Genomic DNA, 144179 nt, shown 5'->3' with positions numbered 1-144179 from the left:
GGTCTTGATCCCTGCCTCCTGTACAATGTCATGAACCTCCATCCATAGTTCTTCAGGCACTCAGTGTATAAGATCTATTCCCTTAAATCTGTTTCTCACTTCCACTGTATAATCATAAGGGATTTGATTTAGGTCATACCTGAATGGTCTAGTGGTTTTCCCTACTTTCTTCAGTTTAAGTCTGAATTTGGCAATAAGGAGTTCATGATCTGAGGCACAGTCAGCACAGTCTTGTTTTTGCTGTCTGTATAGAGCAAAAGGAACTTTTCCTGCCTAAAATTCTCTTCTAGCTCCTCTTACCAGCTTAGTAAGTTTTTAAGTTCTTCAATCCTCAACTTAACCACTGTGAACCTTCCCATTCCTCTTATCCCTTACTTCCCACTTCTCTCTCTTCTACTGGCAATTTCCGTCTCACTATATACATAGGTCTGTTTTTTGGCACTATCTTGTATTGTAATTGATTATGAATTAGTTTTTCCTACTTGATTATGAATTCCTTGAGAGTAAAAAAAAAAGTCAGTGAATTTCATCTCCCTGGTGGCTAACCCAAACACGGCAGTCAAGAATTACCTGTGGAATAAATATTAAATGGTCTCCTTCTCTATCTTGATGTAGGGATGGGTCGATTTCTTTTCCTCTTGAGTGGTATAGGAGAAACAAAACATAAAAGAAAAATCTAAGAAGGGTAAATATTTACATACATTTAACATGTATTTATATTATATTTTATGTATTATATGTAAAATATGTATGTATGTATATTACTTTTTACATCTGTGTGTGTGATTCTTTTTTTTTTAATTTATTTATTTTAGTTGGAGGCTAATTACTTTATAATATTGTAGTGGTTTTTGCCATACATTGACATGAATCAGCCATGGGTGAACATATGTTCCCCATCCTGAACCCGCCTCCCACCTCCCTCCCCATCCCATCCCTCTGGGCCATCCCAGTGCACCAGCCCTGAGCACCCTGTCTCAGGCATCGAACCTGGACTGGCGATCTGTTTCACATATGATAATATACATGTTTCAGTGCTATTCTCTCAGATCATCCCACCCTCGCCCTCTCCCACAGAGTCCAAAAAAACTCTGTATGTGCATATCTCACAGATCTCTTTTTCTCAGATTGCTAAAATCTGGTCAGAGATTGATTGTACAATATACATCTCCTTGGTGGCAACAAATTTAGTTTCCCTTCAGTTCTGTCTGACATTGATGTTTGACCAATATGCTCAGATTTCTAAGCTGGGGAAGGTTCCTAGGAAGCCCACATGATGTGGGGGAAGGGATTCACTTTAGAGGCATAGAAAATCTCAGTTCATGTTTTGGCTCTGCCACTTGGGAGCAGGATGACTTTGATCAAGGTATGTAAGCTGTTGTGTTTATCCATTATTTTATCAGTAAATTAAAATTATAAAGCTTAACTTATGGCTTGCTTTTTTTTTTTTTTTAAACATAGAATTCAAAATCCTAGACACTGCCTGGCATAGGTGGGTTTCTTTATACACAGTGTCACTACTGACACGCATGAAACACAACCACTGTCTCCTTCTAAAATGGGGTTTGCACTTTAAAATTATTTGTTAATGTTGGCTGATTGCCTTATTTCTTTCATATAGTAAATTCCTTGATGACAGACTCCGTGTCTTTCTCCTCTTTATTATCACTTCAGGGCTAAGCCTGGGACAGAAAGCTTGCTGAATCAATATTTGTTCCTTGAATTGAACTGGTGGTACGATTTCCCTCCAGTTTGGGTTATTTTCAGTGTGTGCTAATGTAATGGATGATCCAGATACACGGTTCGTGTGCCCTTGCTCAGTCTGCCAGGCTGTGATCACCAGCCAATTTTCAGCTGCAAGCCCACAATTTTTTTTTTTTATTCTGGGAAGTTATAAAAATAACAATTCTGCCATCACTTTCTAATTCACAAAGTGACTTTAGTCTCCTGCTCTCTAATTCCTTTCATTTCTCCTTTAAAGGCCTGCCAAAAACCTTGGCCTTTGCTGGCCTCACATATTTAATCAGACTTACCAATGCTGATGATTTTTACAGGGAATTAAGTTTGATTTGTTTTGAAACATTTATTTATTCCATATGGCATGTAAAGTGACTGAATTATTTTTGGTTTTGAAATGAGGTTGCATGAACTAGATTTGAATTTTCTAAAAAAAAAAAAAAAAAAGAAAAGAAAAAAAGTCAAAAACGCAACCAAAAGCCCAAGAGTAATTTTGTTCTAAAAAAAAAAAAATCCTCTGTAAAAGGAATAAAAGGGATTAATATACAATTGAGGAGTCAGACCAGAAGACTTGGCACAAATTACCAAGATAATTGGCTAAAGTTAAGTCTTCAACATCAATCTCAGGCCAAAACTTGGTTCCACGAAATACTGATCATCAAATATTGCCTAAGTCCACTAACATGGATGTGAACCAAAATATTCAAAATATTGCCTTTATAGTTTCAGCCAATATGAGTTGCTTGCATTCAACAACAACAGAAAATACTGATACATAAGCAGAGATGCAGAAAAGCAAATGTATAATTAGTAAATCCCTTGCTGGGGTCCTTCTGCTGGGGTAAGTAGAACATGTACATTATTTCACACATTCCCTCATAGAAGTAAGATTGTCTTTCAGACGTTAACTATGCTTAGGAGGAAAGATTGTGCTGGGAAGACCACGGTTTCTAATGTACGTTACAAAGTTAGTGCTAATGTGCATTTTAAACCAACTGAGTGCATCACTGCTGTTTCTCTTCTATGGTGGTTAAGAGGTGTGAGTCACGCTTCCTGTTAAGCCCAGAGATGGTGCCTCTGTTTGAGGTTTTATTATTTGGTAACAAAATGGAAAGCACAGGGTGCTGTGTCAGTGAGCTGGAAGCAATCAACATTTATACTAGGCTTACACACACAAGAAATGCAAATATGTTTCATTTGCAGGGATATGGGTTGGTGGCTTGACTCAAACAGTTCATACCCCCAGGAAAAAGGAAGTTAAACCACAGGCTTAATCCTTGACTAAATCTTGAGGCATTTGGAACCACAAATTAGAAAATTAAAACCAAAATGCATTCTGCCATTCCAAAACCAAAGAGCTAAGCTCTTACTTTAAAGGCTGGTAAATCCACCACCTTGGCCCATTTCACTTGATTCTTACCCACTGGCTTATTCTGATGGCCTCCTGCCAGCTCTCTAAGGCAAAGCTCTGAAATTATGACTCTCAGCTATGGAACCAGAAACTGGGCTGTAATTAGCCTTAAGAAGATACCAGAAACTTCCAGGGATATTTAGTTGCTGAATTTCTGGGGATAACCACAGCATATCTTTGGGCTGTCTGAGAAAATATATTAATCTGAAAACTCACAACCTTCATAGTTGGTATAAAAAGCATTAATTATAAAGTGAAAGGTAGTTTTATTTCAGTAGAGATGGTAATGCCAAAAAAGGTATAGAAGAAGTGCTATCTGTATCACTCAATATACAAGGTTCTCAGCAAACAGTTGATAGTGATGATACATTTACTTTAAGAGAGCAAAAAGTAAGAGTTATTTGAATTTATCTTATAAATACCTAAATTCACTTCACCTCCACACAGATTTTACCAGGACAGACAGGAATTAAAAAAAAAAAAATGCAACAATTTCTGAGCATTGTTAAGCTGAAATTTTTTATTTGAAAAAAAAAAAAAAAAAACCCAGAGAACAAAGGTTGTTTATGACTCATTTAAAAAATGAACCATTTGTGAGAGCACAGAAATAAACATAAGCATGTAGAGTCAACTTATGTTTGATAAAGGAGCCAAGAAAACTCACTGGAGAAAAGACAGTCTCTTCAATAAATGATGCTGGGAAAATTGGATATTCATTTTTAAAAGAATGAAACTAGACCTCTACTTTATACCACTCTGCAAAGCTAACTTGAAATGAATTAAAGACCCAGATGTAAGATCTGAAGCCATAAAACTTCTAGAAGAAAAGACAGGAAAGAAACACTTTGACATAGATGTTGGCAGATTTTTTTGGATACGACATCTAAAATACAAGCAACAGAATAAAAAATGCACGAGTGCAACTACATCAAACGAACAAGAAAGCTCCTTCACCACAAAAGAAGTGATCACACAATGAAAAGACAATCTATGGAATGGAAAAAATATTTGTAAGGGGTAATATACAAAAGAATATAAGGGGTTATATACAAAGTTGTGTCCGACTCTTTGCGATCCCATGGACTGCAGCCTACCAGGATCTTCCGTCCATGGGATTTTCCAGGCAAGAATTCTGCAGTGGGTTGCCATTTCCTTCTCCAGGAGATCTTCCTGACCTAGGGACTGAACCCAGGTCTCCCGCATTGTAAGCAGACACTTTACCATCTGAGCCACCAGGGAAGTCATATACAAAGAACTTATATAACTTTTTTGTTTTAGCAAAGAAGCAGACAATCCAATTTAAAAAATCGGTAAAGGACATGAATAAACATTTTTCCAAAGAAAAATTTATACAGATGGTCAAGAGGTACATGAAAAGGTATTTTATTTCACTAAATGTAGAGAACTCTAAATCAAAATCACTATGTGATATCACTTTATACCTATTCAGTTCAGTTCAGTCACTCAGTCGTGTCCGACTCTTTGCGACCCCATGAATCACAGCACGCCAGGCCTCCCTGTCCATCACCAACTCCATACCTATTAGTCATTATACCTATTATTAGTCATTATACCTATTAGTCAGTGATGCCGTTATACCTATTAGGATGGCTATTATCAAACAAACAACAAATGCTGGTGAGGATGTGGAGAAAAGGGAATGTCTGTGCACTGTTGGTGGGATTACAAATTGTTACAGCCACTATGGTAAACAGTTTGGTGGCTACCCAAAAAATTAAAAGTAGAACTCAGATATGATCCCAGCAATCCCATTCTTGGATATACATATATTCAAAGAATTATAATCCATATATGGAAGAGCAACAGGCACCCCAATGTTCATAGCACTGTTATTTATAACAGCCAAGATATGGAACCAACCTCTGTGTTCACTGAAGTACAAATGGATATAGATGTGATACACACACACACAGGAATATTACTCAGACATAGAAAGAAGACAATTCTGCCTTTTGCAGTAACATCCAAGGATCTTGAGACCACTATGCTAAATAAAATGTCAGATGAAGGAAGATAAATATTTTATGATCTCACCCATATGTGGTATTTAAAAAACCAAAACAAAACAATGTCAGGCAGTCAGTCAGTCAGTTCAGTCCCTCGGTCGTGTCTGACTCTTTGCAACCCCATGGACTGCAGCATGCTAGGCCTCCCTGTCCATCACCAACTCCCGTAGTTTACTCAAACTCAGGTGCATTGAGTCAGTGATGCCATCTAACCATCTCATCCTCTGTTGTCCCCTTCTCCTCCCACCTTCAATCTTTCCCAGCATCAGGGTCTTTTCAAATGAATCAGCTCTTTGTATCAAGTGGCCAAAGTACTGGAGCTTCAGCTTCAACATCAGTCCTTCCAATGAACATTCAGGACTGATTTCCTTTAAGATGGACTGGTTGGATCTCCTTGCAGTCAAAGGGACTCTCAAGAGGCTTCTCCAACACCAAATTGAAGTTCAAAAACATCAGTTATTAGGCATTCAGCTTTCTTTATAGTCCAATTCTCACATCCATACATAACTACTGGAAAAACCATAGCCTTGACTAGACGGACCTTTTTGGCAAAGTAATGTCTCTGCTTTTTAATATGCTGTCGAGGTTGGTCATAACTTTTCTTCCAAGGAGTAAGCGTCTTTTAATTTCATGGCTGCAGTCACCATCTGCAGTGATTTTAAAGCCTTATCATAAAAGAAATCAGTTTGTGGTTACCAGAACTAGGTTGAAGTAGGGGAAGGAAGAAAAGTTGCATGAAGGTGGTTAAAAGGTACAAGTTTCTAGTTAGAAGATAAATAAGTACTAAGCTTATAATGCACAACTAGATGATTGTAGTTAACACTAATGTGTAATAAGCTTGAAAATTGTTAAGAAAGTAAATTTTAGAGTTCTTATTACAAGAAAAAAACCCATTATATATATACATATATATATATATGAGATGAAAAATGTTAACTTATTGGGGAAATCATTTCACAATATATGTAAGTTAAATAATTATGCTGTATACTTTAAATTTACATAAGGAAGTCATGGCAATCCATTCCAGTATTCTTGCCTTGAGAATCCCCATGGGCAGAAGAACCTCATGGACTAGATAGAGTTCATAGGGTCTCAGAGAGTCAGATATGACTGAAGTGAGCATGCACGTATGTCAGTTATATTTCAATAAAATTGGTAAAAAATGAATGATTTAGAAAAATGAGGTAGAGAAATACACAACTAATTTTGAGAATCTGCAATATATAAATATTTAATTTTCACACTTTAAAAAAAAAATCAGTTTCTTCTAATCAGAATTCCAGAGATGACGCCATGTTATTCTGTGCTTCTACAATGATCCCAAGATATTCTAATAAGTGCTGAGAAGAGTTAAAAGCAATATGTTATATCTTTTAATTAATTCAGTAACTATTTATGAATACTAATATAATTGCAAAATATACAGAGCTATGGGGCTACAAATGTGGATAAAAGTGAAATTTCTGTCTTCAAAAGGTCATCACCTAGCAGAAGAAGAAAGGCATGGGCTGTGTGCCTCTAGTTAGTATTTGGGATGCAACTGTATCCCAGATATCAAGTTTGTAATTTAATGCTATTTCATTTAAAACTAGTACATTAGCCTATTTCTGCTTCACAGACACCAGCAGAAGACAAGAGACTCCTGGTTCAGAGACTAAGGACTTTGTTAATCATGCATGACATAGTAAGCACCATGAGCATCAGCATGGTTATGTCAATTCCTTCTGCCCCACACCCAAGTCCAGGGGGTGATGGAGAGGGCTGCAGATACATATCTGTATCCTCAGTAGACTGTTTTATAGCAAAGGAACACTGAACTAGGAAATCTGTTACTTTCTTAGTAAGCAGTAAGCAAACCTGCTGCTCAACATGGAAGGAGACTCTACCTAATCTGTTGAAGCTGCTCTCTGTGAACACAATCCTGAGAGAGAGCAATCAGGGTCTTGCATTCTTGGTCTACCAGCAAGACATGTAGGACTGCACAGCCTTTCCCACAACACCAGAGAGGATTCAGAGTTCAATACTGTTAATGCTGTGTGTTGGTTGAAAAGTCTAATCTCTCTCCCTTCAACACAAGCTACTTTCTGCATTCCAAATGTGAAGGATTTCAGCATAGGAAATCACTGGGAAGACGGGGAGTTAAGATGAGGGAAATTACTATTCTCAATCTCAACCTAAATTTCCAAAGTGGATGGCTCTCCGTAACTCTGCAGGAAGGTGATGCAGTTCTCAAGAATCTCCTGAATGTTTCCAGTCAATATCTCAATGGCTATGGACTAAATTGTGTGCCCCCCAAATTCATATTTTAATACTTAACCAATCCAATGGGATGGTATTTGGAGGTGGGGCATTTGGGAGGCAATGAGGACTAGATGAAGACACAAGGCTGAGTCCCTCATGATGGAATTAGTGCCCCTATAAGAGGAAGAGAGATTAGCACTTACTAATCTCAACCATACTCTCCCTCTCATGCCCACTCCCCAGTACCCACTCCTATCCCACAACTACAGCCATGTGAGGACGTGGTAAAAAGGCTGCTATCTGCAAGATAGAAGAAATCTTTCACCAAAACCTCATCATGCTGGCAACTCTGATCTTGGACTTCCCAGTTCTGAAAACTGTGAGAAATAAATTTCTACTGTTTAAGTCATGCCACCTATGCTATTTTTTTTTTTTTTTGGCAGTCTAATACATCAATTTAGAGCTGCAAGATGAAAGGGGAGTCTTGTCTGTCAATAATAGGTCTGGCTGTTTCTGCCTAGGAAGAATAGCTAACCCCATTCACATGTCAAATCTCATGCAAGAGTTTCATATTGAGAAACTCTAACCCAGAGACATGCAATGAAGTAAATTATGGGAACTATTGCACTCATCTCACATGCTAGTAAAGTAATGCTCAAAATTCTCCAAGTCAGGCTTCAGCAATACATGAACCGTGAACTTCCAGATGTTCAAGTTGGTTTTAGAAAAGGCAGAGGAACCAGAGATCAAATTGCCATCTGCTGGATCATCAAAAAAGTGAGAGAATTCCAGAAAAACATCTATTTTTGCTTTATTGACTATGCCAAAGCTTTTGACTATGTGGATCACAATAAACTGTGGAAAATTCTTCAAGAGATGGGAATACCAGACCACCTGACCTGCCTCTTGAGAAACCTGTATGCAGGTCAGGAAGCAACAGTTAGAACTGGACATGGAACAACAGACTGTTTCCAAATAGGAAAAGGAGTATGTCAAGGCTGCATATTGTCACCCTGCTTATTTAACTTATATGCAGAGTACATCATGAGAAATTCTGGGCTGTATGAATTGCAAGCTGGAATCAAGATTTCCAGGAGAAATATCAATAACCTCAAATATGCAGATGACACCACCCTTATGGCAGAAAGTGAAGAGGAACTAAAGAGCCTCTTGATGAAAGTGAAAGAGGAAAGTGAAAAAGTTGGCTTAAAGCTCAACATTCAGAAAACTAAGATCATGGCATCTGGTCCCATCACTTCATGGCAAATAGATGGAGAAACAGTGTCAGACTTTATTTTTCTGGACTCCAAAATCACTGCAGATGGTGATTGCAGGCATGAAATTAAAAGATGCTTACTCCTTGAAAGAAAAGTTATGACCAACCTAGACAGCACATTAAAAAGCAGAGACATTACTTTGTCAACAAAGGCCTGTGTAGTCAAGGTTATGGTTTTTCCAGGAGTCATGTATGGATGTGAGAGTTAGACTACAAATAAAACTGAGTGCAGAAGAATTGATGCCTTTGAACTGTGGTGTTGGAGAAGACTCTTGAGAGTGCCTTGGACTGCAAGGAGATCCAACCAGTCCATCCTAAAGGAGATCAGTCCTGGGTGTTCATTGGAAGGACTGATGTTGAAGCTGAAACTCCAATACTTTGGCCACCTGATGTGAAGAGCTGACTCATTTGAAAAGACCCTGATCCTTGGAAAGATTGAGGGCAGGAGGAGAAGGGGACGACAGAGGATGAGATGGCTGGATGGTATCACCGACTCAACAGACATGAGTTTGAATAAATTCCGGGAGTTGGTGATGGACAGGGAGGCTTGGCCTGCCGTGGTTCATGGGGTCACAAACAGTCAGACATGACTGAGCGACTGAACTGAACTGAACCCAGAGACATGCAATGAAGTAAATTATGGTAAATATAGTTCCAACCTCTTTTCTGTGGTAAAGGGAGTAGTTATGATGCTAAGTGTATATGAAATATTCTATCCAAATTAGATTATTAAACTAACAAGATAATTATGTAAGTTCTATATGGATATTAAGAAGTAAGTAATATGAGTTTGATGGGCATCCCTGGTGGCTCAACGAAATCCACCTGCAGTGCAGGAGATGCAGGAGACTCAGGTTCTATGTCTGGGTCAGGAAAATCCCCTGGAGAAGGAAATGGCAACACACTCCAGTAGTCTTGCCTGGAAAATTCCACGGACAGAGGAGCCTGGTGGGTTACATGCAGTCCATGGGGATTGCAAAAAGTTGGACATGACTAAGTAGAGAGAAGAACAGTGATATAGAACATAAACATACTCCTGATTCAGTTCAGAGCTGGGGTAAGCTGTGATGCCCTAGAGTAGCAGACACAGTTCAAACTATGATTGACCCCGCTCACTGGGTACTTTTCAGAAGATGGACAGCTTATTGAGAAAAAAATAGAGACCGTTGGAAGTACAAAGGTGGGACAACCTTCATTATCAGGTGGTAACAAGCATCAAAATAGTCATTCAAAAATAAAACAATCAAGTTATATTTAAGGATACACTTAATGAACTGTATTTTCCAAAGAATAAAATGAAATGGAGTATAGATTTTCCTGTGGATGATGGGGAATGACATTGGAACAATGGTTTGGATGTATTTAGAGAGACCATTGGAGGCTAAGCAAGATGAACTTTGGTCTGTAGGCATGAAGGGAACAAGTGAAGACTTCTGAACAGAGGAATGACATGAACAAGGCAGTTTGCAAGATGAGTTGAAGGGGGAGCAAACCTGAGGCAGAAATAAGGTAAAAACTAGGCCATTGTATTATTTAAAGTGATGATAATCGACATTCCAAGTGCCCTGAAAGGGGCAAAAGAGGATTTATGGTCAACATTGTGAAGAAACAGAGTAACTTAGTGACTTGGAAAGAATCTTTTTCAAAAAACTTGAGAATGCCTTTCATCTAATGTTAGAGATTTATATTCACTGAAGGCAGTCCAGTGCCTTTTATAGCCACCTTCTTGATCTTCGATTTTAAATCCTCTTATTTGAAAAGTAGAAATAGACACACAAATGTACAGAACAAAGGTATGGATACTGAGGGGGTTTAGGGGTGTGGGATGAATTGGGAGTTGGGATGGACATATACACACCACTGCATATAAAAGAGATAACTAATGAGAACCTGCTATATAGCACAAGGAACTCGCCTCAGTGCTCTGTGGTGACCTAAATGGAAAGGAAATCCAAAAGAGGGGAGATACGCACACACACACACCTTCACTTTATTCACATTCTCATTCTATAGAGTAGACACTAACACAGCATTGTAAAGCAACTATATTCCAGTAAAAATCCAAAAAAAATCAATCCTTTTAACTATGATCTTGACTTCATCTTTAAGAGGATTCATCTTTAAATGCAAGTTAGAAAAAGAGTAGGCATTTAGCTTTCTTGCCTTCTCGCTCATGTTATCTCTGCCTAAGTCCTGAGGCTATTCTTGATCCTCTCTAGACCTGAATATGATTGATAAATTCTTTTGCATCTTCCCTAATATTTTTTCTCAAATTACATTTTTTCATCTACTCATTCCTTAGAGAGTGGCTACTATTTGCCAGACTCTGTACTAGATGTTTGGTATATAAATATTAATAAAGGGTGGCCATGATTGCAAGGGGTCCCCGTTCTATAGCCGTGCACACAAGTTTGCCAGATAATATAATAAATAATATTTTTAAAGTGTATCATTAGCACAAAGGAGAGATTAGCGACATGCGCTCATGGCAAGGCAGTTTGCAAAGGCTTAAAAAAGGAAATTTTACTTTAACTTTACCTTAAAGAAGAGCAGGATTGGCCAGGTAGACAAGATCAGGGGAAGGAAATCCAAGCAGCTACAAGGTAAAGAGTAAAAAGGGGCCACGACTTTGGATGTAAACTATCTGCACATCTGATATTTCACATGCTTCTTACATACATCACTCAAATTTCTGTAAGCAGATTGACCATTTTCAAGTTACCTAGGTACACTTAAAAATACTGCCTGTTTTTCAGTGGATTTATATTTTTATGAATTGTTGAAACTATCTACATATTAGGATGTGTCTGTTATTTTCAACCCCAAGGAAACACAGTAATTTGTTTGAGTCTCTTGCAAAAGAGAGGCGCCCTGATGCTGTATTCCAATACTGGGAAAAGTGAGAGTTCAACTGAGATTAAAAAAAAAAGGCAACAATAATAGACTATTTCAATAGAGAGCAATTTTAGCTATTTTTTTATCATGCAGTTTATAGTTGGAGATCTAAACTATGGCTCTAATATGTTTTATTCTTTGTATGCCATTTACAGAATGCTACATTTGGATGTCATTTTAACTTTGAGAAGTTAACATTAAATTCAATCTGCATTTAGCTTTGGTCTTTAGTTACATGTAACTACCTCCTCCCAGGTCACCATCATCAAGGCACCAAGTTTAAGCCACCTAGTAATCACCAGTTATCTGTATTGATGACTCTGGTTTTACATCTCTGCTTTCATTCTTTATGGATGCCCTGTTAAAATTAGATATTATCAGAGATTGCACTTTACACCTTTTATTTTAGTCTCTTCCTCCTTACAAAGTTGTTGTATTTGGACTCTGTTATCTCTCTTTTTTTTTTTTTAATCATATTTTGGATTCTGTATTCATGGCATCCTAACATCTTTTTCCTGAGAGTTTCTCTATCTGTATCACACTATTAGTCTGTTAGGGCTGTCATAACAAAGTACCACAAACTGGGCGGTTTAAAACAACGTAAATCTATTGTCTCATACTTCTGAAGGCCAGAAGTCCAAGATCCAGGTGTTGGCAGGATGGCGTTTCACATATTTCCTGAAACCTATAGTAGAGTACTTCCTTACATTTTCTAGCTTCTCTTGGTTTGCTAGTAATGTTTGGATTTATAGAATGCAAGCCAGGGGATGCCAGTATCTGCCCTCTTTGTCACATAGGGTTCTATGGAGTATCTTTCTCTTTCCACAGCCAACTTCTTACAAGGACACCAGGCACCTTGGATCAGGGGTCCACCTAAGTCCATATGAACTCAACTTAATAAATTACATCTGCTACAACCCTAAATCCAAATAAAGTCACACTCTGTAGTTAAGAGTTTAACACATCTGTTTTCCTGAGACACATTCAAACACATAACAATTACTAATATTGAGACACAGGGTGATGCCCAAGATTATGGGCTTTGGAATGAAAGAGCTCTGGGTTCAAAACCTCATCCTACTATTAACTGGGTTTTCCCTGGTGGCTCAGTTGGTAAAGAATGTGTCTGCAATGCAGGAGACCCAGGTTTGATCACTGGGTTGGGAAGATCCCCTGTGGAAGGAAATGGAAACCCATTCCAGTACTCTTGCCATGGACAGAGGAGCCTGGTGGGCTATAGTCCATGGGGTCATAAGAGTCAGACATGACTTAGTAACTAAATCACCACCACTAACTGTGACCTGAGTCAATGTATTTTATCTTCCTAAGAAGACTTGGTTTTCATGGATAAAGTAGAAATAATGACAATATCTTGGAAGTTTTTGAGGATTAAATAAAAAATCATGAGGTGATTATATCAGTACCTGAATGATAGTAAATATCAGCAATTGATATTAAAGTGTATCAACTATTCCTCAATATATTCAACTATCTCTACTTTGAATACTATAGAGGGTAAAATAGTAAGGAAGGACAAAGTAATCACCAACTTTAGCCTAAACTGTGTCATCTGTTGAAGTTCAGATATTCTGGTAATGTCTATAAATGGATGAAGAGGAACTAGGAAGAGGACTATTTGCATGGGGAACAGGGAAGCCTTCAGGGCATGAACTCATTCCAAGGGAAGAGTTTTCAAGGACCAGTTGGATTCCCTACAAGATGTTTCTTTTCAGAACAGAAAAGTGATTCTCATGCCAGGCTGTTATTGGCCTATCAGCATGGATTTCTCTCTGGGTGTTAAAAGAAAGACAGGACTCCGAGATCAAAACTAAAGGACAATTTTATTGGAAACTTTATAACTTTGGAGCACAGCATGTATTTTTTGGCATGCCTCTAAAAAATTCTAAAGCAAAATGGTGGCATTCTATTCTAAACTGCTACAAATAGCTGTGAAACTTTGAAGACCTTTGTAACAACTAGTAGTCACAAATGTATGTAGGAAAGGGTCAGCATGAGTGACAGAAACTGAAATTGTACCTGAAGGACATTAATAGGGAAGGAATACAAGAGCATAGATGGAGCCAAAGTCAGAAGCAGTGGTGCTTGCAATGCTGAATATACTTAAATTGGTCCTAGCAATCACCCTAGTAGAGAAGGGTTTTTATTATACCCATTTTACACAGAAGGAAAACTGAGAGTTGAGCAGTGGCAATGTCCAATCCAAGACTACAGAATTAGTAGGCAGAAGAAAATGAATTTCAACCCAAGTAATCAAATTTCCAGGACTGAGAATTCTCTAAAATGCATGTTGAATATGGAGATTTCTCAAAAAACTAAAAATAGAGTTGCAATATGATCCAGTAATGCCACTCCTGGGCATATAATCTGGAAAAACTCTAGTTCAAAAAGATACCTTATGTTCCCCACCCTTATGTTCCCCAGAGCAGCACAATTCACAATAGCCAAGACATGTAACAACTTAAATGTCCATCGACAGATGAACTGGTAAAGAAGATGTGCTACATATATACAATATACTATTACTCAGTCATAAAAAGAATGAAATAAGGCCATTTTCAGCAACATAAATGGAACTAGAGATTATCACACTAAGTGAAGTCAGTCAGAAAAAGACAAATGCCATACAATATCACTTAAATGTGGAATCTGAAGTATGACACAAATGAAGTTTAATGAAACAGACTCATAGACAAAGAACAGACAAGGCTAGAGGGAAGTGAGAGAGCTAGATTGGGTTTAGGATTTGCAAACTGTTATATACAGAATGTATAAACAATAAGTCCTACTGTATAGCACAGGGAAACATTCAATATTCTGTGATAAACCATAATGGAAAAGAATATGAAGAAAAGAACACACACACATATATATGAATCACTTGGTTGTTACAGCAAAATTAACACAATATTGTTCAGTTCAGTTCAGTTCAGTCACTCAGTCGTGTCTGACTCTTTGTGACCCCATGAATCGCAGCACGCCAGGCCTCCCTATCCATCACCATCTCCTGGAGTTCACTCAGACTCACGTCCATCGAGTCAGTGATGCCATCCAGCCATCTCATCCTCTGTCGTCCCCTTCTCCTCCTGCCCCCAATCCCTCCCAGCATCAGTCTTTTCCAATGAGTTATCTCTTCGCATGAGGTGGCCAAAGTACTGGACTTTCAGCTTTAGCATCATTCCTTCCAAAGAAATCCCAGGGCTGATCTTCTTCAGAATGGACTGGTTGGATCTCCTTGCAGTCCAAGGGACTCTCAAGAGTCTTCTCCAACACCACAGTTCAAAAGCATCAATACTTCGGCGCTCAGCCTTCTTCACAGTCCAACTCTCACATCCATACACGACCACTGGAAAAACCATAGCCTTGACTAGACAGACCTTTGTTGGCAAAGTAATGTCTCATTGTAAATCAACTATATTTCAAATAAAAAATATGTAGGCCAAAATGCATGTTAAAAACCCTTTTAGTGCAGAGGTCAGAGATTTTTTTTTGTAAAAGGTTAGATAGTAAATATGTTCAGCTTTGGGAGCTTAATGGTCTCTGTTGAAACTACTTAGTTTTCCCACTGTAGTGATAAAGCAGCCAAAGACAATACATATACAATGACCATGGCTATATCTGAATAAATGCTTATATCCAAAAAACAGAAATCAGCCAGATTTGGCCTACGGGACATAGTTTGCTGACCCCTGCCACCTTTTAACTGCTGTGGCAAGTGATTTGTTCAGTCATGAAAACACACATATAACAACAGCATTTGTATTAAAATAGCATTTAAGACAATGTCACCTCTTTCTCTTCCTCTACCCCAAAACCCCTTAAAACTACTAGATGGGAGAAATCAGCACTGATTAGTTTCACTTGGTGAGAATAGTCCCCTTTGGTAACAGAGCTAGAAACAGCCTCTTGATGTGAATTTTCCATAATAAATCATTAATCTTTGCACCTCTTTTGCTGCACCTGTTCATTGCCTAGACGCTGCATGTTTGCATTCACACTCCTCTTGTTCTACACCTGTACCAGCCCATCTCCTCTTTCCCTTTTATTTCTAAGCTACCTTTTACTGATGTTTCTGTAATTTCACTTGGTTCCTAAACTTCTCATTTTTTTCTTCCTTTAAATCACTGACATTTTTCCATTTGCTGTATTTATTTCCCTTAAACAGCTGTGATTGCAACACATTTACTTATAGAATTTGTGTCTCTGGACACTTTCAAATTTTGCTATTTTCTACCTTTGTCTACTACCAAAACTACATAACAGCTCTCTGTTTCCCTCTACCATTATTCTGGTCCATACATATCCCTGTGTCAGTTTGCCAGGGTGCCTATAACAAAGTGCCATAAGATTGGGGGGCCTAAGTCATGGACAGGTATTGGCCCACAGTTCTGGAGGCTGAGTCCAAAATCAAGCTCAGCAAATTTCTAGGAGTCTATCTGAAAGAGCTGGTTCATTTTTGAGGGCTGGAAGGGAGAATCTTTGAGACTCTCGTAGGTTCTGATTGTTTGCTGACAATCTTCAGCCTTCCTTGGCAACGTAAATCCAGTCTCCACATGGCATTCTCCCTGTGTTTCTGTGTCCAAATGTTCCCTTTTTAAAAGGCCATGTTTCAGATTAGGACCCACCCTAATGACTTCATCTTAACTTGGCTACATCTGCAAAAACCTTGTTTCCAAATAACATCAGGTTGTGAAGTACTGGGAGCTAGGACTTCAAGATATGAAGGGAGCAGGGTGGGAAATCACACTCCTAACAATCCCATTTGCGTTTCCAAGTGTATATGCTTAGTTGCTCAGTTGTGTCAGACTCTGTGATGTAGCTCAGGTTCCTCTGTCCATGGGATTTCCCAGGCAAGAACACTGGAGTGGGTTGCATTCCCTTCTTCAGGGGCTCTTCTCGATCCAGTGATCGAACCTGAGTTTCTTGTGTCTCCTGCATTGCAGGCAGATTCTTTACCTGCTGAGCCATCAGGGAAGCTCCATTTGTGTTTCCAGGCTGTACAAAAGCAGTTATCTTTTATTAAACATTCCCTTGACTCCAGGCTCAGGAAGTATTATATTCTTCTGAGCCCTCTTCCCACTTCATGACAAGTTTCTGGAAATCAGGGATTATAGTTTTCTTAGTTTGCTATTTTATCTCCTAAGTCCACCATGCTCTGTAACATGTAGTAGACCTCCCCCAAATATTTGCTGAATTGAATAGTCTGTTTCTCTCCCTTAAGGGAGGCAGGGGTTTTTCTGTGGTTGGAAACCAGGCAAGAGCTCTCCATCTCCCAGTCACATTTCCACCATTATGCTGAGAGACAGCATAATACTCTGGTTAAGAGGTTGGACTAGGCTCAATACCACTTCTGTCACTTAAGTATGTATTATAGATAACCTTATGATATTTCTTAATCTTTCACAAATTTATCTCAAATGTCCTCTTTTATGAAGCATAACCTGTAATCCATCCCTTAAAGAATTTGACTGAAAACTGATTCAGATACTACAGGCAGCTTTCTAAACAATGGTAGCTAATAATACTATTATATAGGAAGGCTACAAGCTTAAAGTGTTAAAATGATTTTGCAAGACTTGCAAGAAGTTTTTAAAGAATTTGGCATAACTACAAGGAGCTCAACACAGTGCTCTGTGACAGTATAGAGGGGTGGGGTTGTGGGGGATAGATGGGGGATAGGAGGGAGGTTCAAGAGGGAGGAGGCATATCTATATGTGTGGCTGGGTCATGTTACTGTATGCAGAAACCAACATAACATTATTGGAGCAATTATCCTCCAATTAAAAAAAAAAAAACTTAGCCTGACTATAGATCACAGAGGGGCCTCCATTCACACATAGAAAAACCTTGTGAGCCAGATTCAGGAAGAGGTTAAAAAATAAAAAAGAATACTTTGTAGGACTTTGAGGAAACAGTGGTCACTACTGGTCAAGGAGAACAGACAGCAATTGTACAGAAGTAAGCTCCAGAGCCTACCTTTGACTTTTCAGTGCCCCCGCACAATTAGTCAGAAGAGCTGTTTTCAAATATCAAGGGCAAAATACAAATAGAGCTATTATCATCACTCACTCTTCAAAGCAGTGACCTTTACTTTGGACTAGTTGATTTGGCAAGGAAATTTGGCGTGAAGCTGCTAAAGTAGCGTTAAACAGCAAAAATCAGATCCTACAACTCCCCTCTCTCAATGGTAGTTTAACAAAACACCTAACTTAGCGCTTTGGGGTAAAACTGCTTAAGATACCCTCCCTGAGACTCCCAGGCTGCATATTTATCAAAACAAGTTAAAGTCACCTTCTGAGTAATTGCCATGTAGGTGTTTGAGCTCAGCAGACAGGCACATTTTTCGTGGGTTGACCGATTGATCACTAAGTTCTAGTAACAGGTGCATTTTGCTTCTGGGGCCTTGAAACATGACAGCCTGTAGCAAGACTATTAAAATCGCTTTGCTAGCAAAGAAAAATCAATTGTTCTCCACAAGGAGGTGCCGTCAGGCACAATCAATATACGAAAGCACAAGGTTGGGCTGTAAAGCCTGGGAATGGATTGAAGCTTTTGATTAGGTAAAGGTATAAACAATAGCCATTTCTCCTCTCCCTGATGGACTGAGAGAGATAAAGATGTGTTTTGCTGCAAGTTGCGTTTGGTTCGCCTTCAGCAGATCAACTTGTTAAAGGACAGTCTTGTTGTTGTTTTTTTTTCTGTCGAGTATAACCCTTTCTCAAGTATCATTTTACCTGTTTCCAGTTCAAAGTCTGGGGGGAGAGAGGCAGAGTTGATAAGGGACCTACTTATGAGATTAGTTGGAAGAATCAGAATGGAGAGACACATGGAAGCCATGACACCATCAACCGTTAAGAGCTCTGTTTGAAAAGTATATCATATTTGTGATTTTTCTGTTAAATATAAGAGACATATGAATGGAGATTTGGGTGAGGTCTTGGTAGTTTTTGTGCGTTTTTCTACCAATAAATCAATAAAGATCTGTCCTTTACAGGCATATATTTCAAAACTAGAAAAAATGGTATTTTCATGGCATTTACAACCTCCATGTATTTTCATAAAGCTTTACTTGTATGCCAATAATCTTTAAACCAGGCACAAAATTCAAAATAAAACTCAATTCATGCTGTTCTGATGAGTAAAAGATGCACTCTCCATAACAAAGAACTTTATGTTGAGAACATGAAGTGCTGTTTTACTCAAAGGAATGTTATATTTGAAGAGCTCATACAAAACCCATTGAACAATCATCAGTAACTTTTCATGCCTAGCTAGAACATGTATACATTAACAGATTTGAAACTCAATGTCAAAAATATTAAACAGTCTTGATTTTATACATTAGCAACATACATAGTTCAGTATTTTCATGGAAAATTAATTATATTAATGAGCATAAAAATATTTTGTAATTTACAAGGTATTGGGAAGTACACATCATTTAGGTGGTAACTTTTGTTCAACATTGGATCAACTAGTAAGTATCATTAAGTAAAACTTCCAGTCTCATGAGTTTGAGTTTAACCAGATTAATATCTGATTTATCTTGTCCTTGTAGGGATGTTTTGCCCATAAAGAAGTCAGGTAGATTGCCCAACAGAAAGCAACATAGTTCTCAGTCTATGTACCCAAAATAAGGAAATATCCTGAAGTTTGACAGTGTCAGGAACTGAGGCCAAAATTCTAAGACAAAAGAGTCAAAAACCAGGAGAGGTCTATGAGATTGTTTGCTCTAACAGCCTCCTTCATACTACTGCCAACTTTTCAACTGAAATTTAACAGTTGTAAGTTATCCTGATCTGCATCTCCAGGGAAAGGCTATTTCACCTCTGATCAGACGCTCTCATTATCCATAGGTTTTGCTCAATAAATTCTAAAGGGAGATTTTCAGCAGATGAAATTGATAAAAGAGGGAAGCATAAAAATGACAAAAAGGTATTTGAAAGAGCAACGCATTTGGAAAGCCATAGACAAACCTATTGGCTTCTCCTATTCAACAATGTAAATCAGCCATAAGTACACATACATCCCCTCTCTCTTAAGCCTCCGCCCTACCCCACCATTTTGTTAAGGTCATCATATTGACTGGAATAGTAAAGGTATTAAGTTATATTTGACTTTTTTAAGTCAAAAAGTGTGTTATGATCTCTAGGGCAGATGTTGATATGTCAAGGAATGTTATAACAGCAAAAATAGTACAAGAATGTGTAACTAACAAACTAATCTGTAAGGAATTGAATAATTATATACAAAGGAAGACTTAGAAAGAGAAAACTATATACATAGGACAATAGAAGAAATAGAAAACAATTTAACAAGATAGCAGATTTAAACACCAATATATAAGTAAAATCATTAAATGTAAATAAAATTACAAATAAGGGATGAAAATTTCAATACTTTAAAACAACTAAATTCAAAAAAGAGATATAGTTTCAATATTAATTTCAGAGAAGTTAAAAATAAAGAATTAATGAGCAGTATAAAAGGAAGTTTTTGAAACTATACTTATATTACATAAAGCAGACTCTAAGCAAAGATACACTATTAAAGATCAAAGATACATTTCACAATGATAAAGGAATGAAACCACTGTAAAACTAGAATAATTATAAATATGTATATACATAATAACATAACGTCAAAATAAATAGTGAAATATTTCACAGTTCTACAAGAAGAAAAACAGTCAATTTCACAATTATATTTAAAAAAAGTTTTAAAAACTCTCTCAGTGACTGATGGGAAAAGCAGATAAATCAGAAAGGATCAAACTTGAATAACATAACTAATCAATTTGACATAATTGACAAATATCCAAACCAGTGGCCACATAATATAAACTAATTTAAGCTAAAGGCATCTTCCCTGGGAGTTCAGCTGGTAAAGAATCTGCCTGCAATACAGGAGACCTGGGTCCAATCCCTGGGTCAGGAAGATCCCCTGGAGGAGGGCATGGCAACCTATTCCTGTATTTTTGCCTGGAGAATCCCCATGGACAGAGGAGCCTGGTGGGCAACAGTCTATGTTGTCACAAAAAGTTGGACATGATTGAGCTACACAGCACAACACAAGCTAAAGATAAAGGGAATCTATAATTTATTATAACTAGGAAGTCTATCGGAGAAGGCAATGGCACCCCACTCCAGTACTCTTGCCTGGAAAATCCCATGGATGGAGGAGCCTGATAGGCTGCAGTCCATGGGGTCACTGAGGGCCGGACATGACTGAGCGACTTCACTTTCACTTTTCACTTTCATGCATTGGAGAAGGAAATGGCAACCCACTCCAGTGTTCTTGCCTGGAGAATCCAGGGACTGGGCATTCTGGTGGGCTGCCGTCCATGGGGTTGCTCAGAGTCGGACACGACTGAAGTGACTCAGCAGCAGGAAGTCTATGCTTGGATCATCAGGAATCAGACATCATTGACCAAGGGCTGAAAATACACTATGGATGTTTTGCATTTTTTTCCTAGCTCAGTTCTGCCTAATTTTACATGTTTGATCCCATTATTTCCTGATGTAAATAATCTTTTTGAGACCCAGTAACAGCAACCCAAGCAATTCTAAATTTATATTATTCAGGAAATCTGTCCTGGGTGTTCATTGGAAGGACTGATGCCAAAGCTGAAACTCCAATACTTGGGCCACCTCATGTGAAGAGTTGACTCATTGGAAAAGACTCTGATGCTGGGAGGGATTGGGGGCAGGAGGAGAAGGGGACAACAGAGGATGAGATGTCCATCACTGACTCAATGGACATGAGTTTGAGTAAACTCCAGGAGTTGGTGATGGACGGGGAGGCCTGGCATGCTGCGATTCATGAAGTTGCAAAGAGTCAGACACGACTGAGTGACTGAACTGAACTGAAAATTTCAAAGGCAAGATATAGTCATTGCTAGTTCAGTTCAGTTCAGTCACTCAGTTGTGTCTGACTCTTTGTGATCCCATGGACTGCAGCACGCCAGGCCTCCCCGTCCATCACCAACTCCCGGAGTTCACTCAAACTCATGTCCATTGAGTTAGTCATGCCATCCAACCATCTCATCCTCTATTATAACCTTCTCCTCTTTCCTGCAATCTTTCCAAGCATCAGGGTCTTTTCAAATGAGTCAGCTCTTCACATCAGGTGGCCAAAGTATTGGAGTTTCAGCTTCAACATCAGTCCTTCCAAAGAACACCCAGGACTGATCTCCTTTAGGATGGACTGGTTGGATCTCCTTGCAGTCCAAGGGAATCTCAAGAGTCTTCTCCAACACCAGTGTTCAAAACCATCAACTCTTCGGCAATCAGCTTTCTTTATAGTCCAGCTCTCACACCCATACATGACTACTGGAAAAACCATAGCCTTGACTAGACTTTGTTGGCAAAGTAATGTCTCTGCTTTTTAATATGCTATCTAGGTTGGTCATAACTTTTCTTCCAAGGAGTAAGCATCTTTTAATTTCATCACTGCAGTCACCTAATGAAGTGATTTTGGAGCCCCAAAAAATAAAGTCTGACACTATTTTCACTGTTTCCACATCTATTTGCCATGAAGTGATGGAACCAGATGCCACAATCTTAGTTTTCTTAATGTTGAGCTTTAAGCCAACTTTTCACTCTCCTCTTTCACTTTCATCAAGAGGCTCTTTAGTTCTTCTATGCTTTCTGTCTTAGGGATGGTGTCATCTGCATATCTAGGTTATTGATATTTTTCCCAGAAATCTTGAATCCAGCTTGCAATTCATCCAACCCAGCGTTTCTCATGATGTACTCTGCATATAAGTTAAATAAGCAGGGTGACAACAAATAACCTTGATGTACTGCTTTTCCTATTTGGAACCAGTCCATTGTTCCATGTCAAGATCTAACTGTTGCTTCCTGACCTGCATAAAGGTTTCTCAAGAGGCAGGTCAGGTGGTCTGGTATGCAAATCTCTTGAAGATTTTCCACAGTTTATTGTGATCCACACAATCAAAGGCTTTGGCAAGGTCAAGAAAGCAGAAATAGATGTTTTCCTGGAACTCTCTTGCTTTTTCAATGATCCAGTGGATGTTGACAATTTGATCTCTGTTTCCCTTGCCTTTTCTAAAACCAGCTTGAACATCTGGAAGTTCATGGTTCACATATTGTTGAAGCGTGCCTTGGAGAATTTTGAGCATTACTAGCATGTGAGATGAGTGAAACTGTGCATTAGTTTGAGCATTCTTTGGCATTGCCTTTCTTTGCAATTCTTTTCTTATACTTCCCTGGTGGCTCAGACGGTAAAGCGTATGCCTACAATGTGGGAGACCCAGGTTCAATCCCTCGGTTGGGAACAGCTCCTGGAGAAGGAAATGGCAACCCACTCTAGTATTCTTGCCTGGAAAATCCCATGGACAGAGAAGCCTGGTAGACAACAGTCCATGGGGTTGCAAAGAGTCAGACACAACTGAGCAACTTCATTTTCTTTTCTTTGCGATTGGAATGAAAACTGACCTTTTCCAGTCCTGTGGCCACAGCTGTTTTCCAAATGTGCTGACATATTGAATGCAGCACTTTCATAGCATCATCTTTTAGGATTTGAAAGAGCTCAACTGATATTCCATCACCTCCACTAGTTTTGTTCATAGTGATGCTTCCTAAGGCCCACTTGACTTCACATTTCGGATGTCTGGCTTTAGGCTGGTGATCACACCATCGTGGTTATCTGGGTCATGAAGCTCTTTTTTAATAGTTCTTCTGTGTATTCTTGCCACCTCTTCTTAATATCTTCTCTTTCTGTTAGGTCCATACCATTTCTGTTCTTTATTGAGCCCATCTTTGCATGAAATATTCCCTTCGTATTTCTAATTTTCTTGAAGAGATCACTAGTCTTTCCCATTCTATTGTTTTCCTCTATTTCTTTGCATTGATCACTGAGGAAGATTTTCTTTTTTTTTTTTATTATTTTTTTTGGAAGATTTTCTTATCTCTCCTTGCTATTCTTTGGAACTCTGCATTCAGATGTTTATATCTTTCCTTTTCTCCTTTGCTTTTTGCTTCTCTTCTATTCACAGCTATTTGTAAGGCCTCCTCAGACAGCCATTTTGCTTTTTTGCATTTTTTTTTCTTGGGAATGGTCTTGATCCCTGTCTCCTGTACAATGTCACGAACCTCCATCCATAGTTCATCAGGCACTCTGTCTATCAGATCTAGTCCCTTAAATCTATTTCTCACTTCCACTGTATAATCATAAGGGATTTGATATTGGTCATACATGAATGGTCTAGTGGTTTTCCCTACTTTCTTCAATTTAAGTCTGAATTTGGCAATAAGGAGTTCATATCTGAGCCACAGTCAGCTCCGGGTCCTGTTTTTGCTGACTGTATAGAGCTTCTCCATCTTTGGCTGCAAAGAATATAATCAATCTGATTTTGGTGTTGACCATCTGGTGATGTCCCTGTGTAGAGTTTTCTCTTGTATTGTTGGAAGAGGGTGTTTGCTGTGACCAAGGCATTCTCTTGGCAAAACTCTATTAAGCTTCATTCTGTACTTTGCCTGGCTTCATTTGCCTGGCTTCATTCTGTACTCCAGCCTGGCTTCATTCTGTACTCCAGCCAAAATTTGCCTGTTGCTCCAGGTGCAGTGGTACTTCATAAAAAATATGGGGAGTATTCTGACTAACCTGGATTCAGTCTCATGTTAATCTCTCAGTTAAACACTGAGGGCTGGAAATGGATGAAATATTTAACTCGATAACAGCCCCACTAAAATCACATGGGCAGAGGAAGTTGCCAATTAAATGTGCCATATGACTACATAAGAAATTCTAAACTTCCATCTTCCAGTTACATGACCCTCAAAGACAGATTTTGATGTTGGATCAGAATAGTAGAGCTATTAAAAAGTTATGATTGGTCCATTTGGGGTTATAAATTCATCCTTGAACAACTAACACAGACACACACACAGAAGTCGCTCAGTTGTGTCCGACTCTTTGCGACCCCATGGATTGTAGCCATCCTTTATAACTTTAGGGAATAGAGAGTATTCTTATTTTCTCTTTCAACTTTTTATTTAGAAATAACTTCAAATTTTCATAAAAATTATTGGAATTCCATTATTTCCTTCACTCGAATTTACTAATTGTCAACATTTGGTCACATTTAAAAATTTATCATACTGTTCATTATGTGTATATGCACTTATGTTTCTAACCCATCACAAAGTATGTTGCAAACATCATTGCCTTTCCCTACTCAGCACTCATTTTCTAAGTACAAGGACATTCTTTCACACATTATAACCTAATAATCAAGATCAAGAAATCTAATGTCAATAAAATGCTATTATATAATATATAGTCCATATTCAAATTTGATCAATTATCTCAATATTTTTAACCAATTTAACAAATATGTTGGATATTTACAATCTTCTTTACTATCCACACTCATTTTAATCCTATACTTTCTAAACTTCTGTGTACCATGGGAGATTATCTATCTTCTGTATCTCCTTTGTCTTGTTGCCTTCTACTATTTTCTCCTATTATTCCTTCCCTGTGTTGCATCTTTTAAATCTAAATATACAGTTGGTGTTTCCTCCTTTCTCCTGCTATAAATAGCTACAGTACTGTGTTTATCCCCTTTTGATGTCAGCAGTTATGCCTTAGGTTTGCATGTATATACTTTAGGATTCTATGATACAATAGCCATAAGATTTATTCACTATAATAAAAAATTTTTTTTCTTCAGAAAGAAAAAGGAGATAATGTTCCTAGGTCTTTTCCAATGTTCTTCCTAACCTGAAGTATATTTACATCTCCCTGTAGCTAGTCAACTACTCTAAAATTCAATTAACTACACTGAACTTCTAGTCACTTACCTTAACTGAAAAAATTTCATTGATTTCTTTTTGCATGGTTACCTTTTATTCAGGAATATGGCTTTGTTATTTTCTCAAAAGTGACCTTGACATGGATTTCCTACTGGTTGATTAAACTTCAGCAAAAGTTAAAATAATGCTACAACAACACACTCTGTAACCCGGGGCTTCACCCCTAAGAATTAAACAACAAAATTATAAGATAAACATACAAAGATAAATCTATCTAAAATTTTTAAAATACAGGGGGAGAAAACTCCCTAGAAATAACTAAGTATCCATATTTAAAAACTGGATAAATACATCATAGAATACCTATACAAGTAAGCATTCAGTTCAGTTCAGTTCAGTCACTCAGTCGTGCCCAACACTTTGCAACCCCATGAATCGCAGCATGCCAGGCCTCCCTGTCCATCACCAACTCCTGGAGTTCACTCAGATTCACGTCCATTGAGTCGGTGATGCAATCCAGCCACCTCATCCTCCGTCGTCCCCTTCTCCTCCTGCCCCCAGTCCCTCCCAGCATCAGAGTCTTTTCCAATGAGTCAACTCTTCTCATGAGGTGGCCAAAATATTGCAGTTTCAGCTTTAGCATCAGTCCTTCCAATGAACACCCAGGACTGATCTCCTTTAGAATGGACTGGTTGGATCTCCTTGCAGTCCAAAGGACTCTCAAGAGTCTTCTCCAACACCACAGTTCAAAAGCATCAATTCTTTGGCACTCAGCTTTCTTCACAGTCCAACTCTCACATCCATACATGACTACTGGAAAAACCATCGCCTTGACTAGACGGACCTTTGTTGGCAAAGTAATATCTCTGCTTTTCAATATGCTATCTAGGTTGGTCATAACCCTCCTTCCAAGGAGTAAGCGTCTTTTAATTTCATGGCTGCAGTCACCATCTGCAGTGATTTTGGAGCCCCCCAAAATAAAGTCTGACACTGTTTCCACTGTTTCCCCATCTATTTCCCATGAAGTGATGGGACCAGATGCCATGATCTTGGTTTTCTGAATGTTGAGCTTTAAGCCAACTTTTTCACTCTCCTCTTTCACTTTCATCAAGAGGCTTTTTTGTTCCTCTTCACTTTCTGTCATAAGGGTGGTGTCATCTACATATCTGAGGTTATTGATATTTCTCCTGGCACTCTTGATTCTAGCTTGTGCTTCCTCCATCCAGAGTTTCTTATGATGTACTCTGCATATAAGTTAAATAAACAGGGTGACAGTATACAGCCTTGATGTACTCCTTTTCCTATTTGGAACCAGTCTGTTGTTCCATGTCCAGTTCTAACTGTTGCTTCCTGACCTGCAGATAGGTTTCTTAAGAGGCAGGTCAGGTGGTCTGGTATTCCCATCTCTTTCAGAACTTTCCATAGTTTATTGTGATCCACATAGTCAAAGGCTTAGGCATAGTCAATAAAGCAGAAATAGATGTTTCTCTGGAACTCTCTTGCTTTTTCGATGATCCAGCAGATGCTGGGAATAATCTCTCATTCCCTGCCTTTTCTAAAACCAAATTGAACATCTGGAAGTTCATAGTTCACATATTGTTGAAGCCTGGCTTGTAGAATTTTGAGCATTACTTTACTAGCATGTGAGATGAGTGCAAGTGTGCAGTAGTTTGAGCATTCTTTGGTATTGCCTTTCTTTGGGATTGGAATGAAAACTGACCTTTTCCAGTCCTGTGGCCACTGCTGAGTTTTCCACATTTGCTGGCATATTGAGTGCAGCACTTTCACAGCATCATCTTTCAGGATTTCAAATAGCTGAACTGGAATTCCATCACCTCCACTAGCTTTGTTTGTAGTGATGCTTCCTAAGGCCCACTTGACTTCACCTTCCAGGATGTCTGGCTCTAGGTGAGTGATCACACCATCGTGATTATCTGGGTCATGAAGCTCTTTTTTGTACAGTTCTTCTGTGTATTCTTGCCACCTCTTCTTAATATCTTTTGCTTCTGTTAGGTCCATACAATTTCTGTCCTTTATCAAGTTCATCTTTACATAAAATGTTCCTTTGGTATCTCTAATTTTCTTGAAGAGATCTCTAGTCTTTCCCATTCTATTGTTTTCCTCTATTTCTTTGCACTGATCATTGAGGAAAGCTTTCTTATCTCTCCTGCTATTCTTTAGTACTCTGTATTCAAATGGGAATATCTTTCTTTTTCTCCTTTGCTTTTTGCTTCTCTTCTATTCACAGCTATTTGTAAGGCCTCCTCAGACAGCCATTTTGCTTTTTTGCATTTCTTTTCCATGGGGATGGTCTTGATCCCTGTCTCCTATACAATGTCACGAACCTCCATCCATAGTTCATCAGGCACTCTGTCTACCAGATCTAGTCCCTTAAATCTATTTCTCACTTCCACTGTATAATCATAAGGGTTTTGATTTAGGTCATACCTGAATGGTCTAGTGGCTTTCCCTACTTTCTTCAATTTAACTCTGAATTTGGCAATAACGAATTCATGATCTGAGCCACAGTCAGCTCCCGGTCTTGTTTTTGCTGACTGTATAGAGCTTCTCCATCTTTGGCTGCAAAGAATATAATCAATCTGATTTTGGTGTTGACCATCTGGTGATGTCCATGTGTAGAGTCTTCTCTTGTGTTGTTGGAAGAGGGTGTTTGCTATGACCAGTGTGTTCTCTTGGCAAAACTCTATTAGCCTTTCCCTGCTTCATTCCATACTCCAAGGCCAAATTTAATTGTTACTCCAGGTGTTTCTTGACTTCCTACTTTTGCATTCCAGTCCCCTATAATGAAAAGGATATCTTTTTTGGGTGTTAGTTCTAAAAGGTCTTGTAGGTCTTCATAGAACCGTTCAACTTCAGCTTCTTCAGTGTTATTGGTTGAGGCATAGGTTTGGATTACCGTGATATTGAATGGTTTGCCTTGGAAATGAACAGAGATCATTCTCTCATTTTTGAGACTGCATCCAAGTACTGCATTTCAGACTCTTTTGTTGACCATGATGGCTACTTTAATTCTTTTAAGGGATTCTTGCCTGCAGTAGTAGATATAATGGTCATCTGAGTTAAATTCACTCATTCCAGTCCATTTGAGTTTGCTGATCCCTAGAATGTCGACATTCACTCTTACTATCTCCTCTTTGACCACTTCCAATTTGCCTTGATTCAGGGACCTAACGTTCCAGGTTCCTATGCAATATGGCTCTTTACAGCATCAGATCTTGCTTCTATCACCAGTCACATCCACAAGTGGATATTGTTTTTGCTTTGGCTCCATCCCTTCATTCTTTCTGGAGTTATTTCTCCACTGATCTCCAGTAGCATATTGGGCACATACTGACCTGGGGAGTTCCTGTTTCAGTATCCTATCATTTTGCCTTTTCATACTGTTCATGGGGTTCTCAAGGCAAGAATACTGACGTGGTTTGCCATTCCCTTCTCTAGTGGACCACATTCTGTTAGACCTGTCCACCATGACCCGTCCGTCTTGGTGGCCCCACAGGCATGGCTTGGTTTCATTGAGTTAGACAAGGCTGTGGTCTGTGTGATCAGATTGGCTAGTTTTCTGTGATTATGGTTTTAATGTGTCTGCCCTCTGATGTCTTCTTGCAACACCTACCATCTTACTTGGGTTTCTCTTACCTTGGAGGTTGGGTATCTCTTCATGGCTCCTCCAGCAAAGTGCAGCTGTTGCTCCTTACCTTGGATAAGGGGTATCTCCTCACGGCCACCCCTCCTGACCTTGAACATGGAGTAGCTCCTCTCGACCCTCCTGTGTCCACGCAGCCACTGCTCCTTGGACATGGGGTTGCTCCTACAATTAAGCATTACATAACTTTAAAAAGCTATAATAGACAGCTATACCCAAGAAACAGAAAGTCAACCAGTTCAATATATCAGGTTATAAACTTATTATTCTAGGATTATTCCCAGATTTGATAGGAAAACTTGAGTTTATATGGATTTCTTACTCTGGGTCTGATACACCCAGTCAACACAGTCCAGTATGATTCTGCACATGACCTTTATGGCTTCTATCTTCTGTTTCTAGAGCACAGAGACAGAGGACACTGCCCTGCTGGGTCACATGGGGTCCAGTTTGGCTCTAGACTGCCCAGTTCATGAATGTCCATGGTTATCTTCATGTCTGTGGATATAAGATATTTGGAATTCCATTGCCCCATCGTCCTTGCAGTATTTATCAAACCAGCAATTAGGCCCATTGATTCAGTGTTTGTTTAATTATTGGGCTCCAAAATCACTAAAGATGGTGACTACAGCCATGAAATCAAAAGAAGCTTGCTCCCTGGAAGAAAAGTTATGACCAACCTAGACAGCATTTGCTAACAAAGGTCCGTCTAGAAAAGCTATGGTTTTTCCAGTAGTCATGTACGAATGTAAGAGTTGGACTATAAAGAAGGCTGAGCACCAAAGAATTGATGATTTTGAACTGTGTTGTTAGAGAAGACTCTTGAGAGTCCCTTGGACAGCAAGGAGATCCAACCAGTCCATCCTAAAGGAAATCAGTCCTGAATATTCATTGGAAGGACTGATGCTGAAACTGAAACTCCAATACTTTGGCCATCTGATGCAAAGAACTGAGTCATATGAAAAGATTCTGATGCTTGGAAAGATTGAAGGCGGGAGGATAAGGGGATGACAGAGGATGAGATGGTTTTGCATGGCGTCACAGACTTGATGGACATGAGTTTGAGTAAGCTCTGGGAGTTGGTGACGGACAGGGAAGCCTGGCGTGCTGCAGTCCATGGGGTCGCAAAGAGTCAGACATGACTGAGTGACTGAACTGAAATGAACAAGTCACACAAGGTCAAATTTAAACAACATACTACTTCAATTAGCCATGAGACATTAATACAAAACATACACAGAATAAGCAAGGAAATACAGGTGGAGGGTGAGTTTTAGATTTTCCAGAGTAAATGTTTATAGGGTGAGCTGAGGGGCCACAGCAGGAGAACAAAGGGCCTGTGACAGGACAGTTGCTGGGCTGGTTTGGGACACATTCCATTCAAGAGTGTAGTGGAATATCCAGGTTGAGATGACCAGTAGTAAATTTGAAATTAAGATCTGGAGCTGGAGTTGCATATTAGATTTCTAGAATACATCAGAATAAGAGGTGATAGGAACGATAGGCTTCAAAGAGAGAATCCAGGGAGAATCCACAAAATGACACTAGAAAATGGTAAAGCATGCTAGCAGAGCAAGAAGAACACACTAGGGACTGACAGACATGACCACAGAGGCAAGACAGAACGATACCTGGAAATGCCTTAAAGACAGAGATAGTGGCCAAGTGTTACTACCAATAAAAGGCTTTATTTGTCTCTAAACCCCCTACAAGACAACCTAGAACTCAAATTTCTATAAATACTAGCATTATTTTCACTATAACATGCACGGGAGAAACTACCCCTTCTGATCAGAAGAATCTACTGCATGTGAGAAGGTTCCTTCCAGTTTTCCTTGGTGTAGGCTACCTATTGATATGTGTGCTGACTCTGACTGTATTCAACCTTTTAGGTCCTGTTAAGATCCTTCCTGTAGAATTGGTTTCTGGTCACCTTAAAGACAGGGCTTCCCAGGAGGTACTAGTGGTAAAGAACCCGCTTGCCTACGTGGGAGCCATAAGAGACACCAGTTTGATTTCTGGGTTGGAAAGACTCCCTGAAGGAGGGCATGGCAACACATTTCAATAATCTTTCTGGAGAATCCCATGGACAGAGGAGCCTGGCAGGCTACTGTATGTAGGGTCTCAAAGAGGTGGATACAGCTGAGCGACTTAGCATGTACCATGAAGATGGGCCTTGACCAGCTACTTCTTTCACTTTCTCTCAGCCCTTGACCAGTCCCCATCCACTCCTGTTCACACTGTGATGCTACCAGACCAGAATCTACCTATTCTGTGGTTTCTACTGGCATCAAAAGTTTTCAACTACCCTCTGTTTCTCAGTGCCAGTTATTCTAACAGGCCCTAAGTGATGGAGGCCTGAGCTAGACAGAGCTATTTTTGCTCTTTTAACTGTTTTCAATCTTTTGCTCTTTAGTACCTGTGAGTGGGAGCATTGGTAATAGAAGCCAGGTTGATTCACTAGCCTAAATACATATATATATTCAAGTACATTCAAAGACACTCTATTCAGTAATGCATAAAAGTCCACTTTCTCAAGCTGGAAGCCCCAAAACCCCACCCTGGAATTTTGAAGGGTTAAAGACACCCATTCAATTTCCAATCCTGAAGCTCACACAGTATTCTGCAGCAAGTGGCAACACTGAAAAATTGTTCAGATAGACCTGTTCCTTTAGTCTCTTCTGACATTTATAAATGAGGCAGGATGCTGCTACTGAGCTGCAATTTGGGGCAGAATGTAAAAGACCTTCCAACCAACTTGTGCAGATGTGAGCGTGATGCTGACCTCCCCAGCATTACCTGTAAAGTACTGAATATTTAAAAGCAATCTCTCCACAGCAGGATATCACTGTTATCCATGCCCTTTCTTCACCTCTATTCCACTGCACCCTTTCTTTCTAGGTTTATTTCTTTATATCATTTGGGAATGCCAGATTTTAAGCTTCTTGTGAACAGATGTGAAGATGATAACTTTGTATTCTTCACAATTTTCTTGTGTTTTTAACATGGAGAGCAGACACAACTGTTGGGTAGGGGAAAGGGAGAAGATAAACCCAGCACCCTTCTCTTTTGTTTTTCCCAGAGGAGCTCACAGTCCCTAGAAAATGAGCTTCTAGGGTCTAATTATGATCCTCACCTATCTCTTGACTCAGCTAGCTGCATTCTAATTGATGAGCTTGTCTCCATGCTGCATCCTCGAATATATCTGCACATATCTATAAAAGAACATTTTTTTAAACAATGGCAACCCACTCCAGTACTCTTGCCTGGAAAATCCCATGGACAGAGGAGCCTGGTAGGCTGCAGTCCATGGGGTCGCCAAGAGTTGGGCACGACTGAGCGATTTTGCTTTCACTTTTCACTTTTATGCATTGGAGAAGGAAATGGCAACCCACTCCAGTGTTCTTGCCTGGAGAATCCCAGGGATGGGGGAGCCTGGTGGGCTGCCGTCTATGGGGTCGCACAGAGTCGGACACGACTGAAGTGACTTAGCAGCAGCAGCAGCAGCAACCTCTTTCTACTTATGTTTAGGGACTCTTATGGCTCACTTTGGCCAAAAGCTGAGTTTCTAAAATTTGCTTTATATTAACAATCATATGAGGCCTTCTTTGGTGGTCCAGTGGCTAAGACCCTGAACTCCCAATACAGTGGGCCTGGGTTTGATCCCTCGTAGGGGAACTGGATCCTACATGCCACAACTAAAAAAAGGTCCTGCGTGCCACAACAAAGACTTAGCACAGCCAAATAAATAAATGTTTTTTTTAAAAACCCATTAAAAAAATAATCACTTGAGCCTCTTAATTTGACTGATATTTTATGAATTAAATTAACAAACAGTAAAATTAAAGATTTTCCTACTGGTTTGTAATTATATGAATTTTATGTAGCTCAATGCCTACATGTTGTGGTAGGCAGAATAGTGGACCCCCATACTTACAGACTTTATGAACCCTTATCTTTCCACAGGAGAATTTCAAGCTCTAGTTTCAGCCTCTCCCAATAACCTCAACTCTAGGTACACTTCCTCGTATTTTCCATCCCATATAAGTGAGGTTGATGGATCTTGTACAGTAGAATCACATGGGATTAAGATTCATTGGAAAAGACTCTGATGCTGGGAAAGATAGAAGGCAAAAGAAGAGTGTGGCAAAGAATGAGATGGTTCAATAGCATCATTGCCTCAATGGACATGAATTTGAGCAAACTCCAGGAGATAGTGAAGGACAGGGAAGTCTGGTGTGCTACAGTCCATGGGATCTCAAAGAGTCAGACACAACTTAGTAACTGAACAACAACAAGAATCCCAGTCTTACTGAATCTGAAACTTGGGAATCTTTATTTTACATCAAAGTCCCAAGTGACTCCAGTGTTAAAGAACTCAGTTGTGTAGGTGGTTGTCCTACTAGAGAGTAGAGCAAAGTATTGAGTGGTCATGGTGTTTGTATGGGTTGTGTATTCATTAGAATTATCTTTGAAACTTTATCAGCATAAGCAAGTATCCTGCTTTTTGTCTGTTGTGTCAGTGGGAGTTGGGGGATGGGGATGCATGGCTTAAGAAAGTTTCCAAGAAGATTCTGACATTCCCAGATTTTCTCTTTCTTCTCACTTGCCAGACCCTGTTATCTACTTGAAATTTTCCACCAAATTTATAAGCTTGGGCTATATATCATTTCATCTATAAAGATGTCTCCATATCCACATTCAAGCAAGATTAACTGCTCTCATAACTGTACTCAGATACTTATTAGATATTCATATACAAAATTTCCCATACTGAATTATAGTCAGTGATCTGTGTCTTTCTTGCTTGCAAGACTGAATTCCTCAAGAGAGGAAGCTTCTTTCTTTTTGTAATTTTCAGAGCTTATTCAATAAATATATGTTGAAGTAATTAAGAATTCTTGTTTTACAGACACAACAAACCAAATATCTCAGGTAACAGTAGTAAGAAAGTCAGTGAGACCAGTTCTAGTGTGGCAATTTTGACCCTCTCATCTCTAGAAAACTCTGTGTGGCCAGAGGCAAAGCAGTTCTATTCCATGACTCCCTAAAATTTTTACTATGAATATCAGTGTAGCAACCATCACATTGTTTAAAGATGTCATTTTCCCATTGGGAAATTTTATGATGAATTCCAATGGTATTTTCCTTGAAATTCAAAACGAATATTAAGAGCCAAAGAAAGTTTATTTACTCGTATTAAATGCCCTCCCTCCCCCAGCAGAAATGCTGTACATTCTTACTCTTTGGAACTCAAACTTAGGGAAGTGACATTCTTTGGCTGAGTATGAACAGAAACTTCATAGCAGAAGCTCCAAGAGCTATGTTCTTCTTCCCTATAAGAACCATCACTGCTCTGCCGTAAGACTGCACCATCAAAAAAAGTCTGGGATGAGACTGCAGCTGAACAGAAAAATAGACTTTGTTTTTGTAAGTCACTCAACACAAGCAAGATTCCTGTGACACTACACTCTTGAATTCTCCAAGCAAGTATGACAAAACCCTTAAATATGGAAAACTTAGTTACTGAGATTTCTATGGTGAGTGTTTAAAAATTATTTTTTTAACTTTCTGGGGAAGAGAGTGATGTTAAGGGCAGTTAGAAATTGTGTGTATGTGTATGTAAGGGTTTGACTGTTATCATTACTAGAGGACATACTGGCATGTAATGTCTGGGACCTGCAGATGCCATACATCTTACAAAGCATGAGAATCTTGCTCAAGAATTGTCTGGCCCAAATGCCAACTGTTCTGCTAGTAAAGCACTGGACCAGACAAACCACTGAGAAACACACAGGTTAACCATACAAAAAAAAAAAAAAAGGAATGAAGGAAGGAAGGGGCATGCAGATCCAACAGTTATGGTCATAATGGATTTATAAAAAATATGTACTGGGATTTGAATTTTTATTCAAATAAATTATTGAATATATCAGTTTGTCAAGAAGATTCTTAAGTTCTTGGCAAAGCTTTGTTCAGAAAGCCATTGCATTTCTCTACAGTAATCAAAACAGCATGGTATTGGCACAAAAACAGACATGGATCAATGGAACAGAATACACAACTCAGAAACAAAGCACACACCTACCATCAATTAATCTTAGACAAAGAAGACAAGAATACACAATAGAGAAAAGACAGTCTCTTTAGTAGGTGGTGTTGGGAAAAGTTGGACAGCCACATATGAATCAGTGAACTTAGAACACACCACACACAAAAATTAACCCAAAATGACTTAAAGACTTAAATATAACACCATAAAACTCTTCCAAGACAATAGAGGTGAAACATACCCTGACATATATCATACCACTGTTTTCTTAGATCAGTCTCCCAAGGGGGCTAGGGGATGGATGGAGAAGGAAGGTGGGGTTAGCAGATGTAAACTATTATACATGGAATGACTGAACAACAAGGTCCTACCATATAGCACAGAGAACTATGTTCAGTATCCTATGATAAACCACGATGAAAAAGAATAAGAAAAAAACAATGTATATACATTTATTATATAGGTATTGCTGAATCAGTTTGCTATACAGCAGAAATTAACAACACTGTAAATCAACTATACTTCAAAAGAAAGGTACATTTTGGTACATTCTCAAGTCAATTATTTAATCAAAGGGTAAAATCTAAAGACTTTCTCAGACATATAGTATCTCCCTTTCTCAGGATTTTATTTTTTATTAATGTGGCTATAAACTTACTAATTCTAAGTTTTTTAAGTTGAGTATTCTTCCTTCTCTTTAGAAAATACTTTCTTTTGCTACTCAGCCTAACAGATGTTATACATATATATATATATATATATATATATATATATATAATTCCTTTCCCTTTCAATAATGCTATATATATTTTTTTCTTTCATTGTGAGGCTATCCTCTACTTCATAATCATTTTTTTGTTGCTGTATTCTGACTTCTCTCTGTACCTTTTTCTTACTCTGGAAAGGATGTTTCCAAAGGGAATAAACTCAGTCTTCCAGAAGGCACTTGAGCATTGTGTTAGAAACTGATGGATCTTTTATAAACTCATCTAGTAGATCAAACATCCTGTTACGTCTCTTGGGTGGTATCGGATATTGTAAACTCACACGCAAGTTGCTGTTTCCTGTCGCCTCCTGGCATGCTCCGGCTCACTGCTGAAAGTCTTTCTCCTTTCCAAGTGACTCTTGCACTTTGCATTTGACATATACATTTCTCAGTTGTGCCAGGGCACCAGTTATAATTTTACTGGTCTTACTGCTTTTTAGCAGCACCTCCCGACTTAGTATCAACTGCGGATTTTATTGGAATGCTTCTGTGTGTGCTAAGTTAGTCGTGTCCGACTCTTTGCAACGCTGTGGATTGCAGCCTGTCAGGCTCCTTTGTCCATGGGATTTTTCAGGAAAAAATATTGGAGTGAGTCGCATTTCCTTCTCCAGGGGATCTTCCTGACCCAGGGATCCAACATGCATCTCTTCTGTCTCCTGCATTGGCAGGTTGGTTCTTTACTGCTAGAGTCACCTGGAAGGCCCCATGTTAATCACTTGGATGTGTTGGACTCTTTGCAACCCCATGGGCAGTAGCCTCCAGGGTCATCTGTCCCTGGAATTCTCCAGGCAAGAATACTGGAGTGGGTTGCCATGCCCTCTGCCAGGGGATCTTCCCAACCCAGGGACCAAACCTAGGTCTCTTGCATTGCAGGCAGATTCTTCACTGTCTGAGGCACCAGGGAAGCCCCAAAGAAAAGGGCTCATCCGGGACCTGAATCTGGGACCTCTCATTGCCTCAGGCAGGAATCGTACCCTGTAGACCAACCAGCCAGCTTCCCACAGGAAGAGGGAATGCTTCTACTACTTTCTATTTATTTAATAGGTATCCTTTGAACTTGCACCTTAAGGGCAGTATCTACCATGAAGTCCAGATAGAGTGGTGGGATTCGAGTCACTTGAACACTAAAAAGTTGGGGAACCGAGAGCTTGTGTTGTCTTCAGTGATCTTTAGTATAAGGCCAGGCAGACTTACAGTAAATTATAGTATGATTTACCCGATATAAGAAGATGGATGACATAAAAAATGGGCTAGTCTTGAGACACAGAAAAAAGATCAAAGAATAGCATCGTGACAAAACTCAGAGCACTAAGTGAATTCAATGATCCAGTGACACATATTTTTAAAGCCATCAAAAATACGTGAGTTCAAGTCTATTTTCTCCTTCCCCTAAATCTGCATTGACTTTATATACAGCCTGAAACCAAAAGGTGCATTCTGAATTCTTCATTCCATTTCTTTTTATCAAGCCCAAGAAAGCTGTGTGAATGTTAATATGGACTGAATAAATCCTGTGATCACTGTAGCACCTTATAACGATGTGTTCCCAGGCTGCCACATCACGGTTGAGTATTATTTCTTTTTCTTTGCAATCCTTCATTAATTTCCATTCCTTATCATGGTGTTAATATTCCTGACTCTTTAAATTCATTTTAGATTTCATGAGATACTCTATCAAATGTTTTGCTAAAACCCAAATGTATTACATCTCCCACATTGCATTCATCCACTAATCTTGTAATTCAATAAAAAAAGCAATCAGGTTTGTTTGGCATGATTTGTTCTTTGTAAACCCAGGCTGCTTATTGCTCAATGGTGCTTAAATGATAAGTAGTGCTCAATGCAAATTTCCTCATCTAACTTCTCATTTTAGCTCAGAAAAGCCTATAGTGTTTTTGTTCATGGATTTTTCTCCTAGCACATAGGAAGTTTATAGGTCCTAAAAAACAGAGACCAGAAGCAGTGTACTGATATTATTAGGGTTGCCACTTTTCCTTTTTGTTTTCTTTTTGTTTTTATATGATTTCTTTTTCCCATTTATTATCCCTACAATCCCTTATTAGATTTTCATTATATTATGTGAGTAATCCCTTCATTTCTATTTTCCTCTAACATCTTTTTAGGAAAAGTGTTCATTGGTAAAAGGAAGAGGACTGAGAATAAAACTTATTTTAAACATTCTCATTAAGAATAAAGGGCAATGCCTCAGTTATATTTATGCAATATATTTGTCTACATTAGTCATGTAATATAAGACACATACAGTTGTAATTTGTCTTAAGCTTAAATCTTACACGTAATGGATAATAATCATTTCATTTTAATGGATTCTTTCGTTCAAGCCTAACTTAAGTACCTGCTATGGGTTTAACTGTGTCCTCCCTGAAAAAGACATCTGAAGTCCTAACTGCAACATCTCAGAAAGTGACCTTATTTGGAGATGACGTTGCTACTGAGCCAGGTTTGCCTTTCCTGTCAAGTCAAAGCAGGGGAGACGCCCAGGTTTGCAGGCAAGAGAGGGCTTATGTGCAAGGCAGCCCAGCGAGGAGACAGGAGAAAAGTATCAAAGCCACCTTCCCCAACGCAAGGGGTCCTGGGTACTGATAGGATACCAAATAAGAAAGCAGGATGGTTTGAGGCCCCATAGGAAAGCAAAGAGAGGTGATTGGAGGAAAGGTGTGTGGTTCTGCGCAGGTGTAACTAAGCTAAGGCATCTGCAGCTAGCGCGTGCCTAGTTGTACGGTCAGCGATCCTAATCAGGCTTTAACAGAAGCAGTTTGATCGAGGGAGAGCTGACTCCAAGTTCCTAGATAACAACACGGGAACACATCTTATTGTTTAGGCCATGTGCGGCTTGGAGAACATGCAAATTTTAATGAACCTTGATTGGTGAAGGAAGGTGAAATGGATTTAACCACGGTTTCAGGGTCTTGGGTAAGTAATAAGGTCGTTGGGGTTAGCCCTAACTCAGTGTGATCAGTATCCTTCTGAAAAAGGAGAAAGTGAACACAGAGGCAGATTCAAAGGAAAGATTAAGAAAAGTGGGAAAAAGAAGAGCAGCTACAAGCCAAGGAAAGGGACCTGGAACAGATCGAGCCCTAGGTACCAATCCTGCAAACACCCTTGATTTGGGACGTCTAGCCTCAGAACTTGAGAAAATAGGTTTCTGCATTTTAAACCACCCTGTTGGTACTAAATACATTGTTCGGGTGGCCCCAGTAAACTAGTACCCATCCTAAACTCATATTGTTTTGCTCTCATCGTTATTCCTCTTATACTCTTAGAGAACTTGGTAAAGACATCCAGTAATTGTTACTCACTGCTTTTATGCACATTACCATGTCAGCAGGCTTTAAAAACCCATAGGAATCAAAATACTCTTGAAGGAAATGGAAGAACAAAAAGGACAAGCTATATTCAGCAGTTTTCCTATTCTGAAGATGGATGATGATAATAATGTTATTTGGGGGGACTTTGAGAAAGACGACACCAGCAGGCAATTTCACTTCTTAAGTTGCCAGTTACTTGAGGGACTTACTTCTCATCCAGCATTCAGGGGCTTGATGGGACAGTATGATCTATGCCCATTTACAGGCAAGGAGTGAGGACATAATCCAAGGGCAAACCCTTGTGCTCTCCTGGACTCTGAGTCTTGGGTAAAGTAATGCAAGAATGGAAAGACAGTTGGTAATCATGGATTTTGGCAAAGGTGACCTGAATAGATTGATGATTATTTCTTGCTACTAGGAATGTACACATAAAACAGCAAGTGGGCATTTGATAAATGCTGTTAATCAAGATGTTCAGGGTCAAGGAAGCCCAGAAGTTAATGAAATAAGTTGTCTGGTCTGCCTTGATTTTTAGTTAAATGTTCAGTATTCTTCTCCATGATGGGCCACACAGACTGCATGCAAGTCTATGATTAATTGAATGCTTCATTTTATAGTAACAGGCACTATTGACCTGAAACACTCATTATATTTTGGGCTTCCCCAGTGGCTCAGTGGTAAAGAATCTGCTTGCAGTGCAGGAGCTGCAGGAGACACGGGTTTGATTCCTGGGTCGGAAGAGCCTCCGGAGGAGGGCATAGCAACTCACTCCAGTGTTCTCGCCTGGAGATTCCTGTGGAATTCCTGTAACCTTGGTTGGGGTTACAGTCCAGAGAGTCGCAAAGAGTCGGACACAACTGAAGTGACTTAGCATGCACGCACGTGCACATTATATTTGAATAAAAGTATACCTGCTTCTACTGTCACAAGCATTCTTAAGTCCACTTTTTAAAATCATACTCCTTTTCCATAGAGTGTAGGCATTAAATAAGGGGTTATTGATACACCATATGCAGTTCTCTAAGGATGGGTTGGATTCACATGGGTTAGTCTTATTTAGTTTGAAGTAAAGGATCACTTTTATAAACCTACTATATCTTCTATAGAGTCTTCCTGTGGGGAGGTATACCTAAATTGCATGTGGTAGAAAATGAGATGGTTGAATGGCATCACTGACACAATGGACATGAGTTTGAGCAAACTCCAGGAAACAGGGAAGGACAGGGAAGCCTCGTGTGCTATAGTCCATGCAGTCACAAAGAGTTGGACAAGACTTAACCACTGAATAACAATAACAACAAAGTAGAAAACCAACTGATTTTATGTGTGCATGTGTGTTCAGTTGTCTGACTCTTTGTGACCACATGGACTGTAGCTCACCAGGCTCCTCCGTCCACAGGATTATCCCAGCAAGAATGGAGTGGGTTGCCATTTCCTCATCCAAGGATTGAACCTGTGTCTCCTGTGCTGGCAGGTGGATTCTTTGCCACTGAGCCACTGGGGAAGCCCAACTGATTTGATAGCAGTGTTTAATATCAGTTTGTAGAAGATTCATAATTGGTAATTTTGAGGGATTAAATCAATAGATTTCCCAACAAAGAACAAATTGAAATGAATAACTCAAAATCTCTTCTAATGAGTGAATTAATATTGACTCAATGAATAAATCAGTTTGTGATGTATTTCTCCTTTGAGATAGAAATTATTCAAATATTTATTTTCATATTTCTCCTTGTTTTGGTTTTAGAAACACTGCCTCAGAGTTTCTACTCAATCACAAATTGTTATGAAAATAACTAAACAGTAAATTCTAGGGAAGAATTCCTTTTTTCAGTTGATTCTATTTCACAGTTTTCTTGATACTGAATTTCAGAGGTTAGCTCATGAAATAATTTAAATGGAAATATTATGGGTTATTTGTTATACCTGCAAGGCAAGCTCCTCATGAAACAAAAATCAACAAACAAATTTGGAATGTTATCACAGTTGGGCCTGATATTATATATCTGAGAAAAAATGAATAATAGAATCTTCTGTTTTCAGATGCTGTCTTTTCAATAATAAAGCAAAATTTAATCCATAAGTGAATGATTCTAAACAAGTCATCTTGTGATTAAGTACCATATTTCAGAAGACAGGTTTTGAAAGGAATCTATGAGATTTTAAAAGTCACAGAAAAATATTCAATTTGTTTTAATTTAGCAAGTTCTTAGTGTTTAAACTAAAAATATTGTGAAGGATGGTGGCATGGTGCCCAATGTAGTGTGTTAGTCTGATTATACATTAATAAAATACATTTTTATTAAATCTATCATGTTTCTGTTTGGGATTTTTTTCCTTAAAAATTGTTATCTGAAACTATCACTGTATTAAAGAGTTTAAGTGTAGCTTTTGTATCTTTGTGTCTTTATGATCTGTTAATCAGATCTGTCCATTCAAACTAAAGAAGCTTGAGTGCAACCTGTCAGTTCTGTTTGATGTGGTTTGTTTTAAAGTGCTGGGCTGTTTTACTTGTTAATATAGAGATAAATTACTGAGTTATTTTCAAACATTTAATAAACTCAGTATCTAAGTGAACTTTTTTTCCCTGCAATCATAGAGAATTTGCAGACATAGTATTTTTTATTGGAATATATTTGTTTACAATGTTGTGTTAGTCTCTGCTCTACAGCAAAGTGAATCAGCTAGATGTATACATTTATCCCCCCTTCATTCCATCTTCTTTATCAATTCTTCTGTTGATGGACATTTAGGTTACTTCCACGTCCTGGCTACTAGAAATAGTCTTTATACGGATTTTTTTTTTCTTTCATAATGTTATTAAACCACAGTATGAAATCAAGGCCAACATATTAATAAAGGAACTATACTATGTGAATTATTAGAAAGCATAAGATTGCATTTTTACATTTTTAATATATAACAAAATATTTCATAGATTTTTAAACAATGTTTTAGGAATAAAATAATCTAAATGGATTGGAAATACTAGCGGTGATGATTGTACAACACTGTGAATGCAATTAATATCACTCAAGTGGACACTCAAAATGGTCAATTTTATCTTACATATATTTTACTATAACTTTTTTAAATGGGAAAAGTTTAAAGAATTTTTAAATTTTAAAATATTTTCAAGTGTAAAGTAAAATATTTCTTGAGAATTAGATAACATTTTGCAATTTAAACTGTAATACCACATGTACTACCTTATTTTCTCCACTTTTTTGATGCCATATTTTTCTTCTTTCAATTAAATTCACATAAAGTTTTCTACAGGACAAATAGTTTTATGGGCTGTTCACAAAATTTAAACACACATAAGATATCATAGTCCCCTCTGAAACAATATGATAGTTTTTAAAAATTCAGATTGCTTTGAAAAGATAGCTGCTGTGATTTCAGTTCTACTTTCTATTTTATTTTTTAATTGTATTGATTTACTTTATTTTGTCTTTACTGGAGTTTAAGGCTTCTCTGGTGGCTCAGATGGTAAAGAATCAGCCTGCAATGCAGGAGACTCGAGTTTGATCCCTGGGTTGGAAAGATCCCCTGGAGAAGGGAATGGCTACTCACTCCAGTATTCATGCCTGAAGAATTCCATGGACAGAGGAACTTGGCAGGCTACAGTCCATGGGGTCACAAAGAGTCAGACATGACTGAGCGATTAACACTTTCATTTCTCATAGTTGCTTTACAGTGTTGTGCTAGTTTCTGTTGTACAGCAAAGTGAGTCAGCCATACCTGTACAGACATCCCCTCCTTCTTGGCTTTCCTTTCCATTTAGTCCACCAAAGAGCAATGAGTAGGGTTCCCTGTGCTATACAGTAGGTTCTCATTAGTTATGTATTTTATGCATAGTATTGTGTGTATTACAATCTCAGTCTCCCAATTCATTCCACTCATTTGTTGCATCTTCTGAATCACATGACTCCAAATCACATGACTTTTACCACGCTTTAAAAGTTTTCTGGGAAATCTATTACTTTCAGAAATTATGTCTAACAGCATTAGTTATGGGGGCCGTGTTTACAACATCCTGAAGTTGACCTGTCTCTTTTGGAATCATTAAGCTGTATCCTTCTCCAGTGGAAAAACCAAAGTGATACTTCAATCATTTTGATTTCTAAATGCTTAAAGGCTCAAAAAAAAAAAAATCATGTTTTGATATTGCTATTGTTTAAGTAGTACTTGACTTCTTTTTCAGATTTTCTATAAAGACTAATGAAAAATGTTTAATGAAATACATTTTAATTAAACCTGTTTCAGCAAAATGTGAATCATTGTTACATACATTTTTGTTAAAGTTTAAATCAAGAAAGTAGCTAGGTTAAGATTACAGAAAAAAGAAGGGTTTATAAACTTGTCTGTGATCACTTGCCTGTGATATCTTAACACAAAGACTCTGGTTTTGTTGTTAGCCTCAGCTTCTCAGACAAAGCCAATGTGATGAAAGCTGTAACATGTGTCATGCATGCATGCTGGTTGGCACATCAGAGTCACTGAAATAATTTAGACAGCTCCTTTCCCAGAATTTCTTCCTAATATAGTTGAACAGATTAAGAGAAAAAATGCATTTAAAGAGATAGAACACAGTTCAAGAAAAAGATATATCAGGTGTCCTAGGACCTAAGGGCCTCCCTGGTCTTCTCCACCTGCAATGCAAGAGATGCAGGAGAATCTGTTTCAATCCCTGAGTCGGGAAGATCCCCTGGAGGAGAAAATAACAACTCACTCCAGCATTCTTGCCTGGGAAACTCCATTGACCGAGGAGCCTGACGGCTATAGTCCCTGGGGTTGCAAAGAGTTGGACAGGACTGAAGCTACAGAATTCAAGGGTCGTGGCCATAAATTAAATGATTAAAATGATTCAAAAGCAAGTCAAACATTTAGATAATATTTATCAGTTTTATATACGCCACCTTCCAGAGTGATCACGATAGTGCAATATTTTCAGTTTCTGGGCTTTTATTTTAGACTTAAAATTTGAGCATATTTATTTGCTATAATCACATAAATTTCATAGAATGTTTTCTCAAACTGTATGTGTAATTTTAATACATCCAAGTGAATTAAAATTTTCTTCTCCATAGAAACATTTTAGAATAGAACTAAATAAGAATATTGGAGTCTATATGCAAAAACAGAAAATAATCCTATTTTACATGGGTTTATAAACCATAGCTATTTTATATATACTTTTAATAGAACATTCTAAAAATCATCAGTATTTTTTTTCTATAAAGGCATCCACTACCCTGATCAAATTCTCCTTTTCTTAAGCTATATTTTTCTATAAACTGGGTTTTTAAAATAAATACATTTTTCTAAAGTAATCTCACATTAAAGGAAAAAAAAAATAACAGCTAAGTCCTACAAGTACTAGTTAAGTTCTGAATAAATTGAACCAATTATCATGTCCAACACTGGTGTCTTAGGAAAACTTAGTTTTTATGCAATTCTTATCACAATTGCTTAATATGTTCATTTGCCTTTTTTAACTTCCTTTTATTATTTTTTACCTTTTCTTTTTTCTTGCAATTCTGTTTTTCCCCTTCCTCATATCAAACTGCAACTGGAAAATATCACTTATTTCTTATTTTCAAATTCAAGTTTTTCTAAGATACCAAGAAACATTCAAGTGGTCTTCCTTTCTGTAATGTTTTGTCATTATAAGGCCTGAAAATGCTGCCTGATAAGGATATGCCTTTTGGAAACATCTATTATCTGGCCAAAGGCTATACACCAGGTAATATATTTTCTTCCTTGTCAAATAAACATGAGTTGACTCATATTTTAGAATTGTCCTTTTGAGTAATAGATATATTCTATATATTATTCTTTCTTAAACAGTAATAGCTTGTATATGTTAAGATTGTACAGTAATAACTCATAATCTCACCAAAAGAAGTTTCTGTTACAAAATATGATCTGGCTTGGGCAATCTAATTCATTCTGCTACGACTCTGTAATTATCACTTTTTAATTTTTCTCTCTCATTACATAATGTTTACACAAGAGGGGATTAAATAATCTAAGCTCTATGTGATTACCAGACACTTTATTAGAGTAGGTGAACTTTAACCTAAGATGTTCTTATTATCTTTTATAAAGAGTATAGTGAGACTATCTTAATGGTAAAAAAACCAACGATCTTTAGTAATTTCTAATCCTAGATCAATAAAACATTTTTGTCCATACGTTAAGTCAATCAGTATTTTTAATACGCCATGTCTTCTTCTGTGTAGTAAAGTGAATAACAGCCATCCTTTCCCCCTCATATCCTTTATCCACCCCCTGATCCCTGTGAATAACTTACCTGGCAAAAGGGACTTGAAAAATGTGATTAAGTTAAAGATTTTGAGATAGGGAGATAACCCTGGGTTATCTGGGTGGGCCCTAAATGTAATCACAGGTGTCCTTACAAGAGATAGGCTGAGGGAGATTTGACTACAGCAGAGGAGAAAGACAGACATGTCACCACAAAAGCAGAAACTGGAGTGGCAAAGCCAGGAGACAGAAATGACAACAGGGTGGGGCTGTCCCCTGAATCCTTCTATAGCCCCTTTAGACTCACTGTGGACTTCTGATCTCTAGAATGATAAGAGGGTAAATCTGCTTGCTTTGAGTAACTAAATTTGTGGCAATTTGTTATGACATCAACATGAAACTGATAAAATCTGTAAAAAGGAGCTTCAAGTATATGACCTCCAAGATCTTTCTATAATTTGAGGAAACTGCTCTGCACTGTCAGCTGTGTGAATTTTTATTTTTATGCATTTTTATAGGCATAACTTAAGGAAAGTCATTTTTCATTACTTATTTGAGAGGTGCCACTCTTTATTGTAATTAACCCCTTGGGTATTGGCATCGAGAGGCAGCAAACATGAGGGGAGATACTTCTTTAGTTTCTTTTACCAAGTTGAAGGAAAATGTTACATTATTGATTTCTATGTTTGAATAGCCAATTCAATTAGAAATTCAAAACACAAGAATCTTGCAGAAATCAGCTGCCAGATTTATTAATCTATCTGAAAATAAAAATACAACCAAACAAAAAGTAGAATAAGAACAGAACTTAAAAAAAAAAAACCCTTTAGATACATTTCCCAAAAGAGTTTATAATGTAATGTTTTGAACCCTTCTGTGTTGGAAATATACTTAATGTTGGCCAATTACTTATTTTATTCAGTGAGTTACTACCATAAACAGCAAAATATATAATTTGTCCTTAAATACTATATAATCAATACCAATTCTTCCTTGATTCTTTAAAATAGCTCATAGTCCGATTCTTTTTCACTATCAAACTAGAATTTTTAAAAGAATAAAAGAAAATGAGAGAAAAAAGAAAAAGTATTCTCAATATAATTTTCACTTGGATCATATTTTAAAGACCTACTTTCAATTTCTCCAAATGTGTCAATTCTCTTTCCAATAAAATTTTAGCTGAATATTTTAAAATCCATTTTTGTTCTAAGAACTGTAAATGGCCACATGAGCATAGTGGGTAGGGGGGGATTCTGATTTTTAAGGCATATTTGTTAACCCATAATGGGCCTAATGATATATAATGTAAATGTAGAACAACCATTGAAATCACAGGTTACATAAATATGTTGAAATTAGAATTATTTTGGTAGGAATAAATGTGAGTAAGTATAGGTTATGTTATGTGGGTTTCCCAATAACTGTTGAGTTTAGAGACATGAACTGTGATCAATGTCATGTTGGAAAATGGGTAGCCAGGAGATCATCTTTCAACAATTTTTCCTGTGTTCATCATGAAAATCTTTTGTAAGTTGATTTTGGCTTTGTGTTAAGGATTTTTAAAAAAAATCCATTTTGCTATTGACTCTCTAAAATTTTTTTCCTCTGAGATAGTGAACAAAATTTATGTTTTTTGCTTGAATCATTTTAGCAAGCTAATCAGAGATACTATAACACCATTTACTTATGGTTTGTCAAGGTAAACAGAACAACATACCCTGCTTTCACTATTTCCTCCAAATGCAAAACAAAACCAAAACAAAAACCTTTGAAACTTCAAATCTTTAAATCTTTCAAACAATCCAATCACATTTACACAAGTGTCCAGAACAAGATGATGGATAATATCAGTGCCAGCACTATGTCATACAGCAACTTGCTCATATTCTTGAACAGTTTGTAAATAATTTTCCATTTCACCAAAAGTTTCCACAATTTCCCTTAGCAAGCTGAAGCTTACTCTTCATTTTGTCAATGTGCATAAAAGCTGCTTATAGCATAGCATGGCAGAAGCTATTTTTTAAGCAATAAATGGTTTGAGTCATCTATTTTGTCCTGAAATGCTATCTGTAGTTAACTGCATTGCTTATAAATGGTCATAGTAAATTCAGCATGAAAGAGAATATTACAGAAAAGACAGCAGCAGAAGCATTAGCATTATCTAATATTTATATATGTTATCAACATAACACAGCAGTAAAAGGTTTAAATGCATATCAATGGGTACCATGTCTAAAAATTACTATAGTACCTATTTAGTGTATTGGATATTTTTCTTAAGAAGTGCTTGCTGTATCTAGAACAGCATAATATGTGATTTAGTACAGTTAATTCTTATTGATTAAATAATGTTTTTATGTACTGAAGGAAGTGAATGGAGACAGATATTTTTTGCTTCATTGCGATCCCAGATTTAACATTTAAATGAAGATCTCAAAGGACCATGAAAAATATCATTATGTAACTGAAATGGGTTTCAAAATATTTAAAGGACAGTATTATCTGTATCTAAATAGCAAGGTGGCACCAGATACGTGTACTGCTACTGGCCTTGTGACTCAGTTTGGAGCCAGAGTCCAAAATTGTGCCCCTCATTTACAGTCATGGTGATTACTCAGCTTCAGAGAGAATACCCATTGTATGGTTTTCCTCTGGGAGTCATACATAAAGCAAAACAAAACAAAAAAACAGTAAATGCAATCTCTAAATAACTTTTTACAAGAGGTGCAAAAACAGTCATTTCTAACAATTAAACTGCCTTTTACAGTAGTTTTTTTTTTTTTTTTTTTTTTGTACACCTTGCGGAGACACAGAAATGCTAGGGGGAAAATGCCCAAGGCAGATAGTCTCCAAGTGGATATTTACACAATGTGAATTAACTGTACCATAGATACCCAGAGGAAATGAACATTTTCTAGGTTGTTATGAAATCAAATCAACATGATATAGCGTCATCATACTTAAAACTTGTAGGACCCCATCCCAAGCCTAAGTAAAAAGTAATACCCCAATCCCCCCTCCCATTCGCCCATTATCTTCCTGTTACACAGAATAAATGTTTAGGTTACCCCCACCCACCCTCAAATAAAGTGCGCAGTCCATTGCAGACCATAGAACAATGCAACAGGAAAGCCCCTTTTTGTGTATTATTATTTAAAAATAAAATACAAATGACAAAAATCAAATATTGAAGAGAATTCAGAGATTCTCTTCATCTTGCAAAAGAGCAGAAGCGCGAGGAGGCCCTTGACTGTCACTGTGTTAATACACATAGCCTTCGTTATAGGGGTGGGGGTTGCAGCAGCCCCCTTCCGGCATGTAGGCCATGCTCTCGTCAAAGTGGGACAGAGGCACCGTGTCCTCTTCGTTGATGTGGCGCTCCATGTCTGTCTTCAGCAGTGGGCGCTGATTATCTGGAAAGGCCATGGAGAAGAGGGCTTCTGGATCACACACAAATTTGTAGACATATCTCTCTCCAGCCACCTGAGGGAAACATGGAAGAAAAAGCCCATCCTTATGTGGGATGTCGGGATGGTACCTAAACTTAGAATAGTGAGCATTTTGCAAGAGATACAAATATCCAATCATTATATTTTACATTGGAAGCTAATGCAAGGTTGTTACGTCAATTACACCTCAATTAAAACACACACACACACACAAACACAACCTCATCTTCACCATTTCCAAATGGGGAATGCAGGGAGAGAAATGAACAAAAAACATGGTTTAATGCTCCAGAAAGGATGGATAACAAAAGAAAAGGCAATCAAGTATTAACAGATACAGATAGGGAAAAAAAAAAATTCCTCACTTTGTGGGATAAATTACAGTTCAAGCGAGGGAAATGCAAAATGCTGACCTTGAGTGATAATTACATTCATTTTAGATAAAACTGGAAACTTAGCAGTTTGTTGTTTTAATATAAATGTAAACTTACATTGTTATTTGGGGGAAAAAAATCAATGATTTCATGCAGGCATCTCACATTAAATTTTTTTCCCCTCTGTTTAAAAAGGTTTTGTACTTATAAAATAACAAGACATTTAAAGTGTAGTGTTTCCCTCTTAACATTATATTTCTGAAATTATAGAAAAGCTAAACTTTCAAACCTTAAAAGAAAAAAATGGACTGTGTTCCTAATAAGACTAGACTAGTGCTTCACTAATTCGCAGGATGAACTATTCTTTCTCTTTCCTTTAATTTTTTTCTTTTTCGCTGTATATTCTCATCTGAAAAAAGAAAGACGCATAGCCTTATTTAAATGAAAGATGGATCAACAGGGCAGTATTATCCTGGGTACATCACTTTTAAAAATGAAAGCAAGATGCCTTAGACAGACGTTAAGGATGTGTATATAGTGTCAAATTGAATTAAGAGGTGTAAAAAAAGTGAAAGGAATTTAAAATATACAATACATAGGGAGGAAATGAGAAAAAGAAATGTGACAGCTGCCTGAAATAAAGGAGAAGTAGTGTAATTTGTAGGAAATGACACGTCCCAAAGTTAAATTTTGAAGAGTAATGCTTCTCTAGGAAATTATAAACAATTGAGTGAAACAAATACAGCCCTCCCCCGCTGCCATTAATAGACAATGCTGAGCTTCTCAAAAGCCCAGAGGGTTTGGGGTAGGGGGTGGGAGTGGATGAATACAGTTCTTTGTATTAAGTTTGATACTGACTTTGTGTGTGTATGTTGAGTTCAGTAATTTTAGAAAGGTGAAAATCAGTCAACACCTCTACTAGTTGCTTTGAAACGTGGGGGAATGGTGAATTCAAGGTTTATAAACTGTCTGTGCTTGTTTGTAGGAAAAAAATTACCAAAGAGCACTGTTGTTCTAGACTCAGATTTAGAATGTTTTTTGCCCTGGATTTTTTTTTTTTTTTTTTACCCTATAAGAGAAACCAATTTCGAGAATTCAAGAGAATTCAAATACTGTGAATATCCTTAGGCTTGAAAACAGCCAACACTTACAAGTTTCTTAAACCACCCTCGGTTCCCCTTTTTTTTGATGAAATGGAGGCAGCGATGGCTTCTTGGAAAGCCTGTTACAAGACTGAGATGGAAGTTTCTAGCACAGGGCATGCAAACAGAGGAGTCTGGCATAAGTTTATTCACTTTAGCCCTTTATAAAAAGGAAATTAAGTTCATAAAGGTGAAATGGTGTAACTGCCATAAAAGTAAAAATAGGCCCTATCAGAAACAAAGCTCAACAATACTAAATCCCAGTTTTCATGTTATTCCTTTGTTCAAAGTATTTTGAGAAAAAAAATGAAGTAACTGGCCAGCATATCTCAGAGCATTTAATAACTGGCTTTGTTTTGCTTGTGGCCACTGAGAAGGAGGCATTTGCTTTGCTTTAGACTACTGGAATGTTTTTGTACAACCTGTTGCTAGTGGTTATAATTAGAAATTATTTAATAAATTATTGTGGGGAATTAAAATGTATGATATGCAATCAGCATTATAAAATCTCTTAAGGACCCTGCCTTGATACACTGTTTTACTTCTTCTTTCAGTAAACATATTTAGAGCTACTACTCTGTTTATTGGATTATGTTAAATGCCACAGAGTTTAGAACAAGGTCTGATAAACAACCAAGGAACATAATGAATCCTCTTATTAGTAATACAATTACAATATGGACAATGTTATACATTGAGTATATATAAATAGTAATGCTCAGGTAAAACATTAATTTTGCAAGAGAGATGAATCAGAATTAAACAAGGAGGTTAGCTTTTGAACTGTGCTTTGAAAGGCTAGCTATTTAAATTATGTGTTAACTCTTAAAATTTCAAAAATAGTACAGTAATATTGGAGGAAAACTTGAAATTACAGATTAAGCCAAAAGAAATAATAATTTGATTATATCATTCAGAAATAACCAATACTTAAATGTCTATATATACTTTTATTTAGGCACTTCTAAATTTTGAAGTAAAAACATACATGTATCGTCTATAATGTATAATAATCATTACTTCATCATTTCTTCCTTCATAGCTACTGAAATAATTAGGGTTTCTTTCATGTTTTGATACACTTTGGTTGTATTTTCTAATTTTTCACTTAATATTGACATACACTACATATACACAGAATTTTAAGTTCATATACAAGCATCATCAGATAAACATTTTCCCCTACACATTAAAATATGTAATTCTACCTCATATTTTTTTAAAGGACTGCACAATTTTCCTCTGAATGACTATCTTAGGACTTACTTATCCATTATGTTATCAGGGAGAAAATGAAGCAATGAGAAAGCCACAGGTGTATCAGAGAGCAGCAAGTAGACCGGCTCAACATGTGTAATGAGTAAATACGTATGTCTGCAAAAACTGTCAAGTCTTGATTGTTGTGCTAGTTGTAAGTACACTTCAACTTTTGCGTTTTCACCTTTAAACGGTCTATTCTTCCTTGTATCATATGTGATACCCAAAAGGCCTGTTAAGTACACATTTTGCTATCCTATGTTGGCTGATAAATAGTTACTAATAGTTTACCTTGGCAATTACAGCCTAATAGGGAAAATATGAGGAGCCACAACATTTTTCTCTGTATTCCAACATCTATGCTATCATTTGATCATTTGAAAGCATCTTGCCTTATTATTTTCTTAAAATAAGAGGTAAACAAATGGGATGTGTGATAACTGGATAAATAAATGGGAATATGTTAGTAATGATATCAATAATAAGCATAAGTTTGAATACCTTTGAGAATATCTAAGACCAGACATAACATCCTGCAGATACCCCTTTAAACACTGTGTAAAAGTTGAGGTATGATTAGATATTTTGAGATACTTTTTAGCCTCTGTGACTGCTCCCTTTATTAAAGGGCTTACTAGTCAAGATATACAAGCTAAATATGTCTTGGCTTCAAGGTGCAAGGTTTATTCACAGATACCATCTGCTGAAGCCTTTCACTGCACCAGGTACAAGGCAAGCGTCTCAAGCATATTATTTCATTTAACGATCACAGCAGCTTCATGAGGAAAGAATATTGCTGCTTACTAGCAGAAGAATCTGTTCAAAACCAGTCATCTCACACGACGCTAACATGCAAACCAAAGCCATGACTGCATTTGTTACTGCTGTGTACCACTGCGCAGGGGACCCGCAGAGACCTACTGTGCCCGTTTACTTGCTTTGCCCGATTACGAAGATGGTGATGAAAACTGAAAGGATGGTATGTATCTGAAAAAGGCTGGCTGTGAACGGGAGTGGTTGGTGAAAGAAAGGAAGAATTAAAAAAAAGACTCCAGGACTGAGATGGAGAAGACGGAGCAGACAGTAACTGGTTTTACAATTTGAGGGTGAGATTCAGGGAAACAGGAAGCAATTAAGAATCCCATTCAGCCTTATCTTTTAAGGCTCTTTGAAGTTCTAACTTACTGGCTGGCTAACCAGACAGCAGATTGCCTTTGGTCCAGAAAGCCCAAATGATGCTATTTCCCCCTCTTCTTTTACCATTGTCATGGACCAACTGGTATAGTTTTTCTTGGCATAGCTATGGTGACAGTAGCTATGGAAAGAATAGCTACGGAGAAGGCAATGGCACCCCACTCCAGTACTCTTGCCTGGAAAATCTCACGGATGGAGGAGCCTGGTAGGCTGCAGTCCATGGGGTTGCAAAGAGTCAGATATGACTGAGTGACTTCACTTTCACTTTTCACTTTCATGCATTGGAGAAGGAAATGGCAACCCACTCCAGTGTTCTTGCCTGGAGAATCCCAGGGGCGGAGGAGCCTGTTGGGCTGCTGTCTATGGGGTCGCACAGAGTTGGACACGACTGAAGCGACTTAGCAGTAGCAGCAGCATGGTGACATAAAACTATGTCATGATCTGTAATATGTAACTATGTTCATGTTTCCACAAATGAACAAAGGACACATAATGAAACTATAATGTAACGTTCACAATGGATAAATCCTAAAACGCCGTTCACAGTCAAGACTAATAGATTGAGTACAATGCAAGGCTGAAGGATATTAATAATAACAAATGCCCAAATGTTTTATCTTTATTTATTCATTACCTTCTTCAAAAATTTTAGATTTTGTCCCAAGTGTAATTCATTTGTTTTATCTCACACTTTTTAAACAAGCTACCTTGAAATACTAAGACACTGATTTGAAATAAAGCATATTTAATGTCCTTATGCCAACAAGATAAGATTAAATACTCATTTCAAATCAACTGTTTAAGATGTTAAGCTGTCAAGTAATGAAATCAGCCAAGAAAAGATGTTTTTCAGAATGAGAACAAGAAATGCTCTGACTGTTCTAAGAATCAGAAAAAGAGGGGGAAAGGAAACATTCAGCTAATATTCAAAATTGTATAATTGTGGAGAATGAGCAAAATGTCAACAACTTTTAGGGACATATATTGCCATATATTGCCATATTAGTACTAAAGCAGGATTTTTTTTAACCAAACACAGCAAAGTGGGGACTTTCAGAAAATCTATTTTGTATTACATATTTGCCTATAATGCTCATAAATTTATAAACAGAAGGCCCTGTAATAGGAAAACCAACAGCTAAGCATACGTTAAAGTGAGCGAAAACCTTGCTTCAGCAATGCAATGATATGTGGCTTTGAAGTATGACATGCGGATGAATGTGAAACATTTCAATAAATTTTAATGCTGTGTTAGCTGCTCACCTTTTGCATGATTCCTTTCTCATAATAATAGCGGAGTGAACGGCTAAGTTTATCATAGTTCATAGCTGGCCTGTTTTTCTGAATGCCCCAACGCCTGGCCACCTGCCATTGAGACAGAACCACATTGTTGTGTTAAGTATTATCTTATCAACATATTTCATAAAAATTAAGTTAATTCATTAACTACTTCCAAACCATCTAAAACATATCCAAATCGATGGCATACGTGTAAGAGGCAAAAGCTATCAAGATCTGCATTTCCTGGGTCCTGGTTTGCTTTCTCAACCAGGCACTAAGTGATCATTCTGAAACATCACAATAGAATTCATTGTCACTATTGTTTTGGATACAAAATTAAATGGAAATAAGGGAATGTGTTTACAACAGGACTGAACAGGCTGCAATTCACCAAAATGAGGCATATTTCCCATTCTGAGGTCTCATTTCTGCTTTTTCCTTCTTATTTCTTTTTCAGATTAAAAACTAAAGATCAAGAGCAACTTTATCTATAAATAAAGATCTCTTGGTAAAGGTGTTTTTCAGGTTATGATAAGTCAAAGGAAAAAAGATACCCTGCTTGACACTGGCTAAAACACACTGGCTAAAAGACAAGTGGCATAGTGTGCACAAATTAGTAAGTTGAACTGTACATAATTTTTATTGCCTGAAGCAGCATCAGAAAATAAAAAAAGTGCAGTCAATACTAAACTGGTGGAATTAAGCATTCATTTAAAGAACAGTAATTAGATGCTAAAAATAAGAAGGAAGCAAAAAAGGTCACCATGTATATGAGTCCACAAACAAAAATCTCTAAAGCAGAATATCCATTTTGTGGTTTTGTGAACAATCTCCGAGCTTTTTATAATACGACTTTGGAAGTGCAACTTTTCTGGCAAAGACGAAGTTCTTCAATAGAGCTTTAGCAAAACCTCCTTCCTCAATGAATCTGTATCCCCTCCCTCCCCACGACCCTGGGCTAGCTGTAGATGATCCAGAACAGGGTAGCCTGCTTTTGTGACTCCAGTCAAAGTCACATCCTCATTCATTTCCACTTTTGCTTCATCTGAGCAGAAATTGCAGCCCCCGTGTACACCTAGGCAACCCGGAGAGAGTATTTTCTAATTGGGTTAGCGTTCGCCTTCAAGTTCTCAGAATTCCAAGTTGTTGTATGTCATATAGCAACATCTTATACAATGCTTTGCAGAAATACTCTATTTTATTAGCAATAACCTTTCTCTGTGGTTTGTTTTTTTTCTTTAAAAAACACTGATCTTTCCTATTTTCTCTCTCACTAATTTCTATTTCCTGAATGAAGATACAATGTAATTTAGTCACATACATCAGTATACTTTTTAAAAGCGAAATATGAGATGTCACATCCCTGTGACTATGTATCTCCAAATAGAAAGTCACAGTGACAGGCACACATTAATATTCCATTAATTAATGGATTAACTAATGGATTCCATTAATATTAATCAACCCATTAATTAATTTCATTAATTAAGATAAACTTAATTTTAATGTAAATGTTGGGAGCAATAGTGTGATGGGCAAGTGGCAATAATAAGTGAAACCAATACTTTCTAAATAAAACATCTTTTAAACAGCTAACAATGGACATCAGTGAATCTTTAACAGACAGGACAACTGAAGAGCCTGCAAACCTGGAGGGGATGTGAAAATAAATTATCAGTATCTCCTTAAACTGAACAACAATTTCTGAATACTTTGGCATTTCTTAATAATTTTTTTCTAGCTCACCAGGATATACCTAGAAAGCAAAATAACCTGCGACAAACTTAACAACAACTTTCTCTCTCCCCAAAGGAGTCTTTAGGGAGAAAAAGATGCCTTTTTTTTTAATATCGTAAGCAGAGTTTGACTTTTCTGATGCCAGCTAATTCACAGCACTGTGGGTATCAGTAGACATATTAAAACAATCAAATTTATTTTTAGAGCTATTTCAATATCACATTTATCATAAAGTTGAAGAAAATGAGACATACCCATATGCCTAGGAGATGTAGACACATTATAGAAGATAAAGGAATGAGCTCTAGAAATTTGCTTTAACACTGTGCCTCTAGTTTACAATATTGGACCAAGCACTTAAAAACTGGATAAGAAGATACATCCCATGTTGTGTTCCTATCATAAGAAAATCGTTTTAAAAGACTGAAACTTAAAATGAACAGACAACATAAAAACTTCCAGGACAGGTTAGACCATCCAACAACTAATAAAGTCCATCCAGCCCTCACGAATGACCCATCACAATCACCACTATATCCAGCCAAAGGACCATTTTCAACATGGAGCATGTACAACGGTAACAATACTTCTAGTAACTTCCTTATAACATTCTTTCAAATGAACACGTTGGCTGTCAATGAGGAGAGTGGAACGATCTATGTAGCACTATAGCAGTTACCCTTATTGTCAAATGAATTAAATAGGACAATGTAATTGTTCAATTATTAATATTATTCAATTTATTTTAAAAAATCATGCTTGAATATGCAACAGTAAACCTAGAAACCACAGGCTATCAGACTTCTCGATAACTCTTCCAGCTCAACAATCTTGAATATTACCAAAAGACTTCTACTTAGGTGGAATTAGTAGTAAAAACCCACCTGTGAATAAAGGAGATATAAGAGATGTGGGTTTGATCTCTGGGTCAGGAAGGTCCCCCAGAGGAGGAAATGGCAACCCACTCCAGTATTCTTGCCTGCAGAATCCCCATGGACAAGGTAGCCTGGTAGGCTATAGTGCATGGGGTTGCAAAGAGTCGGACACAACTGAAATGACTTAGCATGCTGTGTCCTGTAGATGCTTTGCTATGTCAATAACTGTTCCCTGAACCCATGATTAATTCAAAAATAAGATCCCATAATTTCAAACATCTCAAAGAAGAGAAGGTAAAGATTATGCGCTTGCTGAAGTTATCCTAAACACACAGAGCAGATGATCAGTGCAAGACTGAAATCTCACTCAGTATCATTTTAAACTGCAAGATGGAATATAAACAAGTGGAACTTAAAGTAATTCCAACAAGGATGGTTTCACAGCCACCTTTCATGAGCTGCGCTGTCGCAGACCCTCAAAGAACTGCTGTGTGATTGAAAGAAGAGGGTGACCGGGGGCCACGGAGACTAAAGGAATTTCACAAACACTTCTCAAAGAAGAAATTTAAACATAAACAGCAGAGTCATTGCCTGATGGAAGCAATTGCAGCAGTGAGCAATGCAGCAATCAGAAATGGAATGTTTCATTTTGAACAAAAGGCCTTCGGAGACGTTCAGTGCTTACTTCCCTATTACCAGGGGGTTAGTTACTATTTGGAAATGGTCTGCCGACTCTCTGAATTCCTCATCTCTTTTTTCACTTTCAGAGTCTGCTACAGAAAAGGTATCTAAATGCTAGTCTGTCATAAGAACAGATATAATTGTATTCCTTCTAGGCTAAAAAAATAAAAAAGTCACAGAGATTCACAATCTGATGTAACATAATGGTCCTCTGGTCAAGTCTCCTATTCTAGTTGTTTCAACACAATCAGCTTAAAAATCAATACATAAAGAACTTAATCACTTGCCTAAGAATTTTTACACTTCTAAGTGGATCAATAATCACTGATGTAATTCAGTAATACCCCCATCTTAACAAATGAAAGTGAAGTGAAGGCCGTCCGACTCTTTGCGACCCCATGGACAATACATGGAATTCTCCACGTATTGGAGAATTCCAAGTCCATGGAATTCTCCAGGCCAGAATATTGGAGTGGGTAGCCTTTCCCTTCTCCAGGGGATCTTCCTGACCCAGGAATCAAACTGTGGTCTCCTGCATTTAAAGCAGATTCTTTACCAGCTGAGCTATCAGGGAAGCCCATGGCAACAATAAAAAATTCTGTTTCTGCTCACTTTAATCACAGATGGACAGAAGTAACTGATATAAATCCCTGCTGGATGTCCTTAAGGTCTAGCATGAACCAACTCTTGCAGTGATTATTAACATCTTTCATGAGATGAAGAGCTCACATTCTCATCATTACTTAACAAGCTTTCAAATTACTTTATGTTAAGTGATTCTAGCCTCAATCTTTAGTGCTTCACATTTTTGTGGTTCTTTCACTTACATTATTTAAGTACATCTACATAAAGATGAATTTCCTTTGACAGCCAAATTAAGTTTTAGACACAATACAAAATTCAACTACCCAAACATTTAGCCCATACTTGATAATGGATACTTACAGTTTTGATCCTAAGCCCTCTGTGTGTGAGTAGGTATTATGCATGTATCTGTGTATACTTGGTGTGGGGCTAAAGAAGATGGAAACATACCCTCTCACTGATATAAGCTGGAGTTGACTTAATTGTGCTCATTAGTTCTTCTTATTTCATACTTTATTCAATCCATACTCAAATCAGATAAATCCCTTAAATCTTTACAAGTACTATCATCTTATCTTCTGGATATCAAATTAGGACATATTATCTGATTATGACTGAATACACGGACTCACAGAGCAGATAATATAAGATGTATATAGGCCCATTAGCCTAGGTTGTAGATGTCAAATCTACATGAAACGAATTAATTTAAGGTAAAAAAAATAGATATCTCTGAATTTTTTTTTTTTTTTTACTTTTCTGGGGTGTTTAAGATACAACAGCCAATCTGAGTCATAGCTATGTTAGCTAAAAGTCTCCCAATGCTTTCTCAGCTAATGTAAAGAGAGAAAGCATCTTTCATGAAAAGACACAAACTTTAATGAAAGTTGGCCCTTCAAACTTCCCTGCTGGTATAGTGGTTGAGAGTCTGCCTGCTAATGTGGGGCACCTGGGTTTGATTCCTGGTCCAGGAAGATTCTACCTGCTGAGGGACAGCTAAAGCTGGCGTGTCACAACCCCTGATCCTGTGCTTTAGAGACCCTGCTCCACAACAAGACAAGCTACCACATGAGAAGACTGCACACTGCCACCAAGACCCAGCACGGACAAAATTCTTCTAAAGAAAGTGTAAATAAATATAAAACGTCGCCTTTCCCTTGAGGTCCAAATGCTATTTGGTAGGTTACACTGTAATAATAACAGTAGCCTTAAATCTAAAGCTACTCCCGAGAAGAATAAACATTGAACTGGGAAGTTTTATAGGAAAATACTCCACTTGTATGTACACAAGGGCAGGCTGGAAGGGGGTAAGACAACTGAACAGAATGAAAGGAGCTCCATTTACCCATTGTATCTCTATCCAGAGTCCTCTCATTTGGGCAATTTCTTAGGTATCATGTGACATTTTAAACTTTATTCTTACCTTCCAATGGAGTGTATACCGCCCAGCTGATCCAAAACAGGTATTACCATTAATCAAAGGGAAACAATATTCCTATGGGTCTGTGTCTCCTAAGAGACACCCAAGGAGTGAGAATTTCCCACTATGGCCTTTGAGTGCCTGTATTCCCACAGCTGTGTCTCCCCTACAGCCCTCTTACACATGACTTAGTTCTCTAAATGTTTTTCTCCGACCCTCCTGCCAAAAATCAAGACTGTCCAATTAATAGCTTCTAATTCTCAAGAACAATTCCTCTCTCCCTAAAATGAGTTGAACTTGATGCACGTTCTTCTCTTTCTCAAAGACCATCCAACAAGCCCAACTTAGAAGCACCTTTAGAGAAGGCCCAGGCCCTGCCCTACAGAGTCAGATACAGCTGAAGTGACTTAGCGCGCATGCACAGTAATGTTCCCGTTGATTTTCTTCAACATCAGTTCTATAGGATAGTATTCAACTGGAACAAGCCTGTAACATGTTCATTTCTTATTTTACACGTAGCTTGCTTTTTTTCCCTTTGGACTACCTTTTCACTCAAAATGTTCCCCTAAAGTTTTAAAATTAAAAAGTGAATTTTTGGCATATTAATCAAGTATGTGTCTTTCTATTATGACATAGCTGATTTCCCTAAATAGAAGCTATGAAACTCACCTCCTCAGGCTCAATCAGTTTAAATTCCATGCCTCTCCCAGTCCAGGCAATAAAATGGGAATTTGAAGGGTCGTCTAGAAGAGCTACCAAAAACTGCCAGAGCTGAAGTGATCCCCGCCGCTGGTATGTGGGTCCTTCCCGATACATCCCTGGCTCTTGTTTTATGTCTCCTAAATTAAAAACATTTTAAGTTTCTATGATTAGCATTATTATGACATTTATATAAAATTTATATTAAAATAATCACTAAAAACGGTTAAACCACAACTAATTTAAGAGTTTCTATGAAATATATCTTTTTCATTAAATAGGGATTTAACACAGTTAAATGGTTGAATATAAACCAGGAATCTACAAACTTATAGATAACTACGCATAGGTCAATATAAATGCACACAGGGCAAAATAAATGCACAGATGTCACTGACTTATAAAAACGCTGTATCTTTTGTTTTCTTCAGATACATTTTAAAAACTATAGTATCTAATCCTACTTCTTTACTTCATTGTTAATGCCATCTCTTACTGCTCTAAGCAGGGCTTCCCTGGTGGCTCAGATGGTAAAGAACCTGCCTGCAATGTGGGAAATCCAGGTTAAGTTCCTGAGACAGGAAGATCCCCCTGGAGAAGGGAATGGCTACCCACGCCAGTATTCTTGCCTGGAGAAGTCCATGGACAGAGAAGCCTGGCAGGCTTTACAGTCCATGGAGTCGTAGAATCGGACATGACTGAGTGACTAACACACACACACACACACACACACACTACTCTAAGCAACAGTGGAGAGGCAGTAATCAATTTTAAGCTCCAGGCATTTTATTTATACAAATTAAAATTTGCAAACTACAATTTATAAATACCTCATTGATTTGCATGTGACAAACTATTGAAAATTTAAATGCAAATGTTTCAAAGCAAATTTAATAGCAGCTTAAACTCTGTGAGCTAAGTAAAAATCAGGAAAATATCATGGGTAATGCAAGGCATACTGGATTACCATCATGCTATCTTTCTACCACACCTTCATATTGCCACCATGCTTTGCTCAGCTGGCAGCAAATGAAAAGTCTCTCATTTTTCCTTATCTCTTGTTTATATTGCACTTATTTGAGTTTAGCTTGTTATTCTTTTTCTGAGAGTCCAATTCAAAAATACATATACACATAAAAATGAACACACCAGAGTTTTCTGTAAAGCTGTATTTTTAAACAAGAAAGGATTGTTTGTGCTACATACAAACTGTAAAAGTCTATTAAATACATTACAGCAATAAAGGTGTCAGTTTCCAATTCTTTGGTATAAATCTGGTCAGATATTTTGGTTTTACCAAAAGCAAACGAACGAACAAAAGAAAACACACACACACAACTCAGTTTCATGACTACTGATTATACATTTCCAGGTCCAGCAAACTGTCTCAAAAATATGTGGAACCAATCACATTGGGAATTGAATGTCTAAGGCCCTATAAGCATATCACTATTAATGCATGAATTTCTCTCCTTCATGCAGAGGGAAATTGTTTAGAAACAATTTAGACAGAATATACTTAAGGTGATATACTAACATGAAGAGTGAATTATAAAATAGCCCAAATCACAAGCTTTTTAAAACTTTCCTTTGGTCAGAAGACAGAAATACACCTCTTGAAATAATGATAGAAAAAATACTTAAAAAAAATCAAAGTAAAATTTTTCACTCAATAGCTGCTAAAAATCATTATGCTGTTTTGGTCTAAGCTATAGAATATGGAAGTGTCTCTTCATATTGTTCAGTGATAGTTTTATTTATCTTAGTTTTTCCTTCTGAGATTTAGAAATTTTCATGGGGGCAAAAGAATAATTTTGCAGATGGAATGAAACACTGTGAAATATTCTAACCTTTAGATTGCTTCTGCCTATAAAACTGACTGATCATATTCGCCTTGCACAAGGAAAAAAAAAATTCTTTGATTTTCTTTCTTCTTGTTCTCTGTTCCTTATAAAATGTAAGCCCAATACTATTTTGCCCAAAATATTTCCTTAGTATGAAGCTGAGAAGTATTTAAAAATCAAAGGGAAAAAATAATCAAGACAATTAGCTTCCCCAAACACAAGTGTGACTCTGTCTTCGCCCTGTTAGATTACACCCTGATCTTGTCTATATTTTGAACTGTTTTTCTTCCTTGCATGCCCATACTAATTATCGTCATTTCTTAAAAAGTTAACTCACTGACTATGAAAGGAACTGATGAAGGTTATTCCAAAAAGTAGACCTTCTGCTTTATTTCAAGAGAAAAAAAACTAGATTTTAAGCATTTTGATACTCTGCTAATGGTGCTAAATACAATAACAGACATCACACCTCTGAAACTCAAAGGTTAAAACTAACATTTATTATAGAATAAAACTGAAAAGGTGATCTGTGTTAGAGTTTAACCCATGACCTTGAGATGAATTTAGCATATTAAAGGGAGGCTAAGGAAACAGATATTCCCAAGACTGGTCATCCTGTCTGATAAGTCTAAGAGTAGCAAAAGCATCGAGAACAGAGTAGTCTTCAAGCAACTAATTAGAGATAGACGAGTAATCTGTGCATATCCTTTGCTGTTTAAATAATGACAATTAAAACTCCCAAGAGCTACCAAGTCATTACAGCCATGATCCTGAAAGTTTGTGCAATCAGCTAATCAGAAGGCCCCTGCTCATTTCCTGTTAAACAATCAAAGCAGGAAATAGGGAGACCACTCTGAAGAACCACTAAGTCAATCAACCGTTTGCTTTTTACCCAAGCCTCCTTCTAGATGCCCACTGTTTGCAATCTTTGTCAAGAGAAGAAGAGTCTCTCGAACTTGACACCCCTTACCCTTTTCTAACATGTGGGGGTGATGTTTTCATTTTCATTGCCACAGCAAGTGATATTAAAAAGGTAATGCTTTCCTAAATCCATTTGGAGCAATTACAAACTAATGTCGCATTAGTAATGAACATCTTCCAAAGAAAAAAAAAAAGAGGATGCACAATCACTAACTAAATGGGCAGCTATGTTGCTCCTGTGTTCCATAATGCATCTTTTCATGAACAATAAAAGGCAAGAGGCTACATTAGTCAACTGTGCGTCCACAGGAGCAAGCTTTCTGCTCTGCTTTGTTAATTACGGGATCAGCTTTCAATACATCTCAAACAACAAGCTGCATGTACTCAGTCGGGCAATGGAAAGGGCCCTCTCTTATTCTACATAAAGCTCAGCAAGAATGATACTCTGTCTGTCTTTAAAAATGGGATCTCTCATAGGACAAAAGAGAAAAGCTTCTTAATGGGAAAAGGAAAGGGAATTTATAAGAGGCAAAGTTTAGCGAGACTTGAGTGCACCGTAAGTGATGAGCATGAAAATCTTTAAGTAGCGATGTTGACTGCTTTCAGGAGAGGTAAGGGTATCTCTCCACAGCCTCTTACAGAAATCAACACTTGATACACAATGAAAAACCTACCATCGAATTTCTCTGGGACGACACAGGTATCATCATAAAACTGCCTGGGGCCCTTTTCAAACATGCAGCCTGTGGAGGGGAAATGGGATACATTTATTCATGACAGAAATAAAACTCACAAACAATTCAAAATATAACCATGAATGCAAAAATGGAGGCAGAAAAGGACTTCTCTGCTTTTCCACTCTGTGACCTTGGACAGATTATTTGACCTCTGTGCCTCAGTTTCCTCATCTATAAAATGGGAATGAAAATAAACCACCTATCTTATAGGGCTGTTGTGAGGATTGAATGGTTCAATATATGCAACTTTAGAACAGTGACTGGCACATGGTAATATATGAAAGTTAGCTATAGATATTATTACTAACCCATAATGCTCATGTAAACACTGGCAAACCTGCGATATAAAACAGATTATCTTCTTTTTTGTTTTCTTCCAAGTTTCATTATTCAAACAGATGAGAATTACTGACATTTATCTTGCATTATGACCCTGATGAACTGAAACAAATACACTTTATTCCCTCACTCCTTTACAGAAATATTTAGCTGCGTTAACCTTTTCATGATTTCATCTTCAATAGACAAGTCAGATTTAAAAAAAAAAAAAAAGAATTTTCCTTTATTGCTAAATCCTTAGAAAAAATGCAAAATAAATTGATGGCTTTCTACAATCATTTTCTCCCCCAAATATCCTTGACTGTGGGACTTTCATTTAATTGCTATTATCTTCAATTACTAGGAAGAAATTTCACATAATTTAATCACAGTTTTATTTCTCATAAGTATTGGTCTCTGTGGTAGGTACATAATATTAACAACAACAACAATTAAATTGCATTTGTGCAAAATTTTGGTCTCGTATATTCTGGATTTACCATCTCATTTTACTATCCTTTAAACACAGGGGTTAACTTCTACTGATATCATTTATGCAAAACAACCAATGTTAGACTCAACCTAGAAGGATGGATCCAAGTCGTTTCACTGATGACACAGACTGTTGACATCAAGGACCGTGCACATAATTCAGGAAATACTTTAAAGGTTAGTCTATCCCGATAAAAGAACTTTCATACATGACCTTGCAAATACCATGCCCATTAGAACAAAACTTTCCCACCTCAGTTACTATAACACACCCATGAGAAAAACACCTTTTCTAAGCCTCTTATGTGAGGCTTAACAATTACTTGTCCCAAAATGTAAAATCCAGGATATTTAAATGTGAATGTATTTAAATCAACTGCATTTTATGTCAACACAATGACTTAGCTCTCTCAAGCAAAACTGAAAATTCCTTGAAGATACATTTCAGCAGACAGCAGTAAGGTGGGTGATCTATAAAGCACATGTTCTATTTTAAAAGGATATGGTTGTTGGCAAAAAAGAACAGAGAAATCCACTTATCAGCTGTTTATATGCACATGACTCATGTTAACAGAATATAAGAGATCATGACCTGAAAAATCTTACTTTTACTTCAAAAAGTTTTAAAACAATGGTTTAGTGGACTTAAGTGATTCTTCCCGTATATCATGATAATGTGACAGCATCCTGAAGATGGCTGATTATGTTGACAAGTATTTATAAGAATTTCAATAATGGAAAACTTAACTTCTGTTCTGCTGGGATGAGTCAGGAAGCCTTCTTGCCTCATATAAATGGAGTGGCAGCTAGGCACTTCTGAAAGAGGAAACAACATCGGTCAAAGAGATGTCTGGAGCTGAAAACATGTTGTTATCAGTGAACGGAGTGCAGATAGGAAAGTAACAGAAACAGACACGAGTCTCCTGAGGGGAACTTGTCAACACATGGTTAACATTGCAGGTAGGGCCTGCACTCGAGACGGAAGGTTGAGAACCATACCATGGTGAGCAGTGATTCCCCTGAACAGGTGTGTGAATTCGAAGTTTTACCCACACCAACCTGACTAAACTAAAGGTAGGCTAAGCAACAGCACATAAATGTGATGGAGTCCTCAAAACAAACAGCATCATGAGTTAAAAGACATTTCAGGACACGTATGGGATAAATTTGTTTACCCAGTGGCAACCAAAGCAAAGGTCAATACAAGACTCGTTCATAGTTTATTTCATGAACATTGGCTAGAAATCATGATGGAAAGACAAAATTGTTATGTCTCTTATAATTACTTCAGCCTAGTAAGATGACTGCTATTTTTTTTTTCTTCAGACAAAAACAAGACTGACTTTTCATTTTATTAAGCCCACAGGCCATATTCAAAGCCAGTGAGGCTATAAAACAGAAATCCAACAGCAACAAATCCAACAGCAGAAATCCAATAGCAAACACCATTGCTACCCTAAAAGCAAGGCCTTACTTGTATGACCAACTTAATTCATTCCTGAGAAAACAAAACTCGGTTAATGGTTAACCTTGAGTCATAGTGATGGCTGTGTATGTAATGTGTTTAGCAGCCTAGATATGGGGAAAGGGAAAGAAATACAGATTTAAGAGACAAAAGATAAAAATTCAGGTCCTTCATTTACTACTAATAAAGCTATATGACTTTAGAGAAGTTATTTTCTAAGTTTATATAAAATAGAGGACGGGGTCACATGTTATCTGAGTCTGCTCTTCTTTGACTCTGAATTTGGAAGTTCACTCACGTAAACAAGAGGTCAATTCAGGGTGAATACTGAAGTTTCAACCTCAAGACCCTCCACTTGCAAAAGTGCTGCTGAGACCTTAAGCCTAATTTTGTATATGCCATTTCATTTACTTTTTCTTTCAGGTTCCACATTTTATAGGTTTTAGGTACCTAAAACCTGGGTCCAAATCTGAATATAACATACACAGTTTCCACAGAAATGCATAAACATGATTACGTTGATTCTACCTTCTGCATGTATTACTAAAGATTTTAAAGCAACATCTACAAAAATAAACATATACAAAAAAACAAAAAGGGCTTCCCTGGTGGCTCTGCCTGCAATGCAGGAGACCTGAGTTCTATCCCTGGGTTGGGAAGACCCCCTGGAGGAGGGCATGGCAACCCACTCCAGGATTCCTACTTGGAGAATCCCCATGGACAGAGGAGCCTGGCAGGCTACAGTCCATGGGGTCACCAAGAGTCAAGACATGACAGAGCAACTGAGCACATACAAAATTAGATGTTTAAAATATATATGACAGGTTGCTATTTAATATAAGAATACAACCTCCTTTCCACCCCTTGTAGTAATTCTGAACAAGTAATAGCATTTAAGTGAATTGGAATCTAAAGGCTCTTATCAGTCTATAAACTTTCATGCTATAACAGATAATGACCATTATTTAGTCCAGATGTCATTTTTTTTAGGTCCAGAATGTTCCATTTTTAAAGTCTATCTGATTTTCTAAAAATTTGCCTGGTGATAAATGTCAACCAAAATATGAGATATCATTTCACAGAAAAAAAAGCATACATTATAAGATCTTGGTCAAAAACATCTTAATGGCGATCCCTAATAGCAATAACGTTGAAAAGCATCTAGCAATCAATAGTTTACAAGCTGAAAATAGTGTCAAACTCATTTTCAAACATTTTATTGTGCTGTGCCTTCTTTAAAGTATTATGCAGTTTATAGATCTAACCCTATAAAAGGCAGGGTTAAACCTTGTTTTCTGATATCAGTGCTTATAATAGGGTTGCAATGGAGCGGATCTTCTGGGTCTCCAAATAATTAGCAATCCATTTTATCCCAACTTCTTAACCAATGGTACTTCAAATTAATGTTTAATGTTATTTTGATTTATTGCCAAGGCATAAGGTCCCTCATGCAGCTGGGCCTGGAAGGGACTGTGTTAATGACTCTGCCATCAGCTCAGCAGCTGCTTAGAGGCAAGCATTTTGTCGAACTGATGTTGACACCCTGCCACAAAATACTTTTACTGACTGCTGCACAGCTGGAGTGTGGCTGTAAAAACAGCTGGCTGGCCCTGGAGGCAGCTAGAAAACGTACAGGTTAAACTCTATTATATATAAGAGGGACTAAATGTAGCCCTTCCTCCCCAGAGGCGGAGAAAAGAAGTTTAAGCATTTCTGAGAAAGTTGAAGGGCCAGTTTATAAAAGTACTCCAACATCACACAAAATAAGCATATTCTAGAAAACTAGACATTGGACATCAAAGATAGGATTCGATGGGTAATTTCACGAACACTCAGGTATTTACCGAACTGGACGATTTACTGTTTTCTGCTGTACTTTAATATTCTTCATACATTCTCCTTATTAATCTATGAGGTATAAAGTATACTAATTTAAAATTCGCCATAAATTAATGACATAAAATACACCTGATGCCAGGCTTCCATTACATCTCCAAAGGCTCAACTTATGATCTAAGTTCCAAAAAAAAAGCATCAAACAGCAATTTAGAAAAAAAAAATGCATATATGAGAATATATTTGTGTTTATGCCAGATCTTATACTATTTATTACACCTCAGGGTAAATAAAATTAACATCTAGCTCTTGAAATTGAGACACTTGGCTGCATTGTCTAAATTCAGTCTGTCTTTAAATTCAGCATCCTTCATACAGAAAAGAGAAGCCTGAAAAAAATATGGTTAAGAGGAGTTTATTTCCCTAAAGTAACTAAAGTCATGTTATCCTAAAGTGATATCAGTTAATTTATGACCATCAGAGTGGGTCAGACTCTAATCAAATTGTAGAAACATTTCCAAAGTGATTATTCAATCAAATGACTAACATGGTTAATTAGGAGCCATAAACATTGCTCTGAAGTTCATCAAAGTAATGACTTGCCCAGAAAAATTACTGCTAATTAAATTGCCTGCTGCTTTCATTTCTACCTTATCTAATAAAAAATCCAACCAATGAAGTTTGGCATTACATTTTAACTTTTGCTAAATGTTCAACTCAGATCCAAACTAGCCAAGTGGCGACTTCAAAGGCAAATGTTTTGTAGCAGGGAATAGAGGCATTTCATACATATTCATTTATGTTTATTCATGAAATAAAACTTCTATAATTCAGTGACAATCATAAGCTGCAGTTTAGCCTATGCACAAATGTTAAGGCGACTGCATATTTACACTGTCTTAATATGCATCTATAATTACAATCTTAGGACCATTAGTATGGCAGTGATTACAAACATATACCTTGTCATCTAAGACCTGCTTTTGAAATCTCAGTTCTGATATTTTGTGAGAGTAAAACATTTTGTTATTTATTTAACATCTCTCTCAACCTCCACATCTGTAAAATGGGAATCACAGTGATTTCCTTCAAAGATAAGACCATATGGAACAAGCCATGGGTAACATTATACCCAGTTTCTGAGAACACTAAGAATTTAATACAAGGTACTTATTATTAACAGAATCTATTTTTAAGTGAATCTCATAAGTATTTAAAGTGTGTGAACCACAGTACTTACAACAAAAAGTAATTATGTATCAAAATTATTTTTGTATCTTAATTTTCTATTCTTATATAAGGTATCTACTGAGATGGCTGACATTGCTTATTCATATGCTTACTCATAATATTCTTCATAAATATATTAACCTGTGATATTTAAAATATTGATTTTAAATTCATTATAAATTTATGATGTATAAGGTTTAAGTGAGATGCTCCATTATATTTTCAAAATATTTGGAGGTACTTCTTTTAAGCTTCCTTTTTACAGTATTATCCCCCAATTTTGTTGCTATATTTAGACTTTCATTTAAAAAATTTTAAATTCAGTCTGTAAATTGAATCATGTATATTTAATTTAGGATAAATAATTTTTTTTAATTTTGAAACTTATGGATCAAAGAACATGTCATAAAGACACAGCCAAATCAGCTTGCAGAAACTAAGCTGCTTATAATTTGTCACAGATGAGTTCATGGTGATGAAAGCTGATCTAATATGCTGCAAAAACTCAAAGCAGCAAAACACTGTTGTTATTTTAATGCCCTAAACACTGTGGGGGGAAGTTAAGAGTAAACTAACACCCTAAACTACCTGATTTGATTAAATCTTCACCTTTAGTCATACTGTTAAAATTTCCTTTAAATAAAGATGTGAAGGTATGAAACTAAAAACTCAGTTTCTGTTTCTTGACCTGCATTTTACAGCTGTATTGGGAAATAGAATACTGACTTGGGAAGCTTTACCAAAGATCTGCTCACAAAGTGCAGCTGTGCTTTTGCCAGGCACTTTTCTGGTTTGCCTAAGTGCCACCCTGTAGTACAGAATGAAGGTTCCTCTTCAGGGCATGGTTTGCCTAAAATTTCTAGGAGCTGAACAGGCCAGATCAGAGAGGAACTATCTGCCACATTTGTATGAGACATCCCTACAATGTGTTGAAACTGTTTGTTATCAAATAGTGTACAAACCTGAAAACACTCCAGATTGCAAATTCTATTTAAGAGGAGAAAGCACCTTGCTTTCATTTGATGCTTGTAGTTAAATTCTTGAAAAAAATAATCGGTGTGATAACTTAATCAAGCATACAAATCTCAAAGAGTAAATGAGAAATCCCAGTAAAATAGGAATACACTGGATGTTGTATTTTAATGTGATTTTTACTTTCATATCAGTGTGCAATGCAGGAATGGATTGATTACACACTTAACTAACTCCTTGAGGAGGTGATGTGAGAAAATCAGGTCCACCTCAATTTGTTTAATGCATAAGGATGACAGTGGAAAATTTGGCACATTAAAAGCGGAGGGCCCAGTCCAGGTTCGATGCACGATACTGGATGCTTGGGGCTAGTGCACTGGGACGACCCAGAGGGATGGTATGGGGAGGGAGGAGGGAGGAGGGTTCAGGATGGGGAACACATGTATACCTGTGGCGGATTCATTTTGATATTTGGCAAAACTAATACAATTATGTAAAGTTTAAAAATTAAAAAAAAAAAAAAAAAAGCGAAGGGCCAAAATGAGTGTATTGACATACATCAGAAATTAACAGGTACTTGGTGAGAAATATGTTTCTGTGTGTGTGTATTTCAAAGTAAACATAGGAGTTTAAATAAGTTTTGCAAAAACATTTACCAAAAAAATATTGAGCTGTACCAAGAAATAATGGCATCAATTTCATTCAAGAAACATGAGTATTAATGACAGATCTTGCCTAAGTTTTGTCTGTCTTAAATTTAATTTTTTTGTTTCTACTCATTTCCTGGCAAACTCACAGTTTAACATTTAAAATCCAAAGGTTTTCCAGGGTATGTAAATAGCATAAACTTCGTAAGGATGTATTTAAAAGCAAAACTATTCACATACATACTAGTGTATCATCCTTTGCCTCTGCATATCCACTTGCCACGTGAATAGATTTTTATAGGTGATAAAAAAACATATTTTATGAAGTTCCCTGAAAAAGATGCTAATGTGAGAAATTTTTTTTTTACACCCATACAATCGTTCTATTATGGAACAAACCTGAAAATAATTAGTTCTAAAAATAAGGCCCAGTACCAGTATGTTTGAATTAAAGTGTGGCGAAATCAAGTGTGATGGCTAAAATGTTGAGTTTTATAAGAGGTATCTGTTGTCACTCACAAAATCTGTATGTGAATGTAATAACTTAGTCATTGAAACTCATGTGAAGAAGGCAGAAAAGCTGGAGTTTTACTTCATTCACACTCAGATGGGAAATTTGTCATTAGGATTTTTAGTAAACTGTAAAAATGAATAATGTAAAATCTGCAGAGATATTTCTTTTGTCACAGTTCAGATGTACTGAATCTACTGCTAACATACTTTGAGGACAGAAAGAGAACTATGTCAGTCTTTGTACGCCCAGAATAGTGCTTGCAAAGCTTTAAAAAAGAGAGAAAAAAAAAAAGCTTAAACAGTTATCTGCAGTCAGATGCTTTTAAATCTTAAAGGCTATGTAATTTAAAAGAACTAAAGGCCAGGGAAGCCTGGAGTGCTGCAGTCCATGGGGTGGCAAAGAGTAGGACGTGACTGACTGACTGAACAACAACAACATATCTAAAATAACAGGACAGACTTTTACCACAGACTTCTCTTGGAAGCATCTCTTTTTAGGGTGAGGACAATATCCTACACAAATAACCACCACCTTCAAACAGGATTGGCTTATTGTGATCTAGTTGGCTCACTGTTTTACAAGTTTTATAAGCCTGTGGAGGTTTTGTTGTTAAGAGTTGAAAATAAAGCTGAAATGATAGGAAATACAGTTACATAAAATAAGTACAATTTTAACTTTGACTATTTATTAATATTAGATATTACTGTACTCTGACAACCAGTAGAAGTTTAAAAGAAAAGATACCATTAGTTGCCCAAACAAGCCCCTCCAAACTTTCTGAGGTGGGGGAATTTTTTATGATGAGCTTCAATACTGAATTGTTCCCTTTCTGGAATCCACGTGATCTGAAACAAATACACCAGGAACTGTCTTCTCACTTTCATTTCTCCCTGGATCACCACAACATTCAGATGATTTCATCTACTTGCTTTGAACACAGGTAGTCCTAGTAGTAAGTTGAGTAGGATTGTTTCACTACATTAGAAACATCCTAATACTATAGTATCTTATTGGCCATACACAACATGATTGCTTTAACAAAAGAACTTCTCTATTCTGTCTTATCCTTTAGCACCAAAGTGTATTTGTAAATGTTAGATGTAACGGTGGCATTTCATTCAAGAACTAGCAACAGTCTTTGAGGAAATCTCTAGGAGATAAAAATCATACCAACAGAAATCCTTATTATAATTGCCTGGACCCTTAATACTTTAACATTTACAAGCACAGTCATATTGAATCCTTCAGTCAGTTCAGTTCAGTCGCTCAGTCGTGTCCAGCTCTTTGCGGCCCCATGGACTGCTGCACAAAAACACAAAAGTATAGGGATCATTTGTCCCTTTCTATGAATGACGCAACTGAGGACAAAAGAGGTAACGACGCCCGCTCAAAATGACACCAGTTAGTAAATAGCTAACAGGTCCAGGCTTTAGTATAATGTTTCCAGTGTCATACAAAGTGGGTGGTTTTATTTTTTAACACTAAGAATAATAAAAACAAGTGAATGAAAACAGTGAACTGTGAGCGCCCACACTGAGTGGAAGGGTTAGCAGAATGGAACATGTAAGGATACTTTTCTAAACTTCAGAGAACAGTAAATACATCACGATGACACATGCATGTCGTTCTTTTAGTCTTGCCTCGCTCTGTTTTTCACATGTGCCTTTGAATAGCTGTTTTTGTAAAATTTCCAAGACTGTATTAGAAGCAATTCAATAGAAAATGCATATACAAGATAACAAAAACAATCAGCTATTTGACAAAAATTCCTTGAAAAGATTTCCATTAAGTTATACACGTTAGGTAAAAATATTTTATGAAATATAAAGTCTCCTTTTTCTCTAAACTATTAAATAGTTAAGTCCCTAAAGGATAGAGTATAAAAAATTCTATAACAATATTCTAAACCTAAAAATATATACTCAGATATATACACTCGTAAAAAAAATATTTATTTCCCTCTCTTATTCACTTTTATGAAGCACACACACAGGGAGAGATTCAAATGTACATCCTTAAACTGTCTCATTTAATTGCAAATCTTAAAGTTGCACACATGAAAACAGTTGTATATTCATTTCACCCACTTGGAATAAGCATTTCTGGGCCTAAGCATCGTGGTCATTTTCTCTAAAAAGAAACTAAAAATCCCACCCTAAAAAAGTACACTCCCCTCCCCATTCTAATTCCCTTTTTTCACGCTAGTACAGCTCACAAGCCAACTATCCCTCCCTTCCCCCTTTCCTGCCTGTAAAATCCAAGTTAGACAAACACTGTGTGGCTGAAATGACATATTTGAATGGAATTCAGACCCACCAGTTCCTGTTTATGTTTCTGATTTGAGAATGTTGTCTTCTCCGTTCACTATACATTATGAACACTGCACGGCCTTACATAGGGTCAGGTTACATGCAGGCAGGACCAATGAGCATTAATCATTACTTCCAGGCAACTGGCAAAAGCAGCAGCTGATGGAACACTACACCCTTCAGCTCTGTATAAATGGACATTCCAGAGAGTCAGAGTGTGTATGTGTGTGTGTGTCTGTATGTTTTTCCTTTCAGTCTCCATTTTATGAATGAAACTCCAGGCTCTATAGAGTCCATTCATGTAGGAGAAATGCTTACAGGGCTCTGCCTCTAGGGATCAATCAGTCATGGGTAAAACTGATATGATTGGTTTAAAACAGCCTTCAGCCTTCCATTACTGACTTAAAATGCAGTCCCTGTCCATTTGACCTGTGTTAATGCATAAAGAGTAAATCCAGACCATGGTCTCAATTCTCAAATCAAATCACTAGCCAATGCCACTTACTGTAACTGTAGATTTAGAGCATATTGAAGTATTTCTTAGAAAAACTGACAGAGTGGACCAAATCTTGGAGAGATTTGCTATTTTCACTCAGAACTGAAATAGGAAAACTCATGTGAGATCTGATAAGCAAAAAAAGGCAATGTCAAGTTGTGAGGCCAATCCATGACCTCTCTTATAATAACAAGATCAATTAGGAAGACATCACCATCACTTTTCACATTTGAAGCACCTAAAAATCAGAGATTATGTGACCTACTAATCCACAAATTACTGGCTGAATAAAAGAAAATTATCTTTGGATGTCAGAGAAACAGGTAAGATGTTACCATTTTCTGAACAATCCAATAACTCATTCCTTTAAATTCCCAAGTGATTTTCCAATTCTTCGAGTGACAGTTTTAATGTTAAGAGGGAAAAAAAAACCAGTTGCCTTGTTTCAGGAGAAAATGTGACCATAAGCAAACGATGCTCTGTCATGGAGTAGGGCCAACTCTTGGCCTTTGGGAGTGTTAAATATCAGGTACAAAAAGCCAAAGTTCATGGAACCATAATCATCACTACACTGGAAATTACTAAAGATGGTAACACTTAAAAATATCTAGAGTTTTTAGGAGGGAAAAAAGCTATTTATGAGCAATTATGGGAACAATTTGTAAAGACCCAGTCCACTACCAAATACTGTCAAAACATATCGTGGGTTTTATCAGCCATCTGTAACTTGGTCCTTGACCCTGAAGGGAAGAAAATACTTCTTTCTTCCAGTGACCTGAAGCCATTTTGCGAACTGGTTGCAGTCAACAATCCCTGGGTAGATCTTTAACTGATTTCTCAAGGAATCTTCACTATGCTTACAGAAGAAGGAATGAGAAGAAACACGAAAAATGCATGGTCTTTGGTTTTAAATGTGTGCAAGATTTGCTAATATGATGTTATAATAATTTAATATTTATCTTCTAATTTCTAATATCTGCCAAATAAAATGATAGTAAATAAATAAAGTTACCAGCATATTTAACTTTGAACTAAAATTAGAATACTTGACATAGCCAGGAGAGATGATAAGGAAACCTACAACATGTCATCCACAGGAAATACAGAACAGAACAAGACTGCTGAAGAGTCAATATATATTCAATTACTAACTCTTAAATAATATTCTTTTTTCAAGGTTTAAAAAAAACTTCAGTATCTAGAACTAGTTTCCATGGTGGTTCAAAGATAGGTAAGTAAAAATGATGAAGTAAAGCTGAATATTTACAAACGTTGTATTTCGTATTTTTAAAAATTAGAATTATAATTATCTGTCTTGAGGCCTTCCATTTTGGAAATGACAAAGCTTTATGGGAGACCTGAAAGTGTAAAATAAGTATCAGGAGCTCCTGCTAAATCGCTTCAGTCGTGTCCAACTCTGTGCGACCCCATAGACGGCAGCCCACCAGGCTCCCCTGTCCCTGGGATTCTCCAGGCAAGAACACTGGAGTGGGTTGCCATTTCCTTCTCCAATGCATGAAAGTGAAAAGTGAAAGTGAAGTCATTCAGTCATGTCCGACTCTTAGCGACCCCATGGACTGCAGCCTACCAGGCTCCTCCATCAATGGGATTTTCCAGGCAAGACTACTGGAGTGGGGTGCCATTGCCTTCTCCGAGTATCAGGAGCCCTTACTTCTATTCTTACTGTTCCATCTAAATCTAATTAGCATTTTCAACAGTTTTCTTTTGCCTTCACTCCACTCCTTGTTATTTCTTGAATAATATTTTTGGTTGTTTACTTACGTATGGATCAATTGTTCATTAAGCATGTAAGAATATTTATCATAAAACATATATGAGGCCAATTTCCCTAAAATACATATCTCCTCTTATAAAGTAAATAATCAGGAATCATTAAAAAAAAAAAAAGATATCCTGATGACAGAATTCCTGAGATATTACTACAGTAGTAGTAGTGTAGTAGTAGTAACAATCATAATAGTAATAATTTAGAAATAAACTGCTGAGTAAATTTAGCCTTCTGAATTGTCTATTTTTAATTTTGAGCAAGTTGAACCAGTTGATGAGGCCCTGACAAATCATCTTCAACCCAAAATAAAGCACTATTTACTCATATTTCTATGTGGCTGCAGAAAATAATTATCTTTTTCTTGCTCTACTAGCTATTGATTTCATCCCATAAATTTAAAATCATATTCTAAATTTTACAAGAAAAATTCCAAGAATGCTCACTAAGAGCAGTGTTAGGAATTACTTCACTATTTTCTTTGCTATTTAAGATGAGTACCCATCAACACAGCAAAACATAGAATAACATTTACAACATAAAATTTTTCTCTCACCATTTCAGAAACCCAAGACTATTTAACTCTGATGACTGCAGTGCCAGCTTGGGCCTATGTGACTACCAGATATATTTGTCAGTTCTAACAGTTGAAAGTTAAACACATTTCTAGTTTTTAACATATTTAACATGAGCTAAATATTTTGCATTTATTTGATCATTTCTCTGCCTACATATAATTTTTCTACATGCTAAGAACAGATAATTATTCTCTAAATTTGAAGGTTTGTCTACTGGCCTTCATTAAAGTCCTTAGATGATGAAGAAGTATATGGAGAACGTAGAAAGGGTTGCTTGGATTTAAAATTGAAAGTGAGAAAAGGCTCATCTTATTTTTCCAAATGTAAGCTTTCTTTACATATTTCAGTTCTTCATAAGTTTTCTACTAAAAAATAGATTGAGCTGACACCAGTTTGAAAATGACTCTTGCATTTTAAGCCATCAAGTGATCAAGTGTTTTTAACAGAGTGAAGTGCAATAAGAAAGAAGGCTCAGACAAACTCAAAGTTTACATAATCAAAGAATTTTAGAGCTGGCTATGACGTGTTTGTTGGAAGAAGTGATGCTAAAGCTGAAACTCCAATACTTTGGCCACCTCCTGCGAAGAGTTGACTCTTTGGAAAAGACTGATGCTGGGAGGGGTTGGGGGCAGGAGGAGAAGGGGACGACAGAAGATAAGATGGCTGGATGGCATCACTGACTTGATGGACATGAGTTTGGGTGAACTCCGGGAGTTGGTGATGGACAGGGAGGCCTGGCATGCTGCAATTCATGGGGTCGCAGAGTCGGACATGACTGAGCGACTGAACTGAACTGATGACACTGATTTGTTACTTTTCCTTCTAATTATCATTCATCCTTTTTCAGAAGAACTATTAGGAAAAGTCACTTATCTGACAATCTCAAATTTTGATAATGTTTATGGTGCATTTTTAAAAAGGAGACAGAACACATTTTAATCCAAAATATCATTTGAAGTTTTATATTTTCCTGTCTTACAACAGTGAGTACCTAACAACCAGAATAAAATTTGAGGACTATCTAACATGAAATGAATACCTTCAAATTAGAAAAAGCATACCTTAGGTTTTAATGCAAATGCTTTCATTGCCCTGCATCATGTAGAGCTTTTCAAAATCATATGCAAATATTCAGGCTAAAATTAGAGAAAAGAATAAATAATACATCTAACAAATTATGAATTAAAAAACTTTACTTTGGACAATTATATAGAAAGACTGTAAACTGTACACTAAGAATAAGTTCTAGTTTTGGCTGCTTCACAGGAGAACTATGCAACTGATGGTAGTTAACGTGAATGAGCCTTGGACATTTTATCTCTACAGTGGAGTGTAAAGAAGGAATTTCAATGAGGTGATCCCCAAGAGTTTCATGAGCTTAAAGACTTATGATTCTATGAAACAACTATTTGTGTCAATTTCCCAATTGAAAATAATGCCGCATTTGCCAACACATACATATGTCATGCCTCCAAACTGAAAGAAGGACTCATCAGTACCAGAAGGAATGACACTAAAAAACACAATGACCCTAAAAAACACTTACAAAATACAGAAACCTTTTCTTTAGAAAACATGATCCCAGCTTTCGCCCCCACCCTTTAGAACTGCTTCCTTCCCTCCTAAAGCTACAAGCATGCACTTTCCCCCATTTTCTTATTTCCTGTCTCTGAAAGTTCTTTCCCTTCTTCATTCCCAGCTCCTGGCTAAAACTGCTCCAACACAAGGTGGGGAGGCAGCTTTTCAAATTAATTAAAGTAACAGAATAGGCCCTGAGTGTTAAAAACACTTTACTAATGTATCACCTCTTCAATCAACTACTGGGTTAAGATTTTTAGTCACCAGCCGCAAATGCAAAGTAACATAACAGCATTAAATAATGGGGCTTCAAGCACAGCGCAGGGATGAGCCTGAAACCGACCAGGTATCATATGCATTCTCCTCCCTCTCTAAGGCAGCCCTGGAAACAAAGGAATAGAAGCCAGGTTTGCAACAAATGAGACTATGTCCTTCTTTATTTAGTGTTCTTTTTACTTATAGGACTGATGTGATTAACTTGAACACTTTTCTTTTTCAACTCTAAATTGGGTGATACTTGACAATTTAATACTCTGATTAGAAAAGCTGTACTAAGCATAATTAAAAGACAAAGCACTTTATAGACAAAGTAGATACTGACTATATTATCACTGCCTATATAGCGCTACAGTGTTTCTATACTGGGTCTTATTTTTACCTGAGCCACACTTGACGTGTATAATTTTTTTACGCAATAGTGTCATTTCATTAAATATTATTAAAAGTCTGGCTTCTAATGACTGCATAATATTTGCTATTGAGAGCCATAACTTACATTACCAATTACTCTATGATATTCCTCCACCACTAAATATTCATCATGTGTCTCCCCTTCCATAAGATAATTTTCTGACAGTGAAAATAGCTGATCAAAGTGTATGAACATTTTGTGCTGATATTTTCTTGAGTTAAATTTTAGTGTCATGTGTTCACCACCCTCCTAAAAATACTACCCTTAGCTATCCAAAACCAAAACAAAAGACCAGTCAATGAACACATAAATTCTAACAAAATATGTTTTTGCGAATATCTAAAATATTTACCTCATTGGGCATTCAGAATCTGCAAAACCTCTTCTGCGAGTATGAACACGGGAAAACAGCCACAATTTTATTTAAATAGAGCACTGTATCCATATGAAGCACAGTGCTTACTCAATTCTTTTGAACTCAGCCACAGGGACAAAAAAAGAAGAAATCAGACTGGATTCAGTAAAACCCAACCAACCAACAAAAAAGCCTGTGTCCCTGCTTTGTGCAGCGATATTAGGCTAGAGAAACAGAGAAGGAAAACAACAATAATAGATAATTACATCTATTATTGTACTGGACTGTTGAGAACTTAATATTATAATCATGATCATATTGTACTGGTTCATCAAATTGGCCCTAAATATCAATTGTTTTTTATCTTTTCAGAGTCCTCTGATCTAAGTTTTTTTCCCTTTCTCTTCATAAAAATTTCTACTCTACTAACATAATATTTTGTAATTTTTAGCTTAAATACTCAGCAGTTGAAATTGCATTCCTGTAATTATAATTATGACTAATAGACCTTCCATTTCCCATGTCATAATTAATGTCAGGCTTTATTAGAGCATAATCATGTTGCCTTTTCACTTACAAAGCTTCTTTTATTTTCACAACATTTATGTTATATTGAATTAAGCAATGAAGAGTTCTAGAGGCCTTCTTAAAGGACAATCTGTGGATCATAGATGCTGAATAAAAGGATTATGAAATGTTTCTCGCATTGTCTTTAGATTACATAAAGTATTTTCTAATGTGCTATTTGTTCAACATCAGTAAGTGAACTAAGCACTCAATAATTCAGGGATAAATACATTATATTTTCTAAAAAAAAGATTAATAAATTGCTAGCGAGGATGAAAGAACTAAAGACAATAAAACAAAATATCTGGAGATCATATTGTGACAGCAATGAAGGACATATGCAGATGTGTCAGCCTAATTGCTGCAAGTGGGTAGTCAGTATAACACATTTTGAAAGGCACAGGTTAATTTTTCATCAGCCCTGGTTACAGTTACTATAGTTCTTCAGACCACATCCATTCAGAAGATGTAACTTTACTATTGAACTATTTATTTTACTATTTATTCAAGCAAAACTGAACTGTATCTTATTGGCAATATTGAAATTAGAATTCAAAGGTACTGTCCAACTTTAACAACTTGAAATGTAATTTAGAGGGGAGAAAGTTACATTAACAACTTCTTAAATATTAAACAAATGTTCCAGAAGTCATTTGCAAGGTATATGGTAACTTACAAAAAAAGATGCCCTATGTACCTTTAAAATAGGATATTGCACTCTTTATGGACTGAATGATCAAGTTCCCTAAAATTCATTGTGAAGCCTTAATGCTTAACATGACGGTATTTGGAGAGGAGAGCTTGGAGAGGTAATTAGAATAAGACCAGGCCATGAGGGTGGGGCCCTCATGGTGGAATTAGTATCTTTAAAGGAAGAGAAGGAGAGAGGAGAGCTCTGTCTTTCTCTGTTACATGATGACACAGTGAGTAAGTAGCAATCTGCAAGCCAGGAAGAGAAGACTCATCAGGAAATGAATCCGCTGGCAGTTTTGATCTTCGACTTTCCAGCCTATAGAACTGTGAGAGTTAAATGTCTGCTGTTTAAGCTTTCCAATTGATGGTATCTGATGATAGCAGGCTGAGCAAAAGCATGGACTATCCTTTTTTGGTTATAAGTAACTGAATCTGTGCCTCTGAGGACCAAACAGCAACTGACTTAGAACTCTATATTACATATGGCCCAAAACTAAAGCAATTAAACCTCACCGTATCAGTTCTTCTTTTTTTTTCCCCCCTCATTGGATTACTTAAATCTTTTTATTTGGTTCACATCTTCTTAAGAAAAGTTACACATTCTCAATACCATGTTATATATGATTTTATATATGATATAAATATAAGGAGAATGTTGTATTAATATAAATATATGCATATTTACATATAATATAAATAGATGGAAAACCAAAGAATCAAGAAAATTATTCCAATTATAATCTTTCTGAGATATAAAATCATTTCTAGAAAACATGAAGAAATTTCTAAAAATGCTATGCCCTGCAGTTCCTTCTGAACCAATTATTTGGGCTAGTTTAAATGATTTACATGCCAAGATTCTTGAAATCACAATGAATTCAAGAAACTGTGTAGCAAATTAAAATGAGGTTTGGAGAATCAGGATAACATCAGTTAACAGGATTAGAAATTTACAGAAAAAAATGAGCCTTATCTGTAATAAAGCCGATGGTAGTGCAGGGTTCTTAATTATGTGCATAAATCATGGACAAATATAAAAGGTTCTAAACTATAACCACTATGGTACATTGTAGGTTGGTCTTGAAATTACAGGGTCCAGGACAAGCATTCAAAGAAAGTCCCTCACACCATATGTTTAAATTTTTAGAACTATATGGGGATTTCCCTGGTGGTCCAACGGTTAAGACTTTGCCTTTCAGCACAAGGGGTGCAGGTTTGATCCCTGGTTGGGGAACTAAGACCCCAGATGCCTGGCAGCCAAGAAACCAAAACATGAAACAAAAGCAATCTTGTAACAAACTCAATAGAGATTTAAAAAATGGTTCATATCAAAAACATCTTTAAAAAAACTTTTAAAACTATGAATCAAACAAACTTATAAATAAATATGTTCTTTCCTCCTATTTGAAAATGTGATAACATAGCAACTAGGAAGGCCAGGTCAAACCTAGACTTTGGGGAAATTTCTAGAATGAGAACTGAAAGAGAAAATGGTATGGAGCCAGTTTTCAGTTTTCAGACCCCAGCCCACCCTATTTCCTGCCTCACTTCCTATATCCCTCAAGCCCACACTGCTCCATACCACAGGAGCTTCACACACCAAACTTATGGGTACAACCAAGCTCCATCCTCATCCTCTCACAAACAGCTGCCCGTTGGCCACCTCCTTGGACTTAAGAGGTATACACAAGAGCAATGTGCTCTGCCTGGAAAACCAGGCCTGGGATGAACTTGCTCCAGTCCTGGAAGTGGACTCAGGGCTGACTGGGCAGGGAAGGCATGGGTCCTGGGTAGCTAGTGTACCTTCTAGAAGTAGAGTCCGAATCTCTCAGCAGAACTTCCTCTTAGTTCTTTGAACTTGTTGTCCAATGAGAAAGGATGGCCGGAAGGAGGCTCTCAGTAGGGCTCCTTCTTGCTGAGCTTTAAGATCAGTTTATAATAAAATAGGTAACTTTATAGAAGTTAACTTAAGACAAGGAAGCAAGACCAGGAGACAGTTTTCCTTCATCAAGTGGAACTGATAGAAAAACTCAGCAGAGTTATGCCTAGAGAAGCAATTGTTCCCTCATAAAGAATATCCATAACTTTTTTCCACATGAAAGGAAGTCACTTTGCTTTCAAATATTTTTAAGTCTACAACCATCTATTGATCATGCTTACAATAATGTTAGCAATTTTTTTGCCTGGTGCCCTTCTTAGAAGCATTAGCTTTTATTTCATACTATTTTTCAAAATTCCCAAGATTTCTGAAAGGCAGGTGTCTTGATTTCGAAAAATGTATTCATTTTGTAAAACAAATTCATTTTGTTTGAATGTAAGACAATTCATTTCGTAAGTGTATTTTGAATGTGATTCATTTTGAATGTATTCAATTCATTTTGTAAAATAAAATGAATACAGATTATGTAATTTTTCTGAGTTCTCAACGTTGAATATTGGCAAAGTTTTTGGCAACATTAACAATAGACAAAAATGTTCTTTATTTCCAGGTAACCCAATTCTCCACTTTGCCATATTTAGCAGGGCCTTTCTGGCTCAGTGAGACAACAGCTAAGCTTTATTATTGCTATTTTTGCTATTCTTTGTCCAGTATAGAAGAATTCTTATTCGTGCCTTGGAATCTTGCCATACCAATAAAGAAAAAAATAGTTAATAAGCAATAAGTTAGTACAGAATATTAATTTCTGTAAATATTGTCATTAAATAATGCCACAGGAGCAAATAGAAAAACAAACCCAGAATTTAGAAAAGAACAATCCTGTTACTCTCCTGGCCTGAGATAGGAGAGCTTAATTTTACAAATTGTACTTTTCCTCAAACAGGTTTCATTCCTAGACACTATTTCAACCATCGACTCATGCCAAAATAGTTTGATAGTCCAACCCTTCACATAAAGAGAAAGATTCAAAGAAGGAATAAATCAGAAAGTTTCAACCAAAAAAAAGGTCAGGAGCCACCTAACCTGCAGCCAACACTAATGAAAGCGACAAGCAAGTGAAAAGATATCATAAATGTAACTTAAAGCACAGGCCTACCTGAATCATATGCAAAATCTCTGGGCTCCTGTTTAATCATCAGAGGAGGGGGGAAGCTTTGGCTGGCTGCACCACCAACCATGGTGCTGTGTTCATACACTGGGTCGTGGTACTCCTGCTTAAAGCCTTGAGGTGGGAAGGGGATGTTTGGCTCAGACATCTGCCGTTGGTACATGGGACGTCCTTCCCTTGGCATTGTTGGCAAAGGAGGAAAGGAATTACAGGGTTCAGAAAGTTGGCGGCGAAATCTGGGAAATAAGAGAGCATATTTCAAATAAAAAGGTAACAAGAAATAGCCTTTAAAAATACTGGCACAATTTTTAATCGCTTAGTTAGTGAACATGACACCAGCTGACTGACCCAAAGTGTAAATCTTCAATGAAGATGAGATTTCTCCTTCCTGGGTCAGTAGCAATATGCTTTCTAATCATAATACACCTTGTGTTCCTCTTCTAATTAGTTCCATTCAGCACCATTTCAGTGTATTACCAGAAGTTAAAGGTGTGCCTCAAGTAAGGCTAAGGAGAGCGATGTAGCATTTGCAAGAAATACATACCCTGACAGTTAAAATGCCCAGTGAGAAATCAACTTGGTAGCTCACCAAATTTCCTTATGAAGTGAGTTAAAATAATTATAGACAAGGGAAAAAAAGCAAAACAGAGACTCTGGAAAGAATCTGATCTCAAACTGCATCCTCTATCTTTTAATTGTTATCAAGCTAATCAACAAACAAAATATCAACCAAATAAAAACCTCCTTAATGGTTTTCCATTTCTTATCATCGATTACTGAGGAAAGAAGAAAGGAATGGCTTTCTTTTCAAATGGGTGGGACTCTTACATCTTCAACAATGTCCTAAAGAACACTGTATTCTAATGAGAAATTAAACTGGGCAATATTATAGAGAATGAAATCCAAGCTAGTTTTTAAAGACCACTTCTTTACTGTCAAAACAGCAACACAGAACACACTGGCTTCCGAGAGCTTCAGACAAAATATCAGGTCGATGAAAATAAGCATAAAATATTACAGCAGACCTCTGAAGATGGAAAGAACATTCATGCATTACATAGCATTGCAACACGTCATGATGTTAGGTCATGTGGAAGCTCCGAGGCCTTGGCAGAAGGCTGACGGTAAGTTTCTACACTCCTTCCTTCTTGGTTATCTACCGTACTGACTGGCTCATCACATCATCATTCAGTTCTGTGTGTCTCATCCTAATACCATTGACCCACCACAAAGATGTGGATTAATTAAAGATTTAAAAGTGCTCTAAAATGCCCAGGAGTGCTTAAAAATAACCTATCCGACATTTCTATGAGCAAATGTATGCCTATTAATTCCCCTGCACCCTTCTAAAAGCATTCCTGTGACTTTAATTTGGAGAGTTAACATTTAATTTTGGTAACGTTAAATGAAAACAAGGGAAAAGCAAAAGAATGGCGGAGCGATTGCTTTAGCGTTTCTCAGAACACTCCACCCTGTGATTTAACTCTAGCCTCGCCAGCTGCCATGAAAAGCACTGAAATTCCAACTACACCTGCAGAAAACCAACTTAGAAACTCAGATATTGCCAAACAATTAGGCTGACTGGCACTGCATTCATTTCCCTTCTCTTGCTTATTTCATTAGCCAAAAAAAGAAACAGAAATTATCATTAAGAACTGTCAAGGAGTGAATCGGAAAATTGTAACTTGAAGTTAAAATAAGAACTCTTGCTCACTTGGGAAGCCACACAAGGAAGTTAATAATACTTCTGCTAAAAGCTTTGTTTAAAAAAAAAAAAAAAAGTCAAGCCATTTGTTTGCAGGAGTCAATGTGCTTCCAGTTGGTACTCACTGAGGACCATGCATATATCAACACACATATGCTTCCTAAGAAACTACAAGTTTGTGGTGATGTTCTTATGACTGATAGTAAAGAGAAACGGACTCAGAAGCTTCTGGAAGAGAGTGCATGGGTAAGGAGAGCACGCTGATGAACTCTTGGGTATAGAAAAACAGCGTCTAAGTGGTGGGAAACAGAGAAAAAGAGACAGGACTCCTGCACAGTGAGTTCAGGGAAAAGTGCCAAAGGGCTGGGCCGAGGAGCAGAGAGAGGCAGAGGAGAGGAAGTGGGGTGCAGCCCAGTTGGCCATGAAGTGTTCCCTGAGAGAGGTTGGGTGCTGGGCTGGAGGGGGCTATTTGGGGACAGGATCTGTTCCCAGAGCAAATTTGCCATTTATAACTGAGGGACTGTCATTTGTTGGCGAGAGCTCTCCAAGAAATCCTCCTCAGAAACATACGGCTTCAGAGATTTTCCTGGGATGGGCCAGCTGGTACTGGCCTCCACGCTCCGCGGGGGACACTGGGAAAAGACCTGAGCTTCCCTCTCCTAGTTCCGGGCCGGCTGTTCGCAGTCTCAAATATTTGACTTCAAGTAGAGACGCTCAAATGGATTTGGCTATGGCAGCTCTAGTTAGGTCACCTAAAAACAGCCACACTGCTTGTTTAGCAGTCACCTTCCATAAGAGAGAACTTCAGAGAGCGCCAACCGTTCCACCTCTAATTCTGACCCTCGTCTGAGGGGGAGAGAGGCTTGGTACCAAGAACTCTGGGAAGTCCCCAGAAGTAGACAAAACAAAACTTGCTTTTTTCTGCATCGTCCTCTCTATGCCCCCATCAGTCCTACACAATGTGCATCTGTTTAATGGCCCACCCGGCAATAAGATTTCTTTCATCTGTATTTACAAAACTGTTTACACAGATGCTCATACCATTACACTCTGAGAAAGTCTCAGGTCCACAGGGTGAGAAGAAAAAGATAATGGACAGCGTTTCATAACCAAAGCACAAGAGGACACAGGGATGGAAACCAAGGTAGAAACATTATTATTTGGTTTCATGCTGGAAAGAATGCTTTCATCTTATCCTTTCATATCAGAAGAGTGACTAAAATTGAGATTGAGTCCCATTAAATAATCTATAAAAAGCAGAGCTGAGTATTCCCTTATTTTCAGAAAGTTGCCAGTGGCTCATCTTTGGGTTTCCTTTGCTGATCTGGAGGATTCCTGGGCTGAGCTATTTTTATAATGCTGTGTCAGAACCCCTTTGCACAGGCTTATTGTTAAATTTGGGGTTCTCTGGTGGCTCAGAAGGTAAAGAATCTGCCTGCAATGCAGGAGACCTGGGTTCAATCCCTCGGTTGGGAAGATCCTCTGGGAAAGGGAAAGAATACTCCAGTATTCTTGCCTGGAGAATTCCATGGACAGAGGAGCCTGGTGTGCTGCAGTCCATGGGGTCGCAAAGAGTCAGACAGAACTGAGCAACTGAACAACAACAGCATGCTAACCATGGTCTCGAGATTATGCCTGTTGTATCTGTTTGGTAGAAATACTACTATTTCATGGCATGTTACTATACATCTCTTTCCAATTCCACATTCAGGGTTGTCATACTGATAGCTTGGAATCTGCCATGGGGGCAATATTTACATCACAGACTCATCAAATGCTACAGATCAAAGTCTTTTGGGTTTTCTTCCATAGATCCTATTGTTATCCATTTACCAACACACCACTTGTTCTATAAGTACAGGGTAGAAGGGGAAAAAATAAATGCTGTATACAACTGAACTGTGTTTTTAAGTTGTATTATTAAGGCCTCTAAGGGTCCTTCAATATTTTATTTAAACACAAATTTTTAAATCTCTAAGAGTTGAGAATTACCTGACATAGCATGTTCTCTATGTTGTGTCTTGCCTTGTTCCTTTCTAAGGAATACTAATTCAGTCTCTACCACTTTAATGTTATATTCTCAGTGTTCAGGGTCATGCATCTACTGACATTAAATATCCATCACTTGCAAAGGAGGAAAGAGAGTTCTATCATATAAGTTCTCTTCTGCAAAACTATGTACAGCTAAACCAGTCAGTCTAAGGTAAAGAACCTAATTCCATAAGCCACCTACTAAAATTAGTCTCCTAACTTTATTTTTCAAGTACACACATATGCTCATAAAAATGGGATGATCTGATTTAAAGTTTAAGTGAAGCAATTTAATTCAAGCAAAGAGAAAGGGAAATGTTCAAATGTCAGTATATAGATTAATTTTCCATTTTAGCAACCAATTTAAATGTTTATAAAGGAATGTTTACAAATGACCTTCTCCACAAATTATTTATAGCGAAAGACAGAGCAAACTCTAAAAATATTTTGCACAGATGTGCAAAATTAATACACTCGCCTTGAATTTACTATAGGTCCTAGGAAGTGGTAAAAGGAATTTCTTCCAAGAATGTTAAAAACAGTTTTGCTTTGTTTTTTTTTTTTTTTTTAATGGTACTTGCAGTTACCAAGGGATAAGGGGTAGGGAAGAATAAATTGGGAGATTGGGACTGACATATGCACACTACCATTGATAAAATAGATAAATAATAAGGATATATTTCATAGCACTGGAAACTCTACTCAATACTCTGTAGTGACCTATATGGGAAAAGAATCAAAAAAAGAGTAGATATATGTATAACTGATTCACTTTGCTGTATAGCAGAAACTAACACACACATTGTAAATCAATTATATTCCAATAAATTTTTTTAATAAGGTACTTGCACTTTACCTGTGATCCATGGGGTAGCTACTGTCTTGGATGGGCTGCGATGGAGGGAGGTGAGCTGGGAAGGCGCGGTCAGGCTTTGAAGTGTGAGCTGAGTTGGGAGATGCATGGTGCAGGGGGGACACTGGAGTGCTGGATGGTGTTGGGGGGTTGGAGGGCCTCATTCCCACTTGTGGCTTCTGATCATAGGCACTACCCAAGAGATAAGAGAAAAGAGAATGTGAGTTTCTTGGGAAAAATTAAAACTCTGTCCCCACCCCAAACAGTCAAGGAAAGAAAAAAATATTTCAGGCTAAAGTCCTAAGGAAGCTTAGAATGGTATGGCTTTTGGTTTTTGCAATTCCAAAACATGTAATCATCAAAACAGCCACACACTTAAACAGAAAATAGGATAATCTATCACTTGGAAACAGTACAAATATAAACCATCTATTTTTAATACATATACAAACAACATAACATAAGGAAAATCTCTGTCAGCAAAAGCAGTGACATTATTTCCATCTATTCTTCGTTGTTTTTTTTTTGGCCACACTGTGAGACATTGCAGGATCCTAGGAGGGATCAAACTTATGCTCCCTGCATTGCAAGTGTGGAGTTTAAACCACTGAACTACCAGGGAAGTCCCCATTACCATCTGTTTTTGATATGTCTCCATAAGCAAGTTTCATAGATCTTTTCTAGATCATTAAATATTTCTGATATTATAATCCTTCTACATTACAGAAGACTTTACAGTAAGAAGTCGTATCAGTTTAACGAGATGCAGATCATACCTGACTCACCTTTATTTGTTGTAGAATTCTAAGCCGATGCTTTTGCCTTATTTTCATTCTTTTAGTGTAAAATAAATGATGCCTGGCATTAACTTCCTCACATGAGATAATAAAGATTTATGAGGCAAATTAAAACGTCTCTGATATATTTAAACCTTCTTGGAGCATAAGAATAGGCACAAAATAATGTTCTTAAGAATAAAATCCTGTTATCACAGTCTAATTTCTAAACATAATTACAAAAGAATAAAATGAGTAAGCTTGTTTTTATACACATTATGAATTTAAGTTGCAGTCTTTAGCATAGTTCTCAGGGATATGATTTAACTAATTCTTCTAATCTAAAAATACTTTATTGAAAACAAATTATATTTAAGTTTCTGAACAAAAAATATCTAGGTTAAAACACTCTGTTCCTTTTAAGATAAAAAGCATTTGCCAGTATATTTTTTCTTTAAAAAAGAAACTTAAAACAAAATTGACTTATGTAATAATTTATCCTGTTGCTCCATCCATACAAAAGAATTACATCCATGCATGAAACTACAGAAGTAGAGGAGTATGGGCTGCATAAGTCTTTCTTCCTTTACAGCAAAGTCCACAAACTCATACTATTTGGTTCCACCTGTTTCCTTTACCAGTATTTCTGAATGAGAATGTACTTCTTTTATAAAATGGTTCACCTGTCTCATTCCCATGTGAAAAACAGTGATACAACTTCTGTCCTAGGATATTACTTTTTTCTCATAAAATGCTATACTGTGTTACACTGTTCATATAGAAATGGAAAAAACAGAATTAATCCAATAAATCACTGTGGGAATTATTGGTCTTTGAGAAGAATCTCAAAATACACAGGTAATTCTACCATTAATTTATGGAAGTCAGATGTCATTTTTGAAAAATATGTCTATAAACCAGTAGTTCTTCCATAATCACACTTCTGATCAATGCTAAAATGCAATGACAATTCTATACCTATTTGGTTTATTAATTAAAAATTCTCCAATATGTTAAATAATTACTCTGTGAATACATAGTATTATTCATAAGGAGAAAATGCAAAAATTAAAAATGTGATAAAATAAAACTGAGATTGATCAATACTGTTTTATCTGAACTCAGTATGCTTTAATAGTAGGCTTCTATAAGAGATACATCTTATAAAAGCTTTGCAGTTCAACTGGACCACCTTTATCATTTCAGACTCTGTGAACTGTCTAGGAAAGAGGATGTAGAAGACAAGTTTGCAAGAACAAATAGTAATGAAATATCCAAGCACCGGTCGGTACCATGAAACTATACAAACCAAAGTTTTTTGAATCTTAAATATCTTAAACAACGAACTAGTGAATGTAACAAAAAGGAAGTAGACTCACAGATGCAAAGAACAAGTGAATGCTTTCCAGTGGGTAGAGGGAAGCAGGAAGAGCAATATAGGGGTAGGAGATTAAGAGGTACAAATTACTAGGAGTAAAATAATCTATAAGAACAGATTGTACAACACTGGCAGTGTAGCCAGTATTTTATAATAACTATAAATGGAGCATAACTTTAAATATTGTGAATCACTATATTATACACCTCTAACCTTCAGCTATGCTTCGATTTAAAGAATGGGAAAAAAAATAACATTATTCTGCAGAAGGAAACAGAGTATAGGTAAAAAAAACAAAAAATCTGAGGAAACAGAAGACTCCTCTGAATCATAATGCATTATGAACTTGAACTTGAATCAACATAATTTATAAGACCGCAAATATCTGTAATCATTTTTATAAGTTTCTAAACTAACTCCTTTAAAGGACTATGTCTCTACTGTAATTGAGAGTAATAACATACAATATACAGAGCCAACTTTTTCCTTATGCAATTAGGGGCCAATACGAAAAGTAGCAGAATGCAATTTACTGTGAAGGGTTTTTAATGAACATACATGTTATCAAATTTTCCAACAAAGGAACAATGTACTTCTACTGCTCCACCCTTTATTATCATCAGAAGGAACAACTGGGTTTTTAACAGATAATAGCCTCTGCTAAGCCTTATAAAATTCTAACTTTACTGCAACTGTCCATGAATGCATCTTATAGATCATCTGCAAAGCCTGTCAGATAACTAATGTACTGTTCAGACCTGCCAAATGCTTCATTGTTTTCCCCCTACAAACTCTAAAGTGCATAATGCATTCTTTCTAATGAGAACTGAACTTTCGGTACCTGCTCATGCCACCTAAGACCCTTTTTACAATCTCAGGATGCATCCCCTAACGGTTGTGGAAAAGCAGCTCATGATCTGGATAAAAATTACTCCTTTAAAATGATTCTAGAAGTATATGATCAGACAGTAAACGGTCCTTTTGAGTTCTGCTCAACATATGACCTAATTAGCTTGTTACATGTTGAAGATGTAACTCTTATAAAATACGACTTGAGATTTTATATTATGGTAAATCTGTGTTTCTGTAAGAACCATCAGGTGCTCACTATACACTCAATTACTTTACCTGACATTGTACAGGCACTTTTCTCCATAGCTGAATTTAAAGGGCTGTTCTTGACTGCAGGCAGAGCCGAGTTCTGAACATGGACTGTGGGGTTCTTTCTTGATTTTCAGTGGGAGGCCATGAAAAGCCACTAGAAAACAAAAATACCCGCAAAAATGAAATCCTGTTAGGAATTAAGTACACTAACCTGTTCTATCCCTCTTGGTTAAAATGTCACTAACATTTCATATTAACTCTCATACATAAGAAAAATCACACTGGACAAATTTTATGCAAGAAAAGATTCTGGAGAATTTTATATACTCTCCATATACTCATTGTTTGCTTTTACTGTATAACAAAATGCACGCTTGAACTTTCTCATTACTGAAAGTCAAATGAACTATTTGTAACTGGCTTAGCTGACACTAACAAAATGAGAAATTCAGTTTTCAGAAAATAAACTTGAAAATATTTCAGCAAGTTTTCCAATAACTCAAGCAGGGGGGAAAAAAAAACACAACTGACTATTCAAGAATTAACTGAAAATAGAAGCATAATTTTAAGAATTAACTGAAAGGAAAATATTTCAAGTGCATCAATAGTAATGGTTTAATGGAATAAAAATTGAACTATGACGAAGAAACCCCAGCTGCCGTTCTTAGAGTAACTAATGATACTTTGGACAAAAGGATAAAAACTCAACATCTTTGTGGACAGTGCTTATATATTAAACTACAGATAAAAAGTACTTATCTAACTATTTAAGAGAAGTGTGAAGATACATTGTGAGAAATACATTAAAGTTATTTTTTGTATATTATGACCATAAAGCAATTGTTCTATATGAAATGATAGTTTCTCCTTTTTCATATGACATTGTCATGTCATTAATGTTCAATATAATACAAAGATAATATCACAAAATATGAAGAAATATGTGTATTTAGGTGGAATCATATCTCTTAAACCAAAAAATAAAATAAGGTTATATATTTTTGTTATTTTAAGTGAAGCTGAAAAAAATATATACTAGAGATCCTCAGAATAACTGAAGTTTTAGTAAAAATGGAAAAATAAATAAAAAGAAAAGAGGAAAAACAGACATGAGAATGAATTTTAGTTTCATACAATATGCACAGGTAAGAATAATCAAGGATAAGCCCAAGAAGGACACACTGTGGATAGTTATCCCAACTCTGTAAAACCTGAGATTAAAATACAAAATATTAAGTACATATACTATAAACGAAGATAAAAGAAGAGAAACTTTGTGGTTTATGATGCCATTCAATCTTGATCATAACATTATAGCATTATGAACTTGTACTTGCTTGAATGTCATATATAATTTTAGTATAAGAAATTGATATCAAGAACTATCAAGCTCCAAGAAAATAAATTTGTTAATATAAGCACATAATTTTGACTAAAATGTTTAGTGATATTAAAGAAACATCTGAAGCACTGTGGAAAACAAATTTGTCACCTAAATTAGTTGTCTAAGGAAAACTTAATAAATAATAATACAATTATTTCACTGAGTGATCTATTTCAAAGTATTTTTTCTAATTTAATGTGTGTTTAATATACCTACTCAGAGAAGAGAGAGTCAGAGGAACAGAAACAAAGAGGAAATTATGTATGTTTTCATATGCAAATGGTACATATGTTCATTAACTTTACCAAGTCAGAAAGTTATAATTTATAAAATGCTAAGATGAAAGAGGCTTAACAACCTCAGGATTCACTTCATAACCTGAGGACTTGCTTGGATTCTGATTTGAACATAACAACTAAAAGAGACCAATGAGTAAGACATTTTAATGTGGACTAGGTAAGAAATTATTGTTAATTTTGTTGAATGTGATAATGAAATGGCAGTTGTTCCCAAAAAAGGTTTAAAGCTAAAGCTTCATAAAATATTTACGGATAAAAAAGTAAGTCCTGGAATTTCATTAAAATAATCTAGAAAAAGATGTGTAGGGGAAGAATCAAATAGAAAAATGTTGATAAATGTTAAAAGCAGACTGATGGGTCAGTGGGAGTTCATTACATTATTCTCTTTACTTTTATCTAAATTCTAAATTCACAAGATAAAATGCTTTTAAATTATGAAACAAAAACACAAAGGATTTAAAGTAGCATCCTTTAAGAAAATGTTTTGCCCTCTGCATGTGTATGTGTGTGTGTATGCTACTTCTTAGAATGACAGATATTGCACAATGAAATCTTGTAATATGTTAATCATGTATTTGCTGCTTTCTTAACAAATAGTTTTCAACTCTTTATGACTTACTTGAACATATACAACAAAATGTGTTAAGTTCAGCACTTTAGATTAAGTATTGGGTTTTATATTTTCCTAAGAAAAAGCAGTACCAACATCAAAGGAACTCAAATTATACCTGAGAGATCAGAACTAATTTGTATGAATAAAAATGGATAAGATCTCAAAAGCTAATAAATTGGTACTACAATGCAAAGTTGATCATATTTATCAAAATATCAGACATCATCAGAGACTACTATATTCAACATTACTGTTTTAAAAGTCTTTGGGACCACGAAGTAGGAAAGGATTAGTGAACAGGATGCAAAGGCATTAACCACAGAAGAAAATAATCTATGAATTAGGCTTCATTGCAGTTAAGAACTTCTCTTCCCCAAGACACTAAGCTACACACACCAAGAAGTTACTTGCTATAGAAAGATCAAAGATATCATACTCAACCTAATAAAAATTGTTACAAAGAGAGAAAAGAAACAACCCAATTAAAATTGGGCAAAAGATTCAAACAGGCAGTTCATAAAAGAAGATATCCAAATAGCAAAATAAATAAGCAACAAAATGAACATATATGAAAAGGTATTCATCTTTACTCATCAAGAAATTGCAAATAAAGTCACATCAGGTTATACTATATACCGACTAGGATGGCTAAAGATTGGCATTGACATTGACATGAAGAAGACCTAAAGCAGTAAGAACTTTTAAATATATGCTACTGAGAGTACAAACTCACATGTACACACAAACACACAGTCTGGAAAACTTTTTGGCAGTATCAACCAAGTTTTTATATAAGATTTTATATAAGATCATATTACTATGATCTAGTAATAACTCTCTTAGGTGGATATCAAAGAGAAAGGACTGAATATGTTCACCAAAAGGACATATTCATAGCAGCTTTATTCATAATACCAAAACTGGAAAAATTCCAGTGTTCACTAGCAGAAAAATGGATAAATAATGTGTGGCTTATTCATACAATGAAATACTCTACAAGAATAACAAGGAACACACTGGTTACACACAGAACGTCTCTCAGATGGTAAGCTGATAAAAGAAGACAAGCACAAAAGAGTATGTAGTAAAGGAATTTGAAGAACAGACCACCCTGATAGTGAAAGAATCTTCCGGTGGTGGATGGGAGTATTAATGACAGACAGGGATCTAGTAATCTAACGCTGATGTTTAGTCACTAAGTCATGTCCGATTGCTTCGTAACCCCATGGAATGTAGCCTGCCTGGCTCCTTTGTCCATGGAGTTTTCCAGGAAAGAATACTAGAGTGGGTTGCCATTTCCTTTTCCAGGGGACCCTCCCAACCTGTGATCAAATCTGCATCTCCTGCACTGGCAGGTGGATTTTCTACAGAGCTATAAATATTTTATATTTGCTCTATGCAGTGATTACAAGTATATACATATGTAAAATTTACCAAGTTTTACACTTAAGATTTTTACATTGAGATAAATGTTTTGCTCCAAAAAAAGGTTTAAAAATATGAGAAACGTCAAGCAACGCTCTAAAAAATTGAGATGTTTGAAAATGCCTGGCCTCCTGTTCCAGTAGAGACATCTGATAATGTGCTTTAACCTCACAGGATAAATAATTCCAGATGAAGCAGGGGAGGGAGGACAACTCTGGGGTACCATCAGGAAAGATTCCTAGCAGGACACTAGCCTTCTATCAAAATGTCCATTAATATCAGCCTAGAAGCAAAAAAGCATAACTCATCCTTGTAGATACACCATCTGGAGCTTTCAGACTGGCCCCAAGAACTTCTTGGAGTAACCATAGAAGAAAGAACATAAGGACACCCAACGTGTACTCAGAGGGAAGCTGATCCCTAAACAGAGGATCCCCAAAGTTGCCCAATCATCAAAGTACTCAGAGAAATTTTGAAAACAAACAAACAAACAGGGATTCTACTATTCCATATGTCTTAGTTCAACTGTGTCCCCTCCAAATTTTAACTTGAAGTCCTACCTCAGACGTGACTTTATTTGGAAAACTAGTTGATGTCACTTTAGCAAATAATTTGTGATATATTTCTTTGAGTTGGTTTTCTTTTGGGGAGGGTAGTTAATTTGACAAAAAAAAAAAAAAAAGACAGGGTCATTAGAGTGGAATCTAATCTAGTATTACTGGTGTCCTCGTACAAATAGGGCATTAGGACAGAGAAACACAGTGAGAATACCAAGTGAAATGAAGGCAGAAATTAGAATGATGCTTCTTCAAGCCAAGAATTGCCAAAATTGCCTGCAAACTGCCATAATCTAGGGAAGAGGCAAAGAACACTCTCTCTCTCATAGCCATCAGAACCCTGCCAACACTTTCATCTCAGACTCCTAGCTTCCAGAGCTGTGAGACAACAAATTTCCACTTTTTAAGCCACCTAGTTTATGATACTTTGTAATGGCAGCCCTGGGCTTCATTGGGTGCTCAGTGGTAATGAATCTGTTGGGCAGGAGGTGTGGGTTGGATCCCTAGGTGGGGAAGATCCCCAGGAATAGGAAATGGCAACCCACTCCAATATTCTTGCCCGGGAAATCCAATGGACAGAAGAGCCTGGTGGGCTACAGTCCATGGGGTCACAAAAGAATCAGACATGACTTAGTGATTAAACAACAACATAAATGGTGACTCTAGCAAACTCATACACCCTTCCCAGGAACTCTGCTTCACTACAGCTGGCATATAGATCAGCATTATCTTTGAAAATTTTCTAGGTGATTCTCATAACCAGACAAATTTCAGATCCACAATGATCTTAGCAACACGTGGATCCAGTGTATGCTACCCTGAAACAGGTCCAAGACTTGAAAAGACTTTAAAAAAAAAATGAAGTTGAACAATGTCTCCCTTTTTGTTAGATGCCAACACTCAAGGATTCTCACAGGTTCTCCAAGAGGTTTAGGGCTCCCGTACTCTCTCCGTGTGTGGGCCTCTTAATCGCTGTGGGCTCTTGGAACCATGACTTTTTTTTCTAATCATAAGCCAAATACTAGGTTTTTTTTTTTTTTTTTTTTAATTGCTGTGTTGAGGAGGAAAAAAGAAGCCAACCTGAGATCTTCAATCTTTTGCACAAGAACCAAAGCAACTTTATTTTCCTCATTTTCAGTCTTCTGCATCCTGGAGATCTCGGATCTCAAAAATGACTTCTTTATTCTTTGGTAAGGGTAGTACAGAGACTCCTTCCAGAGGGGAGACCAGGTTTGGGTATTTCATCACAGGGCTGAGAGTCGGAGCGTCTGCGAACAGGCAGTTTTCCAGCTCGCTGGCACGGGTACAAGTGGAAGCAGCACATTCATTTCGTGCAATTTGCTTTACCTTCCCACATGGAGTTGGTGCATGTAAAAGGCTGTTAAGTACTAAATTATTCCTTATCAAATCACCATCATCTGGAGTCATGATCAACACTAATTAAATTACTTTCACTGAACATGGCTCCAGCCTGCTGCCGAGGCTGCTAGGTACATTTCATCTCGCTTACTGTCCTGTCCTGCCTGTGTCGGCAACAGAGGGCTACAGGCATCAGCATTGTTCGTAGTTTTAATTACAGTGACTCTTTCCTTCTTCAAGTGTATCAAATCATAAGAGTTAACTCCTTCATTTACAAACAAGTGATGGCTCCCAATGTATATTACATTCTATCCCTGACTTCAGACAATTCATATCATTCATCTGCTGACTTCCTCAACCACATTTCCATGCAAACTTTTATGACCCGCAACTCCTCCGGACAATCAGATTTTTAGGAGGAGAAGCCAAGAGAACTCTCCAGAGATGCATCTTGCATTTTTGCTTTGATGGAGGCTTGACCTTTAAAACCACATCTTAAGGCTGACTTGCAATGACTGAGTTCCTCTAATGGTTAAATTTAAGAGCTCCAAAATACCAAGACGTTAAAAAATGCACTTCCAAAATAAACTTAACCACTTCTTAATTCAAAAAGTTTACTTGGGGTTATGGTATTCATCGTAAAGTATTTGCTAGATTAGCGATTGTTTTCATTTTGGAACAATGAACTCTGAGGCATCATCTTGGCTTCCATTTTTTTTCCTGCCCACATTTTAGACCAGAGGCACACTCCTGTCATCATTCTCCTGGAGCACAGAGTGTAGGGCCCGTGGCTCTCCAAATGCAACAACGCTGGCATACAACCAAGTTTTGGTTCAGGGTGGTGTTTAATCACAAAGTTGTGTCCGACTCTTTTGTGACCCCGTGGACTGTGTAGCCCACCAGACTTCTCTGTCCATAGGATTTCCCAGACAAGAATACTGGAGTGGGTTGCTATTTCCTTCTCCAGGGGATCTTCCTGACTCAGGGATTGAACCTGAGTCTCCTGAATTGGCAGGCGGATTCTTTACCACTAAGCCATCAGGCAAGTCCCTTGGTTCAGGGTAGACATATGATAAGTCATATGTGAACATCTACAATATTGATGTAGAAAATAAATTTAACAATTTGCTCATAGAAGAATAATTTCCTAAATAATCATGACTCTGAAGTATTTTTTTGGTTACTACTAAACTGAAAACAGACCATGTTATGATTGATTGGTTCATGTTAGTTCAGACAATAAACAATGAAATCTATGAATTCAGTTTTTGTTTATATTTCTATAGTGAACATGAAGTAAATTTAAGAAAGATAATATGCTTAACTTTGGTGTTAATATTAATATATTGAACTCTCATTGAGTTTGGAATAGTGATAGAAAACTCTCCTACAAAGCCTCAAAAAACTCAGATTTACACAGTATTATAAAGTTTCCGAAGAATCTTCAACAACTCTGGATTTTCATCATTCAAGACAAGGACATTAGCATTCCAATTTTGGGAAAAAAAAAAAATTTTAAGAGGCATAAAGAAGCTAAGCTTTATGCCTAACTAAAAGCCTAGGACTAATTTATTATAGGTAGGAATTAAAGTCTTGGGCTTTGGGCAGCAACTCTTGAACCCTTGACCATACAATTCAAATTTACTTTGTGTAGGCACACTTAAGATTTCCATCATGCATGAGAACCACTGTAACATTATATCAGATGTTTCTTTATCCATATATTTCTTCATTAATTCATCCATTTACTGGCCTAGACATTATGCCATTTGCTAAGGGACAGGACATGTGGAGTTACAGAAGAAGTTGAACAGTAAGTCCTACCATCAAGAACTCACAGAACTCCAATTGGAGCTTCATAACGTTGCTTTTTTTTTAAGAAAAGTTCTAATAAGTATATTATCCAGTCTTCAAGTTTGATTAATTCATGTGTATGCAATGCATATTTCTATATATATAACCTTAGTAATATATTCTTGGCACTTGCATCTAAATGAAAACAATTCTCAGAGCATTCATGCTTGCTTTTAGGCATTCTGCCTTCTTTCAATTTATTGCTGGGACCAAAGGCATTTAAAAATTCACACTACTCATATTCCACTGAAGGAAAAATATTGCTATCCAACAACTAAAGCTTCCCTGTGACTCTGATAACCAAAATGTCACAAATGATGGGTCCCCTTCTCTATGTGGACAGTGAGCATAAATACAATGATAAGTTGTCTCAGCTGTGACCTTTCACTTTGCTTTCCTCCCAACTCTTATCATATATGCAAGTGAAATACAGCAGTAATTTCTGTGAGTGCAAAACAATTACCCTGGGAAGAGAAACACATCACATTTTTAACTACTTATCTAAATAAAACTACATCTTTGAATCACATCTGTAGTTTTTGAATCAATATTAGCTGGGAGTTTAGAGCCTTGATGAGAATCTCTTGACTTTGATGGTGAGATTTCTGGGCTGTGCAAAAAAAATCTATTTTAGAATGATCTACTGAACAAATTTCTTGAGAGTCCCTCAGACAGCAAGGAGATCAAACCAGTCAATCTTATAGGAAATCAACCCTGAGTATTCACTGGAAGGACTGATGCTGAGGCTGAAGCTCCAATACTTTGGGCACCTGATGCGAAGAGCCAACTCATTGGAGAAGACACTGATGCTGGGAAAGAGTGAAGGCAGAAGAAGAAGAGGGTGACAAAGGATGAGATGGTTGGATGGCATCACCAATTCAATGGACTTGAACTTGGGCAAACTCCAGGAGATGGTGAAGGACAGGGAGACCCGGTGTGCTTAAGTGGCAGAGTTGGACACAACTTGGCGACTGAACAACAACAAAAAAACAGTATTCTAGAACAAGAGTTGGCAAATCACACAGCCCATGGGTCAATCCAGTTTCCCACCTGTTTTGGTAAATAAAGTTTTATTGGGACACTTTTCCACCCATTCATTTATGTAGTCTAGGACTACATTGAGTAACAATGTGACAGAAACCCTTTGACCCACCAAATCTAAAATATTTACCATCTGATCCTTTACAGGGAAAAAAATAAAAGTTTTCTGATCCCTATTCTAGATTATGGTCTGCAAAGAAAAAGAAAAAAGAAAATATCAGAGTGGATGGATGGCATAGTGACACCTCCTAGTGTTAGGATATGCTAAGTTAGTTAACAAGGGACATTCGAGTTTGCTTTATTAACCCTGTGTTTACTCTGACTCTCCAAATCAGATAAACAGCCCTGTGTGGCCTATTTACAGGGATATACACAAACATGATGGTGAAAAAAATGACATATTATTGAGGCTCTAAAACACTAGAAATTTATGTGCTTTGAGGAATTTCAAAGCATTTACTTCGACCATGGTTATGTATAATGCGGAGAGTTTTCTATACTTGTTTACAAAATATAACTGAGAAAGTCAAAACAAATCACTCTGTGGACACTAAAGCACTTGTAAAAAAAATTTCCCTTGGTTATGGCAGTGAATTTTCAAAAAGCCTCTGTAAAAAGGGGAAAAAGTAAATGGTATACATAAATTAGGTTATTTAAGGCCAGATACAAGTATGGCATGAAAAATGCATGTAGCCTTTTATATAAATATATGTAGTTGGAAATACACTCACCAGATGAAAAGCATTCACTTTAAGTTAATATCACTTCAATTCCAAGTGATAAATGGGTGGCAATGACCTCAATTAGTACAGGGTTAAATTCCAGAAGCAAAGGCGAACGTTTGTGTACAAATAAAGACAATAGTGTTACATGCTTAATAAATCCATCTTCCAAGACTTACAGAAAATCGGCAGGCACTTCGGCCGCATCTAAGCCTCTCATAGATTCTTTTCCAGTACATTTACCTCTTTCAAGCTCGCCCTGCCCCCACCGCGGACACATACCACTCACACATACACACACTGACATCCATTACTAAAGGGCCTAATCTCAGCTATCAGCAGAGTGCCTTTATGGGGCCATTAAACCATTTCTCTTGTTTACAGTACCCGAAGAAAGATGTGAATTATGTCTGTGACAAAACAAGCGATAACATTTCTAAACCGCTATCAAAATGCAAACTGAAACACATTTTAAGGACAGAGACCCTGATTCCCGTTTTCCATTATTTTCCGTTATTTGCAGCATCTGGAAACAGATTCACCTATAATACTTCCGAGACAAAAATTTAGACCATAGCACAGCAAGTTGATGTGTATTTTTTCTGTGTTTTAAAAGGAATATTATCAGTGGGGTTAGACATCATATCTAGTTGGTCCTTTGATGGTATTGGCAGCACACAGAACTCTGGGCAGTAACAATCACAAAGGTGAACTAAGGGAGATTTTCACCCCTTGTTGTGGGTCCCAGCATTCTTGAATTGAAAACATTATATGTGATCAAGTTTTAGGGACTGAGCTGATATTTCTACCAGAAACCTCTGTGCTAAAGGAATCATAAGTGAATACCCTATGGGTATGACTCTTTTTCCAAACAGCCAATTCATTGGATGCTGGGAAAAGATTGAAGGCAAAAGGAGAAGAGGGTGGCAGAAGATGAGATGGTTAGACAGTATCATCGACTCAATGGATATGAATCTGAACAAACTCTGGGGAACAGTAACAGGACAGGGAAGCCTGCAGACCATGGAGTCACGAAGAGTTGGACACAGCTTAGTGACTAAATAATAAAAATGGGTAAAAAGATAAAAAAGAGGAGCTACTTTTTTGATTACAAAATACATTTTTTTTTGCTAAAAAAGAAAAGCCAAAGCAATTACAATAGTAACATCAAAGATCACTGATCACAGATCACCATAACAAATATAGTAATAATAAAACCGTTAGAAATATTGTGAAAATTACCAAAATGTAACACAGAGACAAGAAGTGAGCAAATCACCTAGAAGCCTTGCTGTGCTAAGAGGAGCACGCTGGAGGAAGATCAACAGTCATTAACCCATCCCTACATTGCTACCGAAAGTAAATACTCAGTACCTGCAAGGAACTTCCTGGGCAGTTTGGAAACCAGAACTGAATCTCAGAGAAGCCACACATTTCTCAGAAGGGGACAATCCGATTTTTTTTAACTAGTACCAAACTCCAAGTAGTAATAGGGACTACACACTCCACTGCAGGGATTCCTAAATGGTCCTGCCAGGGGGCTGTACATACCTGAACAAAAGAGAGGACAGAGTGTATAATGGTCCCGGAAGTCATTCCACACCTCAAGGCCCCATCCAGAATCAGGTGTGATATCTACAGACTTGAAAACCAGTGCTGAGGACAGAGCCAAAATCAGAAGTCAAAATCTCGGGGTCTGCAGAGTAAAGCCTTCTGACAAGGTTGCACAGCCTCACAAGACAGTTATTTCTTAGAAGTACACTTCATAATTCAACTCTCTACATCACAGTGTACCATCATGCCATTTTAACAGACAAAAGAGGATGGACAAGTATTCTGGATATGGGACCCATCCTCTTCTAAAATTAGTGGTGATACCATGATGTAGTCAACTCTCTCTCACCTGAAGATCATTCATCTACCTAGCAGTACTGATGGTCTAAACCAGAGGGTTTCTATTTGATTCACATAGGAGCTTCAGTTAATTTCAGTTAGTTGAGATCATTTAAAAATAAGCTTCAAAATCTCTTTCTGGTTTAAAAATCCAAAACTCTGGCTTCTCTAGGAAAAAAAAAATACACAATATCCAGCAACACTGATTCTACTTTCCAGCCTCAAAAGTTGACTGAACTCACTGTCAGCTTCCTCTTCGGCCAGAACCTGTGTTTTCCTCTCTGCCACAGTCCTCACTATAGCTCCCACTCCACACTCCATTATCTCCTGCACTAAATTCACTTCCCCCATTTCTACACTGGGCATGAGTGTTTTCTACACCTCACCAAACACGTAGCTAAGAAATCATTAGTGAGTGTGTTTCTACATGTGGATGTGCACGTGCTCAGACACATACACATTACCTCTAATCAGCAAAAATAAATATAAAACTCATATCACGTTCAGGCTTAGGTACTCAAGTACCCTTCTCAGGCAATAAGGCATGGCTGCAAAGGTAGCAGGTACTTCAATCTGTCAGGTTTCAAAGTTTGCCACCACTTTGACTTACCAGTAGTAAAACTGAGCAAGCCTCTGTGCTTCACTTTACTCTCCTATAAAAAATGGGCATGATAACAGCAACTGACTCATAGAGTTGCTGATAGGATTAAATAAATAGGACACTCTATGTGCAGTGTGTAAGTACTCAGTAATATCCGCTATTGGTATAGTTATTATTCAAACCCAGAATATTTAGGCACAACAGCTAAGAGAGCATTTAGATCATCCAGAGACATAGCAGCAGTGGCTAAGAGCATGGAGAGGAACCTTGGCTTTGCTACTTACTGGTTTAAGGACTTCTGGTCAACCAGGTAGCTACTACAAGATTTGGATTCTCCCTATATAATATGAGGCTTATCATAGACCTTCCACATGGAGTTTGTGTGACAGTTCAATGAGGTAATGCACAGGAGAATTTCAAATAGTACCTGGCAATGGTAGGCACTCAGGAAATGTTGGTTATTACCATTATGACTCCAACCACTTCCTTTCACAGAGGGTAAACTGAAACTCAAGGAAGTAAAGTGACTAATGACAGGAGCAGGACTTCAGCCATCAGAGTGTTACTTGCACTACTTCTTCTATTTCATCTTGTTTTCAATTTCACATTATTAAGTCAACTACTTACTAAGAGCAAAAAATGTGTACATGGAGAAGAATCTGTAAGCAAGGCACCTTGAGAGAAGGAAAAAGCAAACAGCATGGCCTGGTAGAATGAGCACTGGATGAGGAATCAAGTAATCTGGACCTAGTTCCCACCCCACTGCTAGCTAGCTGTGTGACTCCAGGCATACTGTGCAACCTCTCTGAGCTTCAGTTCCTAATCTCCAAATGAAAGCATCACACTAAGCAACCTTGCAGTTCTAAAATGTAACTCTGGATGTAAGTAACTGTTCACTAATATCTAAGAAAAATCTAAAGATTTGACATAAGACATTCAGAGGGCATAACATTCTGAGGCCACACAGCTCTAAGTACCTCAATAATAACTGAGGGCATTACTGCATTTTAGCAAACGGTGGTCACTGGAATTCATAATGGGCCTTAATCACTATGAAAAAGCACAATTGGGTGTAATCCACTATATTCAAGGGAGGGTACCTAATGCACATTAGAAAGGTGAACATATGGTTAACATTTTAAAATGCCTGATGCTTTAAAAGGCATTTCATGGACCACCTACTTTCCACTTGATGATGGAAAGTAATGCTATTATTAATATATTGATAAAACAAAAAGCAGGATCAAAAGATAAAAAGTTATATTCCTAATTTAAAAGCATTACAAGCACCATTAATTGAAAATTAAAGACAAACAATGCTCGGACAAACAGCGTTGATTCATTCCTCTAAAATTTAAAGCCTAATCCTACGATAATAGTACTTCTAGTAGTGCTAAATGAACCTCATCTTCACAGTCTAATTGCCAGGAGAAAGTGCCCTGGAAGGAAACTGGTTCTTCCATCTGGAAAAGGGTAAGAACAGGGAAAAGAAGGCCTCCTGTTAGAACAATCCAAATCTAATCAGTTTTGCATTCTGCATTGGCTTCAAATCAGATCTTCCTACCCCTACTGGTCCAGTAGATGGAAAGCAGCACGACACTATTTTTTTGGAAACAGATTCCATATAGTGAGCCCAAACAGAGAGTACTTCATATCCAGCTGGCAGGAATCAAACCTGAACAAGCTGCAGCTATTTGAGAAACAGATCTAATAAATTGAAATGGCATTCTGAATCAAGATACCCACCCAAACCTGCACCCCTCAAAAACCACCCTCCTTCATCAATTACCAAATTAAAACCTTTATAAATATGGAAGACACCTCTTCTGCAGAAATTGTTCCACTATGCTTTGATACAGTTACTTGTTAAGCCCTATAAAATCACAAAAATAAATATTACTTCCCTACCTTGTAATTCTGTGATTTCTTTCAAATAATGGACAACACTTTTTTGGAAAAGGCTGAGCAGGATCTATTATTATTCCTAGCTGAGTTGGAAGATACCCACACTACCTGGTGTTTCTCAGTCTAGCATGAAGAAGTCCTGAGGGTGGCCATGACAGATGGCCAGAATATCCAGACACCAAGGGTGCTCTGTTCTCACTACAGTGTGATCATGAAGACAGGTCCTTCTCATAGGAAGGACAGAACAAGGTGGGCTTTTTCCATCCTGCACTGCTGCCTCCTCCATCTCTCCAGAACAACCCCCAGAGTGCCAGCCCCTGCAGACTAGATCTCTAACAAATGGTTCAAAATGGTGTTAATATATTCTTTGAAATCTATTGATTAAAAAAAGGAAGCAGACAATACACAATAGAAAAGAATGAAGGAAATGGCAACCCACCCCAGTATTCTTGCCTGGAAAATCCCATGGATGGAGGAGCCTGGTGGGCTACAGTCCATGGGGTTGCAAAGAGTCAGACACAACTGAGCGACTTACATTAATTACTCTATAGACCATAATAACATAAAAAAAAAAGAAAGTAAGATAGTACTTCATTGCCAAAGAAGACTGCCAATTACTAATATGCCTGTCACCAATTTAGAATAATAATTACTAAAAAGACCAGCAGTTTTCTGTAATTTGTAAGTTTTACTAAGAACATGTAGTCAAATAAATAAGCTTTTATGCAATTAAGTATAGATATAACCACTTTTCTCCAGTATTCTTTTTTAAGCAATGAAATAAATAGTGATGCAAAGACTTGCTTAAATGAATTTATTATCATGGTCTTCAAAACTAGAGCAGTATAATTCTAAATTTAGAATTCATCTCACATGTAATAGTATGAACTAGAAAAGTCTTTAAATAAGCCCAGAGGTATGAAAAATGGTACACAACCTACAAAGTGAATATCCCCAAGAAGGCAACTGAAATTCCAAACCTATATTTCACACCCACACGTCTAAAAAATTATACCATAGCTCTATTTCTTCAAATGTTTGGGCCTTACTTCTTTTAATACTAACCTCCTGAAAAGAATCTTTCCATTTGGATTTGATGACCCCATACTGCTTGAAAGATTCGATTTTGTTTCAAGTTAGTGAATCCTCACTTTTGATTCATAATTTCAACATACTTTTCCTCCAGGCTGCATGTGAAAATAGTGAGATTCTGTAATTTGCCTGGTCTTAAATTGACCACTTCAGTACCAAAATCGGAGAAGGCAATGGCACCCCACTCCAGTACTCTTGCCTGGAGAATCCCATGGATGGAGGACCTTGGGGGGCTGCAGTCCATGGGGTCGCTATGAGTCCGACACGACTGAGCGACTTCACTTTCACTTTTCACTTTCATGCATTGGAGAAGGAAATGGCAACCCACTCCAGTGTTCCTGCCTGGAGAATCCCAGGGACGGGGGAGCCTGGTGGGCTGCCGTCTATGGGGTCGCACAGAGTCGGACACGACTGAAGTGACTTAGTAGTAGCAGCAGTACCAAAATGATACACCGGATAAGCAGGAGGCAAGACTCAAATGACTGAAGTATACCTGTAGTATTCTGATGTCACTCTCCTGAAAACATGATTGAGAACAATTCAGACATTATTTGTCACTTGGCTCCTTGTTCAAAACGACCCCATCGGCAGAAAAAGTTGAAAATATGGTCTGAATACCAGAGCTAGCAAAGTTTGCCCAAAAACAGAAAGGCAGCTGGCAAGAGCCAAAAAAAAAAATTACCTTTCAGTAAATACCAATAAAACTTACAGGCTGCCAAAATAACAAGGATAGAGTAATTACAAAGGAAACTTGGCAATTTTCCTGACAATAAACACCTTCTTAAGAAGAAATCATCTGTCAGTTGACCTCAATGGTTACAGCTGTTAATACTAAAGCGGGTAAATCCCACAGACACATTTTACTTAAACCAACCACTATGTAGCTCAAAATTTTTATAACTTCTTCCCCAAAATAAATTTGGAGATTTTCTCTAAACATGCTCTGTAATATTTAATTCAATGTATTCTAGAGCATTTTCCATTAGAAATGACCATTTTTACAGAAAAGCTTGCACTCAAACTATCTTGCCTACCGTGAAAAAGATTTATGTAACTGCACCAGATTAAGAATGCTCCCCAAGAAAGGCAGATGCATGAGAGATAAAAGTAAATACTAGGATTTGGGAATCACACTTTTTAACCTCAAAATAATCTTTAGGAAGAAAAAATTATTTAATTATTATGTAGAAACCTTTAGAAAACTACGTATTTTTTTCATACAGCAGATAATATTGTTGATCAAATTTCCTTATGGAAATCCATCAAGATTTTCTTTAAAAATAAGAAGCATAGCTAAGTATCAGTGTCTGCTTTCAAAACTGTGACAAGATCATCAGCATCTCCAGATGCCAATCAAGCCCTTTTTTCCATTTCTTAACAATAAATATCAACTTAAAATAATCTATAGCACAGAGACTTCCCTGGGGGTGCAGCAGATAAGAAGCCACCTGTCAATGCAGGGGACACGGGTCAGATCCCTGGTGCGGGAAAATTCCGTATGCCTTGGGGCAACGAGAGCCCATGGGCCACAACTACTGATCCCGCATGCCCGAGAGCCTGTGCTCCGCAACAGGAGCGGCCACTGCAGTGAGAAGCCTGCACACCACAATGAAGAGTAGCCCCCACCTGCCACAACTGGGGAAGAGCCCGCTCAGCAACGAAGACTCAGCAGAGCAGAAATAAAAAATAAATAATTTTTAAAGTGTGCAGCATAAGAGTGATATCAAAACAATAACTATAAAAGTCTCTACTGACACAGGCCCAGCCTTCATCAATATAATAAGCAAACAAGTCAAAAGCTAGTAAAAAAGACCAACCAAGAAAGCCTTGGCTAGGCTTAACCAAGGTCATGGAATAAATAATCAAGAGATACCACATAAAATGCTGTATATAAGGAGCTGATTTCACTTTCAAATGTTGCAGGAAGCAAATGTAAAGGATCAGTATATACACATATCTCATTTCCACAAATAAAGAATATAATCCCAAGAAAAGAGTTATTGGAATAGAGTTTCAGAATTATATTAGCATTATATAAGTGATTTCTGTAATTTTTTTAACATACTCATTTTTTATAGATAACTTCCTTTGAATATGTTTTTCTTACAAAAATGTATTACATGATAGATTATAATTTTTTTCTACAGGAACACATCTTTAATTTTTAATCAGTGTAACAGTTGGTAGTTATGAATCACAAATGAACCAAGTCAGTACACAATATTACATAAGGAGTTTAAGAGGTTACTCTTGTACACTTTCACAGTCTTCACAATGAACAGTTACTGAGAATGACTTTATCCATGGATATACAATTTCTTAAATCTGATTTTTATACCCCACAACCCAATTCATTTTAAGACATATTTATATAAATTTACAATTAAATATGAGTTAGTTGATATGATCTAGAGATACATAAGAAGCTTCCCTGGTGGCTCAGACAGTAAAGAGTCTGCTTGCAATGCAGGAGACTTGGGTTTGATCCCTGGGTTGGGAAGATACCCTGGAAAAGGAAATAGCAACCCTATCCAGTATTCTTGCCTAGAGAAATCCATGGACAGAGGCCATGGGGTCACAGAGAGTTGGACACGACTGAGCAACTAACACATACAGGGATATATAATTGTTAGAATAACTAAAATTATGAAATCAAGTATTATGCAACTATTCATTAATTACACACGCTGAACACCTAAGACATTTCCTTAATTTTCATCTTCTTCACAGTATTCCAGAAGGGCTCCTTAAATGTGTTGAAAATTATCCCCCAATTTTTATTACACTTCATAGAGTTGTTGATATAACTTCCCAGCTGCTAGCTCGAAGAATGTCTGTACCTTCATTTCCTACTCTAGAGCCTTTCTACTGCAGGGTCCCAACAAGGGCATTCTGGAGGCCACATTACAGGGGAAAAGCCATGTAATAAGATTGTTCTGGTCCTTCAAGAAACCACCCCATCTGACAGAACCAAGATTTCTCATCAGTTACTAAATTTGGCTCCAGGGCCAATAATGTCATGGCAACTTTCCAATGTATATTTTTTTACTTTGACTTGCTAACTGCAAATAAGGGGAAATTCGATTACCATATTAAGCATAACACGTTGAGCATAACTGGATAGCAGTATTGTACAGGTATTATTGGAAATAGAAAATCATAGCATGGAAGCAATAATATTTCAATATTAAAAATCTTTTTACATCTATTTTGGGCAAAGCATTCTGTGGTAACATCAAAGAAAAATGAAAGTGTTAGTTGCTCAGTCATGTCTGACTCTTTGCAACCCCATGGACTGTAGCCCACCAGGTTCCTTTGTGCATGGAATTCTCCAGGCAGTAATATTGGAGTGGGTAGTCATTCCCTTTTCCAAGGGATCTCTCCAACTCAAGGATTGAACCTGGGTCTTCTGCACTGCAGGCAGATTCTTTACCATCAGAGGCACCAGGGAAGCACATCATTAAAATACATATCAAATCATACTAATCCTCACACAATGCAAGTCTTTATGTTACAATATATAGATGCACTAACCAGTTAGTAAATTACCCACTAGATTGAATTTTCCCATAAATTTCATTTAAATATTAGCTACTAAGCTCAACATTCAGAAAACTAAGATCATGGCATCTGGTCCCATCACTTCATGGGAAATAGATGGGGAAACAGTGGAAACAGTGTCAGACTTTATTTTTTTGGGTTCCAAAATCACTGTAGATGGTGACTGCAGCCATGAAATTAAAAGACGCTTACTCCTTGGAAGGAAAGTTATGACCAACCTAGATAGCATATTCAAAAGCAGAGACATTACTTTGCCAACAAAGGTGCGTCTAGTCAAGGCTATGGTTTTTCCAGTGGTCATGTATGGATGTGACAGGTGGACTGTGAAGAAGGCTGAGCGCCGAAGAATTGATGCTTTTGAACTGTGGTGTTGGAGAAGACTCTTGAGAGTCCCTTGGACTGCAAGGAGATCCAACCAGTCCATTCTAAAGGAGATCAGTCCTGGGTGTTCATTGGAAGGACTGATGCTAAAGCTGAAACTCCAGTACTTTGGCCACCTCATGCAAAGAGTTGACTCATTGGAAAAGACCCTGATGCTGGGAGGGACTGGGGGCAGGAGGAGAAGGGGATGACAGAGGATGAGATGGCTGGATGGCATCACCGACTCCATGGACATGAGTCTGAGTTGGTGATGGACAGGGAGGCCTCGCATGCTGCAGTTCATGGGGTTGCAAAGAGTCAGACACGACTGAGTGACTGAACTCATCTGACTGAATCCTTGTGGATTTTAAAAATTAAAGATGTAAGGTCTATATAAATGGATCTCCCTGCTTAAATGAGGTGGTATAGCCAAACAATCAACATATTCTAATGTTTAACTGCTTTATTTGAAAACTGTCAAAACTATGTCTGCTGCTATGTCAACCTGAACCATCTCTTTAAAATTTGCCTTTTGAGACGCTTAGATGTTAACAGCAAGCCCATGTGAATATAAACGAATATTATAATGTCTGCTGCTGATCACAAATTATACAGGAATGATCATTTTTCTACCACTTAGTGATCAAAGAGGATGACAAACATTGACAACAAACAGCACTTCTTTTCAAGCCCCTGTATTTACCAACATAATATAATGTAAGAAACTCACAAGCAGAATGGACTTCTTTTTTAGATTTCCATTTTATGTTGTATTCTGAAATATAATCTCATTCTTTAGTACACAGAGCTCTGTCAATGCATCTGTTATAACTGCAGGTGTAAAGTGACTATAAGGTGTGTCAAATACTGTCACCAGCTAACACATTCGGCAGCTTACATTAGCACCAAAACACACAAAGAATTTATTTAGCCCTTTTTTTTGTAATGGATAGCTCCAAGAAACTACAAAAATATGAAGATGAAAGAGGACTCGGTACTCTTTCCATGTGTGCAAATAGAAAAGATGAACTTTGGAGAAACACATGGAGACCACCTGCAAAAAAACTATGATCACCAACACAACAGGCCTGGTTTGCATTCTCCACCTCACCCCTTTGAAGTTAACAGGAGCTTTGTAAACTGAGGGTGTGCAGAGGATAAATATTAAGTCAGATAAAGCTTGATTCCCGTCTCCTGTTACAATGCTTGCATTTAAATTCTCAGCCACTGCACATTTCTTAGACTTACCACATTAGGTTCCACTGATACAATTAAAACAATTCTGACAGAGGTGCATTACTTAGTATGTATGTTTTTAAAATATGGTTAATGACAGTGTGCCTATCTGCTGAAACCTATGTACAAAATATATATATTATGTATGTCCCTTTGCCTTTTTCTTTCTACTTTCTCTTCCTCAAGAATGTGACATCTAATTGCATGCTTAGAAATTTCCAAGTTGGCCTGTTTGTCCTTAGGAATAAACCCCAAATATACCTGATTGATTTTTGTTGCCTCACAGATGTTGACTTACATTGACCTTCAAACTCCAACTCTCCTGCTATCCAATGACACCTAATCTCCAAATACAACTGCCTTTCTTCCCAAGGGACAGAGAATGTTCAGATTTCCCGCAGAGAAATTAACACCTGGCCTTCATCTAACCTAACGGGTCCTCCCATCATGACTGGGGAAATCATACACATCATGAGAAGCCAACCAGGGTGCTAGATGCACAGAAATATTGAAAATTAGGCACTAAGGAGGATTAAGTGCCTAACGACCTGGGCATCAACTACTAGTCACCTTGGCAAATTCTCTTGCCCCGTAACCTTAGTCTTGGGCACAAAGCTCTATCTGGAACAGTGTAGGAGAGTGGTTACAGGTGTAAACTTGAGAGCCAGATCTGCAACCTGGTCACTCTATGATGATAAACAAGCCACTTAACTACTCTGTGCCTCAATTTTCCCACCTGAATAAAAGGAGATAATAGCTCACAGAACACAAGTCTGGTGTAAACACAGAATAATACATGAATATACATATAAAGTGCTTAGAAAAGCACCCAGCACACAAGGAGCACTGAGCAAGTATTCACTACTACTACCCATGAAGGGTGGATAATCTCCAGGCTCACTGCATTTCATGGGTCATTTTATTCTAAGGATCTGATTTCTAGTTCCAGGTCATGTTCCATTTTCTTCATGCAGGCATTCTTAACTATTCCAATTTACAATAATCTCTTACTTTTAAAAACACTATAGTATTTATGCAGCATTCTTTTCATTGTTAGTCATGCAGGACTTTTCTTAATTTTATAATAATAATGATGTTAATTATGAATACCCTGTTTAGTTTTATTCTTGTTCTACATCTATAGCATCTTTACCACTGAGAGCCTTTTTGTAAGCTCCAGGAAGGACTGGAATGGAAGTATTGGGAAATTAAGTGACTTGCCAAGGTCACTCAGCTAGAAGTAGTAGATTGAGATACTGAGCCTAACTAGTTAGGATCCCAGAACCTACAGTACACTCTTGGTTGCTATGTTAACTTCTCACTCTACTGTATCTTAACCATCCCAGACATATTTCACCCTCTTCTTCCAAATTTCCTAGTATGATTTTGAATTCAAGGATCACGGTTTGGTTTGGTTTTTTTAACATACCTTTATGCACAAAAACTGTATTTCATATGAATGAAGACTTAAATATTTGTCTATCTTTATCTTGGCATCATATCTGTACAAATAATTCACACAATTTCTAAAATAGGATGACTCTTAACCATGGTTTAAAAATGGTTCCATCTACGTATAGCACAGGGAACTATAGTCAGTATCTTGTAATAACCATGATGGAAAATAATTTCAAAAATAATATATGTGTATATGTATAACTGAATCACCTTGCTGTGTCCCTGAAACATTATAAGTCAACTACACCTCAGTAAAATAACATATTAAGAAAAAAACGGTTTCATCTGTCACACCACCTTTTTTTTCCAATTATGAGTCATAAATACACTGTCTTTCTTAGTGGAAATACTTCAAGCACTGGGCATAGACAACCTACCACACAAACAAGAGAAAGCACGGGATCTTTCACAATTTTGTAAGATAACACTGCTACATCTGTAGTGCTCCTTCCTTTTGGGTTGGTAATGGAAAAAATGGTGAGATCTTTACTTTTTAAAGAATAATATAGTCATGATCTCTATCTAGGATAAGTATATTATCAGCAGGTGGTAGGCAGCAGGAATGATGAAACAAACCAAATTTCTTCACCTCTATGTCAACCGTATGCAGTCATTTTCAATTCTTTTTAACTGTATTATTGGCCCTATGATCCTGAAACTGTCACTGGTAGCTTAAGAAATCCTCTGGCCTCAAAAGAATATAGACACAGATAATGTCTTCCTTCTACACAGAGTGTGAGTTATCAAATACTAACCTGTATACCAAAATCTTGACATAAGACACCTCATTTAATCATTACATCAATCCATTTACTTTCCCCTTTACATACAAGGCTTAAAAAAGGTAATTGGCCCAAGATCCCAAATATGGTAAACTGTACAATTTCCTTAGTGATCAGTGCAAATAAATAGAGGAAAACAATAGAATGGGAAAGACTAGAGAGCTCTTCAAGAAAATGAAAGATACCAAGGAAACATTTCATGCAAAGACGGGCATGATAAAGGACAGAAATGGTATGGACCTAACAGAAGCAGAAGATACTAAGAAGAGGTGGCAAGAATACATATAAGAACTGTACAAAAAAGATCTTCACGACCAAGATAATCACAATGGTGTCATCCCTAACCTAGAGCCATACACCCTGGAATGTGAAGTCAAGTGGGCCTTAGAAAGCATCACTACGAACAAAGCTAGTGGAGGTTAAGGGATTCCAGTTGAACTATTTCAAATCCTGAAAGATGATGCTGTGAAAGTGCTGCACTCAATATGCCAGCAAATGTGGAAAACTCAGCAGTGGCCACAGGACTGGAAAAGGTCAGTTTTCATTCCAATCCCAAAGAAAGGCAATGCCAAAGAATGCTCAAACTACCACACAATTGCACTCATCTCACACGCTAGTAAAGTAATGCTCAAAATTCTCCAAGCCAGGCTTCAGCAATATGTGAACTGTGAACTTCCAGATGTTCAAGCTGGTTTTAGAAAAGGCAGAGGAACCAGAGATCAAATTGCCAACATCCGCTGGATCATGGAAAAAGCAAGAGAGTTCCAGAAAAACATCTATTTCTGCTTTATTGACTATGCCAAAGCCTTTGACTTGTATGGATCACAATAAACTGTGGAAAATTCTGAAAGAGATGGGAATATCAGACCACCTGACCTGCCTCTTGAGAAATCTGTATGCAGGTCAGGAAGCAACAGTTAGAACTGGACATGGAACAACAGACTGGTTCCAAATAGGAAAAAGAGTACGTCAAGGCTGTATATTATCACCCTGCTTGTTTAACTTATATGCAGAGTACATCATAAGAAACGCTGAAATGGAAGAAACACAAGCTGGATACAAGATTGCTGGGAGAAATATCAATAACCACAGATATGCAGATGACACCACCCTTATGGCAGAAAATAAAGAGGAACTCAAAAGCCTCTTGATGAAAGTGAAAGTGGAGAGTGAAAAAGTTGGGTTAAAGCTCAACATTCAGAAAACGAAGACCATGGCATCTGGTCCCATCACTTCATGGGAAATAGATGGGAAAACAGTGGAAACAGTGTCAGACTTTACTTTTTTGGGCTCCAAAATCACTGCAGATGGTGACTGCAGCCATGAAATTAAAAGACACTTACTCCTTGGAAGGAAAGTTATGTCCAATCTACATAGCATATTCAAAAGCAGAGACATTACTTTGCCAACAAAGATCCATCTAGTCAAGGCTATGGTTTTTCCTGTGGTCATGTATGGATGTGAGAGTTGGACTGTGAAGAAGGCTGAGCGCCCAAGAATTGATGCTTTTGAAGTGTGGTGTCGGAGAAGACTCTTGAGAGTCCCTTGGACTGCAAGGAGATCCAACCAGTCCATTCTGAAGGAGATCAGCCCTAGGATTTCTTTGGAGGGAATGATGCTGAAGCTGAAACTCCAGTACTTTGGCCACCTCATGCAAGAGTTGACTCATTGGAAAAGACTCTGATGCTGGGAGGGATTGGGGGCAGGAGGAGAAGGGGACGACAAAGGATGAGATGGCATCACCAACTCGATGGACATGAGTTCGTGTAAACTCCGGGAGTTGGTGATGGACAGGCAGGCCTGGCGTGCTGCGATTCATGGGGTTGCAAAAAGTCGGACACGACTGAGCACTGAACTGTGCAACTTAAGATTTGAACCTAGACATTTGGGCTTCAAAGTCATTGTGTCACCTTGTGAAATTACAGCTACTGTTTAAGATGTTTACTTTACTTAGTGCTTGACAATCATTTAATGTTAATACTTTCAGGGTTTTTTTTTAATACAGCTAGAATCTACTTTTCTTAAATTTAGCACACAGAGCCCAATTGCTGGGTCAAACACAACTGGACTGGTAGAAGTTCAGTCACTCCCTAGCTAATTCATTCATTCTATTTTATAAGGAGGACCTTAGGTTATTCACAACTTAAGCAACCAATTAACTTTTAAATGTGCTTCCCCAGGCCCTATCTAAAGCTGATATGGCTTTCAATGCACGCAGTGTGTTACAGCAAAGGTCCTGGGGGTTAATTTTTATTATTTAAATAAGAGATGATCATAAAATTAGCACCCTTCTAATATAGTTCTCATCTTGATTATTGCTATTTAACTGGTGAAATATTTTCTTCAGGCTGAGTGAACACTATAATTATTATTGCTTTGCATTGTAAAGGTTGCATCTTAATTGAAAAATCAACACTTTTTTCCCTTTCAATGAATACATCAACTTCAAAACCAACAAAAACATTGAAATGCAGGCAATTTTGCTAGAGCCACAAATTAGGGTGTCCTTGATCAACCAGAATGCATAACCCATAATCTGAAACATAAGATGGTAACAGATCCTATAACCAGGCCTTTTTTTCAAGTATCAAATGTTTCCCGTTCAACCTTCTGTTTATGAATCCTTATGGTCAAAATGACAACAGGTTTGTACAAACACTTCCAAGTGTCTCTTGACAGCATCACTGTGGATATGCACTGAACTGCTAGTGTAACCCATACTAAAAGATCAAATCACTCTTGTACAAATTTACAGTATGTTTAAATAAACCTTTTAAGTAAGGAGGTGTAGATATAATTTCTAAATATGGCAAAAACAAAACACACAACACATAAAGGTAAGTTATTCAAAATGAGTACATTTGTGAAATACTGCAATGATTTTGAGCACATTTTGGGAGACAGTGAAGAACAGGGAAGCCCAGTGTGCTGCGGTGTCCGGATTCACAAAGAATCGGATACCACTTAGCAAATGAACAATAATATGAATTGTATGTTTCGTATATTTCATATATATTTGTGTGTATATAGAATAAAACCATACCTAGGGCTTTCTCTGTGTCAGTCATATTATAATCATTCTGTAGGTATCCTCAGGGTATTAGATCTAGGATCTCCTCCCACTTGTGAATACCGAAATCCTGATACTCAAGTCCCTTACATAAAACGGCACAGTAGTTTATCACTCACTGATTATTACTTACATATTTTACGTAAAAATACACAAGTTATCCTAAAACTCAAGTTACCCTAGGGGATGAGAACATTATTATCCAGGTCTTATCTTGCGTTGCTTACAAACCACACGCCAAGTAAACAGAGATCTGAAACCAAGCATCCTAGATCCAACACCTTGCTCTCATGCAGTATACTGCACTTGGTTCGTTGAAAGGATTCTATATCTATATTACATGGTGTAATACATATACCATGTATATGTATATGTATTTAGTGTCTTCAGCATTAATACTATAAAATAGCTGAATAAATATAAAAAAAAAGCTGACAAAATGCCAAATGTAGTGTTCAGTTAATTTCAGGACAATATTGGAACATTTTTCTGGCCAAATTACACAATGTCCAAAGAGAAATAGTGTTCCAAATCAAAATTTAAAAATTCTCTTTGGAGCGCTTCATTATTTTGTTAATCAAACATCCAGGATTCCGGAAGCTGCAGGCTTATGTAGACACAGGACTTAACCACACTTCTACAATTCAAAGTATGAAGGTGATTTTCATAGGGTAATAGGGAACTTAAAGGGCTGTCTATTCCACCTTTGTTTTCCATATATGATTTATTTTGGATATTAAGTTATAAATTAGAAGTCATCCATACACAATAAGAAACTTTTGGATGTTTTCCATATTTCCTTTAACTTATTATATAAACAAATTTATGTATATATATATATATTAATATTACCAAAATACTCATATGTTTTTAATTCACTTGCCCAGCGGTATCATTTCAATGAATGATGGGTTATTGCAATTTGTCTGATGGGTATAAGAGAAAACACTACAAGATAAGTTTTGGTTCTGCCATTCACTATCTAAGAGACTGGGAATCTCATTAAACCTGCATGAAGTTGTCTGCTCTGCCTAAATCCCAGGGCTTTTGCGAGGCACAAATGAGATGTGGGTGTGAAAATAACCTACAAATTCTAAATTGCTAAACAAAGAGAGATTAGTATTATCACTAATATTGCTTTTAAATTTCATTCTATAGCATCTAGCATAATGCCTGACAGTATGAATATTTGTTGGCTACACTTATTTTTCATTATGGAGAAAAAAAAAGCAATGGTAGGAACTCAACCAAGAGAAAAGGCTAAAGATGCCAAATCTTAAGATTGTTAAACTATTACCCATTTAATAACTTAATTAATAGGAAAATAAGAGGTGTTCTTCCTGATATCACAATTACAGCATTTGAACCTTTTTTTTTTCTATGTGTGCATTTATTGAAAATTCACCTTAGAGGTTCAGAAGACATCATAACATCAGTTCTGACAAATACAGGTTTTATACATTTAGAGAGAGAGAGAGAAAGAGTTACTGATTAGAATTTGAAAAAAAAGTAAGGAAAATCAGAAAAATATTTTAGATAAAATCCAGATAGACATTTTTATATGTGGATCTGCTTATGTGTACATCAGACACAGTTCATAAACTCTAGTGACCGCCTCTCAATACACGTAAGAACATAGGGCTATACTTTCCACAAGCACATTCTTCAAACCTTCCGAAATTGCCATTTAAAAGCTAAGGGCCTAAATTTCCACTTTGATCAATGAAACAGCTTTATCACTAGATGGGATGACTGAAGTTTATTGATTAGCTGATAACCTAATGCACCAGCCTTTAATCTGACATAAAACTGTGAATGAAAGTAGAGCTTTCAGAAAGGAAAACAAGGTTTGGTTGCCCAAGAAGGAAACAAGAATGTGGGGCTACTGAAGAAGGCAAAAACATCCTGAAAGATGGAGCAGTAACATCCAGTTACTTGGCTTTCCCTGCAGTCCTGTGAGTAGAGATAACTGAGTCATCACCTGATGCTATAGCCCCAGTGCCAAGGACTAGAGAATCAAATCAAATCAACATAATAGGCTGTTGTGTCCATAAAGTCGGAGAAAAACAAGCTCAAACAGCAGAAAAAGCTCAAAAAAGCTCAAAAACTTCTTCGCATGACCACTATCTCAAAGGAAAAAGCTCACACTACTGAAGGGTTTACTTCAATGTTATTCATACATCTTGTTAGGAAAGAACCACTTTTCACCGAGTCCAGTGGCCTTTGGAGGATTTGACAGAACTTCTGCTGGCAGCTCTGTGGCTAGAAGACAATCTAAGAAGAGTATATCATGCTTTAGGATTAAATGTCAGTGTTAAAAAGTTCAGAGGAAAAACTGGACAAAGAGGGGGGGCCTATATTTCTTTTTGATCAAAATACATCCAGAATTTTATAGTGGTTTATAGATTCTTGATTATACTTATTTAATGTGAAAAGCCTAAGTAATACTAAACTAAGAGGAGAAGAAAACGGCACCCCACTCCAGGATTCTTGCCTGGAGAATCCCATAGACAGAGGAGCCTGGTGGGCTGCAGTCCATGGGGTCACAAAGAGTCACACGACTGAGTGACTAAACCACCAGCACCACAGACACACTAAAATGAGTAGTGCAGATACACAAAAGACTGGTATAAAGACATTGTACTCAAATTCATTCTTTCATCCAACAAATAAATATTTGTGCTAATAAGTCTGCAGAACTTAAAAGTACCTTCTTTAATAAGAAAACGGTTGAGAAAAAAATTTTTTCTACTCCAATGTTACAGAGAATTCGATAAAGAAAAATTCCCCAATAAGCTAAAGTGCCTGGGTTCGCATAATTTTTACTTGCTGTTTTCCCACTTTGGCACAAGTATGAGCGTACACTTTTTTTTGAAGCCAGAGACAGCCCAATAATATTTTTTTTTTTCAGTTTTTCATCTTTAAAATAAGACTGCTAATATCACTAATCCACAAGCTGCCGCTTTGGGATCTTCATGAATATTTACTACTATTTTGGCAATTCCATCAATACTACTACTGTGACTAGTACTACTTCTACTAACTCTGCAGCTGCTAACTACAACTACTGTCTTAATTACCCAAGCCATTCTTCCCCATCCACCCTCCCCCAATAAGGAAAATATGCCAGGTCTCAAACATTTCTGAAGTCAAAACCTGCACATAAACATGAAAATATATTGTCATAAATCTCTCCAATGCTAGATAAGTAAGATAAAATATTTGAGGAAGAGGAAAAAAAAAAAATTCACTGTAACCTAGATGAGAATTGGTATAGTTCCCAAATACCAAGCCCTCCCACCATGCTTTCCAGCTATTACCTCACATCAGCTCATAGAATATCTTTCTTGGGGCTGCTGCTAAGTCGCTTCAGTCGTGTCCGACTGTGTGTGACCCCATGGACTGCAGCCTACCAGGCTTCTCTGTCCATGGGATTCTCCAGGCAAGAACACTGGAGTGGGTTGCCATTTCCTTCTCCAATGCATGAAAGTGGAAAGTGAAAGTGAAGTTGCTCAGTCGTGTCTGACTCTTAGCGACCCCGTGGATGCAGCCTACCAGGCTCCTCCATCCATGGGATTTTCCAGGCAAGAGTACTGGAGTGGGGTGCCATTGCAAATCCCTATGAAAAAGGTGCTCTTGGTCTCCCTCAGCTTATCACACCTTAATAGGAATTTGCAAACAATATTTATGTTCCCTATGAAGAACATTCTTTGTGATGTATGTTTTTTTCAAGATTAATAACAGTTTTGAAATCTACCAGTGGGCTAAATTTGGGCCCTCAGGGAAGGGAGATCTCCACAGAGAGAGCCAGAATGAGGGTGTCTGACCTCTCGAATCTCAACCCTGTGCCTTGTTACCAGATTATTTCACATCGCAGATTCTCTCTGAATAAAATGGGAACAATACTAAGTAACTTAAGATTATTTGTGCTAAATAAAGATTACTGAGAAATGTATTGTGAGATATGAGTCTTAAGTAATATTTATCAGAGAGCCCTTATCTGATAACTGAGACTTAGTTCTAATGTTACTTAAGTGGGAACAGCTTTCCATTATCCCTCAAAGGAAAATAAAACACAGGAAAATAAAAGCAGATATTTGTACAAGATTTTAAACAATGCAAGCTACCTCTGAATGAATGTTTTTAAAAAGAATCTAAGCACCCAAGAAGCTAGTCATTCAGTTCAATATTCAGTGAATACCCACCACATGTGAATTATACAAGGATGAGTAGGACATGATCCATTCTCTACAAGTCAATTGAAATCCTGTTTAAATTGAGATGTATACAAAGCATCTGTGGGCACACAGAAGTCATCAATTCTAAGATAATTAAGGAATAAAGGACAAATGAACTGAATCTTCGAGTATGATCTCAAAAAGTAAAGGTTAATACATTGTATATGGTAATATACAATGTATGCTATTAACATGAGAGTACATAAACTTTAAAAAGTGATAAAAATATCTTCTTTTAGTCAACCATCACAGGAATTTAGGTTTAGGAATAAAGAGGTGTGAACACAGAGACATCCCCTGGGAAATCCAGTGGCTACCACTTTAAGCAGAGTGCTTTTTGTGGAAATAAACAAAGTTTGAAAAAATACCCAAGTATATTTTCTTCAGAACATAACAGATTGGAGTCTGAACACACAATGATTATGCATACACACTGACCCCTGATACAACTTCACATCCCTCAACATGAGATGAGTGAGACTTTATATTAGTTACACTCGGTAAGAACAAAAGCTTCATGAGAGTAGAGGTAATTTTTTCTGGTTTTCCCACCACTGTTATCACCAATGCCTGGATCAAAGCATGGCATATAATAGGCTTAAAACACATTTGTTGAATGAATAAATCTTTGGTGCCTTACAAACTTACTTAATGGGCTTCCCAGGTGGCTTAGCGGTAAAGATTCCACCTGCCAAGGCAGGAGACACATATTCAGTTCCTGGGTTGGGGAGACCTCCTGGAGGAGGAAATGGCAACCCACTCCAGTATTCTTTCCTGAAAAACCCCATGGACAGAGGAACCTGGCGGGCTACAGTCCACAGGGTCACAAAAAATGTGGACACAACTGAGCACAGGCACTAAACCCATCGAGCATCCTTAATATAAAACCATATAGACATGTGTACCAGTAACTAAGTTAAAATCTCATAAGAAAAATTAAAATGTTTACCACTAAGATCTATTATTCATATTTCAAATCATAAAAATGAATATAATGGATATGGCTCACATTTGTAAGCATATACAAGCACTCCAATTTTGCAAACAGAAATATGAATATAATATTTTCCTATACACATCAAGGAACAATCACAGTTCAAAACCTATTCCATGGGATCTAATAATTACTCTTAACATGACTGTAAATCCAACAAATAGGAGTAACTGAAACAAACCTAAGTGGTTTAACAATGTAGCATCTACAGAAAAATGAATTTTTGGCTAAAACTTAGATTTAAATAAGCTTTAAAGATGGCATACAAAACCATTCCACAAGTAGTTTTTCTTAAAGTTTAATCAGACATTATATAAGTAGGATTTTTAATTTAGCCATTCCTGACAAATTTTGACAAATTTTCAATAAATACATTCTTGAGTTAACAACAGCCTCAGCTAAAGCCAAATCACAGTAATACTTGTTAGGGCACAACTCATTAGATTTAAAAAAGCAACTACATTAAATCAACCACTTTTACTTAGTGAAACACAGCACAAACTCTCATTAGGAGAAAATTCAATAACAGACAGAAGCAAATATGCACTATGCATATTAAGCAGACAGTTAACGTTAAAAAAGGGAAAAAACGGAAAAAGAATGATATAAATACAACTCCATAAAAACACTAAACATACAATTATGACAGAAAGATTCACATAGACTAGTTTAGCTCAGATTCTCTCTTCATGTCTCCTTTACATCTGATTACATGAAATTTACATACAAAATTTGGTGGCTCAAAAATGTACTTACTTTCATCATTGCTTTGGCTTTATTTGTAACTACTAATCAATGTTGTTTTTGCTTTTTTATTCATCACTATACATAAGTGTCTTGCATATATTAAAAATACTAAAAAAAAGAACATAATTTTAGTTCTGCAAATAATTTTCCACCTTCATCCCTTACCTAAATTTTCCAATAGATATGGTTTGGCTCTTAGACTAATAAGTCCAGTTACTGCATAACAGTATACTTATTTAACATTGAGTAAAGTTCAACCAAAGAAGGCACAGATCACTTTTCTCAAAATAATTTGATACTAATTATAGGCAGGGTGACTGGAAAGTATTTGTTGACATATTCCCTTTGAGTGTGTTTCTGAAGTTAATTTCTAGGATAATTTGTTATGCTGAAGGCCAAATTAAAGAATAAATAAAATCTGAAACAAAAAGCAAAAATCTTGTGTTGTGATACCTAATTTTAGCTGTCAGCTATAAAAACCCCAATTTTTTTTGGAGGGTGGTTGTTTTGCTTTGTCTTTTGGTTTTCATTTTGGCATTGAGTCTCAACCATCTATCTTATGAAGAATAAACTGGTAAAACCAAAAACTGTTAAAAATATCTATCTACTAGAGTATATTTTAATAAAACTGATGCAACTTTTTACTTGTAAGTCCATAGTCATCTACTATAATTTCTATTTATACATTTCCCCATTAATTATGCTTTTTCTAAAGTTCATTTTTAAATGCAAGCAAGCATTTACCATATTTAGATGTTACTTTTCCTTTTTCTCCCTTGAGTGTAGAAAAAAATGTCACAGAATCATAATGTGGCATGAGCCTGAGAGATTATTTCTTTGCATTTTATGTTTAAGTAAATAAAGGTTTAAAAAAAAAAAAAACAGGGCCAAGGTGTATAATTTAGATATACTTCTCTTGAATTCAGTGGATTCCTGGTGGGTTATCTAAAATGAAAATTATTGCAAGATGCAGCTTATTTTCCAATGGGTTTCTATTTTGATTTGAAAAATATATTCCTTATGAAACAATCATAGAGAAGGAAATGGCAACCCACTCCAGTATTCTTGCCTGGAGAATTCCAAGGACAGAGGAGTCTGATGGGCTACAGTCCATGGGGTTGCAAAGAGTTGGAAATAACTGAGTGACTAAACACACTGAGTGCATGAAACAACCAAGCACCAAACTAAAAATTGATTTTGCTGAAAATGTGGCTGCTGGACTCCAAAATGACATACATAGGGCAGATGTGTACTACCAATGTCAGAGTGAACTCTCTGATAACAAGAAACCTTAACGGAGGTACTTGGAACAGGACAGGGCACAGTGTTTGGTTTTTTCTAACCAGATTGGGAAGATTCAAAGTTTACTAGGTAGCCTTCTAATGTAGAATTGATTCTAGGATGACAGGGATGAACAATCAGCAATGACTTACAGCTAAAGGTTAGAGAAAATAAGTAGAAAATAGTCTTTGGAAATGGGAAACACAAATAACTCAAGCAAAAATGAAAATGAAGAAACCACTTCAATAATATCATTTTTATATAGACTAATTCCCTAGTATTTTCAGTAATAATATGGTAAAATATTACTTGTTAACATTTTCAGAAACTGTATCTATTACATAATGAATTGAGTCCACCTTACAATTTAATTGCAAAAAAAAAAAGAAATGATGTTGCTGCCTTTATTTTACAAATAAGTAAATGACAGGATAAAAAAATGTCTAACCTTATTTCCATGGAAGGCCTGTATCAGAATCACCTAACAGCTCGTTAGAAATTCCAGGGCTCAGTTCCAGACTTAAAAGGTCAAACTCTCACAGGATTGGGACCATGATGCTGTACTTGAACAAGCTTCCCAAGTAATTCATGTTCATACTCAAATGAGAATAAGATTACTGTACTCATATAAAATTATATAACTGATGACTTTCAGGAAAATAATTTAAAATTTACCCCAAATAATTATCTATCTGAACAGGGCAAAAGAAAAAAATATAAAGTTGATAAATCAATAAGTTGCAGTACAATTACATCACTTAGTATGTGAGCTAACTACAAAGGGAAAAAAAAAAAAATGGTTGCCTCTATGCCTCTACAGAAGAGGACTGTGAAAATGGGGACTGATCTGACTTGCGCTTTTTCTCCTCCTCTATCAATATATTGCTTTGATAAAATATTTAAACTGTTAAAAAAAAAAAAGCAAAAGACAAAAAACAAAGCAACAAACAGACCAAGAACAGCCAAAACCACAACAAAAAGCAGCACAAAGCAAACACCTTTCAAGGGCTGGAGACGGCTGAGATCTTAGGCACACAGATGATCTCAGATGAAAAAGCAGGAGACACTTCATCCTTCAAATGGAGAGTTTGAGTCTGAGGACAGCAACATACTCAAATTTTCCTCAGAAAATGTTTAAAAAGAAGACAGGACACAGTTGCAAAATCATGCACTCCAATCCCAGAAACGGAATTCCTCTGTGAACGTGTGTTCTTGTTGTTCAGTGGCTCAGTCGTGTTCAACTCTTTGGGACCCCATGGATGTAGCCTGCCAGACTCCTCTCCTCTGTCCATGGGATTCTCCAGGCAAGAATACTGGAGTGGGCTGCCATTTCCTCCTCCAGGGGATCTTCCCAACCCAGGGATAAAGCCTTTGTCTCCTACAGGGGCAGGCAGGTTCTTACCACTGAGCCACCAGGGAAGCCTGAATGTGTACGCACCTCTGGTAAAAGAAAAATGAAAGACAAAACCTTCCTGTCAAGTCACATCCAAAAAACGAATTGGGTAAGAAAGGTTTCAAAAGTAGTCACAAAAAAGTAAACTTTATAAAGTACTCATTGTCCACGTAGAAAGGAACAGAATGCAGGAAGGTAGCTTAGTAGAAAAGAAAATTAAGAAACACAAACGGAACTTTCCAATCTAGGAAATACATGTTAATATAAAAGGAATTATTCAGTTAGGGTCTGCATAGACCTGTCTAACTTCAGCTTTTTTTCAGAAGCAGATTTATACAAGAATCTGTTAAGGTATTTTTATCTCTACTTCACTGCAAAAGGGATCCAAAGTGCTATTCTTAAAAAAAAAAAAATAAATAAGAAAATGAAGTGCAGCTATGAATTTAATTTACATACACAAAGTATCACCCATATAATAATGACTTCAAACAGTTAAGTTCCCACACACTGGTTTGTCTTTATTTTCTGAATGGGTCACTAGTATTATTGTGTTACAAATTTCAGTTAAAGTAAATTGCAACCTTTTTATATTTACTTTCATAAATAAACCAGAGAAGAATCTAGGCAATATTATTCCTTTAATGACATCCTTCTAATTGACTTGCATTCCAGTGTTTTTTCTCAGGTATAAAAGAAAGAAGTATAGTTACAAGGAATTGTGCTACTGGGAATTGTGCCTAATCCTGGCTATACCCGTGGGAATGTTCTGGAAGAACATAAAATGTAAATGTGAACATCATCTATTGTGTGAATCAGTGTAGAGCAAGCACAAAAAGAACTAATGTCATCAAATGGAAACAAGCTAGTTAGAAAAATAATAACACAACTTTGTAAAGGAAGAAAACGAGGGGTGGTAGATTTTAAAGGATTAGCTATGTAAAAATATTTTATTTAAAATATAAGGTTATCAATGTATTGTATTTAAAACACATGATTTTCAAAAATTCAAGGTGTACACAAATTTGTATCTACTTTGGAAACATAAGGTTGATCTATATTCTAAACACTCTTTCAATTCTCTTAAGAGTATAATTCTACTTCATCTGGACGAAAGGGTATCCTATAGTTATTCTGTTTTTTGTCAGCAATGTCTGAATTCTGGACTCATTTCTAAGAAACAATTTGTTCAAGCCAGGTAATTGTTTTTCTTAGCCTCCATTCATTTCCTAGGATGGGCTTGTAGGCGGTTTTTTGTTTGTTTTCACTTGTTTTTAATGTCTATACATGCTTAGAAAGTCAGCATCCTTGAAAGGTTACCAGACTATAGCATGACATCATTAAAATTCCAGGTTTCTGAGTGAAATACTTTATAAACAAAATAAGGAACGCTCAGGAAAATTTTTAGAAAAACACCCAAGTGTTACAGTTTAATTTCATTTTTCAGATTTTTTGAATGCTCTGGTCACTACTCTTCTATATATGTTTATATGTGTTACAGTCAAACATATGTTCTAGAATACAAAGTTGGGAAGGAATTTGCCATTCATTCATCTAGCCTACATTTACCAAACAGCTAAAGCAATAAAAGCAAAAACAGAAGCATTTTATTTGATTGAGGTATGTAAGGAAATCTGATTATTCACAATGGAAAAAAATAGCCCCACAGAATTAATAGACGGGCCACACAGAGAGGATGTAGCTTCTTTCTGCTCCTAGAGATAGGGTCCCTCTGCCCCACTAATCTTCTCCAGACAGACAAGTATCAAACATTTATAAAGGGCATTTAGGAGACAATATAGCCTTTCAGTTCCAATATTTGATAAACTTCTCCACCCAGAAATCTTCTTTAGAATCTAATCCATATGCCCTATTCCTCTTTTAAAATTATATCCCTCTTGTTCCATCCTCAGCAAAGACTGAAATTAGCTGGTCACCATCATCAGAACAATAGTCCTTTATTTCAATGAAACTTGAATAAATTGCACTTCTACTTTCCTTTTTAGTAGACTCTTTCAGATTTATTTTTACTTGTGTTTATAGGTTTCCCTTTATAATGACGTTCTTTATTCAGAAGTCCCAGAGCCATATTTGTTAAACTGTAAATATTCACTAATTGAAGGAAAATTTCAGCATTCTGAAAATGCCTGGCTAAACATTCATGGTTTCAGCATGTTTTCCAGATGAAAGCTATATATATTCTTTAAGGCATGATCATATGTTTATACCTTAAGAAGGGAATTGGGACTTTGAAAATACTTGAATGAAAATAAACACTAAGACACTGATCGTGGTTATGACAATTTTAATTATTGTGCTTCTAAAATAGGCCAGGCATACTGAAATATGACATGCTCCTAGTCCTCAAGAAGTTCACAGTCTTACTGACATGTATCTAAGATATAATAATAAATGAAACATACAAGATGCCATGAGTCTTAACTCTGCAGGCTAAGGATGAAAAGAAAGGTCAAGAAAAATCTCAGTATGATGAAGTCTCAGCTGAATCTGAAGCTGGAGATGCCCCAGACTGCAAAGAATGATCTTAAAAATGTTAAAGCAAAATGAACATGTGCAAAAGTAAAGAGGCATAAAGGAGCTCACTCTTTGGGGGAACTGAAAAATTAGAAAGCTTCAAGTTTAGAGAATGGGGAGGGACAGGGTACTGGGAAAGCAACAGTTAAAACTGAAAAGGTAGCCAAGGCCCAGGACATGGAACTATGTTCTGTACAGCTAAATTAGAATTTTGTGTTGAAAGAAGTTCAAAGAAAATTAACAAAGTCAGATGGCTGTGCGTCAGGATCACTGCAGCGGGCAGAATGGAAGGAAATCTGAAGGCAAGAGCCCCCATAGAAAGGCTGACTCACAAGTTCAGTGGAGGCAGATATGGGTGTGAATTAAGGTAGTGAAAGAGAAATGGAAATGAGACCATGAAATTAAGATACTCCTGAGAGGAGACGTAGAATTAACAACGTGGTAACCTAAGGGAGTGATGATAAAGAACTGGGAGGGGTTGAAGATAAAGGTTTTCAGCTTGGACTGGTAATATCATCAACTTAGGCAACAGAAGTTGAAGAAAGATGCTGGGCAGAAAAAAATGAAAGACTTCACTGTTGGCCTTAGGGAATGTGAACTCGCAGTGAAGCCTCACAATGAAAACAGGGGGTGTTGCATAAATGGTGTTTTATGCTGATGCTCAGCTGAGGGTGGAGGGGATGAGTCCAGAGGTGCTGTGTAGTTATAATTTGCACAAGGACCCCAGTGGTGGATCAGGGGCAGATATTCAATAGACAGGAGCAGACTGGAGAGCAACACTACAATAAGCAGTGTAGGAAACCTATTTCGACAGAACCGTGCTGACCACTACAGTAGCCGATAGCCACATGTTCACATAAATTTAAAATCACAAAATTAAATATTAATTTCTTCAGACCCATTAGCCACATTTCAAGTGCTCAGTAACAAATGTGGTTGGTGGTTACTATACTGAACAGATATAGACTGTTGGTCTATGGAACTGTGCAGGCATGGCATAAGAAACAGAAGAGGAAAGGTTTGCAGACAAAACCCTGGGCAAGAGAGAGAAGGTAGATAAGTGATGTGAGGAGTAATCAGAGGAGTAAAAAGAGAAAGAAAAATAATCATATGCTGTGAACCAAGAGAACTGAGTTCAGGAAGATGAATTAACCAAGAATATGAAAAACTGCTGCTGCTGCTAAGTCGCTTCAGTCGTGTCGGACTCTGTGCAACCCCATAGATGGCAGCCCACCAGGCTCCCCCATCCCTAGGATTCTCCAGGCAAGAACACTGGAGTGGGTTGCCATTTCCTTATCCAATGCATGAAAGTGAAAAGTGAAAGGGAAGTCGCTCAGTCCGACTCTTAGCGACCCCATGGACTGCAGCCCACCAGGCTTCTCCGTCCATGGAGTTTCCAGGCAAGAGTACTGGAGTGGGGTGCCACTGCCTTCTCCGATATGAAAAACTAAGAGAGGGCAAATAAGATGTAAACAGTTATCTTTAGGCATTTGTGAAAGGTGAAAGGGTTAGTCGCTCAGCTCTATCTGACTCTTTGTGACCCCCATGGACTGTAGCCCACCAGACTCCTCTGTCCATGGAATTTTCCAGGCAAGAATACTGGAGTGGGTTGCCATTCCCTTCTCCAGGGGATCTTCCTGACCCAGGGATTGAACCCAGGTCTCCTGTATTACAGGCAGATTCTTTACAGTTTGAGCCACCAGGGAGCAGAGTATTAAAATTACCAATTTTTTTCAGATGTAAAGTGACTCCATGAGACTAACTCTCCTACTCAGATGACAGGTACAGTATTTAGAAAGAACTCTAGTTCCTAACAGGAAAGGACATGCAGAAATGTGACTATTCTCTTCCTACACTTTATCAAAGAAGGGGAAGCCTTGCCAAGCTGTTATCCTTAGCCATCATCTTTCTGGGAATTTCTGAGAGTCTCTAATGAAGGTCTGTATCTTAGCTGAATAGGTTTCTGGAAATCCTATGTCTAATAACTATATTCAGACAACAAACAGCACAGAACATTATTTTCTCAGATTAAAAGTTAAATTGATAGAACAGCAGTTATCAGGGGCTGGAGGCAGGGTAAGTAGGGAGTGAATTTTTAGTAATCGTAGAGAGTTTCAGTAGAGATCATGAGAAAGTTCAGATAAATAGTGTTCATGTTTGCACAACAGTGTGACTGCCCCTAAGTGTTACTTGCTCAGTTGTGTTCACTTCTTTGCAATCCCATGGACTGCAGCCCACAAGGCTCCTCTGTCCATGGGATTCTCCAGGCAAGAGTACTGGAGTGGGTTGCCATGCCCTTCTCCAGGGGATCTTCCTGACCCAGGGACTTAACCCACATCTCCCACAATGCAGGCAGATTCTTTACCATCTGAGCCACCAGGGAAGCCCCACACTGCACACTTAAAAATGGTTCAAAAGACAAATTTTCTGGAATGCATATATTTTACCACAAATGAAAAAGAACTTTAATGATGCTGAACTAAACTATGTAAAATGGGAGAGAACCTGGAAGAAACCACTTACAACCCTTGACACCTGAGAAATAAAAGATTTCAAACATAAAAGTTGAAAACATTGCACACAAACATCTGTTCCTCAAAGAAACGTAGGTATTTGTATTAGATTTATGATATTAGGTGTGAAAATACGAGTTTGATAAGTTATAAGGTATTAAGCATCTGTTGTTGCTCTTGCTACTGCCTCCTGTGAAACTGTCAATGGTCTGGAAAAATGAAACAAGTTAGAGTTTTAAATGGTGCTAAAAGAACAAAAATGACACTTCTGTGGCAGTCCAGTGGTTAAGACTTCCTGTTTCCAATGCAAAGGATACGGGTTCAATCCCTGGTCAGGGAACTAAAATCCCACATGAGGCACAGCACAGCCAAAAATGATAAAAAAATAAAAAGTAAAATAAATAAAACTAAGGCATGGTACGCCATGTTCATTTTAAAAATTTTAAAAATAAAAAATAAATAAGAGAACAAAATGTGTTAGATCAGTTTTAAAATCAGGATGGCATTTATACCTTTTTCTTTACTATTCCTACTCAGGCCAATAGCTGCAGTTTGCTAATAGAGGCAACCATGCTTATACAGGCAAAATGCTCATTGGGTGATTAGAGGGCAGAACCCCTGAATCAGTTCTCTTGCATCCTCTGAAAGGCCCTGGAATGAGGCTCAGGGAAAGAAACATGAAGGGACTCTAAGGGAAGCCAATGGCAACTTTCATTTGTGTCACTGTGTCCATCCAGGAAGCAAATAATGAAGATAAAAATGAAATCCGAGCAAGTGAATGTTCATTAATGTAAAATAATACAATAAGCCAAAGAATGCTTGTTCCAAGATTTTTACGTCATACAACAAATCTCTTCAGGATTTTAACTACTGACTGTCTGCCATCGGTATTCAGACTTTTCCTGGTGGACCCACTGAAAAGCTGAAAGTAAACACCTGAGCATTCATGGATGGCACCCTGTTTCTTCTCCAAGGATATTAACCAAATAGGGAACAGGGTCCTCTTTTAGTCCAGCCAGTTTCCCCAAGCTCTGTTCAGATCACAGAGGAATTCTGCTGTACAACCTAACAAATACAGTTACCTCATGACTGTAAGCTGAAAAGTACCAAGAACAGACACTGGAAGAGGAGACCAAGCACACGGAAAGAATCAAAGGAGGAAACAAAGACAAATCCAAGGGATAAGTCATACTGTACTTACGACTTTCAGCCTGGTAGTCTGGCACAAACTGCTCATCATTGTCAGGTACCTGAGCTGAAGGGAAAAATGAAAAAAAAAAAAAAAAAAAAATTAAGAGAGAAACTGCCAAAGCATAAAGAATGTCAAGTAACATCTCTCATGGGAGATTTTTTTTTAGGTTGAGACCAAATCTACCATTATTTGCCAGTGAGCTCCTATTTCAAATGGTATTGACAGCAAAATTCAAGAAGGGAAATAGAAGCAATCATCAATGTCAACCAGCAAACACATATATCAGAAATAAAATGGTGGCAGTTGTAGCTTCTCTGCATTTTACTTGCCACATGGAAATAAAAAAAACATGAAAATAAAAGCAGCTACAGGAATTCTATTAGCTGCAGTGTTTTGGTTTTTTTTTTGCAAGAATGGAGTAAGAAGTATTTCAATTCACCTACTGCCGATGTTTAAACAGCCCATTTACATTTATCAGAGAATTCTTTCAAACGATGTGCAGTTATTACACAAACCCCTCTTGCCTTTCAGAAATGTCTGTTTTTGATGTGTTTGACCTACTGCTAGACTACCATAATTAACATTTGCCCTAAATTTGGCCAAAATACGTGATAATGTTTTTTACATGAAAGACAGTCATTGATTTTGGTCATATGGAATAAAATATTATATCTCAATGATTATGGTCACAATCATAAAAATAACAGTTAACAAAAATAAACCTCATATTTTTATTCACAATATTTTCCAGGTGACCATTCAACACTAACAAAAAGAATATCACTATTTCATCAGTCTTAATATCAAATGACTTCCCTGTCTTTAGTAAAGGAATAAAACAATGAATATAGCAAGAACTTAATGTATTCAGCAATCAAAACAGAAGTATATATTTTACTTCTAGAATATTTTTATCACAGTTAATTCAGGCATCAAAATAACCTACTCCAAATTGACGTAACATTACAAAAACAAGTTTCCATATACACACAAAAATATGCACAATTACACACATACAAACTACATAAAAGTGGGGTCACTTTTAATTTGGCAAAAATATAATGAGTTATCATCCTAGTTAACTTTAGGTATAATCTGATCAGCTAGTATTATTTAACTAATATTACCTAATCCTGAAACTTATCTAATCAAGTCATATTAAAACAGACGTAATTTTTTTTAAGTACCTATTCTGTGAAAATAATCAGTCTTTGTTGAAAAAGTTTTGGGTTGGCAATAGAGTTAAGAAAAAAATCCATATAAAGAGAAATTCGATATTTAAAAAATTCTATATAAGAAAGTAATACAATATACACACAATTCAAATGTCTGGTGTGTCAGCTTATGTAATAGGATATAAAAAAAAAACATATCTTTTGAAAAAAATTTGTTATATTTCAAGAGCAGAATAAATGATAATCTTGCAAATTGCCAAAATATATGCAGCAGGACATTCAACTATTTTCTAACAACTTTCTTCTGTTCACCAATACTTAAGTTTATTACAGATAAATTACATCCCCTGCCACTAAAGGAAATGAGACAAATTAAGAACTTTTTTTCCAAATTAGAACTGATGCCTGTTTCACCAGCCTGTACTGGAGGAAAAGGTATATTTTCTTCAGGTTCCACTAACATCTGATACCAAGGTTAATCAAATCAAGCAACTTTCAAATCATTTTTCTGTGCTCTGCTGTGTAAACTATGCAACATTATTTAATCTCCTTGAACTCCATTTCACTCATCAGTTTAACAGTGATAATACATATTTTTCATGAAGACTAAATGAAATAGTTTAAACACAATGCCAGTCACAATATCAGATATTCAAAAAATGTTACATATTTTCTTCTTTCCCAACCTCCACCACCCACAATTTTTTTCCTTTCACACACGAAGTACTACTCAAATTACTATAATGCAAGTTTAATATTTTTACTTCTAATGAATTAGATTGGATATGAAAAAAAAATCACAGCTAAAATTTGTACATTAGTATTCTCTTAGTTATAATCATTTTTTGACATTGCAGTAAGCCTCATTTTTCTCGAAGACTCACAAATTATGTAGAGGAATGTCCTTTAAAGTAAGTGTTTTCACCAAAAATAGTACAAAAATGTTTTAAATATTTATTTAATAAATGACAGTGGGCAGACAGAATCAAACCCTATACATTTTTTCTATCATATCTACACGTTTTGGTTTTTGCTCTAAATTCACAGCTAAACAGAGATAACCATTGAGATGCGAAGTTATCAACCACAGCAATTACTACGCTTTTAAAAAGCCAACATTTACAAGAATCTAATAAAAATGTAATATCCCTTTACAGGAATAGTTAAAAATAGCAAATGAGTAACAAATATATTTGTAACAGAATATGCTGGTATGAATGTCCTAAAGGCCAAACTTTTTTTTTCTTACTATCATAAGACAAATTTGCAACTCCATGATATATATCACTGCAAGAAAGGTATAAAAATAACTGGTGGATAAGTAGTATATATTGGCATATGTGTGGGGTGCGGGTCGGCGGGGGGGAAGTTGTTGAGTGGAGAGGGCAGAGGCAAAACTTTGGGAAGAGAAGAAATCAGAAGTTATACCTCACAGAGACAGAAAATAGCTACATACTAACAATTTTGTAAAAAGAATAAGAATTGCTATTTCTAGTCTAACTCCTTAACATACTGAATAAATACTTCACACTTATGCCTGAACATATTACAGAATTTTAACAAAAAACATATGACTCACAGTTTCACAGAAGCTAATCTTGAGAAACCGAATAGACCAAATGAAGCAGCATGCCACTTAAATAGACAAAGGCTTCAGTCTATCTCTAATTTCAAGTTAGAGTCAAAGGAAAGCAGTTAACGAAAAACACAAGTTGGATCTGGGCAAGGAAAATATGACAAAGTATTGCCACACTCATATCATACATTTCCTTTTTTGCCTCCATTCACGAAAATTCTATGAAGTAGCAAACTACAGCTGCCTGAAAATTTGTGGCAAGCCATACCCACTCCAAAGAGGAAAATTTAACAATAGAGGCCAACCTAAATATATATATATATATATATATATATATATAGTTATTTTACTACTATCTATTATAAACTATGCTTGGAATAATCACCTTTGGGGAATGAAAATGTTTTCCCACACTCTGTAATTAAAGAGGAAGGGGAAGAGTAAGAAAGGGGAAGAGAAAGTATATACCAAAAGACCAATAAAAGGCTTTCAAGAAGATGAAGCATGTGGATTTTATTGGTAATAGCTGGAGCGCTCTGTCAGTTCCTTGCACATTAATAGACAAGCTGCCATCAAGTCTCAGGACTTCGGCTTTAAAAGCATAGTATGTGCACTCTCAGCTACTTGCTTTACCTAGACTATCATTGAAAGTTGTTTTTTTCTTCCCCCCTCTCTCCTTCTCTTTTTTATTACATTGCAATATATATTATGAGAGAGAAAATCATGAAAATATTAACCACAACCTTGATGTCACAGAATCATTAATCCTTATTTTGAATTTTAATATATACTTTCTTAACTGACATTGCCTAGGCAAGGGGGTGAGGTGGAGAGCAGACAATTTTTAAACAGTTTGTCTCTCTTTTGTGCTTGCTTTTAACGTTCAAATAAAGCAGTAATCATTACTTAAGAAAAGGTGAATGTTGAAATATTTTCCAAGTTTGGCTACAGACAAGGAAAAACCGTCTTATTCTTACAAACTAGGCGCCTGTCGGGTTTTCTTTTAAAGCTAGGGAAAAAGTGGAAAACTTACAAATGAAACAAATGTTAAGTTGAAAAGGGGTTAATATTTAATTAAAACCAGTTCTATCCACTGTAACAATGACCTGGAGCCAAACAAGGCGGAAGATGTATGAGTCATTCTTTCTGCCCGTGAATGAGACAGCTGATCTCCTCGGCAATTCCTCCAGACAAGCAGGCAGAACTGGAGTTCTGCCTCCATTCACAAAAACACAGTCCAGCATGAGCCATGTGGCTCAACCGCAATCTTTTCATGTCACACCCTTCCAGAGAGTTAAGGCAAGTCAACTTGAACTTGCAATATAAACACACCAATTTTACTGCTCTATCTCAAATACAGCTCAGATCCATCAAGGTATATGTTTAAATAAATGGCAAAATGAAATCCATATATACATTTACATATATTTAATCCATCCTGCTCTATAGGGTAACTTGTCACAGAAACTTGAATGTATAAAACTAAGAAGAGGGAAAGACAGATGGATGGATGGATGGATGGATGAAGCAAGGATGGAAGGAAAGAGGAAGGGGAAAAAATGACAAAGCATTAAAGAAATACCTTTTATTTTTCTTGCTTATTCTTCAAATGCTCTTTTTATTTTAAGATTATAATAGCCTATTGCTTAACTTCATAGCATTTCCCTCTCACAGGATAAGAAACAAGTTTCTCTGAAGAAATTTAACTTTTCTTTTAAATAAAACAATAAGAAAATCAACCTTCACACAGTCGTATTTTGTTTAATCCTACAATGAAGCGTCAGGCCATGGAACGAAATAATCATGAAACCTCTAAGCCAGGTTTTATACCACATCCTCTTTTAACGTTAAAATGATTGTACCAATGTATAAGCATTAATTAATGCAGAGGTATAAATATATTTAAACAGCCCAAAAAGGGGGCTATTCTTCCATGGCAAAAAAATCTTTTATAGTGATAAAGTCATGCTTTGTGTATGCTCAAAGAGAAAGAAACCAGTAACTTTCAGTTGTTTTTAGCCTTAAATCAACTTCAATTTCCTAACTTTAACTTATATAGAGGTTTGAAAACTTACGCATAGCTCAGAGCTGTTGCTGTCAGCAAAACATTCTCTATAAGGTACTGAGAGCTGACTTATATTATTATTGTTATTATTATTATTTTAATTACAATGTTGCACAACAAAGGGAATAAAGTTTTCCTATGAAATTTAACAAAGTACACATTTTCTGTAACTGAATTAGCTTAGTAATTTTATTAACATATATTAAGACCTTCTGGAAAAACTATATCTAGGCTGTACGAGATCCAAATTTTATTTTTTTAACAAATATTTCTATTTTGCAAATAGATTCTAGATGAAATGCATTTATATATTGTCAATAAATGCTGAAAAATATAATATGTTTATTCCAACTGCTATCCCTTAGTCAGGTCCAAACAAGAAGTCTTTGTTTCATAGTTTAGAGTATTTCGTGGTACAAGAAAAAGATGGGCAGTAGCTCCCTTTTGCCCCCTCACAATGACTCTTGCTCAACACTAAGAAATAGTATGGACTTCTGTAATTTGATGTCTAATTCTCAATTCCTCTTTTTTTAAAAAAAAAAAACACACAAATAATGAAGTTTTTAAGCCTTTTCTCCTAACTGCATCACATGGAGGAAAAAAAAAAAAATCTATGAGTACATATCCAATTTATGTTTGATTTCAAAAAGAAAGTGTAATTTTTGAAAAATAAAAATGAATGCATTGTAATAGCTTTGTATTGTGGGTGACATTATGCACATTGAGTAACAACATATCATTTAAAGAAATTCATGATAAATGATTTTGAATATAAATTTAGTATCAACCACTAAAGTTGAGGAGATACGATGATATCTCTGCTTTTCAGCAAACCTGATTATTAATGGAAGGTCACAGAAAACAAAAGGAAAAAGCTTATCTGCACAAGGGCATGAGGTAATAATAACCTTTAGAGTAGAAAAGTTATTTTTAGAAATACAACTTTGACTCAAGTGTCATGGCAGCATGAAATTTAACTTACATCACAACTGAAAAACATTCTGCCCTGATAGGGGCGAATCATTGTTGACATTTATCCTTAAAACTACTAACGAAAGGAAACCTCACGGACATCTAGACCAACATCAAAAATAACACTCAAAAGTTGCTATATATTTATATTAGCTACATATGAAATGTATCATTTCTCTTTAAGTTGTGTTAGCAGGTAAGCTTTAATGAGTAACTTTTAAAAATGTGAGCCTCTTTTAACTCACTTCTACATCCTTCTATTTCTGTCCTCCACATATAAAAGGTTCCATTTTAACGATGAATTACTAGGATACATTTCCTTAAAGCACCACTAAAAAAGCATGTTACCAAGATGTTATTAGAATGGACATTTGAACTCATTATTCCATGGATCAAATAATTGGAATTGCCTTTCTGTCAATGGCAATCTAATTCAAAAGTCAAAGAATCAATAAAGAATTGTACATGGAAAATGACAACATAAGTAAGTGGCTTTGGCAAAATTTTAAATAAGCACATTCTCCATTTTTTAACTGCTACTGTGGCCACTGAAGACATAACCTTTTCAATTTTCTTCAGAATGAGATGTGATTAAAGTGTGGCATATATGTTAAAAAAAAAAAAAAAAACCTTGAAATTGCAATGTTAGTACTTCAAAAGTGATCTAATATAAAGTTATATTCTTCAAAAATATATTTTTGATCCCTGTTCAGAAATTGCGGTGGGGGGTGGGAGGGCGGGGGGAATGGAAGTATATATTTTTGGAGAACACTTTAGTGAACCGAAAAGACTGGTTCCAATCTCACCCTCAAACAAATCCTGCTTTATCTACCCCAAATTTTTCCTTGGACATACAACACATTTCATAATCTATAATAATCTACTTATGACTAATTCATGGTGCACTTTGGGTCTACTTTATAAAAAGTCTTATAGAAAAAAAAAACAAATTAAACCTGAGAGAATGTATTGTTTCCCAAGTATTTAGGGACTCTGATTATTTTTTTAAAAATTCCTATGACACATCAGAACTAACTTGACTTTCCTGTCTAATACATTTTTAGACCTGTTTAACTTTCCAATGGGATTCTTACTCAGGGGAGAATCTTGGTTAATTGCTAATGATCTTTTTTTTAAAGGGTCAAGATGCCTTAAATTCTATGGTATCCTTCTTAGAGATAAAACATTATGAAAAGAAATAAGTAAATGGTTCACAGTCTGACAGCTTGGCAATGTTTTAATTTCTGGATGTCCAGAAGGACATAAATGAACAGATCTAGCTACCAACGAATAAACTAATGTAACTTTGAGATCTCAGCTAATGTTGATCAAGATGTAGAATAAGTTAAAATGCTAATGCAAATATCATATAAAATTGCTAAAAATAAAAATAAATGTGCAGCCCATTAACAATAAAAAGAAAAATTCACCTTTCTTCTTACTATTAGATTTTTAAAAAATCAAGTTACTGTTAATGCTTATATCATCATAGAATTAAATTATTCTAAAATACAGTCTTATTCATGGTTTGTAAAAGGAGCCCACCTGGTTATTCAATAAAACACTCCAAGGATTAATCCCTGAACTTATTTAAGCTTATAAATTCTTTTACAAATAAAAGTCCATGTTCTTTCAAATACATCAATCACTTCCTAGGTTTATTTTATAGAAAACTAAATCTTCAGATCCAATTTATAGGTTAAGTTAATTATCACAGGTAAGAATATTCAGCTCAGAGTTTTAAAATAAACTCAGATAAATTACCAAATCACTTATCTGAGTAACAAAGAAACAAAACAAGTCAAAAGTGAAACACTGCACTGAAACTGATTATAAAATGGTAAGAGTCTGTCACAGTTCCACATTTTTAAATTCCAGGAACAGAGTTGCTATGCACATTCAAAATCTGCCAGCAAGTGCACTGACTTGGAATCAGTGAGACTTAAACATCTTAAGAACCAACAAACCTTCCAGAACAATTAAAATAGATATTAGAAGGTATTTTGGAAAAGCGAATAAATTCCCTCATAAATGTAATGTTCTTACAACCTTCAACTCTGCAAAACTTAACAGACAAAAGTTCATGCAAGAGCCTCTGTGCAGATTTTTGCTGAGAAAGTTATGTTTGAATATATGGTTTATGTTGCAATAATAAGTAATCTATTGCAGTAAGTTTCATTTACAGAGACAAGCAAAATGACCTTTAAATATAACTAAAACTTTCATTAACATACAAGTACAGTGACTCTTTCAAAGGGCTCCTGGAAAAGCTATTATTTAACTTAAAAGCTTCATAAAGATTGTAGGAGCTCTTTGGAAAAACTAGGATATCAGCAACACAAAGAAACTTATTTTATATGCTAACAGCAATTTGATCAACTACAAGCAAGACCACCGAAAAACCACATCAGTCTGCCTCAAAGTAGCAACAGCAATGCTCAATTCCATTTTAAAGACCCTCTCTCTTCTTTGAACCATTTTTTTAAAAATCTGTTCCAAAAATTGCATGTTTCCCATATAATGTAAAGATAGAAATAACACAACTGTACTCAATGCTTAAATATCTATAATTTTCTCTTTGTGTTTCCCACAAGATACATAATATAATAAAATTATTTCACATTTAGCATAACAAATCCAAAGGAAAAATTTCAAATTATAGACACCAACAAAAGTCCCTCAGCATTAGACATATCTCAAGTTGCATAAAGCTGTACTGAAGCAGTATCTCCTTGTTCCTATAAAATAAAGTTTCACACAATAAAAGATACAATAGATGGCAACACAAAATGTTATCCAAAAGCAATCAAAATTAAAAGCAATGCCTTTAAATGTCTCTTTGCTACATTAAATAAATCCTAATACAAGCAACAAAATAGCAAAAGTCAATTTCAACAAACATCACATCATAGTAACACACAGAAACATTTAAAAAATCTTCCAATCCCCCTAAGATTTATTTTAAAGCCATACATATCCTTAGCATTGGATACACACCTAACGTTCTGTGTTGTGAGCAAGGTGGAAAGAAGACACTTGCACTTAAATCTTGAAGCATCCCGTCCCGATGAACCCAGTGAAACTAATTTCTGCCATCAGAAAAGTCCTCCACCAGAACACCAAATAATGATATGCGCTGCTCTAAAGGAAACAGCAAGCCGGGTTCTGGCTCTAGGAGGTCTCTCGAGGTACAATAATATAAACCTGATCAATTGCAATTAAAATCTGAACAGAGGCTTAGAACTTGAAGTCTTGGTGCATTAGTTCTTGCCAAAAGCAGATGTGATTGTGAGCTGGAAGCAATTTCTCCTGGTAATTTGTGATGACACTGGGTAGTGCAGTCCCAGATTCCCCAAAGACAAACTCATCAGAGGCTCTAATGTATGCATGACACATGAGGTGGCTCTTTTAGAGCTCAATTAATTGGGCTGAACATTAAGACAGCAAGTTCAGGACTTTTTTTTTTTTTTATCTTTCCCTTCTAGAGTTGCTTTTCCCCTCCTTTGAAAGCAATTTTTTGCCTTACCTTCTGCAAGCCATGTTTCCTGTAATTGACTTAGATCTTGAAAGAGTTCTAAAAAACAAGTCAAAGACATAAACAAAAGATTTGAAAACCTTTTAGGCAACATTAAATAGAAATGTTTGTCATGAAATTAGTCCTATAGATCAATTTAATTTGGGGAGAGGCATCAATAAAGAAATGAGGATTCATAACTTAATTATACCAATAATCCTGCCCATTTTGATGCCTACTAAGCAATGCTTCTCAGTATCTTTTTTACCCCCTTTTAATACATAGCTTAATAAATAAGCCTAGAGACCTCAAACAACACACTTACAGTAGAACTCAAAAAGGTTGAGATGAAGGTGTGTCTATCCTCAGAAACTTTTTTTAAACATATTCAATTCTTGATAAAATAGTGTTAGGGGAAAAATCAGAAAGACTAAATAACATTTTATTTCTGTCTTCCAAATCTTCTATCAAAGATTTAACAGGACATGGTATAATTCTCAAAGTACTATATGTTTTGATGTTCAGTGCTTCAGAACTCAAAGGGACAACTATTAAATACAAGATTTTAGAAGAAAATTTGTACACTAATAGGTTTACAAAAGTAAATAGATAATTCCCAGGCACCTGCTTATTATCAAGTGCAAAACTGTGTATTCTGTCACTGGGGAGGGAGAGGTATGTGTAACTTATTCCTACTTATATGAAGATTTGAAGAAGTTTGAGAATTCAATATACCTAATCTAAATGGCAAACTGAACTTTGATAATTAAATCTAAGTTTATTAAGTTTATTATGAATGCCCCCATACGGCTGGAATAATTGATAACATATTGACCTCCTATCAATAGTTCATAGAAAGAATCTGCAACTTAATTTCCTAAATATGTATTATAATTATTAATTAGGCCTTAATTATGATTCATTGACCACTTAAAAGGCCTATAAACAAGGTATTATGACCACACCATGTAGTCATCAAAACCATCTCTGAAAAGTTTGGTAACAGTATATGGTTTAGTGTAAGGAGATGGGAAACCAAACAGTAACTTATATTGCTCAACTTCTAATGGAGGAGAAAAGAGTAATTAAGCTGTGCGCATAGCTGTCTAATTTGTTCCTCTGTGTTGGATATTTTCAAATTGTTACCTTAGTGTATAGGATTGCTTATATGCCATATGGACAAAGGTATTTAAACACAAAATGGTTAAAAGAAGGATGTCACTCTTATTATTTCCTTCTTTCATTAGTTTGTGACAGGGCCATAAAACAGCAAACTGTCATATCACATTAATTGCTCCAAATACAAGTCTTGCTTAAATGCAGTCATTTGAAAGTTTATTATTCTTAAGGTAAGACTGAATGCTTCTCTTCTTTATGAGGGTGGGAAGTACAGGTAAAGAGGGGGAATTCAGCTCTAAATCAAACCTCACCTTCTGAATCATGAGCCAGATCTCTGTTAATGAATTTTCTTTTCCTGACATTTGTTGGTTTCTCGTTACAATTTCTCCCACGCTGATTCTACAAAGGGAAAGATAAAATTCTTTTAAAAGAATGTAAACCTCAGATGTCACACAGACACACACACGCACACACACAGGCATACAGAAGTCTACTGGATCCTCTCCTTAAACAGAAAAATAAAAGTCCATGGTATCAATCCCAATATCCATTTTCTGCATTCATTTGACAGTGAAAGCATATGCTGAGAATTCAACAGCCAGGGAGAGTTGCTTCCCTGTGCGGATCTGAATATACTGTGTATCAGTCATAGATTCATGGTATCTCAGCATCAAAACAACATTAAGCAATTACACTTAAAGTCGTTTTTAGGCTAGATCGAAGCTAGATTAAAACACAGTTGAAGTTTATTCTCTCAGATAATCCCCTAAAAAAAGAACAAAAAGAGAGTGATGAAATGAAAAACATAAGAGAGACAATGAGAAAGAAGAAAAAAAAAAAAGAAACAAAACCCATGTAAACAAAAAAGTGTCAGCATTTGTCTCAACTTCATTCTTTTCAATGTGGCAGACAAACCCAGCCAAAAACTTTGAGTGCAGCAGCTGCTGCTGCCCTCCTTCTCTTCTTCCACTCATCTTGAGCACTTTAAACAGAAAAAAGGGGGGGGGGGTCTTAAAAACAAAACTATGCCTTATCCAAATCACTGAAAGGTAAGCTCATTTTGAAGACTGGGCTTCTAGAAGCAGAGTCGCCCTACAGTGGCAACAAAGCAGATAAAGTATCTGCAGTCCCAACCCCCTTGCTCCCTCCCCCCCCCCCCCCCCCCCCCCGCTTTCTCACTCGCCCTCCTCCCCCCTCTCCCCTCCGTCGGAGTCAAGTTTATAAACAGCAACTTTCGAACTGATCACTCACATTGGTGACCATGTAAGGCACTTGCTGGTCATAAAATCCATCCATTCTGCTGCTCTTCGCAAATCTCAGCTCAGTGTTTTATATTTTAAGCATCTAGCTGGAGATTTCCTCGGAATCTGGACTTCTATCAACCTAGAGGGGAACAAGATGGCTTTTAGGCTTTAAAAAAAAAAAAAATCATGAATGAAGCTCTTGAATTTGCATAGCTAATTATCCTCCGACAGTCCCATTCACAAAAATAACCCTCCCTACACAGCCTCCTTCACCTGGATCCAAAGAGAGCCAAGAGAGTTCACAATTTACATATTTTCCTCAGTAGCAAAAATTCGAACAAGAGGCGATGTATTTATTTTCACTCTCGATGTTTCCCTGCGCGGTCGGTGTACCCCGGGCAGCTCTGATTCGCAAACGTGTGCAAAACTAGCAATGGCGATCAGCGAGACTTGCTTTGCACCTAACGGGACTAAAGAGACGGAGACACCTCTTTCGTAAGGATAGTTTTTGCAACCCACAACCATGCAATTATCTGGAGAGACATAAAAAGTTGTCGGAAAGACCCACCTGAAAGCCACGCTAGGCGAACGGCTGCAAAAAATTCCCTCCAATTTTAATAAAAACATTAATTATTGCCCAGCACTTCCCCCTTGGAAGCCGAAAGCGCCTCTGACAGAGCTCAATTCGGTGGTTTTTCCTCTACTTCTCCTCCAGGGGCCTCCAATCCAAACTGATGGATCGCTGCCTCCCATTGGCTCCGCGTCTCTTTCACAAGATCAGATTTCGGGCTGTCAATCAGGAGGCTCGCTGCCCCTTCTCGTGAATCTCCCGCGCCCCTCTGCCCAAGGTGGTGCTGTGCCTGCCGGCGCTGTGACCACAGCCTGGAAACTCCACAGAGCAAATCGGCTGCCGTCCTAACCTGCTGCTTATTGTTAAGGCGCCTGGGGACACCGAAGCCATGTGTATCGAGTCGCCAGTTCTCCTAACTGGTGTGTTTGGTCCACTATCGGACTGAAGCACTTTCCTAAAGCACTTTCGTTCGCGGCAGATACATACTCTGAAGCGCGATCTTCCAAGACCGTGGGTCCGTAGTCTCCTACCTCACCTTCCTCGAGATCTCCAGTCCCTCCACTTTGAACCTGATAAGGAACCCACCTCGCAATACAGCCTCGTTCCTACTAAGCTTTTGGCCCAAGTTCTCTTCCCGTTTTTCAACGCCCACCATCACCGTTATGATGTATCAAAAACATTTTTTTTTAAACGTCATCCTCAAGTCAGTCTTTCATGGGACAGTAAGATCTGTGGGGAAAGCTCTTAGGAGAAG

General features: G+C 36.9%; 1 protein-coding gene across 5 annotated transcripts; it reads right to left on the bottom strand.

Annotated features, from left to right (window-relative positions):
- Nucleotides 1–46195: 46195 nt before the first annotated feature.
- Nucleotides 46196–143812, bottom strand: ETV1 (ETS variant 1). 5 transcript variants are annotated; one of them, XM_027540036.1, is made up of 14 exons: nt 143423–143812; nt 143128–143324; nt 142862–142993; nt 141922–142009; nt 140504–140551; nt 131199–131252; nt 91112–91241; nt 87833–88021; nt 83229–83476; nt 65224–65292; nt 63604–63672; nt 60135–60304; nt 54150–54251; nt 46196–48953 (listed from the first exon to the last, which is right to left on the bottom strand). In XM_027540036.1, exons 3-14 carry the CDS (start codon nt 142904–142906, stop codon nt 48732–48734), a joined length of 1434 nt encoding a protein of 477 aa, XP_027395837.1. In that variant the 5' UTR covers nt 142907–142993; nt 143128–143324; nt 143423–143812; the 3' UTR covers nt 46196–48731. The 5 variants fall into 5 exon arrangements, with proteins under 5 accessions (XP_027395837.1, XP_027395839.1, XP_027395840.1 ...); XM_027540038.1 differs by lacking the exon at nt 143128–143324; XM_027540039.1 differs by lacking the exons at nt 142862–142993; nt 143128–143324; nt 143423–143812 and adding an exon at nt 142640–142724.
- Nucleotides 143813–144179: the final 367 nt, after the last annotated feature.

This window comes from Bos indicus x Bos taurus, chromosome 4 (assembly GCF_003369695.1).
Source record: "Bos indicus x Bos taurus breed Angus x Brahman F1 hybrid chromosome 4, Bos_hybrid_MaternalHap_v2.0, whole genome shotgun sequence".
Lineage (NCBI taxonomy): Eukaryota > Metazoa > Chordata > Mammalia > Artiodactyla > Bovidae > Bos > Bos indicus x Bos taurus.
This window is presented reverse-complemented; position numbering and strand designations above follow the sequence as displayed.

What these genes read in the sequence shown, in the direction of transcription:
- ETV1 (XM_027540035.1), bottom strand. Translation starts at nt 142,584, where the DNA reads ATGAGTGGAAGAAGAGAAGGAGGGCAGCAGCAGCTGCTGCACTCAAAG. An exon ending in AGACTACCAGGCTGAAAGTC is followed by an intron (nt 91,242 to 131,198) that starts GTAAGTACAGTA and finishes TTTGTTTTCTAG; the next exon opens with TGGCTTTTCATGGCCTCCCA. An exon ending in AACTGATTGAGCCTGAGGAG is followed by an intron (nt 54,252 to 60,134) that starts GTGAGTTTCATA and finishes TCTCAATGGCAG; the next exon opens with GTGGCCAGGCGTTGGGGCAT.